Source organism: Podarcis raffonei, chromosome 3 (assembly GCF_027172205.1).
Source record: "Podarcis raffonei isolate rPodRaf1 chromosome 3, rPodRaf1.pri, whole genome shotgun sequence".
NCBI classification, from domain to species: Eukaryota; Metazoa; Chordata; class Lepidosauria; order Squamata; family Lacertidae; genus Podarcis; species Podarcis raffonei.
The window spans coordinates 84,222,398-84,334,735 of NC_070604.1; the positions used below are offsets into that span (position 1 = coordinate 84,222,398).

General features: G+C 42.8%; 4 protein-coding genes across 8 annotated transcripts; 1 reads left to right on the forward strand and 3 right to left on the reverse strand.

Moving 5' to 3' along the window:
• Nucleotides 1-3,729: 3,729 nt before the first annotated feature.
• Nucleotides 3,730-50,693, reverse strand: HEATR5B (HEAT repeat containing 5B). 2 transcript variants are annotated; one of them, XM_053382796.1, is made up of 37 exons: nucleotides 50,577-50,684; nucleotides 47,860-47,972; nucleotides 47,390-47,556; nucleotides 46,675-46,886; nucleotides 44,879-44,987; nucleotides 44,216-44,365; nucleotides 43,285-43,456; nucleotides 42,630-42,787; nucleotides 40,490-40,739; nucleotides 39,478-39,633; nucleotides 38,662-38,912; nucleotides 37,701-37,812; nucleotides 36,717-36,869; nucleotides 36,056-36,155; nucleotides 35,322-35,431; nucleotides 34,176-34,339; nucleotides 33,160-33,335; nucleotides 32,134-32,239; nucleotides 31,424-31,614; nucleotides 30,675-30,834; nucleotides 29,272-29,461; nucleotides 27,958-28,127; nucleotides 25,910-26,054; nucleotides 24,701-24,940; nucleotides 22,443-22,694; nucleotides 19,460-19,641; nucleotides 18,836-18,904; nucleotides 17,077-17,256; nucleotides 15,605-15,839; nucleotides 14,675-14,935; nucleotides 14,203-14,330; nucleotides 12,916-13,060; nucleotides 10,006-10,278; nucleotides 8,315-8,539; nucleotides 7,416-7,567; nucleotides 5,852-6,065; nucleotides 3,730-4,309 (listed from the first exon to the last, which is right to left on the reverse strand). In XM_053382796.1, the coding sequence occupies exons 3-37, from the start codon at nucleotides 47,513-47,515 to the stop codon at nucleotides 4,005-4,007; spliced, it is 6,222 nt and encodes a 2,073-aa protein (XP_053238771.1). In that variant the 5' UTR covers nucleotides 47,516-47,556; nucleotides 47,860-47,972; nucleotides 50,577-50,684; the 3' UTR covers nucleotides 3,730-4,004. The 2 variants fall into 2 exon arrangements, with proteins under 2 accessions (XP_053238771.1, XP_053238770.1); XM_053382795.1 differs by lacking the exon at nucleotides 47,860-47,972 and having other exon boundaries at nucleotides 50,577-50,693.
• Nucleotides 50,694-50,733: 40 nt separating this feature from the next.
• On the forward strand, nucleotides 50,734-60,102 carry GPATCH11 (G-patch domain containing 11). 2 transcript variants are annotated; one of them, XM_053382802.1, is made up of 9 exons: nucleotides 50,734-50,836; nucleotides 52,901-52,985; nucleotides 55,135-55,361; nucleotides 56,370-56,411; nucleotides 56,500-56,620; nucleotides 57,556-57,646; nucleotides 58,172-58,279; nucleotides 58,967-59,048; nucleotides 59,507-60,102. In XM_053382802.1, exons 2-9 carry the CDS (start codon nucleotides 52,936-52,938, stop codon nucleotides 59,560-59,562), a joined length of 777 nt encoding a protein of 258 aa, XP_053238777.1. In that variant the 5' UTR covers nucleotides 50,734-50,836; nucleotides 52,901-52,935; the 3' UTR covers nucleotides 59,563-60,102. The 2 variants fall into 2 exon arrangements, with proteins under 2 accessions (XP_053238777.1, XP_053238778.1); XM_053382803.1 differs by lacking the exon at nucleotides 50,734-50,836 and having other exon boundaries at nucleotides 55,113-55,361.
• A 1,683-nt stretch (nucleotides 60,103-61,785) lies between these two features.
• EIF2AK2 (eukaryotic translation initiation factor 2 alpha kinase 2) lies at nucleotides 61,786-90,992 on the reverse strand. Of its 2 annotated transcripts, XM_053382800.1 has the most exons (17): nucleotides 90,894-90,992; nucleotides 89,444-89,584; nucleotides 88,417-88,537; nucleotides 87,731-87,981; nucleotides 77,090-77,216; nucleotides 76,443-76,540; nucleotides 74,623-74,700; nucleotides 73,019-73,115; nucleotides 72,044-72,078; nucleotides 71,808-71,879; nucleotides 70,680-70,799; nucleotides 69,830-69,955; nucleotides 68,468-68,648; nucleotides 67,715-67,849; nucleotides 66,852-66,950; nucleotides 64,427-64,489; nucleotides 61,786-64,338 (listed from the first exon to the last, which is right to left on the reverse strand). In XM_053382800.1, the coding sequence occupies exons 2-17, from the start codon at nucleotides 89,563-89,565 to the stop codon at nucleotides 64,231-64,233; spliced, it is 1,833 nt and encodes a 610-aa protein (XP_053238775.1). In that variant the 5' UTR covers nucleotides 89,566-89,584; nucleotides 90,894-90,992; the 3' UTR covers nucleotides 61,786-64,230. The 2 variants fall into 2 exon arrangements, with proteins under 2 accessions (XP_053238775.1, XP_053238776.1); XM_053382801.1 differs by lacking the exon at nucleotides 69,830-69,955.
• A 2,042-nt stretch (nucleotides 90,993-93,034) lies between these two features.
• On the reverse strand, nucleotides 93,035-105,271 carry LOC128410930 (sulfotransferase 6B1-like). Of its 2 annotated transcripts, XM_053382805.1 has the most exons (8): nucleotides 105,133-105,271; nucleotides 101,060-101,219; nucleotides 99,320-99,438; nucleotides 98,982-99,071; nucleotides 97,277-97,403; nucleotides 96,753-96,847; nucleotides 95,661-95,817; nucleotides 93,035-93,231 (listed from the first exon to the last, which is right to left on the reverse strand). In XM_053382805.1, exons 1-8 carry the CDS (start codon nucleotides 105,154-105,156, stop codon nucleotides 93,101-93,103), a joined length of 903 nt encoding a protein of 300 aa, XP_053238780.1. In that variant the 5' UTR covers nucleotides 105,157-105,271; the 3' UTR covers nucleotides 93,035-93,100. The 2 variants fall into 2 exon arrangements, with proteins under 2 accessions (XP_053238780.1, XP_053238779.1); XM_053382804.1 differs by lacking the exon at nucleotides 105,133-105,271 and having other exon boundaries at nucleotides 101,060-101,474.
• Between the last annotated feature and the right edge of the window lie 7,067 nt (nucleotides 105,272-112,338).

Sequence of the window (112,338 nt, forward strand, 5' to 3'; positions counted from 1 at the left end):
CACTAGCATCTTACAAAAGTAATTATGCAGACGCTTGTATTTGATCCCTGTTTACACAACCTATCGATACTCTAGGAGCCTCTTTGAAGCTAAATCAGGGCTTGTCCTATTAGGCAAAAAAGAGGCGACTGCTACAAGCGATGTTTGGAGCCGGCGTGGTGTTGATGGGAGCAGAGGCAAAGGACACGAGGTCTCCCCTTTCCAGTACAGAATCTGATCAAACTGGGAATTGACTCATTCTGCACCACTGGCAATAGCGGAAACAGCGTCCTCCACTGCCGGTGAAGGACTGGCCACTTAGCTGCGCGCACACCTCTGTCCTTCATAAGCTCGCCCCTGGTCCCAGCACTTGACTCCCTGAGGCAGCTGCTTCTGCTTCTGTCCAATGAGACATTGTTTGATTATTGATTCCTCTCTTCCCCTAGATAAACAGAAGACATTTATTGCCAAGTCTATAAATGATGCCTATGCTTTGTTGTGTTTACATCCACCTTTCCTCTAAGCTCAAGGTGGCCTTCATGATTCTCCTCCCCGGCTCTTCCTCATTTTCTCCTCAGAAAACAACCCTGTGAGGTGAGTTAAGCTAAGACTGGGCCAAGGTCACCCAATGAACTTCCTGACTGAGTAGGGTTTTGCGTTTTGGTCTCCTAGTCCAACACTCTAACCACTAAACCACAGCCTGACAAGGATAACCCTTCACAATGCAGCCCAATCCAGACGCTTTACTGAAAACCTTCACTAGTTATTTGTTCATTTCTTTGACTAAGAGAAGGTCTGGAGAAGTAATCTTATGCAGAATTTCACATTCTTCTTTGATTAGATCAGCCACCCTTCAGGTTGTGGGTTAGTTCTTCATAGAACAGCTGTGAGATATTCTTATGGTATTTTTATTTCTTTTGTTCCTCTATATTGATTTCCTGTATTCGTCTCCTCCTCCACAGTACTGAGCTCCTCCTGCAGTACTGAGCTCAAAGCAGTTTCAAAGTATCTAATATTTTTTTGTGTAATTTAAACCTTGTTTTCAAGAAATACTACATTTAAAAAAAACTTGGTTGTATTCATAACAGCTATTCTGGTTTGCTTATCCTTTGTGTACTACCAGATATGAAGACATTTTAAAAGTGTGCAAACTACATTTTAACTCCTTCTGCACTCCAGTGCAACTATTCAGAGTTCAGGATTCAAATTCCTGAAACAGCCAGGCTCGCTTCTCGATGTGATAGTGGCCTTCTAGCTAAGCATTGTTAAGGTAACAAAGATGTGGCTCTGTGCCTTTCTTTTAGCAGTGCCTTTTTTTCAGCAGAGACTACTGCTCTGGAGCTCAGCTGAGGAAAAAGAAGAGACTTCCAGGGAGTAATTGGTTAGACACCCGCATTTGTTTGCCTCCATATGTTAAAATTTGATCCTTCACCATTTATATTGGGCATATTTGAGTTGAAATAGACTTCCCGCTGGATTGGACCACAGAGGTTTTGGGTCAGGAATATCTAACTCTAGAATCTAGAGACTAAGATTAAAGATGACCATGCAACACTATTCCTGAAGATCCCAACAAGTTGCATATTATGGTGCAATCATTGTTAAACTGACCTGATTTTTGTGCCAACAAAGACACAGCTTAAGTCAGCCTCTCCTAGTCATCCAGTCCCACTTTATAGGGTGGTTTTACTGAGATAAGTGGAAAACTGGTATTACTAGACTAAAAACAAACAAAAAACTACAGCCTAAAAGTTTAAAACAAAATTAACTTCAAAGAGTTGCAATTATTACGTAATGATCACTTATTAAGAAAATATATGTTTACTGTCACAGTTGGTTTGCTTAAGTACTGCAGTATGTGCTTTGCTGTCACAATTAGAGCTCTGACAAGCAGAGATTTTCAAGTAGGATGGGGTGTTCATAAGCCTCAAGCCCTGCCCCCCCCATCCTACTTGAAGGAAGCTTGGTTAGGAAGCTTGCAGAGTTGGAATAATGTCTCGTAATCAGAAGGAACAGACCAAAGCTATACACCAGAGATGGTGAAGGGCAGCGGATTACGCCTACCACTGTCATGAACCAGTCTCCTTCCAATAAACTATTTCGGTATCAGGAGTTGCTCTGACAACCATATCCAGTCTTCTGTCTCCTACATGCATTCTTTGTGTAGTTTGGATGCAATTCTATGCATATAAAAAAAAACCCTGCCAGCTGGCTTTTATACAAGCGCTGTTTGCATCCATCTCTTATCTTCATTGTGGGTCATAATAGTTCACATTTCTCATAGAACACTTTCAGTATGTTTAAAGTATGAAAATAGATTATCAGGCTAGTTGGGTAATAACAATTTCATTTTTGAAATTGTCAGGGATCCGTAAGTTTTGAGAATCATTATATATATATATATGATCTAAAACAGGCTGGACAAGATATATATATATATCTTGTCCAGCCTGTTTTAGTTATAAAGATCATTTAGTAACTCCCACACTATTACTGCAAACAGTTCAGGAATCTATGACAACAAAACAGCCCTACCCTTCAGAAAAATCCATAACTTAGAGAACTGATCTTACGTAATGTGCGAGGCCCGCAGACATTTCTCAACCAGAAGCATGAAAATGTTTCTAAGATCGAACTAGATTGTGGAAAGCTCAGACAACAGGGGCTTAGTGTTAGCAGAGAATGAACACCATCCACTGCCCATTCACTTCATGGTCCTGTACTAGCTTTACCAGAGGAAAGCAAGGCTCCTTTGTGAAGCAGAAGATTCTGTTGTTCAATGAAATTGTTTCAGTTGCTGGTCCTTTTTTTAACAGAAGACATAGAAGTATTATGAAAATCAAGTTTATCTCCTTATAGAAAATGCTTTCTGTACTAGATAACAAGCTGCTACTGTGGACTGTGTTTGTGTCATATAATTGGCAATAAACGTGCTGCCTAAGAGTACATCTCTTTTAGTAAAGAACCAAATAATATGGAAAAAAAGAAACATAGGGTCTTGGCCTCTTGTTTGTCTTTCCATGGGTCATCTTGGTCTATAGTAGTCTTGACAGGAACATTTGGCAAAAAGAAGTGCAATTCTGTCACATTTTTGTTCTATTAAGTATTTTTCACAATGGAGTTTTGATTGCAATGTTGTGTGTATTTTTTGTAAATTATATCCACACATTATGCCTGTTACAAAGAGGTATCTATCCACCATAGCATGCATCTGACAAACTGGATTTTAGGTAAATGCAATATTATGCTACAATAAATGTGTTGGTCTTAAAATATACCAAAGATGTCTTCTTGTTTTGCTGTAGCAGGACAAATATGGCTATCCCTGTCGAATCTGGCTATAGCCAGTGGTTCTTTTTTTTTTTTTTTACATGGCTTGACATATTGTGTATGTGCATGTTTAGTACAAAAATGTGTTACCGCATCTGACATTACTAGATAACTACTAATGTACACAAATTTCCTACTCTCCCCCTCAGGGAAGGCACTTCCTGTTTTGCTGCTTGACCCTGCTGATGCCCCACTGCCACCCCACAAGCCTCCCTTACCTGTGCTGCTGGAAACCAGTGCTGCTTTTCTGCTAGCAGTGGAGCATTCAAAGCGACTGCCACACCTGGCCTTATGGGCAGGCCTGCCCTTTCCCCCCCTCACATCAGTGAATTTGCCCAGGGAAAATAAATATATACCCAGCTTTTATAACCACACACTGAACCTGATATTTCTAAAAGTCTAAAAATATAGGCCACCAAGTAACACACAAAACACTTTGTTACAGGAGATAGTTTAACACAGACTCAGATGCATGATCAAACTTATTCCATTTCATAAAAATCTATGTACATATAGATAATATTACGTCCCTTAAAATGCACAGATTTCAAGTTATAACACACACCTAGGAACATAAACCCCTAGTGGATAGCCACAGACAAACAATGCAAAAATACAGAGTGCTATTCAGCAACACAAAAGGAATGATATATTGCATGGTGATCGATTTTATGATTGGTTCCAATAAGAATAAATCAGAAAAAGCTAGTTTTAAGTTTAATTGTTGGAGTGGAATGTACTGTGGGTGGTGGTTGCCTGGCAGCTGCCTTTGCTTTGCTCGCCTGGCTTGCTCGCACTGCAGTTTCCAGCCGTATTTTCAATTCAGGGGCTGCTCCCATGACTGTCTTGAATGCATGAGGATAAAGGGGTCCAATGCGTGTTAGGTCTTGGAGGGCAAACTCATGAAGTTCTTTTGAGACCGCAGATGCAGAAGAGAAAGCATTCTCATTCAGTAAATAAGAAATAAGGGTGGGAACAAGAAGCGCAAGCAGTGGGACTCCTAAGGAGAGGGGAAAAGAGAACAGATTTAAAATTATGCACTTGAACTCAGAGCATCATGTTCACTTATTTCTGTTAAAGAATAAAAACTTCAAAATCTCAATCCATTTCTGACTAATACAAATCCAAAAAGGAAAGCCGAAGAACTATTTTTAGGACCGCCTCGCAACTCCACACTGTGCTCAGTTCCAGAACAGCCAAATGTTTCCCTAAGGTACTGTGTTACCATGGGGGCAGATATAGGATACAACTACATTTAGCAATATATAACCTGCAGAAGAACAGGTGGCATTTATTATATTTTCTTTTTGATTCTGTTGAATTATCATAGCATATCACAAAGCATGTAACCCGCACTATTACAGATTTGTTTGCTGCGTGCACTCTGAAGCACAAGTGAACCATCTGCATGTGCAGACCGCCTTTGCTCCTTTTCACTGAAAGAGCCATCTTGGTTTTTAAAAATCAATAATGCAACATACGCTTCACCAATTGAAACAAATAGGTTAGCTTTTTAGAGTGTGAGAGTTCCATGCCTATTACAGAGTCAGACTAGGGTGATTGGGATATATTGAAATGTATCTCCCGGGACCAGAAAAGGGAGGAAAGTGAATTTTACACCCCTCCCCCATTTCTCCTGCAGCTGCCTGTGCTTCCTCCTACACTGTTTCTAAGAGTTAGTCAAATCTTCTGGAGCTGGTATTTCTTGGCAGAGGTTGAGACACACAGTGGGAAAGGGGAGCAGCTATTTTTTGCTGACTCACTCTTCCACTCATGGAAGCCTTTACTGGATCAAATAATCTTCTGTGATTGAAGGGACACAATTGGATACAGTCCATAATCTATAAATTCATAATTTCCAAAAACTACTTTGGGGAAATGCCACATTCTAGGGTAGGTAAAGGTAAAGGGACCCCTGACCATTAGGTCCAGTCGTGGCCGACTCTGAGGTTGCGGCACTCATCTCGCTTTATTGGCCGAGTGAGCCAGAGTACAGCTTCCGGGTCATGTGGCCAGCATGACGAAGCCGCTTCTGGCGAACCAGAACAGCACACGGAAACGCCGTTTACCATCCCGCCGGGAACTGCTAGGTTCCCACTGGGAACTGCTAGGTTGGCAGGAGCAGGGATTGAGTAACAGGAGCTCACCCCATCGTGGGGATTCGAACCGCTGACCTTCTGATTGGCAAGTCCTATGCTCTGTGGTTTAACCCACAGCGCCACCCGTGTCCCTACATTCTAGGGTAGTGTGTTCCAAACCTGGGAGCATTTATTTTTCTTCATTAAAATTGAAGGTGATGTTGCTTTTGGGAGTCCACTAGATCTGTTAGCAGTGACATTGAACTAGGAAACTACAGCCTATCTTCAAAGCATTAATGACATGATTAGCAATCATGCTGTATGGTATTTAAAATTAAATACCAGGTGTAGGTTTAATCCTTCTCTCCCCAGCCACCGTCTATGAAACCATTCCTCCCACTGTGACAATTAGCTTTAGAAAAAGAACTATTAATAATTTGAGAATTATTATTCAAGCTACTTACTATTCTGTTCTTCTCCAAGAGCTACCAGTGTTTCAAGCACTTTGATTCCTTCCTGGACTGCTAAAAGTTCCATTTTGTTGTTTGGGCGGTTGATCTCTACACTTTTCAGTTTCTCAACCATTATTGGTGCCAGCGAATGGATATAGGGGGTTGAGAGGGCTCGATTGGTGTGTTGGAATACAGAAAGCAGAAGCTGGTAGCATTTGGCTTGAACCTAATCACAATAAAAAAAGATTGCTGTGTTAGTTTAGGGTTGGTAGTGAAACCATCACAATGTTAATAACGGTTCATGAAAGAAAAGTGAAAACAAGGCAGTTCAAATGGTCAAGAAATACTGTTACTTGGTAATTATGTCCTAGGTCATTTCATCTGTTTAATAAACAGTATCTGTCATGGTACAAACTCTGGAACTACACAGAGTGCGAATAATTTGGGATAATTGATTTTGTTCCATATTTGAAAATCATAATTCAAGACATGGTAAAGCTTCATTTACTGCTGAGGAATCAGTTAGTAACATGGCAAGTTTTTTTAATTAACAGAGGTATATAGTAGACGAATAGTAGATTAGCTAAAATGTCTTTTTAAAGTTCTGAATTATTTCCTATTCCGACTAAATATTTCTCTGTGTTTATTATAAATGGTATCATCAACTGCTAATGTTCCTAGATCACTATTGGCAGGTTTATGTTCAGGAAGGCTTCCCTGGCACCTTCGTTGTATATATTTAGGCACCAGGCAAAAAACAAACATTCTTCTTTTCCCAGGTTTTTGGCTAATTAAACAATCTATGGCCTTTTAAAATGTGTGGGGAGGCGGTACTGTTTTTGTCTGTTACTATTTGTTTGTTAAGTATTTTTGTGTTTTTATACTGTAAATATGGGACGCAGGTGGCGCTGTGGGTTAAACCACAGAGCCTAGGACTTGCCGATCAGAAGGTCGGCGGTTCGAATCCCCACGACGGGGTGAGCTCCCGTTGCTCGGTCCCTGCTCCTGCCAACCTAGCAGTTCGAAAGCACGTCAAAGTGCAAGTAGATAAATAGGTACCGCTCTGGCGGGAAGGTAAACGACGCTGGCCACATGATCCGGAAGCTGTACGCCGGCTCCCTTGGCCAATAAAGCGAGATGAGCGCCGCAATCCCAGAGTCGGTCACGACTGGACCTAATGGTCAGGGGTCCCTTTACCTTTTATATTGTAAATAGCCCACGTTTATTACCTATTTGAGGTCCTGTATCACTTATTTACTATTAAAAAGCTGTAAGAAAGCACTGCTAGTATAAAGTGAATCCCTGTCTTTTTGAGTAAGATGGTAGCTTTGGTTTGTTAAAATGTTACACCACATTAACCAATCTTGAACCGGAAGTCAAAATAGAAATGTTTTTTATGTTGATATATGGCTATATGTAGGTTAAGTTGTGTAAATGAAGTCCCACTTGCGAACATCTTACATGCACGGGAGAATTAGAGTACATGTAGGGTTTTTTTAACCGCACAAATGGTAGCTTTAGGGAGAGTAAACTTTTAATAAATGCTGGGTCATTGGGGCGAAAATGGAATACTCACCCAAGGATCAGATGAGTTCAGTGCCATTTTGAATCTATTCATGCAGCCATTCTGTAATGACTGCACTCCAATTATTTCTGTGCTTGCAGACCAAAGGAAGAGTGCAATAGCTGTAAGCATGCTGACTTCATCCAGAATAGGCCTTGAGGCCTCTGAAAAAAATCCAGTGAAAACAGGATGAGAGCTTATACTAAAACGGTTTTGAAACAGGCAAAATGAAACTGCTCAGTTACAAAGTAAGAAAATGCTGGAAAATAAACATAATATTTCTGATTTAAATAATAATAATGTTTTATTGCACAACCCTTTCAGCCCAGGTTTTTTGTGGTAAAAACCACCACCACCCTATGATATAACATGGAAGAGGATTGCACTTGATATGTTTCTGGAAAGTAGGTTTAAGATTTTCTGATCCCCATGAGATTTTAAAAACTACATTCCACAGATATAGGCAACATACAGAATGACTTACAATAACGTAATTGTTAAAAATATTGATATATTTAATAATCCAGTATACCGCTGTTTGTTCTGCTTTTTTATTGTTATTAAAAATATGTAACACACTTTTATTTTGTCAAATTAGTCCCCTTTTGTTAATAAAAGAACTGAATTGCTCATGCATCCTAATACTCTTGCCATATATGAAGAGGTTCAAACTCAACAAACATGGGGTTTTTATGGCATTAAAGGAGGATGCTGGACTCTACAAAGAAGCACTAATACACCAAAGAAGATTTGGACACCCCCATACGCATCCTTAATTCCTTTCTCTTTTAATTTTATAGATCTAACAGAAATATCAATATGATTATTGAAATAAGTACACCAGTTTTGGTTCCTATGAGAACAGTCCCTTTTGCTTATTTTTTTAGTAGCTGTGTTTGTATGCAAATTACCTGGCTGAGGGTATTCCAAAATTGAGGCCAAGGTACTGCGGATAAGATTTGTCCACTGTTTGTGTATTTCTTCATTCATTGTCATTGGAAGAGTTACAATACTTTTCAATCCTTGAAGTGCTGCGGAGACTGGCGGGGGGACATGGTTTCCTGTTGTTTTCACTGCAGTATCTTTTAACACTTGAGTTATTAGAAACAGGACTGTGGGCAAAATTGTCATGCATCCTGAAAGATAAAAAACATATTTTGTTGCACATGAGTGTAAGAACAAAATGCTACACCATAGGCATGATCCATAGTTCTATATTCTATGTAGTGTTTCACATGAGCAAGTATTATCTGCTGGGCAGTACCCACTGTTACACACGAAGCATATCGGAGTCATATAACAGAAAAGCCACTGTAGGCACACAGCTATCCATGCACTCCAGAACCACTGGATTTTGTTTGTGTGTCCATCCCACACCACGTGTTAAAATACAACATTGCACATGATGCTTCAAATCTGTCCTGGCATTGTGGAATAAAAGGGAAAGAGGCTCATATCAAACTATAGAAGTAAACATGATTACTATGTTCTACCTCTATTGTTGGAGGAAACATGCTTCTGAATACCAGTTGATGGGAATCGCAAGTGGAGAGACTGCTACTGCATTCAGCACCTGCTTGCAGGCTTCCTGTGGGACTTTTCTTATGCACTCTGTTGCTCTTTCACTTTCCTAGTGAAACTAAAGTATCATATATGTGTCATTTTGGAAGTAACTACGTCCTAACAGGGGACGTGGGTGGTGCTGTGGTCTAAACCACAGAACCTAGGGCTTGCCGATCAGAAGGTTGGAGGTTCAAATCCCCGCGATGGGGTGAGTTCTGGTTGTTCGGTCCCAGCTCCTGCCCACCTAGCAGTTCGAAAGCACATCAAGTGCGAGTAGATAAATCGGTACCGCTCTGGCAGGAAGGTAAACGGTGTTTTTGTGTGCTGCTCTGCTTCGCCAGAAGCAGCTCAGTCCTGCTGGCCACATGAACCGGAAACTGTCTGCGGACAAACGCTGGCTCCCTCAGCCAGTAAAGCAAGATGAGCGCCGCAACCCCAGAGTCGTTCGCGACTGGACTTAACTGTCAGGGGTACCTTTACCTTTACGTCCTTATAGCAGCCGTTCCTGATTGTGCATGGCAATAATGTTAAAAATCTGACTCAAAGCTGCCTATCATTTTTTCATTTACCAAATAAGTTCTGGGTTCCGTTTATTGAAATGAATGCGTACAGATTTCAAGAATGCTCTACTGAAGCAAATCTCTGAGGTTTAAAGGTACTCCATAAACTGACGTGCAGTTTGGGGAAAACAAGTGCTAAAGGAATGGAAATTCTGTCCCTTCAAGGAACCACTGAGGGGCAGGGGATTATGCTGTGAATCGCCCTGAGATCTTTGGATGACGGGTGGTATACAAATTTAATAGATAATAGATGTTTTGGACTACAACTCACATCAGCCTCAGCCAACACAATGCTGGTTGGGAAAGGTTGCATTAGAGCCTGTTTTGCTTGTCTGTGCCACCATCATAAACATTTCTCCAAACACTTTCCACATTTTAAAAACAGGTTTCAACCTGTCATGCTTTCATTTCACTATCCAGGATACACTTTCTGCAAAACCTCTTAAAGAAAGATCTTTAAGAAAGATCTACTGCATTACCAGCTGGGGAACAGAGAGTGGGCAGGTCAGACAGAATTCCAATTGTGGCAGCTACAAGACGAGCACTTTCTTCTGGAAGCTGTTGGGTTCTGCTGGAGATATGACTCGGAGAATCTGACATTTTTGTGCTCAGATGTGGCATGTGTCGTACTAGGATAAACATTAGGAGCTCCATGGCAGCAAATACAAGAGATTTTCCTGGCACAAGACCCCCACTTTCTCCTCCTTCGCCCAACATGGTACTAGTGTCTTTTTCTTTTACATCTTCTTCATCTACAACATAAGAACATAAAAGGCAGTATGTATTAAAAATGTGACTATCATACGGAATACACAGATGACAATATAGAAAGGGATTCAAAATAATGCATAATAAATACTTAAAGTATAAATATAGCTACATAGTATTACAACAATAAAACTGTTTAAAATGTATACATTAATATTTAGTAACTAGACAGCCTCTGTTTACTGTTAGAAACTGTGGTACATACAGAATCAAAGGTGACACAAGTGCTTATGCTATCAGCGCCCTCTCCGATTGCATGGAGCCCGGACAGCCCCGTGGTTTTCCACGGATCTGAGGGCAATGAAACAATCGTTGAGACGGCTAGAGCGCCGGTGGCGAATGACCCATTCTGAAGCTGACTGGACACAGGCTAGAGCTCAATGTCGAGCCTACCAAGTGGCGATAGCAATGGCGAAGAAGACTTTCTTCACCGCCTCTATTGCATCTGCAGAAAACAGCAGCAGGAGACTTTTTCAGGTGGTCCGCAATTTAGCGGAACCACCTGCTACATCGGGGCCCAGTACGGGCCACATGATCTCCTGCAATGATTCTGCAAAGTTTTTTGCAGATAAAGTCGCTCAGATTCGGGAAGAGGTAGATGCCACCGTGTGAGCAGGACTGGGGCGGGAGAGTGCTAGAGTCCTGTCTAGTCAAATTGCGTGGGATCAATTCCAATCTGTTACCTCCAAGGATGTTGACAGGCTGCTTGGACGAGTAAAACCAACCACCTGTCTCCTTGATCCTTGCCCATCTTGGCTTATAAAAGCTAGCCGGGAAGGGCTGGGCGATGGGCTTTGTGGGGTGGTGAATGCTTCCCTCCGTGAGGGAGCCTTCCCAGACCCGCTGAAAGAGGCGGTTATTAAACCGCTTCTTAAAAAACCATCTTTAGATGCGGCCACGATGGCCAACTATCGCCCAGTCTCAAATCTTCCATTCTTGGGCAAGGTGATTGACTGAGTGGTTGCTGAACAACTCCAGGCACGCCTGGAAGAAGCGGACCATTTGGATCCCTTCCAGTCGGGATTCAGGCCTCATCACGGGACTGAAACTGCCTTGGTTGCACTGGTTGATGATCTTCGGTGGGCTAGGGACAAAGGTGAGAGCTGTTTCCTAGTTCTACTGGATCTCTCAGCGGCGTTTGATACCATCGACCATAACATCCTTCTGGACTGTCTTGAGGGGCTGGGAGCTGGGGGCACTGTCATACAGTGGTTCCGCTCCTTCCTCCTGGGCCGTGTTCAGAAAGTGGTGGTGGGGGATGAGTGTTCAGACCCCTGGGCTCTCACTTGTGGGGTGCCTCAGGGTTCTGTCCTCTCCCCTATGCTTTTCAACATCTACATGCAGCCGCTGGGAGAGATCATCAGGGAGTTGGGCTGGGTGTTCATCAGTATGCGGATGATACCCAGCTCTACCTCTCTTTCAAATCAGAACCAGTGAAGGTGGTGACGGTCCTGTGTGAGTGCCTGGAGGCGGTTGGAGGTTGGATGGCGGCTAACAGATTGAGGTTGAATCCTGACAAGACAGAAGTACTGTTTCTGGGGGACAGGAGGTGGGCAGGTGTGGAGGATTCCCTGGTCCTGAATGGGGTAACTGTGCCCCTGAAGGACCAGGTGCGCAGCCTGGGAGTCATTTTGGACTCACAGCTGTCCATGGATGCACAGGTTAAATCCGTGTCCAGGGCAGCTGTGTACCAGCTCCATCTGGTACGCAGGCTGAGACCCTATCTGCCTGCGGACTGCCTCGTCAGAGTGGTGCATGCTCTGGTTATCTCCCGCTTGGACTACTGCAATGCGCTCTACGTGGGGCTACCTTTGAAGGTGACCCAGAAATTACAACTAATCCAGAACACAGCAGCCAGACTGGTGACTGGGAGCAGCCGCCAAGACCATATAACACCGGTCTTGAAAGACCTACATTCGCTCCCAGTACGTTTCCGAGCACAATTCAAAGTGTTGGTACTGACCTTTAAAGCCCTAAACGGCCTCGGTCCAGTATACCTGAAGGAGCGTCTCCACCCCCATTGTTCTACTCGGACACTGAGGTCCAGCACCGAGGGCCTTCTGGCGGTTCCCTCACTGCGAGAAGCCAAGTTAAAGGGAACCAGGCAGAGGGCCTTCTCGGTAGTGGCACCCTCCCTGTGGAACGCCCTCCCACCAGATGTCAAAGAGAACAACAACTACCAGACTTTTAGAAGACATCTGAAGGCAGCCCTGTTTAGGGAAGCTTTTAATGTTTGATGTATCACAGTATTTTAATATTCTTTTGGAAGCCGCCCAGAGTGGCTGGGGAAGCCCAGCCAGATGGGCGGGGTATAAATAATAAATTATTATTATTATTATTATTATTATTATTATTATTATTATTAACAAGTGAAATAGTGTTCAAGCTGTTTCCTTTTACAAATGTAAGGAAATATAGAAATATTTTGATTCTCTTGTGTTATTGAAATGCATCAAAGTATACTAAATAATTCAACTTAGTTTAGGTTTGTTAAGTGTGCAAAATGAATATAAATAGGATGAAGAAAGATACAGTTTGAAATATCCCATCTTCACAAACAAAACTTTGTTCTAATATACTTCATTATTTCTGAAACCCAAAATTAAGGTAACATATCTCACTCATAGTGTTTCTTTTTTCTTGTAGATGATCTTGAGCAGCTCTTACAATCTGCTGCACAACACCAGTAACTAGCAGTTGGACTGAAGGAGGATTGCAGGTCAAGAGGAGTCGATGCAGCACACTCAAAAGTTCAACACCAAGGAGCTAGCAAGAAAAAAAGTTTTTTTCAAAGTTGCATATGATCATAAGCTTTAATAATAAAGCTATCCTACTTTGCTGTAATCCCTTATGTCTCATTTAATCTACATCTGAAAGACTTACAGTGGTACCTCTGGTTACCTACTTAATTTGTTCTGGAAGTCAGTTCTTAACCTGAAACTGTTCTTAACCTGAAGCACCACTTTAGCTAATGGGGCCTCCTGCTGCCGCCACGCCGCTGGAGCACAATTTCTGTTCTCATCCTGAAGCAAAGTTCTTAACCCAAGGTAATATTTTTGGGTTTGAAGAGTCTGTAACCTGAAGTGTATGTAACCTGAAGCCTATGTAACCCAAGGTACCACTATATTCTGTGCATTCACCACTTTAAATAAAGCACTTACCAAATGCATAAACCAGATGCATGCAACCATATGCATCAACCTGGCCTCAACCAGAGCCAGGGCTTTTTCAGCTGTGGCTCCGATCTGGTGGAATGCTCTGTCACAAGAGACTAGGGCCCTGCGGGAATTGACATCTTTCTGCAGGGCCTGCAAGACAGAGCTGTTCCACCAGGCCTTTGGCCAGGGCACAGCCTGACTCCCTCCTTTGGCAATCCTCACAGAACTCTAGCCTAATGGTTGCCATTAATCTGTTTTGAATTAATGAAATGATTTTAGAATGTTTTATCATTTTACTGTTGTTAGCCGCTCTGAGCCCAGCTTCAGCTGGGGAGGGCGGGATATAAATAAAATTTTATTATTTATTATTATTATCATTCAGCCAAAGTTAAGCATTTTTAATTCCGATATGCTTAACTCTCTCAGCTAACTTGATTAGTTTTTGCCCAAATGTTCATTAGGTTCACACCGCTGCACCTGTTTCAGTGTGTCCGAGCTGGCATTTATTGAATAAAAGGTTGAAAGTACAAATTTGGTTCTGTTTTTTCCTCATAATTAATATTTAAATTGAGAAAAATCAGGACAAAACATATTAGTCAATGCTAATCAGTTTGTCAATTTCACAAACTTTTCCATTCCATGACCAATACATGAAACCTTCATTTAATTTATTGTTCCAGCAATCTGCTTTACTTTCTGCATAATCAGATGGCTATCCTAGTTTGCAGTTATAGACTTCAGTGATAATACCTGATCCTCAGCAATGTGGGTTCTAGCACAAGGGGAATCCAATAAAGTGTGCAGAGCTTCTAAACAGGATGTAACATGTTCAACAGGCTCTTCTGGTCGTGGAGAGCAGAGAAACTGTATACTAACACCTGAAAAGCAAATTATTTTAGATTTTAGACGAAACAGAACAACAGTGACTAGTAAAGGGTTTACTGTATTTAAAAAACTATTATTGCATATTGCTGTGCAGACATAAAACACTAGTTTTAATTGTTTTTACATGAGATGACTGTGCACAATACTATTGCAGCCATCAGCAAGTCAAGAGTCTCAGGCTGAAACACAAACACTTAGGCATCCCGAGTTCTGAAAGCTAGAATGCTTCTGTTTCTGGTGCTGTCACAAAGCTAGAGTCCATTAAAATAGGAAATATTGCTACCTGATGATATAAAGCACGACTACAGAATTCTGAAACAACAACACAACATATTACCCAAAATCAAATGCATTCGATCTTTGTTTATCTCTTGCAAAGGTTTGGTGGATGGTGGTGTTCCTGGTGCTGGGTTTAACATAATGGATGTGGCACGTTTCTGTGGATTCAGTATTGCTGCCGACACATCTTCTGTTGATTCAGAAGCATTAAATCCTGTACTATTCAACCACAGTGCAATTGCATGTAGAATTGGGGTCCATGAATTCCGGTAATGCAGTCTAGCTGTATCAATTGTCTCTGGAGTGTAAAACGCTCCACCTGTCAGGCAAAATATTACACTAGATTTCAGCATGGCAATGGAGGCAGAAAGGAACTGAGTAAAAAGTGCATTATCATTTTAAATATTTTGCTAATATCAACTACATCTTAGAATTTCTGCTAACATGCCTCTGCAAACTAGGCCCAAACTCACATGCTTATAGAATTCTTCACATGGTGGCTCACTATCAGTGAAGTCTATCATTCTGACCGTCCCACTGCCAGAAACAGGGCATCCTGGGCTAGTTCATATATTACAAATCCATGAATTGTTCATTTATCACTCCATTTCAGAGATTATTGCAGGAACCAAATTTACTGAAGAACACTATGTTTGAGATTATGTAGGACGATATGAACAATCTGTTTGATTTCATTCAGACATTCGATGTTACTATTTGATTCTGCAAACATGAAAAAACAAACTCGAGACAGCTTCCTAACCATGGTCAGCGAAACCTTCCAACTCTGGCTCAAGTGCTCCAGAGCTAAGGAAATTAGGCTCATGCTTTGTGCATTGGGAATGTGCTGTTGTGTCTTTTCCTATAAATGATAGCAAAACAAGGGTATGGACATTGTTCAGCCTTCCTAAACTTGGTCTTTTAAAGTTTCTACCCACATGTCAAAACTATTATAATAACTGTACTCTAAACTAAATTAACAGCTTACCGTCTGGAGGAAGTTGACTTGCAAATTCTGCTGGTAAAGTCAAAAGAGCATAATCTTTAAGTGCAGCTAACCAGAGGCGGCTGAGAGTGGGCAGCTCTGGTTGCACAAGTGTTATTAAACTGTCCGGTGGCAGTTCATCTACTGTGCTATAATCGTCGTCATCGTCATCATTCTTCACTGCTTTCTTCGGTTTAGTTTCTGCTTCTTTTTTAATTTTCATAGCTACAACATACACCTTTAGATAAAGATCCATGCAAAGTATTACAAGCATATACAGACAACACAAATAAAGCTTCTCTGTGTGCCATTAAGTGTCATTAACGTAACCCATCCTTAAAATATATGGTCCCTTAAATTCTAGGCTCTTTGCACTAATAAAACCCACACCTCTTAATATGGTCACCCAAATTGTAGTTCAGAAAGATTAATTCTGCAGCACACTTTCAACCCCATTCTCAAACCCATAAGGTTTAACAAACCTTTTTTAAAAGAAGTATATATCCTCAAGGTGTTGAAAAGTCATGATCAAGAGAACTTTTGTATGTTTCAAAGTCCCTGGACTGAGTTCATCTAATGAGTCCTGACTGGAAGCCCTGTGCAAGGACTTCTGCTTGCACAATAAGGCTTTCGCCCCACTCCTCCCCACTGTATGCTTCCCATGGCTTGGGATGTTTATGTTGGAAGAACCCCTAGAACTGGCAAGCTGAAATGATTGTGCTTGTGGAACATTTGCCTTAGTGCAATATTGAATTCCTCCAACTGAATATATCCTGTTATAAACAATAAAAAGAGAACTTGGCTGATGATGTCAGCAACTCTAGGGAATACCACAAAATAACATGTTAATAAGTTGTCTTATGCAAATATAAAAACCAGTAGAAATACTTCATATAGTTAAAGTATTGTTTCAGCATTTTTTACCAGAAAAAACTGATTTCATAAACCGTTTTCCATTCATCCTGGCAAGTAGTTCACTGTTTTGTTGACACTGTTTTGCTTAGAGGTAAGGAAGGCTGAGATAAGGGATTTATCTAAGATCATACAACAAGTCTACACCTGAGCTAGAATGTTTCCAGTTCTGAATTCAACACTTCACATACTGGATCATGCTTGCTCACATATTATTTTATTTTTATATGCAATGAAATTATATGTAATAAATGGATCGCTTTATGTCTTCATATGTTAACTTTTATATATACATTTCAAATAGCAGCTAGAAACCTTTAAAAATAACCTCAATATACATTGTCTTGCATTCAAAGTCTGAAGAATATTATTGGAATGTTTACAAAGAGCAGCAACCCCACCTATAGTATATCTCCGTTAAGTTATTACATGTAGTTGTATGTCTTCCATACAATGTAATAAACAATATATCAGATCAACTGATTTTTTCATCTATTGCATTCCACTCCACAGAAAAGCAAGAATAAGCAACTGCTTTTATATTATTATTCTTAAACATTTACCTCAGCCCAAGCTTTGAGTACTGCCAGTTTTTCCATAGTAGTAGCGCTCTCCCTGTAAAGCTGGCTGGAAGACCCCTTGCCTGTTTGCACTTTGTCCAGTGAAGAGACAAGGAGGTTGTGAACACGGCGAAGATCATTAAGGTCGCTTACTACGCCACTTCCAATCCAGGTGCTACACACCTAAAAATCAATATAAACAGCCAGCTTGCCTTTTAAGAAAGCATTCCTCCACACAGAGAACCAGTTAGTCTTGGTCTAGGCTCAAAACTCCACCCAAATATGAAGACCAGAGCGTGAGTTAGAGCTAATTTCCATTTCTCAACCTAGCCCACCTCACCAAAATGTTCAAATGATAACATGGGAAATTCCAATACAATTGAGTTAGACAAATCTGCATTGATTAGAGAGGTTTTAAGAAAAAATTAAGAACTTTCAACACAGGAATATTTTCTGACAAATTGTTTTAAGCAACACTTTCATGGTTCTTTTTAATTACAAACATTAATGTGACTGCATTACATAATACCATCTGCAATTCACTACTGGCTAGGTACTATGAGGAACAAGAGACCAAGTTTACCACATGTAATGAAGGCAAAGGGGGGGGGGGGGTAAATGGCCAAAAACATAGGCACAAAGTGAACAATAAACTGGGGGGAAATGAACTTTTTTGGTAGTTTTTAAAATGCTTTTTGAAAGTGTGAAGAAACAAAATGGTGAACAGGAGAGAAACAGTGCAACCAAAAATGATGGGTGGACCAAGAAGGAACATGATACTGTAGATTAAAAAAAAACATGAAATAAGACAAACCAGAAAGATCAGACAAAATATAAAACAGAAGTGAAAAGAAGACAACCAGAAAGACAAGCCTGAAGACAAATAACAAGGGAGCATAAACACTTGTGATTGTATTCGATGAAAGCAAGACACAAACTAGTACATCATGGGAGCAGCCTACTTCCAAAGCATCTCTTCCTTCCTTGATCAGATGGTGCATCCTAAGCACAGTTTACCTGCTTGCTAAAGGGAAATCCAGTGGTGTTTAAGGATCTTCTGCCCTTTATATGACTGAACACAATAAAATAACTTTGAAGTCAGACCATGAATTTGCTATATAACTGGATTCCTCATTCTCCTAATAAATCAAGGAACTGTATGCCTCCCCCATACAATCCCGTCCCTGGTGGGCATCCCTGAGCAGATCTTACCAGAAAATGCACATAGGGCAAAGAAAGGGCAACAGTGCAGAGGGTTCATTACCCTTATCTGGCTAGAGATCAAAGGAAGATGACTTATACCACGTCAGATCACTGCACATCAAATCCCAGTATTATCTATTCTGATTGGCAGGTGGTTCTTCAGGTTCTCAGGCACAAGTCTTTCACATCACCTCCACAGACCCAGTGCAAGACATTGCACTATCTGAGACTGGCCCAGGCATCCTCTCCTCATCTCCCACTGCCCCCTTTCCTGCTTTTCTGTTCCTGCTCCACGCTCCATTCCTATCCTCCTCCACGTTTTCTGCTCTTGCACTCCTCGCCACTTCTTGTGCAATTAGCTGCAAGCTGGCTCTACTCTGAAGAACTGCAAAACCTAACTATTAACTGCAAAACCTTTAAAAAATGTCAGTCCTAAGAGTCAGCGGAGGCCTATCTTCATTCACAAGGAGATAAGATGCTTTCTTAATATGATGCGCCCTCCCAGTTTTGGCTAGTATTCATTTCTCTCTCCATCTGACAACCATGATTTTCTTTGTACCTGGCAAGCTTTTGCTGTAATATCAGAAGGGGTGTCCTGTGAAAAAGCTGGCCTTAAAGCAGCTCCAACCTGTGCGAGAAAGGAAAATTGATGAAACCATGCCCTACACCCACTCTTGTAACAGGAATTTAGACACTTTGCATTAATTAACCTTTGCAGCTAATTAACCTTCGTAACTGTCATAATTATACGACAGACACTATTAATCATTTTTTTCAGTGGAAAAAGACATCTAATTTTAGAAGCAAATGCGTCTCCAAAGAAGTCACAAGTTTCGTTTTGCAATTGCTATGGCAGATAATGCTGATTGTAGCAATATTATAAATCATGGAGAAAGGGAGTCAATTGCTCATCAACATTCAAGCTGACCTAGCCATGGCTACTGACTCAACTTTTATGACTTTCCAAATGTGAATTGGTAGGTTAAGAAGATTAAAAGGGGGAGTTGTAAATCTTCACATATAATGAGCCTAGACCTGTATGAGAGCTTCATGCATGCCTACAGAGCACCTGTGACAAACAGGATCTCTTCATGCCCATCAAAAGCAAGACGATTCTCAGCTGGGATACATCTCGTTTCACAACTGATTTTTTGCAATGGCATAAGCACATAGATAAGCTTACATTAGCCTGATACTGCTCTAGAATCACATGGCCTGGAAACTCTGGTTCAGGAACTGCTGCAAATTTCTTGATAATGTCTTCAAGTGCTTGGAGACCAGCCATTCGTAACTGGTTGCTGTGGTCAGTTGCAGCCATAAATGCCATGCGAATAAGATCAGAGAGGTGAAGAACTAGAAGGTCATCTGAAAATAGACACAAGAAAAAGCAGACTGTTTCAGAAGTCATCCGTGGTTCAAACTTACACACATCTTTCCCCCCAAAGAACTACATTCTAATATAGACATATGATATAGTCTAAGCAAAGCAAAACAGAAAAAATGAGCAAAAGTACCACCTTAAGAGCCAATATCTCTCATGAATTCTGAACTATTCTCCTTAAAATAGGATTTGAAATGATAACAATGTTGCATCTACGGAAAATCTAAACTGCAGTTAGCAAATTCACAGTGCCTATTGTTTACAACAGAGCATGTGATCACTTCTAAGGTTCACCCATTGGATATTTTAGATTAAAGGAGCAATTCATTCACACAAGAAACAAAAGCTTAATTCAGACCATAAACAAATCTATTGAAAGAATGCCAGGAGGAGAAAAGATGAAAAATATAACAATCTATAAAGTCATCACCTTTGTTGCATTTCACACACACACACAATTTACTCAATGTTAAACTTAATTCGCATAGGATTTTTGCAGATAATTCTATTACCATTTTATTTAATCTAAAAGAAATCATCAGTACAAGGAGTCAGTGGAATGACCTATTTCAATATGCAGGCTTTAAACGCAATAATCAAAATTTCCAACATTATTTTCATCTAAATTGTAAAATGTGCCTAACTTTGTAGTAAGTATCACATAATTTTTTAAGAATTCTTTTACATTCCATATTATCAATAGTAGCCTATCTGATGCTTCTGAAATGCCCACAAGCAGGATCTGAAGTTAACTGCTTTGCTTGCAACCCACTGCTATACCTCCTTGCTTTTGCCACCCAGGAAAAGGTATTCGGAGGCATACCACCTCTGAATCTGGACATATAAGTCAGCAATCATTATGAACACCTGTTGATAAGACTTCATGGTAAATACTAACATGCCAGAACAAAATATTTCAGATCCAATTCAATCATATATATCTCAGCTCACTAAACCAAAATCTGCATGAAGGTTGTGTCTGCATACTTTGTCCTTGTGTCACTCTGCCTCACTTCTTATCATGCTGTGACTGAACACTTCTAGGGTGATTTAGTTATAATTTCCCATTATTTCTGAACCAGGAACCTAAGCTTACTGGACTTAGACCAAACCACGATCTGAAACCAACTTCAAACTGTGGTTTCAGACACTAGTTTCATCCAAATCTGGTAAGTATAGTTTCCTGGTTCAGATATAACAGGGAATGGTTAATTCACCCTAGATATCTTCAATTACACATTGGAAGAAATGAAATAAGAGTCCAGAGATCAGAAGGGTATATGCACAAGACATATACATAATACACCAATATAATTATGTCCAAACATATTTAGGCCAATGGAGGGAGCCACATCATCATGATGTACCAACTGAAGCTCCCAGATATTTACAAGAGTAGCCACAGCCTATGCCCAGAACAGCAGCTTAGCTTTCAGGTTACAAACTGGTTTTCCCTTTTACTCCTTTGTTTTCCTACCACTATTTATTTAAATGATTTCCATTTATTTAAATAAGAATAATCTCAAAGTGGTTTACAACCTAGCTTAAAACATCACATAAAGCATAACAAAATGTCAAAATAAAACATTGCACATGAAGATCAAATACAAAATTCTCAAACATAAAAAATTACAGACTAAAATTGTATACAAAAATACAACCCCTACAAAACAGCAGCATTAGCAACCACACAAATGCCTGAAATAGAAGCTGCACCTACACTCCCCCACAGCAACATATCTCAAATACATTCTTAGCAACCGTCCACATACAAACATACCTTATGCATTCCCACCAACCATACAGATAATGCACAGCTAATCCCTAACTATTTATTACAAAGTGAACATCTGGTCTACAAGAATATACAACTGTGTTAAGCATAGTTTACAACCAGCTCATTCACCTACCTCCAGCTAGGGTAATGAAGTATTGTATAAGCAGCAATATAACCACTCCCAAATCACTCCATCTCTCACCCAGTTAGGACCAAACTGGTATTAAGTAACTTTGAAACACAAAAGTATTGCAACTCAGTCTCTTACTCTGGGCGGTGAATATATAATTCCTGTTGCCACCCTATGATACATTACTTACATTCTCCTACTGAGCACATTCAGCAGTACAAAATAAAACATGGTGATGCCTTCACAGCAACCTCAGAAAGGTCTGCACTTCCTTGGCCCTCCTATCTCAGTCTGTGGGCTGGAATGCAAGTCAATTAGCAGCAGCTGTTTCCACTCTCCTCCTCCTCTGGAAATATCAGCAGCATCCTGGCTGACAAGGCAACCAGGAGCAGAGTGAGCACAAAGACAGAATGGACTTTTCCTTGCCCCAGGACCCCTCAACAGCAACAACAGGCAAAAGGTAAAGCAAGTCAATGTCAAGATAAAAAGGCACAATAGTTTTTCACAGACTAATGGTCATTCCAACTGTCTCTTAATTGCCGAACTTAGAAAAGGATGACCACTGGACAAAAAAATGCCTCTGCTCATAAAAATGTCAGAATCAATGGACTGTTAACACTTAACCTCTCTGTGTGAGTGCAAACCTGTCTACATCTGCAGGAAAAAGCCACCTGAAACCTCAACATGGCCCACAAACACACACTGAATCCCTGATCAGAGATGAGGCTCCTTAAGAGACCTTGAATTTTCAACTGTCCGCCCTATAGGATTTTATTAGAGTAGAATCAGATAAGGGGCTATAGTTACCTATAATTAAGTAGTTATTCTAGAGAAGAAACACACACACACAGAGAGAGAAAGATACCAGTCTCTCTTACTTTTAGGATTTCTGAGTTTGGCAGAACGGGCAAGAGCTAGATCAAAGTGGGCTTTATTTGCATTTTCACATAGCATGATAATTCGACACAGGCAATCAGCAGCAAATACTCGAGTAGCCCAGCGAGGAGCTACAGAAGGCTTTGTTTTGTCTTCTTCACCCAGTGTAGTAAACATCATATCATCATCCATTTCATCTTTTTTCTCCGAATCTTCATCTTTTTCACCTCCCAAAGGAGCTGTAGTGGTCATATCTGCAAAATAAGAAAGGATCTATTATTCATTTAAAACATTTTTATCCCAGCTTTCAGTAGAGCAACTTGCAGGACATCTCCCAAGAAGAATAAAATGTAATTATATGTAATAATAAACACAAAGTAAAGCAGCATTAAAAGGAAACCAGCAATAAAACAACAGAATCAGTATTAAATTATCCACCTAGAAGCTTGAGATAATAAAACTGTCTTCATTTTCACTGAAAAGCTATTTAAAAAAAGCATAACAAAACCTTTCCGTATGACTTTACAGAAAAAATACCAAACCAGTTCAACAGTACTAAAACCCTATGAACAATAGTTAAATTTAGTTAGAGTAGACCCACTGAAAATCAGCTGACATATCAATTTAATTCAGTCCGATATCAGAATAGCAAACCTTTTATTCTTGCATTGGGGAAAACTGACACTAGGTAACAAATGCAAGAAATGACAGTGGCAAACTTGTTGAACTATAGTTCTTTTCGCAATCAAGCCCAGAAACATCTTGGTATTTTACAGCAAAAATGTATTTCTCTAAAGAGACATAGTAAGAAATGCATGCTTACACCTCAAAAATGATGAAGATGGCGCTTTGAAGTCAATCTAGCGAGACAATATCAGGGCCTTTTAAAACATATGTAAAGTCTCACCACAATTCTTTTGGCCTATGATACAAATATTGGCAGGGCACTATATTTACAAGAAAATATTTGGCAAGAATCTAGAATGATTCCACAGCACTGATTAATACAAGCTAACAAAATTCAGGAGATGTCAATAGCCCAATTCATACCCTGGCTCCAAACCAGGCTCCAATTTCTATTTGAAATGTTCTTGGCTCCAATTTCTATCTGAAATGTTCCTAGAAGAAACTGGGATCAACAGATCAGTGACTCAAGAGTTATTTCATTTGCATATTAGTAGCTCATAAATAATCTTCTGAAGACAGTTTTATCAACACACCAAGCACCTCCTAAGCTACCTATAAAACACTGTAGCAGTGACTTTCTAATATGCCTCAGGCTCCACTGAAATTATGAGGCCCTCGTGTATTAGTGAAAACACAAATCAGCACCTAAATAAAACTTTAAAGGCTGACCTTTACAGCCTGGGGAAAAAAGCTTCCAATAATACATAATTCCAGATGGATGAGGCCTCAGTTAGATTACTGTGCATCTAGTCCTTACAGCATGTTCCAGTAGCCTTATCGGAGGTCACTAGAGCATGAATAGAAGGGTTCAATTTTGTTAGGTGGGGGTGTAGCAGTTGGTGCACCAGTCATAGCTGGAAAAAGGCACTCCTCACTACTTACGTGACCTATGCATCTAACAAGACTGGGTACCCAAAAGCAGGGGCAAACGAAGGCGTCGTGACACCCGGGGCAGGGCGTTGCTATGTAGGGCGCATGTGCAGCGTCACAACGTACAGTGCATGTGCGGTACATAGTGAAACCGCACATGTACTGTACATAGTGGTTTGCCGGGCCCGGCGGCGACACTCCAGCGCTGTATGGATGGCGCCGGGATCCTCTGCTCGCAACTGCAGCCTCGAATGGAGGATTCTCCACATGCGGCCGCAGCGGAGCGATGGCTGCTCGCGCCGCTGAGAGCCCCTGTGGGGTGCCTTCTTGTCACCCCCCCCCCAGACAAGACACCCGGGGCGCTCCGCCCCCCGTTGTGACGCCACTGCCCAAAAGAGTACTTAACATGAGTTTGATCAAACTGCGGGAGGCAGTGGAAGACAGAAGTGCCTGGCGTGCTCTGGTCCATGGGGTCATGAAGTGTCAGACACGACTAAACGACTAAACAACAACAACAACCCAAAAGATAAATATTAGACATTGGACAATTGTTGTTCCAAGATGTTTAACAAGGTTTTCTTCAGTAGAGGCTGGACCATGACTTCCTTTAATGCCATAGGCATACTTGATGGAAAAGTCTGCTAAATAAAAAGCTTCTAAAGGAATTACAAGAGTCAAAACATGGTCATTTTCAGATACTTACCACTGGATGCTGCAAGGACATCCTTACATAACATCAGCCAGTGCGAGAGCTTTTCTACTGCCAAAGATGAAAGCATATGTCCCAAGGTATCATGAATATCAGAGCACAGCTTCCGATCAGTCTCCCGATCTAGCATTCCAAAAAGGACTCCCTCAAGTCCAGTCTCTGTGATATTGATTCCCTGATGTCGGCCATGAATATCCCTCCGGGAGCCTAGTCCTGGAGCAAAAGAATTCATATCTGCAAAACAGATGGTAAAGGCATTTTACATTAACAGGAATTCTTTTCATCAAAATAGCAACTTGAGATTTTTCTTAAAAGTCTATGGCTCCATATGATCCAAATAACTAACACAATGACATCTGCAGCATTAAAATGCAGTACTTAATATGATAAAACACCAACGATGCAGAAACTAAGGTGCTAGTCTAGGGAAGTACCAGTAAGTAACCTATGTATCATTGCGTCATGTAATTCTGTTTAAACACACCTGCCCATCCAAAGTTGTTGCATATTTCATCATTTATATAAAATAAAGTACTCCATATTTGGGCAACTTATTCAAATCCTTTTAAAAGGTTTACATAAATTAACATATGCATGAATTAGTCTAACTCAAAAAAGCATTGATGGCCGACAGTAGAAAAAAGGTCACCCAATCAAAAACTGTATCACTACATACTTAGGACATAAGACAGAGGTAGCTAACTTGTGACCCTTCAGATGAAGTTGTGCTCCAGCTCTCATCAATCCCAGCAAGCATGTCTAATGATGGGAGCTGCAGTAAATCATTATCTGGAAGGCCAAAGGTTAGCCACCAGAATGTAAGGGGGGCGGGGAAGGGAAGCTTTCTGCAAACCTAGAACAAAGGCACCTCTAGCCTTGTCCTGTCAAGTCTAATTTACAATAGGCCTTGAGCTCAGTTCTTGAAGCTTTTAGGCAGACATCTTTCCCAGCTCTGCTACACAGAATCAAGTCAATTCAAAATGCTGGCAAATCCAATCTGGCCAAGGTATGTGGAAAGTGTGCACTTTCATAGTCTACCATTGGAGAAAAACTGTCAAAAGTGAATACTTTAGAATGAAACAAATGTATATCATTTTTACGAAGTCAGACAACATGCAGGTGAAAATATAGTATGGGAAATGAACTTTAAAAGTTTACAGCATTAGCTGTTTTCATTTGGTAAACATGCAAAGCAAAACATACTCATCCCATTATTTTCTTTGTCTCCAGCATTTTTGGCTAAACTCATGGCATATTCACATACTTCTGCGGCTTCTCTCTGAGCAAGCTGCCTCAGACATGCTACCGCAGCCCGACGAAGTAGAAGGTGGGAGCTGCATAGGTGAACCTGCAACCAGAGTCATAAATCAGCAATCAAACTAGTTGGGTGACTTGAAAGAACCCATAGGTACTGTTGCTTAATTAAAATTAGCTACTCAGTAAACCAATATTTTTATTAATTGAAAAAGTACATGAATCAATTAAAATAGCAGTTTAGCATATTGTGGGTTTCCTACAGCATCTGGTTCACCATTGTGAACACCAGATGTTGGATTAGATGGGCCACTGGCTTGATCCAGCAGGCTCTTCTTACGTTCACATGAAACCAAATACACATTTCAATATGACTGCTGCGAAAAGGGGGCCTGGGGTATGTGTGTTGTTTGTGCATATTACTTGGGTCATTTGGTGGCGTGGTAGTGGCTGGGATGGGATGGCTTCTAGGTGTGTGACAAAGGTGATTGCCACAGCAAGCTATGGAGTATAATAGAAGCAACCTTTCTTCAAGAAACTCTGGCTTGCGGTTGCACAAGCCTGAAAGTCTTTATAAGGGCAGAAAATTGTCTATCTGCCTGGACACTAGAACGTGGACAACAGAGATGCTGATAAGGCCTTCAAGAAACAATGCATCTGATGGTTAAGTTCTACCTCCACTGTCAGAGGCACCACTTTACATAGCAAGCGCACTGGCTTGCCCCCGGAAATGAGGGGGCCGGAGCTGTGGGGCATGCTGACATCACTTGTGCATGCCAAGATCAATTGAGCATGCTCCGCAACGTGCTGACGTGTCATGCCTCCTTGAATTTTTGGGGGGCCCCTTGCTGCCTCCCAGATGGTGCCCCTGTTACATAGGGTCATTGAAAGCTGCCTTGTACTGAGTCAGACCAATAGACCATCTATCTCAGTGATTGGCTGTGATTCTCCAGCGTTTCAGGCAATGGTCTCTCCCAACCCCACCGAAGCCTGTACCCTGGATGTTCTGCCTGCAAAGCATGCGCTCTACCACTAAGCCACAGCCCATCCCCTAAAATGTCTCTTTATGATGCCATAGCTGTGCCCTTGCACCCAAAAAGTGATCCTTTCAGAGATGCACTCTTTATGACCAGAGATTCACCAGAGTTCAAGTGTAGGCACTTGTCTGTTTTGACTAGTGTGTGCATACCCACTCCCCCTCAATAATGCCTTCATGCATTCTTTTGAACACATGAATAGGGTTAGTATTTTACCATCATCTGATCTGAATGATGCTATCAGCTAAGAACAGTACTGCTCTATGAAGAAAACCAACAAAGAGCAGCTGAAGTTCACATGATGTGTTATCAACGGCTTCCACTATCGAGTGCAAACTGCTGTTTATAGCAAACTTAAATATGCTTTAGAGACACATTCAAACGTTTATGGTAAATATTTTCTTCCTAATGAAAGAATGTTTTAAACTGTAACCTGCCTTGGATGCCTGGCTGAAAGGCAGTATATGAATGCAATTAATAAATAAAAGAAAGAAGTACATCTATATATCTTTTCATAAGAATCATATAACTTTATTTAATTTGATTCCCTCCCTCTCTTCTACCTCCTCCACTCATCTCCCCTAATACTCATGGGAGAAATGGCAACGTGATCTGTAATTGCTAGGTTGAAAGCTTTATTGTTATTAGTTATTGCTATTTTGTGAGACTACAGCTGATTATAACTGAATGACCTGTCTGTTTCTGTATGTATGTTCTTGAAAATCTGCAATGAAACCTGTATTATTTTTTAAGAGCTTAACTATTTGGTTGGACTATGGCTATTTAAGAAGTCACGGTAGTCAGAGAAAGGGTTAAGGCGTGAAGAAGGCTGTGTGTTCTCCACTTCTGGAGAATACAATTGATCATTTTGACAAAATTTCTCACCCACCCATCCCCAAGTATCCAACTATATAAATGTTATAGTACTGAAACATAATGAGAGGCATAGCTTATACTCACACAAAGGCTGGGAACAAGACTGGAGAGGTTAACATGTCGTGGTGCAAACATGTGAAGTTGCTGGAGGCAGGAAATGGCAGCTGCCTGAACAAGAGAGTCTGAATGATCTTGTGTAATTGCACAACCCACCAGACATGAGGAACGGATGGTGGAAATGGTAGCTCCATTACCTATCAAATTTAAAGTTATCAAATCAACTTCAAAAATATCTACATAATATTCTATTTCAGTCATGGATGCATTTAATTTCCATGGATGCATTTAATTTTCTATCCTGTCACTTACCTCAAAATGTAATATACACCAAGGCTATAAGCTTTATTTATTTGATTATAGGGCATTGGTCTCACAAGGTAGATGATGATGATGATGATGATGATGATGATAATAATAATAAATAATAATAATAATATCAACAACCATATAAAAGACAAGAAAACACCAACATTCCCGAAACAGCAGCATGAAAACTGCATCCCAGCCTACATATATTTAGTCACTAATAAGAATGTTAAGAAAAGAGCAGCTGAGACTCCAATAAATAAAAATATAAGAAAAAAGAGAAAGTTGGAAAGGAACCAGAAATCGAAGCCAAGGGAGCCTTATAGCACACCTATCTGCACATTATTGTTGGTGGTCCATGTTAGACCAGAAGGTAAAAAAGGTAAAGGTAAAGGACCTCTGGATGGTTAAGTCCAGTCAAAGGTGACTATGGGGTTGTGGCACTCATCTTGTTTTTCAGGCTGAGGGAGCCAGCATTTGTCCGCAGACAGCTTTCCGGGTCATGTGGCCAACATGACTAAACCACTTCTGGACACTGCAAGGAGTGCCAGAGTGCATGATAACACCATTTACCTTCCCACTGCAGCGGTACCTATTTATCTACTTGCACTGGCATGCATTTAAACTGCTAGGTTGGCAGGAGCTGGGACAGAATAACAGGAGCTCACCCCATCATGCGGATTCAAACCACCAACCTTCTGATCAGAAAGACCAAGATGCTCAGTGGTTTAGACCACAGCGCCACCAGCTACATTAGGATTCACACCAGCAATCAGAATGTCGTCAGGCAGAAGATATAAAATGGAGAGAGACTGGAACAGGACTAAAGCCACAATCCTTGCCTGGGAGTAAGTCCCACTGAACTCAACAGGACCGACTTCTGAGTAAACATGACTAGGATTTTGCTTTAAGGCTGCAATCTTAGGTATCTTTGTTTGGAAGTTGGATTTATTTTTAAAAATGTGTAATATAACGTGCACACAACTTAACAGGAGGATTACGGCCTTCATTTTTATTGTTTTGTACACTAACCTTGCAGCTCCGGGCCAACAGTTGTTATTATGGCACCTAGACATCGACCCAAACATTGGTGTACTTCTGTATGTGATGGAGGCACTGTCAAAAGTAATGTGAGAACCAAAGACAGAGTAGGCTCTACGTATCCACGGTACATTGGTCCACTAGAGTCCACTATTAAAGCGAGCGAATGGAGAGACCATGTCTGGAACAATAATTAACAGGTTAATCATATACCTTTGGCACAGTTCACTAAGACTATGGTAGGGTATGGTTGTCACTTTAGCACAGCGGTTCCCAGTCTTCATCACATTATCTCTCTCTCTCTCTCTCTCTGGCTTGGAAAAGTAACTCTGAAGCCCCACTTTCTGACAATTATTAAGGAAACTGAAGCACAGACCCTGCTCATGTCCCACAGAACTAAAAAGGGAGGAAGCAGAGCCATCAGGGCCCACAACATGGTTTAAGTTTTCTGTGAAGTGGACCACCAGCACTAATGTTAATGAAACACTGTAGTAAAGGTAGTAAAGGTAAAGATAAAGGGGCCCCTGGCCATTAGGTCCAGTCGCGGACAACTCTGGGGTTGTGGCGCTCGTCTTGCTTTACTGGCCGAGGAAGCCGGCGTACAGCTTCCGGGTCATGTGGCCAGCATGACTAAGCCGCTTCTGGCGAACCAGAGCAGCGCACGGAAACGCTGTTTACCTTCCTGCTGGAGCAGTACCTATTTATCTACTTGCACTTTGACGTGCTTTCGAACTGCTGGTTGGCAGGAGCAGGGACCGTGCAAGCGAAGCTCACTCGTTGCGGGGATTCAAACCGGTGACCTTCTGATTGGCAAGCCCTAGGGCTCTGTGATTTAACCCACAGCACCACCTGCGTCCCTTCAACAAATAGTGGGCATACCCAAATTATGAAGGCATTTTTATTCCCTGAGACTTCAGGAGTTTGATAATGGGGCGTTTCATCCACAGCAACAGTATTTAAACTTATCTATTAACAAGCTGTTAGTATTTTTATTTTATTTTTGCAGGACTGTTTTGAACGTATGAAAGGGAGGGGCACACAATGATCATATATGTTACCTAGAGCTCATTATAGAAACAGTTGAACAGAAAGTAATAGAGAAATAAAGTATGGCTGGGTTGTGCGTAGTACCTGCTTAGAGTAGCGCTTATAGAGAAACATTTTCAGATTGTTTACCAAATAGGTAGCATGGCTATCTATAACTGAAAAGTGGTTGAAGCAACAAAACATGGGTGCTTATGCTCAGAAACCTTTGTTTAAAAAAAGTTTGCAGAATTTTCTGCCTGATTCTTTTGCCATTCATAATATTGTTAAAAACATCTGCATACAGAATGAAGCATTTAAAAGTGTATAATCCTTATTATACTGTGCTGAATATTATACATCTGCTTTACCTGGACTTCAGGGGACGTTCCATCTTGTGCCAGTGCTAACAGAATGCTGACACTGGTTTTCAAGTGCTGCCCAGAACCTATTCCTCCAACGTAGCGGTGGAGACAGCCAAGAGCCAAGGAATGGCCTGTTCTTGCCACGACGTCTCTAGCAGATTTCAGCCTATCAAGATTTTGGTAAAGTTTAATTTTTGTTAAATCTGTAGCTAATACCATTTTTGTTGATGTCAAATAAAGACAAACAATCCAATACAGTAAGTCCACAACTTACGTAAGGGTTACCTTCCAGAGATTGTGCCTAAAGCCAAAATCACATATAGTCAAAACCCACTGGGTTCAATGGTAGGTGGGATTGCCAAAGTCATTCTTCCTGGAACCCCACCCATTTTCCTCCCCCCCTTTTTTGCCACACCCATAAAGCTGAATGTGCACAAGTTAAATGTGTACTGTATTATTTTTCAAGATCATATAAAGAGAAAACATTTCAAATGACCAAGGTAGGCAAAAGCATCAGCGCCTTACACTTAAATGCTTACAGCCATGTTACTTCCTTCTTAAGGTATTAAGAACCAAAATTAGAAATTATATGCAGTTTTTAAGCTGTGCACATTTTCATATTTGCATGCATAGCAAAACAAACTATATTCTACAAAAACTATATTCGATATAAAACTATACTCCCCTGTCACACAGGGGAATGAGATGTAGCAAACAAAGTTCTCCTTTTGCTTCAAGCAAAATGTTCAACGTACTTGTCAAAGCTGTACTGAGCCATTCTGGCAATGAAAGTTGCTTCTCCCACCACCTGTGCCATTCTGCCAAGAGCTTCTCCTGCAGCACATCTCAGAATGGGGTTAGGGTTGTCAAGGGCCCCCATAACTAGTGTCAAGGCAGACTTGCGAACTTCTTCCGGCCCTAAAGTACTTTTATTCTCAGCTAAGCCCTTTAACAGAAGACAACATATAAAGTTTTACAGATACACACCATATAATACCCATATTCACAACTACTGTTTCTGCAAATGACTTTCCTACATTTCCAGTCAGGGAAAGGTTTAAGCTTTCACACGTTTTGGCAGATGTCACATAACCAGAAGCATAAAGGTGCTCTTCCACTCAAAGTGGGGCTTTTTTGACTTAGTAAAAAGGGCACAACACCTTCAAATTGTAGCATAGGTGATGCATCATATTTTGCATGCTATGACACAGCTTCTGACACATCATTGTGCAAAGTCTTCCACTATGGCTCACATAACAAGTTTATGGAACAGTGTTAATGGACTCCATTTGTAAGTTATCTCAGCACCTCTTATCCTTTGATATGAGGGCACTGATATTAGCGCAATAATAGTGATCAGAAATGAATTTGTATGCATACATTAACATTCTATGCCTCACAACTGCAGCCTTGTTATAATTACAGTAGGATAGGAACAGCATTATACCTCTTAAAGTAGGTTTACCTTTAATGCACTAAGAACAGCAGTAAAAATATTAAGCTGCACAGCTTGCTGACGAACACCTTTTGCCTGCTTGACACATTCTGCAAAATGATCCAGCATCTGTAGCCTGTAAATACATATAGTATGAGAAAGATATTCCTTGAAGTAATAGAAAAAGAGCTATAAAACCCACAGGCTTCAAAGGTGATGACTGTAAGGTGCCTCTGTGTGGCCAATGACTATGCCACAATGTGATATAATGTACTTCAAATTATGTTACTGTGCTTTCAAGCGAAATTTGCTCTTGGACTATTTGTTCATCTAACAGTGCCATCAAATGAATTCACCAGGCAAGCTGCTGGTAGTGTTGCTGCTGCTACAATACAGAAGCTCCAAAACTAGGCTTGGCAATAACTGTCCCCACTCCCATAATGTGACTTTCCTTCCTCTTTTAACATCACCTCAACCCTCTGGAGAAGATTTTGGAGGGTGTGGCATTGCAGGGGAGAGGAAAGAAGGGAGGAGGGAAAACATTACGTTGCGTGAACACAACAGTAAGTGTTGAATAAATGCTCTATAATGCAGATTATAAATAAAAAAGATAACACAAACTTTTTAAAAGGTGGGAAAATTTCTTAATAGCTAACTTTTAAATAGGATTTAAGCCTTGATGCTGTTTAATTAAATAGCACTATAATGACATATTCACAGATTTTGCTGGGGGGGCCTACACCTAGCTTCAGACGCCCTAATCTGCCCCCTTGGCCCTGGGATCTTACTAATTTTGGTAGCAGCAGCAAAAAGAACAAAAATTAAAGTAGACAGTGCTACATTGAGCAAAGTCCAGTGCCCTGATCTGAATACTGGTACACGTCAGCCTTTTTCAGTCATTTGATTGGTCATTTGATGAGCAGAGGAGGAGGCAATAATGACACTCCTCAGCTAATTTGCATGGTGTATGCATGTGTGTGTGGCTTGCAAGTTCAAGAGGGTTGTCACTGTGGCTCTAAGGCCAACAAAGGTTAGCCACCCTGGTTATAAACAGACCTGTGCTTGTAGGAAACATGGGGGAAAACCACTCCAAAGAGAGCAACTGAGGCATCTATGACTGACACTCCCAAAGGAAGAGGACCAGGAACAGCTTCACCAGCAGGGATGCGCAAATAAATGGAAGATGGATCATGTTCTAGAGCACCACTTCCAGAGGCACTGTTTGGCTGGAGCTGTAAAGCATCAGAACACTTGAAATATGATAAACATGTAACACTTATCGCTTCGTATTATACATTTTCCAAAGCTTTTTGTTTCTAAATTATTATTGTTCAAAGGAACCTATATACTTCTGCAGTGTCTCCATTATTTCAAGGACAAAAAAGGAGATTCAACTCTAAGGCATGGATCCTAGCTTTTAGCACTGTGATGTTTGTTTTCAAGGAACGGGTTCTTCCATGAATGTATTAATGGAAGGAGCTTCAGTTCATCAAACTAAATACATCCATGGAAGGTTTGAGCCAGTATGTATAATTCAAGTAAAATTGCTTTGCTTGTGCCCAGTCACGTGGTTACCAGTACTGCACAGAACACATGATAAGGGCAATTACAGATCAAGCAGTCTCACATAAGCGTTTCATTTGGAAAGTATGAGAAGGAAACACACACCATGACTATACTATTAGATGCCCTACTGTAATACTTTGAGCAGCAACAGCAGCAGGGTCCATTGCCTTTTTTCTTTTTCAAAAACATGTTTATTATGTGACTTTATTCTTTTCTAACTCTATGGCATCTTCGCCTGCTCTGCTGTAGCATGTTTAAGAGTTCAAGTTTAGGGTTGACTCTGTTCTGGCATCTCTCACAAACTCTACAAGACACAACATTTTTCATAACTCTAAGGAAAATCAAATTATAATTGAGTCTAACTTAAACCTCTATATTTAGAAATCAGTAGAAGTATTACAAATATGTGCTGGGCACTGTAAAAATAACAACAGTGGATTTGCTCAAGAGCCTTGAAAAAGACAGAAAACTAGATGTTTGGGGAATGATTTTAAAGGATTTGATACCTGATCTTCAATTGATTTATGGTCTGTTTCCTGCAGCCAGGAGCCAAGAAGAACACTGTCATCATAATGGCAAAGTGATCTAAGCAGAGATGTAGTAGTATTAGCAGAGTTGTCTGTCAAAGTAAATTCTGCCACCAGCTCCCGAAGAAGTGCATTAAATGACCCTGAAGGAGAATAATTGGAAGGGGACAACGTCAAAATATAATGCATTTTACATCCTGTGATTCAACAGGCATTATATGAAACAGAAATAGTTCCCAAAGAAGGATGGTGTAGTACAGGAAAATCAGTACTAATATTATTCTTGGGAAGCTATAACCCATGAGAAGCCCACATTCACCTGCCTGAAAAGTCAGGTAGTCTTGTACAGCTAGATGCACCGAATGTAGTGTCCACTGGCAAAGAGAACTCTACTGCTTTACTATAGTACTACCAGAGAGGCCCTCAAAGAGCACGGTGCCAAGAAACTAAAATCTATTGGGAAACCAGCCAAATACCAGAAAGAAAAGTAAAAGCTTTTCCAGGTAGTTTATTTCTCCAACTGAACCTCACTGAGACAGGGGTTGAAGAAATCAAAGGTACTATCCAGTGATTATCCTCCAAGCTGGAGTTCAGTCAACAGAAGAGTAGAGGAGTTGGATAGTTATAATGGAATGGTCTTGGGGGTGGAGTGCACATTTTTATTTCTATTTATCTATTTTTACGTTGTTGTTGTTTTGTGAGTGTGTATGGGTGGGTATAGAGTAGAGAGGCTTGGAGAACATTTGAAGTTTCAGATATTAACTAGACACCCTGCACTCCAAGGCCAGGGAGACTATTGCTGCTTGATAGCATTAACAACCCTACATTGTATTTGTGAGTTACCCAGGACCATTGCTTAGAGGCATAGCTGGTATATGTATTACTGAATATTACTGCATAGTTATTTCTAATCTTTCTACAGGTGTGCAGATGTGTATATGTGAGCACTGTGATTCTGCCAGATGTCCTCCAGAAAAATACATTATTTGTTCACAGAAATGCTACCTATCTTGCGACTATTTTCAATTTTGTGACTACTTTAAAGTTTTTTAAAAGCCTACATAAGAATATAAGGGATGCGGACCCAAGCATTAAGAGCAATAAGCAACAATTCAGTGCAATTACCTTCATATGTTTTTGGTGGTAACAAAGCCAAGATGTCATAAAGTCTTAATCGGACCATTGCTGCACTAGCCTTCAGATGAGCTCCGTGGGCTTTTATTACAGAGGGAATGCTATTGTGTTAAAAAGAAGTCCAGATTAATTGCTAGTAAAAATCATGGCATAGTAAACTGTTGATGCAATGGGTTGTATTCAACATAACACTAAGACTAAGGTTCCATCAGCAGAAGGATTTCCCCTTGCACAACAGAACTCCCCTGCGCCCCGCAAAATCTGTTCTGGAGGTTCCTCCAACCATCTAGAGCAGATCTGAGGACAGCATAGGGAGCACATGGGGGGGGAGAAGTGGAGGGAAGTCCCATTGTGCTAGTGGTAACCTTTCTGGTAGGATGCACTAGATTGAAGTCTAACTTTTAATACTGTTATAAGCAAGGTCTATCCCTGAGTTGCTATGTGATATGCACACAATTTCATTTTATGTAGAATAAATTATTTTTGAAAGTATTTTTAAAGAAGATTTGTGCCTTCCATAAAACAAGAAATAACATTTAGTTTAAAAATGGAAATGTTAAATATCAAAACAGTAAGACAGGACATAAAATTAACTTTAAGAAGTTAGTGTTGATTGTTTCTTCATTTTGAATTTAAAATAAGAACTTCTCTGACTTTTTCTGGTTATGCAGACTACAGAGGATTTTGAGGGGAAATTGCTTCACCATTGTGGAAACTATACTTACTGAGACATCATTGTCATAGCACATTCTATAGGAGTCATCAGTTTTCGAATAACATCCTCTGTTAGAAGTTCGGGACAGTGAGCAACAAAACTTCTCATAGCTAATAATGAAAAATGCATTGGTCACATTTTAAACTATGTAAGCAAACAAGGAAATGTTAACTATCAAAAAGAAACTGCAGTTCAGCTGCTGGCAAAATGCCAATGCTAATCAGCAGAGACATTCAAGAAGCCAGGTGAACCACAATGCCCCACCCATGCTATCCACTATTGCTACCTGTCTATATTGTTTCAGCCAAGCTTGCATTGCTATAGGAAGGACAGGTGGAATCAAATACTACCCCACTTGTCTCCCTCATCAGGCATCTTTTCCTTAGGAGCCACATGTACCACTACGAATGAACCTATTTTTTTTTACTCTCTCAGCCTTCTGAATAAGCCAAACTCTTACGTTACCTTTATACACTATTTACTTGCGACATTTATATCCCAGCATTCCTCCAAGGATCTCAGGGCATTTTACAAGGCCCTGTGACACTGGAAGTGGAACTTGTTCAAGGCCATTTAGTATTCAGATTTGAACATGAATCTTTTCACAATGTTACAGGTAAAACCGATTGAAATAATTCAGGAACTGTTAGCTGTATCTTTGAGATTCTTACCACAGAGAGCTCCTGCACGTCCTTCCAGTGTTACTTGCCATGTGAAGGAATCTCCACGAGCTTTCTCTGCTTCCAACTCCTTCAAAGATCGGGGAAATACATTTCGCCACAGCAGTAACATTTTGGGAAGATGGTAACGAACAGCAGACGGACCTAAGGGTAAGAAGGCAAATTACTGTAGATTTTAAACAATTCTCAACAAACAAACAAAAAATAACCAAGTGACACTAAAAATACTCCAATGCCATTATTGTGTGCTATTCTTTTCTTTTTTTTAAAGTCACATTTTGTATGCCACTTTGGCCATTTTTACTTGGAAAGGTAGCTAGTAATCAATGTAACCAATGCAAGTGATGTAAGATTATAGGAATATTTGTATTTTTACACACTACGTATTAGTCTTTAGCATTAAAAGTTTAATCAAATAAAGCTAATTTAAAGAATATTGGGCTGCCAAGTACTCTTCAAAAAGTAGTAACTGCTATCAACTGATAAAATACTGTTATTTTTCTTCATGCTGCTCTCAATTCTTTATTAAAGTCCAATTTGTATTTAAATGGGATTACCTTAAGACACATTTTTTACCACAATGCTTCTAACCCAGATCAAACAAAGAAAACAAGATGAAAGAAAAAGAAAATGTCTTTTTTCCAGACCATCTGCTACTTATAGCTATGTTTAAAAGACCGGGAAACAAAAGATAGAGAAATATAATCACTTACTGTAATTTCTATTTTCCTTGAAAGTTATATTTTAACAGACTCTTTTAGATTTGTTTTCTTGGAGCCTCTCATCACATATTAAAGCGCCAGTCAAATATGCCTCTCCCCAATTACAAATATGAAGTTATGAAGAGCTTGGTTTATTCTGCTGACTATAACAACTTTAAGGAATTTTTACTGTCAAGACTAATCCAATAAACTTATTAAGAATATCAGGACTGTCCTACACCACAGTGATAAAGCCAGCCACTGTTTTACATACCTAAAGTCATCAGAGCACCAAGCAAAAGCCATCCAGCCTGGGTTCGCTGCAAAGACAATCTGCTATTTTGTGCAGCAGATCGTAAGAGATCCTCTGCAATGCTAACAACCATCTGAAAACAAAAGGAGATTGTTACCAATTATGGGCCCATTCCTAACCACACATTACGTGCTAACACAAAAGTTTGCATGTGTCACCATGGAGGCGCAATACTTTCAGATCTTTAAACCTGAATGTCACAAGAAGTTGCACATTATTCTCAATTATTTAGTTATTTAAGGAATTAGCAATAACACTTCCAATTTGGGTTCAAAATAACACACGTTACACCAATATGGCATAAAGTGTAAAATGGCTGTGTGACTTTACTCAACAAAAATAAAATATTTACAGAAGGGTAAAGAAAACTAAAAACCAGTGTATATATAGGGTACCCAAACCAACTTTATTTTAAAGATGCAAGGAAATGAGGAACCCTAGTATTACTAAATAAGGAATGGGAAATGGTAGTAGGGATCTGGCAGCTGAAACAGTGGCCTAGATTAACCAGGGGAATGTTTGGATGCAAATGAACTCTTTGGGTCAAATGAAAGCAGAAGGACAGTGAAATTTAGGAAACAGATTTAAGAGAAAGAGTAATGTAAGGAGTGACACACTAATTATTTTCTTCTCTCATTGACACAAGAGAGGTCAGAGTTTAGGCACCTGGGCTGACATGGATATGCCATGGCCCGCAGGTGATTATACTGGTTGCTGTAGCATCTTTTCTTCTTCTGTTTAAATGCATTTTATAGTCAGGAGGTAGCCAGCCAGACCCTTTCCAACAACAAATTGGTGTTTTAACAAGTGAATGTGTTTAGCATTAGGGCAGCAGAAGCATACTCCATTTTATTTCTGTAGCCATTATGTTGTTAAGATTTGAACTTAATATGAAAAGCCACATATGTTCATAGTATCTCACCTTTCCTTTTGCATGGGGAATGCCCAAAGGACACTGATGAACTCCACCTAGCAAAGCAGCCATTGCAAAACTGTAACCACTAACAGCTTCTGGTGAGGTCTTCAAATTGTTGAGCCTTTCGGCACACCGGTCCAAGAAAGGAGTCACTTGGAAAGGCAAGGCCACAGCTACGCAACGCAGGCACCATGCAGCAGCAAGTCGGGCAGCCATGCTTGGATGCAGAAGAACTGAAGTAACAGTCTCAAGCAATCCTGAAATCAACACAGACAACAGTGAGTCTTAAAGGGAAATCAATAATGGATTCCTATACTAGGATATACTCTATACCATTCAGTCCCCTTTCACTCCATCTAATAGTAAATCAAGCTGTCTAAATATTACTCAACAGAATGAGATTTAAAATTAGTTTACTTATGCTTTTAAATTTCCATTTTATTTCTCATTTCAATAAACACACAATGAGGCATTCACCAGAACTCTCCAGACTCTAGGTTCTTATGGGGAAACTATATTGATAACTACTTGGTGAAATTTTGTAACTACTCAACAACTGTATACACAAATACATTTATATTAGGTAATTTGTTTAGCTGTTATGGGTGCAGGCTAAAGAATCTCAGAATTGCTTACATTCTGCTGAAACCAGAGGCAGTAAATGCCCTTGCATTTTTCTAGATTACATCACATGTCTTGCTGGGTTTGTTTTTCATGCCAGAATCAAGTGGTAATCAAGTAAGCTGGCAGACAGAAGTGGATATTGAACAGTACAATTCTATACAGGCAACTGTATATTAAATTACAGTCTTAACAACTTACCTATAGAAGGCTCTTGTATGAGAGGTGAAGCAGTGGCACTTAGGCTCTGAACTAGGCTCCCAAGCTCCTGAAGGGCACAAACCATCACATGCTGACTTGCAGCAACTTCAGCTGCTCCTGATTTGTTTTCAATATTAGCATCATTCACAACTGATTCTGGCAAAGCAGTGGGAGAAGAGAGCGTGTCATCCAGCATTCTTGTAAATTTGAGGTGTATTCAGAAGAGTATCAGTATAAAGAACTATAGAAATGCAAGAGTTGCTTGTACACAGTAGCTAAGAAACTGAGCTGCATGTGTTTGTTTGAGATGCCACAGAATTTAAGAGACAACTCTTACAGAACAGAGATTGGTTTAGCATACATTCAGATGACTTGCTGGCAACCTACATTAAAAGCCGCCTTTCAATCACAAGTATTTTATATTTCATCACAAGAGAGCTACTTTCGGATAATTACTGAAGGAATGAGAAAGTATTATCAAGAAATATGCCATTGTTTCTATATTTTCACCATGGAAACTTAGCTTATGAAAAATGTCTAATAGTGATGAGTCCGAAAACTGAAGGGAAAGAACCAAAGCATTAAATTCTCTTCACGATTACTGATTTTCCAAGTTCTGACTCCTACTTACTGCCAGTTTTAAAATATTTTTAAGAATTAGCTCTCTGATCTCAAGCACAAGTAGCTTGATGCCCATATGCCGCATATGCATGTTTTTTTGGGGGGGGGGAGCTGTCCTAAACATTCTTCATCTTCTGAGTAACCATACTTTTGTATTTCATTGCTGTGGTGCAGTTAGCATTTGAAATATATATTCAGTCAACACAGCTAGATATTTTAGAGTGTATTTACGGATTATTACATACTGTGCCTGCACTTCAGTGTTATGAGGGCACATAATATTGTTTGATTATCTGTCATAGACCTTTTTTTCACAGCTTTAAAAATTCCTTCATACTTATGGGACAGGAATATATTATGTTGATTTGGACCTTAACCTTAACATTCTTACCTACTGCCTTCATCTGTTTACCAATTGCCTGGCATATATCTTTGGCAGCTGCAATCTGTGCCTTCTCCCCCAATAAACTTCCTACAGTGGCTCGGAGGATGAAGGAGACACATCTTCGAGAGTACACCGCTTCTACATGAGTCTGTGTTGCCCGAGGGTGAGAAACCAGATCTAGAACATGTGACAAGAATGTAGCAAAATTGCGCTCCAGCCACTGACCTCCTAATGTTGTGACAAAGACAACATAAGCCTGCAAATTCAAAATACAAATATTACAACCACAGAAAGGAAGGATTTGTACACATTTACATAATAGAGGGGAGGGGCAAACAAAGGGAAACTCTAAAGAGAAGACTTAAATGACCCTGGTTTTATAAGATTTTGAGGCAAAACAACCATATTTTAGGGATGGATTCACATATATGATGTCTTCTATCTAATGCTACCACAAGTAGAAGGAATACTTTTGGAAGCGCAGTCCTCACTACCATTATGATTCACCGCTTACCTTGATTCATGATGAACGAAATAAAAATAAATGGATATTTTCCCCTTTTCTGACCCTGGAGAACCCCTTCTCCCACCACAATATAACAATATTTTCGGGAATTGCCAGTCAGACAAGTGCAGTAAGCATCTACTCTGTCTAACAGCAGCCCTTCAGAGTCTCAGAGGTCTTTCACATCCCCTTCTATCTTTTAGCACAGCAGACTAAGGCCTCTGTGGAGGTGTGAAGGAGGGAGGCATCCTTTGCAAGCCCAAAAGAGAACTACAAGGCCCTTTGGTCCAGGCTGACTGGAGCGCTGCACAGAGGTACTCCTTTTAGAGGCTGGGGGTACAGTGGTACCTCTGGATGCGAACGGGTTCCGTTCCGGAGCCCCGTTCACATCCTGAAGCGAACGCAACCCGCGTCTCCATGTGCCGCGATTCGCCACTTCCACGCATGCACGTGACGTCCTTTTGAGCGTCTGCACATGCGCAAGCGGCGAAACACGGAAGTAATGCGTTCTGTTACTTCCGGGTCGCCGCGGAGCGCAACCCAAAAACGCTCAACCCGAAGCTACTTCAACCCGAGGTATGACTGTACATCAATTGGTTATACAGGTCTAGGGCCATCTTAAGCATATCTGGCGCCGTGGTGCAAAGATCCTTCCGACGCCCACCCCCCCGTTTCCCAGAGTTGGGACCCCCAAGTTGTTGAGGCTGCTCCCGTCCTCATGCTGCTGCCCCGTGCTGCTTGCACACACCCGGGCATTGGCTCCCGCAGCAGGATCATGATGTGGGGCTGGGCAGCCGGGTGCAATGGGGATGGCAAGGGAGGCAGGCGGGGGTCTCGTCCAGGCAGGGACAGGCGAAGCGAGTTGGGCCATCTGCGTCGCCGCAGCAGAGAAGCGCACTCACTGAGTCTCACCATCCTTGCTTGGGGAAGGGGGGGGAGGAGAGAGCATGACTGGGAGGGGATTGGACAGGGGAAGGAAACACGGTTCATGTGAAGGAGTGCAGAGGTGGTGGGGGCAGTGGGAGGAGGCAGGCTCCGTGCAAGGTGGTGGAGAAGCAGGGGAAGGAGGGAGGGGAGATGGGGGCAGCAGTTGCAGCGTGTAGCCTCGAGCGAGGGGATTTTTCAAGGTGGAGTGGATGGGGGGAGTGGTGGTAGAGTCACTTTTATTATGCGCAGAGCTTGGGATGCAAGCACACACCACTCAGCCGAGGAGGTGGTGTGTCGCGGAGCCAGCAGAGAGAACTCTGGACTGCGGGAAAGCATCCGGAGCCTTCCTGCCTCCAACGGGCGCTGGAGGCGTGCAGGCACCAAGCCCCCGCTCCACCTCGCTTACCTCCCCGCTCTCCCCTCCCCGGACTCTCTGCCTGGTGCTCTCCACTGCTTGGTGCCCTGGCTCGCCGCGCCACTACGCCCAATGGTAAAGACGTCCCTGTACAGGTCTCACTTATTTATCGATGTGCTAAATCTATTCATCTGATTGGCTTATATGGCATGAAAAAACTGCACATTTGTGACATGCTTAGTCAACAGACATGAATATAAGAATGATCATTTTCTATGGAACAATAGCTATTTGAGCACTTGCCTAGGCAGAGATAACAACACTGTGAAAATTACTGAAGAATAAGAGAGCAAACACACCTGCGTAACTCCAACTCTCACTTCTCGATTGACAGATCCTCCTACTTTTAACATCTCACCACCACTCTTTAAGAATCCAGATCCTCCTCTTAGAAAACCAGTGGCCATGAGTTCCAAAACCTCTTCCAGTGTAGCCCGCTTCACATTTTGGCGCATCACTTCAAGAAAAAAAATAGTAATTTAATTTAATAGAATACTTTTAAATAATTGCTTGGACTCATATTACTTCTGTGATTTTGACAAGTAGCCTGCCTTGTTACAGGAACAAAGGCAACAAAAACTTAGTAGAGTTTAATGATTATTAAATATATGTAAAAGCCTTCAGACAATTACAAATGATTACATAACTCATTCACAAAGGGTTTCTATCTCAATGCTTTCCTTGTGCAGATTAATTGCTTTAACTTTGGCTAGCTGTAAAAATAGAGAAAACAACAATCTCCACAATACAATTTTATAGTAGAATAACAGAATTGTAGAGTTGGAAGGGATCCTGAGGATCATCTAGTCCAACTCCCTGCAATTCAGGAATCTCAACTTACGGTCCACCATCCAATTTGAAACCATACCAGACCCTGCCTAGATTTGCAAATAGTACACAAAATATATCCAGCTTATATAATAATATTTGCATAGACAATTCAATATTTAATACCTGCTGCTTGCTTTGGTATCAGTGCTGTAGCCATAACTGTTCCCAAAAGTTTTGATACTGCAACTCGTACACCATAATTTGAGTTTTCCAGAGCCTTAAAACAAAGTGTTGCTACATTTTCCAGTTCTGCTGTCCACATAAATACAGCCTCATTTTGTAGTTCCAGTAGGCACTGGGGGCAGGAGAAAGAACATACCAATAATTGTTTAATATTTCTAAAATGCTTACCCATCCACTCTGGGAATAGAGCCAGCACGATCATCGCTGTCATTTATCCCACTTGTGAGATATGATTGGCATAATGACTTTTTAAAAACCATTCAGAAAGGTTACGCTGAAATCTATCTTTACATTGGTGCTCATACAAAAACATTATTATGAGATACGGGATTGGAGAGTAATACTGAATCACAGGATACAAGCGTCCAATTCCTGTCTACAAACACTTCAGTAGCATTTAATTTTCAGATGTATTGCGGGGGGGGAGGGGGGCTGCCTCCTACCTCTCAGTTTAAAATCTGCCCCTGCCAAAAAATCTCTGCTCCAGAAAAAATAGAGAAACAGGCCACTTCTCTCTCTCCCTGCGTAAAATGTCGGTTTCAGTGCTTTGAAGGGAGAAGAAAGCTACATTGTCACATTCTTTCCTCAGTAAGAGGAAAAAGTCCTTCCTGCTACAATTTAGAATCCCATTACAAAGATTAATGCCAAGTATTAAAAAAATTCAGATGGGAACTGCTCTGTGGCAGCCCAAATGCTTTCAGAAGGTGATCTGGATAAGCTAGCCACCAAATCCACATCCCAATTACACTGTGCACACTGTGTGACATATTAAATAATGTCAAAATACAGCACACCAAGGAAAGACCAACAGAAAATTTAGTGAACAAACAAACCCTGCATGTTTATAAATTGTAAAATAATACAAACCTACCTTTGCTACTGCACATCGCACAGCCATAGCTCTGTCTGTCAGGAGAGATCTCGCATTCTTATAAATATCACGGTGGCAAGAAGCTGCAGCACCACCCAGCCCACTTAGGACTTTCTGCAAACTCATTAATATTTCACTCCGGCCCTGTGACTACAAATTGCATTGGGATTTGAAAGGGAGAAAGAGAGAATGAAGCGGAAATAAGAAACAACTTGTTCTGTATCTTCATAATGTAACTATGAGAATTATCTAAAAAGTGAGGGGCAAAGGGAGATGGCTCATAATTCATCTATGAAAGAGAGAGATACCACACAACTGGTGTCATGACGCATTTCTGAGGTATTTTTATGGTAATTTGGCAAAAAAATGACACTGCCGACATGGGTTGCCATACGTCCAGGTTTTCCCAGACATTTTTGCCAATTTCCGCCCGGACACTGCTTCAAACTGCAGTATTCCAGGTATGTCCTGGAAATTACAGACGTATGGCCATCCTAATTAAACAAAGAGTATATAAATAAAAGACAGCAGAATAGCCTTAAATAAAATTTCCTAAGCCTTAATTGATGGTTTTAGTCTGTTACAAAATAGACTAACAAACTAAATATGTAAAAGAGTGAAAAATATGATTTTGTGTTTTTTTACAACACCACTTTCACTCACCTCAGCACTTTTCAGAGACTTTAAGAGATTGTTAACTGTTTCTGGAAAAGAACTACCCAGCATTCTCCCCATTTTTTCATAAAATGCTCCAACACATGCCACTGCAGTGCTACAAAAAGGCAAAATCATCATTAGTATTTTTTCACTAGGTAACATGCTAGTAAATAGAAGCATCAAATCAAAACTTAAACATCTTCAGGCAAGCAGGCAGTTTTATGTAGTATGTATACTTTGTAAGGAAATCAGAGCCTACAAACTTATATTTTGGCCACAGATATAGTTTTAGAAATGAGAAGGTAAAAATTCACATGGATTAGCAATTAAGTGACAGGTAAAACGAATGCCAAGTTTCATTAAGTTTTTCTATTCTCATGCTCATTAGGATTTTTCTCACCCAAAGAATGGCTCACATTTCTCACATATTTCAAAATAAATATAGCATGTTCACCAACTGTAGTTTGGAATGTTTTAAGAGTATTTTATGAGCATAGAATGCAGTCTTCTCAGACTTTGCATGTCTGGTGCTAACAAAATAGTCTTGAAAGCATGGAATTTAATTCCAAATAGTGTGATAACCTATAGTTCCTAAAAGATGCTCCTGAGAATTCCCTAAGTGATTTTCACAATGACTGGTAAAATTATGTCAAGCAATTGGTAGGCTTAGTTTCCTTCAAACTGCTTGGCAGTAATCACTTAGAAAAACTAAGTTCTCAATCCAGTCTGGATTGCTGCATGTGAAGGAATGTAACTGTTCTCAATTAAGCTCTATTTTTGCTGTCCTCCTGCACAAAAGCCAAGTCAAGAACAACTTCTTGTGATAATCCAGCTAGAAAACATTTGCAATTCTTCTGTATGTTTAGGCATGTTTAGACTTAGAAATACAATAAGCAGGCTTCTTCACATGGAAGAAAGCCTCTCCATCAGAGGCTGCACCTAATAGATCCAGAATGCGGCAGCACTCATCTGCATTTGCCTGCCCATGCACATTTGCCTGCCTGTAAACCCCCAATAGGACTTACTTCTTAGTAAACATGCAAAACAATACACTATCGAGTCCTGCATGTTGCCAGCACAGTGATTTGACAAAACTAAACAGAGCTCTTTTAGAAGTGGGCAATATATTCAGAGATTTACAGGCCCAGTGAATTTATTTATTTACAAGTAGACATTTAAAGAATTGTTTCATCTTCCCTCCTTCTGCAATAATACAGTGGTACCTCCGGTTATGAACTGAATGCGTTCCAGAGGTCCGTTCTTAACACAAAACTGTTCTTAACATGAGGCACGACTTCCGCTCGCATCCTGGGGCAAAGGTTGCAACTAGGGGCATCTACTTCCAGGTTAGCGAACCGCGTTATTCGAAGCATTCGTAAGGGGGACAGTACGTAACCAGAGGTTCCACTGTAGTGTGGATGCTTAAAGACTAATGCTAATCCAACGAACACTTTCTTCCACTGATATCCTGCAGCATCTATATAATCCCGCTTTAAATATTACTGCCCATCATCTAGGATGCTGAACTAAAAGGTCTGATCTAGCAGGATCTTATGTTCTCAGTTACCCTCCCACCCTCAGCTGCATAATTCTTGTCACAACCAATATTGTGACAAAAAACAGTGGGAAATTGATTCCATTGTTACTTTAAGGCATCATTCATTTCTAAACAGGTATATTCCCCTGAGGGTTCTGTAAGCATGAATCACAAAAATCAGCTACTTCTTCAGTGTTCGAAGAAATTAACAAATTAACCATCACTTGTAACAACATTATTGTCCTGTATGTGATCTGTTACTTACAGTTTGGTTGGTAAGTAGGCTGATGTATCATCTTTACTTTTGATAATTTCATTACACTTATCAAGTGTCTGAAATACAGTAAAAGTATCTCCAATGCTATACAGAGCAGCAAGGTTTTTAGCAAGCAATTTCCGGGTGGGTGGCCCAGGAGAGCTGCTGATAAGACCAGTTAGCTGTTCAACAAGTTTTTTTTGTTTTTCTTTTACATCCGTCTGTTAACAAAACAAATTAAAATTTTATTTGCTCTGCTTTTCATAATTCAACATTCAAATGCTTAATTCTTTCAGATGATTGCTATTCAAGTATTTTTATTTCTGGGATATTTTTGCTAGTAGAGCTATAACCACCCGTCATGTGTCATTTTATTTTTCAATAACATATCCTGACATTCGTGATATTTGGTGGTTTATTTAATGAAGCTGGTACTGGCCTAATCCACTGGCCCATTTGCCTAATTGCTTCTGGCATTTCTCTGAAACTACTGATACAAATTCACTTAAAACAAACTTGGAAAGGGAATTACAGCTCAGGACATAACATTCATCTCAAATTATGGGCAAATCAGATCTTTTAAAAATATGAATTAGTGAACTACATAATAATGTCATGGAGTTAGACTGCAATCCTTTACACTGATCTGGGAGCAAGCCCCATGAAACTCAATGAAAAAGGACTATATAAAAACCAAAGACTGGTGGGAGGGGACATGGCATACCTTGTTAGCAGCTACTAGAACTTTGTCAAGAAACCGCAGCCATTCAAAGATAAAAACTGGTCGCTTTGCTTCTGTGATTTGAGCCAAAGCCTCTTCATTTAATAACAAACTGTGAGCAAGCTCCATGGCTGGCTAAAATCTGCTTTTGTTACAGGTGTACTTATTTCCTATTAGAAAACATAACATAGAACAATAATTATTATTATTTTCTTATTCCTAATAGCAGTTTACAAACAGCTCATTTACTTAATATTTGATTATATCCCAGATTGTCAAACACTTACATGAAGTATCTGCACTGATGTATTATTTCCTTAGTACCAGCAATGCACATTGCACTTTACAAACAACAAATTTGGCAGGTCCTTCACCAAGGGACTTACAACAGAGGAAGTTGAGGGAAATTGTGACAGGGATAAAAAGGAAGAGAATGTGCTGCTATTTAATTACACATTATTCAGCTTAGTTACCATAGGGTACTGGGACTAGATGTTGTTCCAATGGGCTGCCAGAGAATATGCATTTTGAGGAGGAAATACAGAAGGTGGTCAGATGGAGGCATTCTGGCAGGCAGTTCAAGGCACTGAGAGCAGCAAAGGAGAAAAGATGCACAGGGTCAGAGTGAATAATTTTGGCAGCAGAATGCTGCATGGATGAATGCAAGACAACAGAAGAGCCATGAAAAGAATGCAGTAGTCAACATAAGAGATGACCAAGGTATGGACCAGAATTTTTGGTCATATTTTTGTAACATTGTAAAAGAAGAAATGATTTGGCAATGAAAATGGAGGGCAAAGGATAGAGAAAACCAAGGCTTCAAGCCTGATCAGTAGAGCAAGGTGATGTTATTAATGATTAAGAATGAAGGAGGAAGGAGATGGCTTGGGAGGAACCAAGTTCGATTTTGAGTCCTACTGAGTTTGAAATAGCAATGCAATACCTAGACAGAAATATCAAAGACACACTTAGAAATGCACTAGAACAGGCATAGGCAACCTCAGCCCTCCAGATGTTTTGGGACTACAATTCCCATCATCCCTGACCACTGGGCTTGTTAGCTAGGGATCATGGGAGTTGCAGGCCAAAAACATCTTGAGGGCCGAGGTTGCCTATGCCTGCACTAGAATGAAGAAAGTTCTTCTTAGGTAGAGGTGGGTGACATCAGTGCATAGTACTGAAAGCCATGATATGTGATAATGTTACTCAGGGACACTGTATAGGGACAGAATAGCAGATGGCCAAATACAAGCACAGACATCTGAGAAACCACAATGAAGAAAGAAAACAAAGAGGGCTTTCCCCTCTAGAAACACCAAAATATCAACTAGACAGAAAGAGAGCCATCTGAAAACAAAATCAAGGAGATCTAGGACATAAAGCAAAGTGAAACAAGTAGGGGAAAGTGATCTACTGTACCTAGAAATCAAAGAGGAAGAGAACTGAGTAAAGACTTTTGGATTTGGTGATGAGGAGGCAAAAGCAGCGACATGCAACTGGCAGACTGGAAGGGGGCCAGCAACACAGTTGGGAAAAAAGACGTTTAGCTCATGAAAGTAAGCAGGAATTTGATGAAAAGGGGAGGGAACTGTACAGTAGTCAGACCTAGAAAAGGGATCAAGAGTTGGTTTGTTTTAATAAGGAAAACAGTGGTGCATTTAAATGTTGAAAAGAGGAAGAAAAAGATAGGATAACATAAAGAGTGATAATGACAGCAGAGATGGCAATTAGGAGGGCACAGGATCAAGGGTAAACATGGGTTAACTAAAGATAATAGGGTAGTCAACTCATCAAGTGCAATGGAGGAAAAAATGTCAAAGAGAGAGAAAGTGCATTGCCAGGCTAGTAATAATGATTATGGAACCTCTATTTGGCAGTCCTGTATTCATTTACATTGGAATTAAGTCCTATTGAACTTGATGGGATTTACTTCTCAGTAGACATAGAACTGTACTGTAATTTGGAATTTCTGTCATTCAGAAGGGCCAGAAGTATTATCTCAAGGCTGTGGAAAGCACATTTACAGTCTGATTCACTTGCTCTGAGGTGATATGCCAGGGAAGTCACACACAGATAGGAATATTAAGACTATGTTTTAAGAGTGCCAATTCTTGTAGGAGCTGCCACGTTATGAGATTCCTCTACAATCCTGTCCTCTGCTACTGCTATAAGTAAATTTTATTCAGACAAAAGTGAAACCAGAATTTGTGATCTCAGATTCCCCTGCTGAATTTATTTAAAATATTCTCCACAGAAACTTCCAAGTCAAATAACAACCATAATAAAATCAAATATCAATTTACATACAGTATACAAAAAGATAGGAACAAAATAAACCATGGAAGTAAAAGAGAGGGGCAGGGAGAATAACAGCAAGGCAATGAAGGTGGAATTAAACCATCAAGCATCAAAATTGTAGGGAGGAAATTGCTTGTCGCCAGGTGCCTAAAAGCTAGGAGGAGTAAGTGCCAGTTAAATGTCTCCCGGGAGAGGATTCCACGGCCAGGAGTACTGCCACTGAAAAGGCTCTATTGCTCATCGCTTCCCACCTCAATAAGGACAGGGTGAGAGATGAATGGGACATAATAATAAACTGAGAACTGCACCACTGGAATCAGCGACAGAGAGCCCAGAATATCTGCAGCTGCCATGCTTGCTGCTGCATAAATGGTGTGAAACTGCTGTAGCTCCTGGGGATGCCCCCAAGCGCTTTAAAGCCCCGCTCAGTTTCGGAGGGAGGTCCATCAGCTCGTGTGCTTTGCTTTGCATGCAGAAGGTGCGACTTCCCAACCCCCCCCCCAGTAGTAAGAGATCCCCGAGGGGCCATTGCCAGTCTGAGGAAACGGCAGTTTCGGATATCCAGCCCCAAGGCCTGCCACCCTGGTGTCAAGGGCAGCCCCAGCGATAAGGAAACCCGCCGCCACTCAAAACTCCTGCCCGCCCCTCTCGAAAGCGCCTGCCTGCCCTAAAGGCCGAAGCACCCCGCCGCGAAAGCAGCGCACCACCTTAACTTGACCCCGCTGCCCACCCGTAGGAGCCGCCGTTGCTCGTTCCCTCCTCCCTCCTCCTCACAGGGACCCAGTTAAAGTGGCCCCCCCACGCCACCCAACCGCCACCCCTTAATATTGACCCAGCGGCTCTTCTCCCCCCCTGCCTCCCCGCAAGTAAGTCCTTCGTCTCCCAGACCCACCTCTTCCGACAGTTCGCGGTACCGCAGACCACTGCGACGTTTGACAGAAAGGGGCAAACACCTGACGTCGCCATGGCGCACCGCTCAGTAACCGAATCCCTCTCTCCCCACCAGCTGAGGAAGCGCCGGCTGCCGCGCAAGCGCATCCCATACCCGGAAGCTGGTCGGTAGAAGGCACGCATGCGCACCTGCGCAGTTGCCGAGAGACTGGAACGCAAGAGGGCTAGGCTTCACTGGGTGGGAGAGGCGCGCGGAGGCTGGTAGGGAATAATGATAAAGAGCTGGAGCTGTACCGATTTGAATGTTGCTGGCGAATGTTGGGCAGCTTCTTAGATGAGGCTATGGGCAGCTGCTAGCCGTGGGGTTCCTGCATTGTGTGTGTGTGTGGGGGGGTGCGGTTTAGACTAGATGACCCTAAGGCTCCCTTGCAATTCTGTGCTGCTAGGATGGCTGTATACAACTTCCACGATCAAATGCAGCGTGTTTCTGAACACTAGTTGCTGGGGGGACGGCAAGGAGAGAGGGCTGTTCTCCACACCACTATATATATGTGTGTGTGTGTGCGTACTTGCAGCACAGAGGATACGACTTCATGTATCGGATGAAGTGGACTGTAGTTCACGAAAGCTGATGCTGTTAATAATAACACCTGTATAGGTGCAGGGGGTGTAATTGCATTTGTTTGTTATTGTAGTATGTATTCTTGTTTTTTTGTGTGTGTGTGTTTTGTACCATATTTTTCGCTCTATTAGACTCACCGGACGATTGGACGCACCTAGTTTTTAGGAGAGGCTCCCTGCTCCCCTGCGGAGCCTTCATCCCATGGCTAAGCCAGAAGCTAGAACATCCAGCGGGATCCCACTCGCTGTTCTGGCTTCTTCTTTAACCGCGCACAGCCTCTCCCAGGCAAAGGGAGCCTTCATCCCCTGTCCAGGAGAGGCTGTGCACGGCTAAGGCTCCCCCAAGAGCCGCGCTCCCTTTAAAGAGTGTGCGGAGTGTGTGTGCGGCTCTTGGGGGCTTTTCCCACACACACTCTACGCAGCTCTTTAAAGGGAGTGCTGACAGAGCCTCCCACCTGCATTCGCTGCATAAGACGCACACACATTTCCCCTTACTTTTTAGGAGGGAAAAAGTGTGTCTTATAGAGCGAAAAATACAGTATGTTGTAAGCCACCCTGAGATCTCTGGATGAAGGGCAGTATAGAAATTTAAGAATTAATAATAATGATAATAATGCATTAGTCCTTAAGCAAGCTTGTTCTGTTATTTTACTATGCACAGCAGGATGTTAGGCTAGAATATAGACCTTTCATCTGATTCGATAGGACTCTTATTACATTCAGTTAATATGGGGAGACTGGGGTAATCATGAGGGGCTGTGTATGATACCTTTTCTTTGCTAATGTGCATTCTTAACAGGGAGCGAGTCCTCTTGAATCCAGTGGGGACTTGTTCACTTGCTAGATAAACACAGAATTGTGCTGTATGTGTCAGGCTACAATCCCACTTGAGGTATAAGGCTTTTGGGGTGAGCAGCCTGACTGGCATGATGATGTTGGGCATCAGTCATAATAATTTTTCTAGTATTTATGGTGCCACAAGGCTATTTGTTGCTTTTGCTTTTCAGTTGTTTCTAGGTGGGATTTCATCTAACTGAGCCACCACATTAATCTAAAGGTTCAGTGCCCCTAAAGTTTGCTCTCTTTCTAGGAACACTAAATGAAATTATTATTATTATTATTAGTATTATTAGTATTATTAGTATTATTAGTATTATTATTATTATTTATACCATGCCCATCTGGCTGGGTTCCCCCAGCCATTCTGGGCAGCTTACAGCTTACTGTTCCTCCCACCAGAGCACTCTGAAAATTGTGGCAACTATTAGCTGTAACAAAGTCACAGTTTGTTTTTGTTAATTTGTAGTTTATAATAATGTTTTTAATTGTTGTAAGTCTTCCAAGCTGGAAGAAAGTTGGGATATAAATACCATATTTTTCGCTCTATAAGACGCACCAGACCACAAGACGCACCTAGTTTTTGGAGGAGGAAAACAAGAAAAAAAATATTCTGAATCTCAGAAGCCAGAACAGCAAGAGGAATTCCTCTCACTGTTCTGGCTTCTGGGATAGCTGTGCAGCCTGCATTCGCTCCATAAGACGCACACACGTTTCCCCATACTTTTTAGGAGGGAAAAAGTGAGTCTTATAGAGCAAAAAATACGGTACTCTACATGAAATAATAATAATTTCCCCCCAAAAAAATCAGTGAAAACTTTAGCTATTGTCAATGCATTCTAAAAGCTAGAAAAATATTGTTTATAGGCAAGAGGTCTGCAAGTGGAGTATTAATACCAATCATGGGTGATGAAGAAGATGACTACATGTCTGATTCCTTTATTAATGTTAAGTAAGTGCAATATTTTTCTAAACTTATCAAACTTGTCAGTGCCTAACACATGCACTAATAATTGAAGCTATTTGTGGTGTTTCAGATACAGAACTTTTCAATTATTTTTTGAGTAAGAGGTCTGGCTAAAATGCTTCAAGTTGATATCACCTAGAAGAGGGTTCTTCATCCTTGAGTCCCCTTTTGTTGTTGGACTAGAGCTGGCCATCTGGGGACCCAGGTCTTGCAGTCTCAAACCACATGCAAACGTTGTTCTGACTTCTGTCAGTTCCTTTAGCACACCATTGTAAGTAAGTAAGTAAGTAAGTAAATTTTTATTTATACCCATCCCTCCGCGGCCAAGACCGGGCTCAGCGTGGCTAACATCAAATACATGAAAACACAATCAAACAACTGATTAAAATACAGCTTAAAAATTAGAATCAGGATAAAATTAAATGACTGCCCATGAATTACAACCATAGGGGTCAGGAACCTCAAGTATTCATCAGGGCCAGCTATCCATGTTGGTCCCACATGACCCGATAAATGGGCCAAAGAGGTAATTTACAGAGTCCCATAGAGGGGGGTCAAATTGGGCCCGGACCGAAGGCTAGGTGGAACAGCTCTGTCTTGCATGGACTAACTGTACTGACTGCTCCACTCTTTTTCTGCACCAACAACTTTTCCACCAGTCCTTTCTTTGGGACAAGAAGAGTGTTAATCTCTTGTATAGTCCCCTTTTCTGCTCCAAGAACACCTAGCACAGAAGTAGTTTAGATTTCACTTATCCGTCTCTGAACTGGGTGTATCATTTTTTTGGGAAACCAGAGAAAAGGTCTTTCCAAGAGGTACAATGGCTGCATATGTGTGATCATCCAAAACCTTATAAAGAATAAACCAAGTGCCATCGCTTTGCACTCTCTGGCTGCTTACTGGCTGAGGTGTAAAGATCCTGGCTTGCTTTAAGCCAGAGCTTCCTAGTTCTGGTGTATCAGGAACTCTGGCTTACTGCAACCCAGGCTCTTTGTGCTCAAGCTGGGGCACAGCTAGAGGAAGGATAATCAGGTGGAGCAAGGGAATGATGCATGGCCATGATGCTTGTCTACAGCTTCATAAACCATGGTTTGTGAAGCCTTGGATGATTGATCAAACATGACCAGTGACATTTGGGACTGAAAGCTGAACTGTGCACCCTTCCTCTTGCCATTTCAGAGCTATCCAGTTCCTGGGTTACAGCTCCAGTTTGGCACCCTCATATAATGTAGGATACCTGCCTCTGTGCCACAGTGACTGAACTCAATGATTCTAGCCCAGCTACATGGCTTTAAGTGGTTGAGGAGTATGTTTAAGTGGCCCATGAAACTGGCATAGGAATTGCTTATTCCTAAATCCAGGAAAATGAACTTGAACTGGAGGGCGGAATAGATTCAGACTGCCACCTAAGCCATTTTAAGCCCATCCCTGCATAGACTAACTCTTTGACTATACTCTTTCTCAACACTGCTTTTCCCACGGCCCTTTCTTGTGGACAATGAACTGGTAAGCCTCTAATATATTCCCCTTCTATATTCTCCTTCAGTAAGATCTAGCACAGAAGTAGCAGCCTCTAGAACAGGTATGGGGAACATTTGACCCTCTAGATGTAGCTGAACTACAACTCCCATCATCTCTGACCATTGGGCATGCTTGCTGGGTCTGATGGGAGTTGTAGTTTAGCAACATCTGGAGGGCCAAAAGCTTCCCACACATATTCCAGAATATATTACTGTGGATTACAACTCCCTACTGATTCAATCTAGGTTTTCCCTTCAATTTCCTTGCCATGCCTTTCATATACCAGTGTGTTCTGTGAGCATATTACAGCAACAGAAATACCACTGTGTGGGGCTTTTATCGTACCATTTAATCTATCCTTGTTCCATTTCAGCAGAAGAAAAGAGAAACATATTCTTCTTGCAAGAATGATAATTACAATAGATTGGTGGTATTCTGTTTGGAAACTGTATTAACCTTGCAATCTATGTACACTTACCTGGAAGTGAGCCCCATAAAACATTGAGGGATGTACTGTTAAGCATTACATGTGGTTCACTGAAAATGCTCTTAAAACTTTATTTATTTATTTCTGTAATTGCTATATAATAGTTTGATATTTGGACTCGTTCAGCCAGGACATCAGACCAGGCATGCCAATGCTGAGGCGTACAAAGGAAGTGTTTAAGAAAGAAGAAAAACAAAAGGAAGCTAACGAGAGAAGTCGGCAAAAGAGTATAAAAGAGCAGGAGAAAGAACAACGTGATACTGTTTTAAACATTGCTTTGGGAAACGAGAATAAAGGTTTTGCTATGCTTCAGAAGATGGGTTATAAAAGTGGTCAACCTCTTGGCAAAAGTGGTGAGTTTCTCAGCTTCCCTTTTTCTGAATAAGACTGTATCATGGTGTCAGCGCTGCCCAAGGTCCCAGCTCACACAAGACCAACGCTGCTTCTTTCTCTAGTATAAAAGTCTTTATTGAAGTTCAGTTTCACTTCCACACGCGCAGCGCGCAACGCTACGTCTGTACCTTAGACCGCCGAAGCTCCATCTGAATCTCCTCCCCCCTGACACCAGTTTAAGATTCTAGCCTTACTCCACCTCTTCCTCTGTTCCTTCCTTCTCTGGGTCCGCCTGCTAGTCGGAGTCTCAGCCTTCCTAGACTCCTCTGACGCTGAGTCCCCTGACTCTTCCCCCTCCCTCCTTCGGGCTTTTGGACCTGGCTCCCAATCCGGGTCTTCTGCTGCCCCGCGCTCCTGCACATTTGAACTTGGCGCGCGCAGCCTCCCACTTTCCTTCTGACCGTTACACTTGTGTCACTGCTCCCTCTCTCGGGGAGGCTAGCTGGACCTGGCCTTCCCTTCGTTTCCCCACCTTCCGATGGGGGCGTGGTTATCCCTGACTCATCTTCTCTCCCCGCTGGAGGAGAGGCTGGTCCAGATCCTCCGCTGCTCCCTTGGGAGTCCCCGCTGGCCCCTTGTTTCTGGAGCGTCCCCCCTGGAACCCTCCTTGCCCTTACCATAGGCGCCCCCTTCTGGGAATCTTCTGATTCGCTGGAGAAGCTCATGGAATCTCTCGGGTCACTGTCATATTCCCCTACGCTCCCCTCGGATTCCTCTTCTCCGCTCTCTATTTGCTCTCTCCCCTGTGCTTCTGCTCCTGAGCCTCTGACACATGGTATTATTATGGTTGTTGTTTTATTATTAATTTATAAACCTTTTAATGCCAAAATAGGCTTCGAAGTGGTTTAGAAGTATAAAAACCAATCACACAAGCATTAAAATATCCTGTGATGAAAGGAATACAAATGTGTCTAATAGTGATGATCATGTGTGCTTTTATCAACCGTGACTGCTCTTGTTTTCTGCAGGAAAGGGGATTGTCGAGCCTATTCCTCTGAACATTACCACAGGTTTGTGTCCATTCTCTCCTTTTTAATGTTTTAAAGTTCAAACACGGTGCCTCTTGATGTGTTAACTAGCGCTTTGAACTTGGAACAGGCAGAAGTGGGCTTGGCCATGAAGAAGTGAAGAAACGGAAAGCTGAAGAAAACTTGGAAAACTACAGGAGAAAAATGCATATGAGGAAACAAGCGGAGGAGCAGACGGCTGACCTCTTCAAGTAATGTTCAAGGGCTTCATTCCTCGTCTTCTCTTTGCAAATAAGAATTGTGGGAAGGATTGTGGCTTCGTGGTGGAACACATGCTTGCATGCAGAAGGTCCCCTGTTGAATCCATGACCTCTGCAGATACGGCCAGACAAGACTCTTGTCTGAAACTCTGAAAATTTCTTCCAGTCAACTGAGGCCAGCAACAGCCAGCATAGTGGTTTCTAGAACCATTGGCCATGCTGACTGGGGCTGATTGGAGTTGGGAGTCCACATCATCTGGAGAGCACTAGGTTGAGGAACAGTGCTGTGTGGGGTTATCCTTCCCACAATGCATACGAAACTGCCTCATACCAAATTAGGCTGCTACTCCATCAAATATCACCATCAGGTATTGCCAGTATGAACTACACCAGGGGTAGTTAGCATAGTGTCCTCCACATGTTATTGGACTCCAACTCCCACAAGCCCCAGCCAGCATGGTCAAAGATCAGGGATGATGGGAGCTGCTCACAGTGATCTGGGTCCCAAAAGGTGTGTGTAATATAGTATTTGGGTTTGTAGCACTTCTAAACTGCCCATCGTACAACTCCCACGATGGTGAACAAAACAAATTGATAGATACATATACACCAGTGTGGTGTAGTGGTTAAGAGCGGTAGTCTCGTAATCTGGGGAACCGGGTTCGCGTTTCCGCTCCTCCACATACAGCTGCTGGGTGACCTTGGGCCAGTCACACTTCTTTGAAGTCTCTCAGCCCCACTCACCTCACAGAGTGTTTGTTGTGGGGGAGGAAGGGAAAGGAGAATGTTAGCCGCTTTGAGACTTCTTAAAGGGAGTGAAAGGCGGGATATCAAATCCAAACTCTTCTTCTTCTCTTCTGTCAGTGTAATATCTCAACCAGTCCAAGTTATGTTTATTGGTAGTCATGTTTCATTTTATTTTTAAGATTGAGATTGAAGACCAAACAGGAGCAACTTCAAGTAAAACGAGACCTTGTGAAAAGTCAGAAAGCCTGTCAACAACTAGATATGCAGAAAGTAAGTTTAAATAAAAACATTTCTTTCAAATGTTTTTGTGCATTTGTGACTCAAAGACTTTGGTTGGGTATCATTTACTGAAAGTAAGTATGCATAACCTACCAGACCAACTTTTTTACGAGCTTGTCCACCCACCCACGTCATCGTAAGTCAAGTGTGGTGCATTGACAGGCTGAAAGCAAAAAAGAACCAACTCTCTTCTGGTTTACTTCCCTCCCTGGCTTCCTGTTTGTATTGTCTAAGAACTACATACAACATAGACATGGTCCCCATCTTTTCCAGAAAATGTTTTACTGCTTCAGTGAATTGAAAATGCTAATATAATCTTTGCTATAATGCCTTGTGCTGCATTTTCATTTTTTCAGGTTTGAGTATGCAACAAGTTCTGAGACTGCTTCTATTGTTATTTTTTGAGCATTTTGCTTTTCCAGGTGTGCAAAGTTGCCCCTTTTTCTCTTTCCAAATTGCCAAGAAATTGATGGGGTGGGGTATGTTGGTTGTTACTGCCAAACTTTTGCTTTAAAGGGCCTTGAATCCCCCAAAGAGATGTGGTTCTGGTTACAGCCAGAGGAGGAAAAGGAAGATGACGTGGATGGAGAGGAGGAGGAAGAAAAAGAGGAAGATGAGTTCGACGTAAGTGTAGGGTTTAGATACCATTGGAAGCTGCATTGCACTTCAATAATCTAAATTGGGGGTCGGCAAAATTTTTTAGCCGCAGGCCGGTCCACTGTGCCTCAGACCTTGTGGTGGGCCGGAGAAGCGGCATGGGGGCGGGGGAGCTGGAAGAAGCGGCAAGGGGGGCAAGTAGTCCTCCTCCCCACCCCCCAGCCCCAGCTGCTGAACTTAACTTCCCAGGGGCTATCGCCACCGCTGCCACTGCTTCTCGTGGGTAGGCAAAGCGATTTCGTCCGCTCTGCTCTCTTGCCCACAGGCGCACCAGGGCAGTGGCGGGGGGAAGATGAGCAGTGCGAAAGGGCTGACTCCAGAGAGGGGCCAGCTCAGCCCCCCCCCGCCCCCTTCCTCCTCTAGGCAGGGAGGGGAGAAGCCACGAGGAGGGAGGGAGGAGGCACCACCACGATGTGTGTGAGGGAGAGGGGGGGAACGGAATGGCGCAGGGGGGGAAATGGCACAGCCCAAATGAGCAGAATCCCCACGCCGATTCAGACAGTCCGTAGGTCAAATCCTGAAGGCAATTGGGCCTGATCTGGCCCGCAGGCCTTTGTTTGCTGACCCCTGATCTAAATTAATAAGCTAAAATAATTTTAAAATTAATGCATAATCCATTTATGCTTAAAGGTGTATTTCATTTGTCAAACACAGGAATCAGAAAAGTTAATCATGTTGACAGCGTATCTAAGGGAAGAACACCTCTACTGCATTTGGTGTGGAACAACTTATGATGGTAAGAAAAATACCAGGTATTAATAATAGCTGAGCCCTCTTCTTTAGTTGGTCTGTTAATGTAAACTAACAGTATCTAATGCCTTGGCCAAAAGATGCATGAGTCACCTTTGCACAACGAAAGCCTCCATGTAATATAAACCTAAATTTGTTTCTTTGGGAACCTTAAAGCTTATTGTATTCCCAATTTTTTTCTTTGGAGTTGTTTGCAAGAGGAAAAGAAATGATGCTCTTAATGTACTTGTGTTTGAGGATGCTCACCATAAATGGAAACCCCCCTGCTCTTGATAACTGCAGGCCATATCTGCAATTAATTTCAACAACCTGTTTAGTATCACTGTGTATGGCTTGTTTGAGCTTTTCTAATTTACAGCTCTCTCTCCCCAAAAGGCTTAGTATCTCAGTCCAGTGTGTTTTTCTTGTGACAACTGTATAATGCTCTTTTAAAAAATCTTCCAGATAAAGAAGATTTATCCTCAAACTGTCCTGGAGACACTTTTGCAGACCATGAATAACTTTCCTAAAGCAAGAATAGTAAATGCTGCAAGATCGCTCCAGCATAAAGATATCGAACAGTTCAGAAGACTGCATATATTTTTGTAGGGAAAAGGTTTTTGAAATGTATTTATGTATATATTGTAACACTGGAACTGTGCCGAAGTCCTGTTCACTTGGAAATATGGATAGAAAGGAGCTACACACCAAGAAGATCTTATAGGAGCTGCATAATCAGTTGACTGTCAGCTGTGAACTCTAGGTACTTAAAAACAAAAAAAGCTTATTTGTTATTTTTGTGAAAAACACAGCAAACAGGATTGGGTCAATCCTCCTTTACACCCCAATCAATTATAGAAGAAGTGGAATACTGATCTAGTGCAGAAAAGAGAACAGGAGGGCTGAAAAGATCCAAAATGTGTATATAGAGGCCAGAAATAAGATCAAGACACTTAGGTTAAAATCCTTCATGTACTAACTTAGGAGTAAGTCCTGTTGACCTTGAGTGTAAATATTCTAAATATGCCTTTTACTGTTGACCAAACTGCTCAGTTTTGTAATTTTCAAAGGTCTTTCAATCCATTTTCCTAATGTCAGTGAAGGCTTAAAACAGTTAATGTTGAACTGTTCAGTAGCTATGGGTGTTTGTTATCACTATTTACAGCTGAATGCATTTGTTGTGTATGTATATGTCTAAACAGATTTACATCTGGGGTTTTTTACTAACCTGCAAATTGGCTCAAATGTATAAATACTATACTAGGCACACTGAGAACCCCATACAGTACTGAAAACAAAAATAACTAGCTGTACTGAAACAGGAGGTGGCAACTAATGATATTTTCCGGGGGCAGTTACAAGTTAGTCCATCTGATGTTGACTCTGCCATCCTCCCGTTCTCTTCTGAGTTGGTTCTTTGGTTAAAAGGTTTTTAAAAATGCCTTTCAGGCTAAATTAGTTGATGGGCTTCTATTTAAGGTTAATCCACTTTACTGCCCATGGAAAATGGCATGATCAAGCCAACATTAAGGTAAAGTGTGAACCAGACCGCTAGCTTTACATGGAAGTAACCTCTAATGGACTCAGTAGCCCTTACACCTGAGTAGAAGTGTTGTATTTTTCAGTGGGGAAGTTTCAAGTAGATGAAACGCTCAATGGCTTGCCAAAGTGTTCAGGTTTGGCTAGATTGTGCCTCAAGTTATCAGGAGAAAGAACTTGGTGACAGTAATAATGTAAGCAGAAGGGTGGCACGTAGTTCTAGTGTGCATTAAAAAGGAAATAACACGTCTCCTTGCAGTTTGATTCCTTTCTGTTATATAGTGTGATGCACTGTACCTTTCTCGATAGTCTAAAAGTAAACCACCTGCCAGACTCTATATAGAACACAATTTTTCTGCATTAAGCAGTCATAGTGTAGCACCTATTACTGGCTGCATTTGGTATCTTCATTACTAATTGCGCACAGGGGTAGATTTTTACCAAGATTTTCACTCAAGACGTGCCTCTGTTCAAGTGCATGGCCAAGAGGCGCTTGAAGGTAATTGAACTCCATGTAGGCTAGTTCTAGGGGAAGGATTGCTGGCAAGCTATTTCCTGCATACAGACATGCCTCTCCCTTTGTATGCCATGTAGCTTCTAAAAGAAATGAACAATGTGGGGACTTTTTAATGCACGCCATTTATTAGGAAAGAGAAAGCAGCTATTGAACAGTAGCATAAGCCATGCATACACAATAAAAACATTACAATTTCCCAAGATGTGAGAAATACATGCTTCGGTTGAAAAATTATATTGTAAAATGTGCTTCTTAACACTGTACCAGTGATTTAAAAACAAATTTAATATTCACTACAAAGTTCCATGAAAGAATTCAAGTTAAAGATTTACAATAGAGTCGGTTGCATCCGGAATCCAGTGTGAATATTCTCCTCTAGTGTTGGATGATGGCACTGAAAAGCTGTTCCCTGTGAACTAGGTGCAATGGAATTACGCAGGAGTAAGTTGACACAGCTGCAGCTTTATGGTATAAAAAACTCATCAAATCCTAGCTGTTAAAAACATCCCTTTGCAATGAATTATTCACAGCACAAACTCCGTAGATTTCACAAAGTTATTTTCACATGGCTTGTAAAATCCAAATCAAGAGAGGCTTTGAAAGCTTTGGACTGTTGTCTGGATGCACTGGTGGACTGGATGAGGTCAATAAAGTGTATATGAACCCTGGCAAGACAGGGGCTCTTTGTTTGGGAAGTCACTAGTTCTGGATGGGGTTGCATGTAGCTTGGGGATACTCCTGGACACATCTTTGTCACCAGAGATTCAAGCATCCTTTGTGGCTATGAGTGCCTTTTACCAGCTTCATGTGGTTCACAAACTATGGCTATTCATGTACAGGGATAGCCTGACTACTGTAGCCCATGTGTTGGTAACCTCAAGGCTGGATTACTGTAATGTTGCTCTTTGTGGGGCTGCCCTTAGGTTTGGTTGAGAAGCTCCAGCTGGGGCTCTGCTTGAGAGCACACAACACAGCATTGTTAAACAACTGTACTGGCTTCCCATTACTGCTCAGGATTCTTGCGTGTTTATAAAATCCTGAACAACTTTGGTCCAGGGTACCTCAGGGATTGCCTGGAACTCTTTTATCCCAGCTCAATCACTTGAGATCACCTGCAGGAGCATCTTTGGTTGTTCCCCAAGCTGGTGAGGCTCATTTGACAAGAAACCCCTTAAGAGCCATCAACCCAACTTTTAAACGCCTGCTGAAAATGTTTCTGTTCCTCTCAGCCTATGAAGGCATTTAACAAGACATCCATCCACAATGGTTAGTTGATGTCTGTTTAAGTTTCTATTGTATTATTATCTTTTGCTGTAAACCACTTTGCTATACAGTGGTGCCTTGGTTTAAGAACAGTCTGGTTTAAGAATGATTTGCTTTACAAACTCCACAAAACCGGAAATAGTGTCTTGGTTTGAGAACTTTACCTTGGTCTAAGAACGGAATCTGAATGGTAGAAGGGCACCGGCGGTGGGAGGCCTCATTAGGGAAAGTGCGCCTTGGTTTAAGAACGGACTTCTGGAATGGATTAAGTTCGTAAACCAAGGTACCAGTGTGTGTGTGTGTGTGTGTGTGTGTGTGTAAAAAATGATGCAGTGATATACAAATATTTTTTATGAATACAATCTATCATGAATCATTTTTTTAAAAAAACAGTTCTGATTTGGATACCTTCCATTTTTTTTCTAGGTTGTATTGCAGGAAAGGAATTAAGTCTGACAGAAAAACAGGTTTCCCTTTATCATCCTTATGCTTAAAAGCAAAGTGTCCAGACAAAAAGGGCTCAGGGGCAGAGCATATGCTCTGCATGCAAAAAATGTCCCAAGTTCAATTCCCAGCAGGGCTGGGAAAACATCATCTGAAATCCTCAAGACTTGCTGCTCATCAAAGTAGACAATATTGATGAACCAATGGGGTCAGCTGAGTATAAGGCAGCTTCCTATGTCTTACCAAACCACAGCTAGGTTTTTAACACAGGCTTCCAAGCAGAGAGAGCTCCAAAACCTCGATTACTTCAAAAGCCTCATATTATGTCACTCATACTATTTTCCTTTATTATTTATTACTAGTAATTATTAAATGCATATGATGACCCATCAATAAAATAGGTGGAATTTTGGAAACACACACTTAATCTTGCAGATAAAAAGTAAAAGAACTCTCCTGGCAGAAACCAAATAGAAAAAAACAAAAACCCCACAAAATTTATATACCACTTGATTGTAAGAAAACCTCTAAGCAGTTTACAAAAAAAATGAAATAAAACACTTTAAAAATCTCAATAAAAAGCACAGGTATTTAAAAACATTGAAAAGTTGCTTAAAAGAACCCATACCTAAAAAGAGAGAAAGCACATGTGGCTTCTACGTATCTGGACATGCTTGCGTAAACAAATGTGTTTTACGCAGATGCCAAAAAGAATGTGATGAAGGCACCTGCCTGATGTCAACAGGCTGCGAGTTTCAAAGTGAAGGTGCTGCTGCAGTAAAGATTGATGTCTTATAAGTATTATGTGGCACCTGTAACAGTGCGGGTTAATGTAGATTGAAGCTTCTTGAAAGGTGATTCTGCCCCTAATAGTAACACCTTGAACCTGGCCTGGTAGTAAATGGACAGCCAGTGCAGTTCTTTGAGCAAAGCTGTTCTATGCAGAGAATCTCTTCCTGCTAGCAATCATGCAATGGCATTGTGCACTAACAGCATATTGCAAATCAAGTTCAAGGAGTGCACTGCAGTAATCTAACCTTGCAGTAATCTAACCTTGAAGTCACCAATGCCTGAACCACTGTGGTCAAGTTCTCTCAGTCCAGGAATGACCATATCTGTCACAGCTTGTAAAATGGGCTTCCAGCCACTAAGGCTGAGCCTCCCATGAGAAAGCAGGACAGTTTTTAAAGACAGCCACACATACAAGGCACAGGTATCTAGTTCTGGCTTCAGAGAAATTTTGCCTCCACAAGAGCACCCTGCAGCTCCCCTCAAAGGCCACAGCAGAACATATAGCAAGAGGCAATCCAGAGTTAAATTTCCAGGTGCCAGTTTTGATTCAGACGAGATTTTCAATATTAGCAACAGCAAAAGGAACCACTACCTTTAGACCAAAATTCTGCAGTTGTGTTTGGACAGGTATTAGTTAACAAGTGTGTGGGCTATACTGCCTTTTCTTTAAAATATGCAAAATGGCAGGTGCCGATGGTCTGTCAGATGGCACTTTTGAAAGCAGTTTCTTAATTAGAGATACCTGCAAACAAAGGAGAGATTGTTTTTTATTTTAAATTACAACAAGCATGGAAAAGACAACCTATAAAAAATGCTTTGCCACAGTATACCTCTTCTGGAAACTCCTTTGTAAACGGTTCTGGAAATTCGCCTTTCTTTATGTTCTCGAATCTCTGAAAAATAATACACAGTGTCACTTAAGAATACCTCGTGTGATGCAATTTTCACTGGCCAAGTTCAAAAGCTGCCATTTTGACACAAACAGCTGCCCAAGTTCCCAAACATGGAAAACTGAATTCCTTCCACATTTGTACATGGGATAAAGGAACAGGAGTTGAGTGTGCATACACACTTCATTCTTCTTGCATGGAATGGAACATCCAATATTGTGTAGTAATATCACTGATACCCGTTTGGGATATGCCAAAAGGATAAAAGACTCTCTTCAAAATGAAGCCTGGGTTCTTTCAGCAACAGGGACTCACAGCACTTACTGCAAAGTACAGTGGTACCTCAGGTTACATACGCCTCAGGTTACAGACTCCACTAACCCAGAAATAGTACCTCGGGTTAAGAACTTTGCTTCAGGATGAGAACAGAAATCGTGCTCCGGCAGCGCGGCGGCAGCAGGAGGCCCCATTAGCTAAAGTGGTACTTCAGGTTAAGAACCGTTTCAGGTTAAGAACGGACCTCCAGACGAATTAAGTTCTTAACCCGAGGTACCACTGTATCTGAAGGTTCTGCATTTCATTACCCTGTTCTCCCTACAAACACACAATGCCCCAAGTTTCAAGGCAGTTTGATAAAACTTTGTAGCAGTGATACATGAAGGAAGCAACTCATGATTCAGTTGGGGTTCAAGACATCTGGAATACTGAAACAGTTAAGGAACTTCCTAATGAGTTAAGAGCCCTGGGGGGGAAACCCCTAATGTTTGGTGTCCGAAGACATAAACATTCTTGTTCCACTTGTGTTGAAAACTATTGCTGTTTCACTGTTACTTAACTTAGTGTATATATATATATATATATATATATATATATATATATATATATATGTGTGTGTGTGTGTGTGTGTGTGTATATATATATATATATATATATATATATATATATAGCAAATTACTTTGAGATGTGTGAATTTATAAATTAAAAGCAGTATATAAAGGTCTTAAATTTGGCTTCCTCAAACTCGGCCCTCCAGATGTTTTTGGCCTACAACTCGCATGATCCCTAGCTAGCAGGACCAGTGGTCTGGGATGATGGGAATCATAGTCTCAAAACATCTGGAGGGTCGAGTTTGAGGGAGCCTGTCTTCAATAAACAAACAAACATGAAGAACTCCTTCATGCCACACATTTATTGAAGGGCCCTCATGTGTGCTCATAGGGGCTTCATTCAGGCATTCAAAGGACACATGAAAAGGGAGGGGCAGAGCCTGCCATTGCCCCTTCATCACATTCATAAATCAAGTGAGAAAAATGCCTGAAGGGAGAGTTAATGATTACAACAAAGTCTGCAAATGGGATGTTTTTCATTTTCAAAAAAACATTTGGGAGCAGAATGAGAAACATTAGTAGCACTCCATAACAGCTGGAGCACTTGCAGACTCTCAATGTTCTATGTCTCAATTCCATTTTCCAATTTAGTAAAACAACATTGCTTAAGGAACTGTTTGAAGGAAGGGGTGAATGGCTGGTTTGCATTTCCCATTCCTCAACAGGAGGAAAGGCTGGTAATAAATTTGGATTGAGGTTCCTTTTGCAAAAAGGCACACGCCTCAGAAGCAGCCTCTTGAATTTATAGAAGCAAACCTTTCCTTGAGCAGGCCAGTTGGTGGCAATTCCTGAAAAGTTTTGGGTTTCTTTAGAAAGCAGTAACCTTAAACATAATACTTTTCAGATACAGGTTTTTAAAAATATAATTTGCTTGCTAAAAACCGTGATGCTTTATGGGCTGGGGTGTAGTGGAGATTCTTGGTCTCAAATTGGGAAGGGGGAGGCAATGCGTCTGTAACCCACTGCCTTTCATCCCCCCTGCACAACAAGCTCTATCTGGCCTGCTCTCTCATGGTGTGTATCTGCGAGAGGGGAGTGACAGAGCAGGAGCAAGAAAGACAAGAGCAAAGCAACTTTCTGGCGACCTAGAATGGAGATGTACCATTTATACAAGCTGCATTTGTATCACGCAAAACAACTGCCAGCATCTAAGGCAACAAACCTGCATCCTGTGTGCTCTGTGGTAAGTGGATGGAGGAGGCGGCAGCCAGTTGGTTGGTCTCCCCAGCAAAACATCCCCTGTCCCCCTAACAACTCTGCTGCTATTCCCCAGACTATGAAGGAAGGAGTGCCAAGAGGTCAGCTTTTCTAGACCACCGTCCATTAGCAAGAATGCACAGACACATGAACATGCCCCTTCATCCTTCTGTCCTGCCCCTTTCACCCACTCAACTGTTTGGAGCCCTGGTTGTGCATACATATTTTCTATACATTTCTGAGAAAAAATATGTGCTGTTAACAAAACTTTTCAGATTTACCTCATGTTTCTCATGATAAGTTTGGAATGTGTAAAGCATTTCGAATAAAATTAATCCTAACGGAAAGATATCCACTTCCTTTCCGTATTTGTTCCCCACCTGTGAACAATGCAAACATGAACACATTAGGTCATAAGAACATGCTCTAACAGGAACTTTTCATAGAGCTTAAGCATATAGGCCTTATGCACTTCAAAGCACATTTTGACATTTTTTTCCTGAAAACTAACTACAGGATCAAGGCAGTTGGTTCTTTCCCAATTCTCCACTCAGTCATTAAGCTAGCAGAATGACTTGGAGACGGCTATTCCCTCTCAGTCTAACCTAACTTAGAGGAGTTGTTGTTGTAATAATGGGGTGGTGATGGTGGTGATGAATGAATGAATCTTTATTTCTGTCAGCTATCGGCCATAGCAATAAAACAATACGATATAAATACGATATAAAAAGAATAGAAATAAAAAATCAATTATATAAAATACATTTTAGGGTTTTGAATCAGTAGTCAAATAGTGGATCTTATTCTGATTGCCCCAGCTAAAAACCTTGCAACCTTTGCTGTCACCTGCTCATCTTGATCTGCCAAGAGAAAGGACACTGTGGCAGTGGTTGGGCACCCCGGAATAGACAATAAAAGAGGGGTGATAATCTCATTCCTCATGTCTTTATAAAGAGGGTAAGCCAGAAGGGCATGCACCACCGATTCGGTACTGCCATCTCCACAGGGGCATAAGCATTTTTCGTGGGGGTGATGATGATGATGGTCACTATGAGTGTGCACTTGTGTACGCAGAACAAATTTACAACTGCCCTTGGAGAAAAGTGCCATTGCAAATGCATGGATCCAATATTAAAAGTATTACCTGTTCAGGAGCCATGTATAGTACTGTTCCCCTCTTTTCTGTTCGCTGTACTGAATGGTCATCTACACCTGTGGTTACCAGCCCAAAATCACCAATTTTTATTTTATTGTCTCTAGACATTAATATATTTATTGGCTGGGTGGGGGGGGGAGAGAGAAACAAAAAAACAAAATATTCAGATGTAAAAGTCATTAAACTCTGGGTGAGTCATCATGGTCTACTCAACAGTTATCCTGCAGTGTCTGAACCACCTCAGCTTCTTATTTGCTTTTTTAAAGAATCTGCTGTGCCTTTCAAGTTCCCCTCCAAATGAAAACGTCTACCTTGTACTCGAAGTATATTCCAGATTAAGCCCACCCCCAATACAACTGAAATAATAAAATAAAATAAATACATCAATTGAATTATTAGCAGGAGAGCAAATAAAACAAGTGGGTCAGCTTTAAAATACCTTGCCACAGAAAGAGATGAGGTAGTATTGATCTAAAAGTAATGATGTTATGAAGAAGTGTTGGTCTGAAATTACCTCCATGTGGAATTCATGCCACTTGCAATACTGAGAAGCCTACATAGACCCAACCTAACAATACTGGATGACAATTGAAAAAGAGAACCAAAAACTGATGCTATGCCAAAAATTTCTCCCGAGGTTTTTCTTACCATTTGCCATTTATGAGAAATAAAGGAATGAAATAGTTCATATTTTACTTTTTATCATTCACACCTGATATTGTAATCGTCTCATCTGCATACCTTAAGATCTCGATGAATTAAGTTTTGAGAATGAATATATGCGACCCCTTCCACTATTTGCTGGAATTTAATTTTGGCATCTTCATGATAGCTTTCCTTTGCACATTCCTTACTAATCCAATCTTTAAGTGTCCCCTTTTCACAATATTCCATCACTATGAAAAGGCAGTCAGCTTCCACCCTGCAAAAAATAAAACAGATGACTGATCCAAGCACCTTGTTCACATCCTCAAGCTTTACTAACTCATCCAACACAACAAGACTAAATAGTGCTCTGTAACCCTTTAGATTCATCTGCTTTAACAGCAGTCATGATCCTGGGGTGTGCGCGCGCGCAAGCGATTTTATCCTCAAAACACTTTGCAAAGTCAAAGACAGCTACCATCAGTTTTGCCACCTCCTTTGGGCCAGACTATAAGAGGCCCTGCACTACCTGGAAAATCTATGCTGGATGGCACAATGATGATGCAATGGAGGCAGCAAAGCAGGGAGGCTAAAAATCAATTTTTTTAAAAAAAATAAATTGGATTTTTAAAAATAAATAAATCGGATTTTTAAAATAAAATGCTTTTGGAGGAAAAATATTTCTAAAAATAGTTTTCTATTTAAGTTACATTATAGTCTCTAAAGACTATTCATCATGAAATAAGGATTTGTTTTAAGTTTTTCATGTTTGCTAAAACTCAGTCTAAGTTTTTTTTATTATTATTGTTTAGCTGGTAAAATGTACGCCTAGCCACTGAGGTCACCAGAGCCTCTAGTGAGAGAGTTGGATCCTAGCACCATCATATTTATTTATGGGAAATGATTCTGGGACCAAGAGAATTTACCTACAGCTACAACTGTTCTTAGAGTTAGGCAGTGAACTGACAAGCAAAATATAGTGATAAATAAAATAAATAAAAAGATGCCAGTTCCTAAAGTGAAGCCACTGCCAAAATGCTTAGTTTATTATTTATGTCTTTAATTTGTCTCTATTTTTTTTAAAAAAGGCCTCCAAGGGTCTTAGGGCAATAACATTAACAACGCAAAATTTAGAATAGGAACTCAATAAAAATGATCACCCACAAAAAATAATAAACGTCAGCTAGTGGGAGGGGGTGGAGGAGGAGAAAGCGAGTTGCCAGTCTTTTGCTTGGTCTTTTGAGTGCTAAGCACAGGCCTGACAGCCAGTTGACTCTCAGGCACTTCTGAGCCCTATGCAAGTGATTCTGACAGGTGGGCAAGAGAACCCAACTATCAACATGGGATGTCACAAAGCTGATCTGGCCAATAAAGCCAAAATCTTATCCACCCCTGGTTTACGCAAAAAACAAGAATACATGGAACCTTAGAGAGATTCTAATTACGCAGTGGAATTACCTCTGGTCACTATCCTCTGGCGATGGGATATTATCTTTCCCAATCCAACAATTATAATATCGAACAATATATTCATGCTCAAGCTTTGCTAAGGCTTGTACTTCCTTTTTTGATTCTTCTTCTCCTCTGGTTTGGGGTGGGGGAAGGGGGTCGGAAGGGGAAAAGAGTATTGTTAAAAATGTATGCAAAACAAACCCTAAATATGTGAACAGGTAACTCACAACTTACATGCATTTAACCTGTACCCATTCAAAGTTATGTGTGTGACAAATTAAAATAAAAAATAAAAGGGGGAGGCAAAAAAGACTTTGGCAATGGTCCACCCGCCATTGGACCCAATGTATTTTGACTATATGCGATTTTGGTTCTACATGCTGTACCCAGTACGTAACCCCAGCTTAAGTTGAGAGTGGTCTGTACTGTAAAGAGGAAAGGGGATTATTTTTAGACCACTTTTTTAAAAAGGGCTTCTGATTTGGAATGCTTAGGTCGACTCTGAATAGAATTTAGTTGGATACAGCCATATTTATTCTCATTACAACATAGAGCCCAGCAACAGAAAGGCAAATGGCATGTCCTTAACCCAGTCACTTGTTCATGCATTAGCACAGTGGTTGATGGACTTCAACTCCCATCAGCCCTGGTCATCCAAGGATGATGGCACTACATTGACTACTCCTACATTAGCAACTGAGCCACTGTTGAGCCTAACTCTTTTAAATGTTGACTAACAGTCCCCGCAATTCCTCTAAAATTAGGACTAAAATAATTTCACATGTGGAAAACAGCACAAATTGTTAAATCTTAAATTAGCTTAAATAAAATAATAAGCAAACACAAGGTAACTTACACAAGAAGCTTGACTCGTTTGACAGCTAATAATCGATCATCAAAGAAATGTTTTGCCTTGAAAACGGTTCCATATCCACCAGATTTAATTTTCTGTATATCTTCAAATTCGTCCAGAAACCTGGTTCCAAAAATGAAGGCAAGTCTTAGTGTTAAATGTCAAAATCCTTGAAAAGTGTTACAATGGCAATATAGCCGCAACAATCATTAATTTAATGATGAAATAAACGCACACAGCCAAGGTATCCAAGCAGACTAGAAGTGGGTATATTTGCTGTCATTCATGGAATGCACAAGACAGCTATCAGATGCTGCTGTGGTTGCTTGAGAGTAACCAGGCAAGACTCCGACCTGTCTTTTACAGGCTTTATTCTTGGTGCAAACTATTTACAGTGAAGAGCGTCGTAAGTTCATGGCTGGCTCAATCGCTAGCAGAATCCGGGAGTGGTCGGTCTTTGTAACTCCCCCAGCATAAAAGTCGCGTCACCCCCAGCCTTTTTTGCCCCTCCCTGGACTGAAGACTACTGTACAGAATGGGCGCTGGCAAAGGTGTGATTCCCACCTCTCCGGTTTGCTCAGGCTCGGTGTTAAGGCTCTCCCTAGCATCCTCTGGTCCTTGCCCCTCTTCTCCACTGGAGGTGGGGCTTTCCTCCTCGCCAGAAAAGGAACTCCTTTGCAAGATCTTCGGAGGCTCCCTATAACACAACTGCCCTTCCATCTCTCGCCTCTGAGCTGATGGCAGTTCCCTGACAGCAGCTATCAATAATCAATAGTAAAAAAAAAACCTAACACACAATATTAAAAACAATAACACACACCAGCATAGCTCACACACAGAAAACAGCCACTCAGTTAAACTACCAGCTTGTTAAAGGAGATCAGCTGTTGTAATTTGATCAGACCTTTTCATGACAGCAAATGGAAAGGTCTGTGTGTACTTGGACAGGGACCAATGCGTGTGTTAAAATCACCAGCTACCACAAACATGGACATGACTAGTTGCATTTTTGTCAGTACTTCACAAACCATCTTTCCACGTAGTCTCAATTAATTCAAATTTCAAAGGTATAAAAGGTGAAACTTTTTAAAAAAAAAAAAAATCAGCAGCACTTTTGAAGACTACCCTTACTTTTCATTGATGGTGTACTTGCTTTGCTTTCGATTCAGCTTTGAAAATTTCGGTGCCAATGGTGTCTCTCTTCTTAGGAAAGAAAAAAAAATGGAAATGAAACTTTGTAACACTTGAGCAGTAAACACAAGAACATCTGTAAGTACCCATTTACTTTAAAATGTTAAATCATTTCCCCCAACTAACCGATAAATCAATTGAATGAAGGGCATCCATTTCAAAAGATGAATACATACTTTTTAGGTCTCACAGCAGAACCTTTGGGACTTGCCTATGGCAAAATCAAGAAGAAACAATTAATGTTGTAGTTCTACCACAGTGCCAAATGCTTAAAACTTAAAAAGACCACTCAAAATCAGAATGCAGTTATTGTCAGGCATCAGAGTTCAAAAACAGGACCACTGCAGGTCATGAAAAATTTTCCTGTTTCCTGGGCCATACGAGGTCCTGGTTAGGAGGAAGCTGCCACTGGTTGGAGCTCCACAGTCCTCAACTCAAACTTCCCAGATTTGAGGAGTTAAACAACCCAGGAAAATCAACCCCATGTCACTAGCTGCTTTATAGCTTCTGTACTTTGCCCCTTAGCTAGGGATGTAGAAGTTGATTTGATCCATTTCTTGTAATGGACTGACTTGACCCGATGCTCCTGAATTTGACTGGAACAAAACACCCATTTGGATTACACACTTCTCCACACTTTGCGATGAAGTTTCAGTGTACAAAGATTGCACACAAAAATACCTATTTTATGCAAAAGATGTGTAGAAAATGCTATTTTAGAGGGAAATGGGTGCAATGGCATTGAAAAAACTGTGTGTTTTACCTTGAAAGTGTGCATAAAGGCAGACCATTGAAATACAGACTTTTTTGTGTTCTTCTTTTAAAAATTTCACACAAAATGGAACTGAACAGACTCCACTTGAGGGCCAGTAACCTGAAACTGGGGGAGGGCTGTAGCTGAGTGGCAGAGCATCTTGCTTGGCATGTGGAAGGTCCCAGATTCCACCTCCAGGTAGGACTGGGAACCTTGGTGTACCACCCTAGGAGCCATTTGGCAGAAAGGCAGTATACTTAAAATTACATCAGACTGACCAATGTATTTCAATTCAGTACTGACCTATAAGAAATTATAGCAGGATTAATATTTTAGCGTACACAAACAAGAACAAATAGTTAATACTGTAATGGCAATAGAAAATAAGTTTTCATACCAGACAGGATGGAGAAGCTTCATTGAGCTGTATGGCACCAAACTGATTAGCAAGTTTGTCAGCTGCATGGTTACAACTGGAATCACGATCTGTACCACTACAGAAATATTTGGAATGAATGTCAGCATTATGTGTTTAATTTATCTGCCATTTATGGAGTGCTATCTTGAAGTGAAGTTTAGGGTGGGGAGGTACAGTAGCTCAGGGGTTTTTTTTGTTTTGGTGAAGTATAAAAATGGTCCACCAAATAAAATATAGGGACATTTCTTGTATCAAAACCAGAAAGCATGCCCATTATGATCCCTATGAGAGTAGCATATTTACTTAAGCCTGTTCAACTATGCAAGCAAGACAAAGCATATGAAAGACACCGCAGTGTAACTTAGAATTAAAAAAGCAATTTCATTAAGGCCTCAGTTGTGCCCAGGCTCTCCTAGGTTATGTTTCTAGTTCACGTTTTTGGAAAACACTTGCTCTTCCACATTCGCTATCTCCTCTGCCTTAGGAGTGGGGACTGCTTTTCCGTCTGAGGGCTGCATTCCCTACTGGGCAACCTTTGGAGTCCCACATGCCCAAGGCTGGTAGCGCCAGAGGCAAGAGTTGGCAGATCAAGGAATGCAAATGTTACCTTGGTACAGGAAGCTAGTTTCTATCCACATACATGCACCTCTGTATCCTGCATCCAGACTAGCACAAGGCATCACCAGAGTTCAATGATGTATTCCAGGCAGGCAGAAACACCTGGGGGCGTGAAGCTGGGCCAATGTGGGATGTGGCCTGAGGAGATTTCCAAGAGGCCTGGAGGGGTGCATTTACTCAGGTCTTTCCTAATCTTGAACAACCAGAAATCCACTTCAGGTGCCATAAATACTCTGAAGTCAAGAGGTCTGTTTGTATACTAATGCAGATCTCGCTAGCTGGCCCTTGGGCCCCTCTCCAGATGACATCCCTCACTAGCTCTGCTCCACATCCTCCCCCAGTTCTTTCACCTAGGCTGGAATGTATCCTCGAACTACAGGAACTTGTTTGCCTGGACACAAACTTTCCTTATGCTCCTCCTAATCCAGGGGTCGGCAACCTTTTTCAGCCATGGGCCAGTCCACCGTCCCTCAGACCATGTGGTGGGCTGGACTATATATTTTGGGGGGGAATGAACAAATTCCTATGCCCCACAAATAACCCAGAGATGCATTTTAAATAAAAGCACACATTCTACTCATGTAAAAACACCAGGCAGGCCCCACAAATAACCCAGAGATGCATTTTAAATAAAAGCACACATTCTACTCATGTAAAAACACCAGGCAGGCCCCACAAATAACCCAGAGATGCATTTTAAATAAAAGCACACATTCTACTCATGTAAAAACACCAGGCAGGCCCCACAAATAACCCAGAGATGCATGCTGATTCCCAGACTGTCCGCAGGCCGGATTTAGACGGTGATTGGGCCGCATCCGAACCCCGGGCCTTAGGTTGCCTACCCTTGTCCTAATCCTTCCAAAAAGATGACAGAAATTGTAGACTAGATAAAGTCTGCAGACTCTCTCCTCGAGCACCATTTGTTTCTCCACTTTTAAATTGCCATTGAAGTTGTTCCTTACTTTGAATATATACCGGAACTCCGAAAAATTATACTATCCGATTTGTTGGAAGCAAGGTCCACAGCCTCTTCAGCAGACCTGAAATACAAGTTTCCAAACAGCAGTTTTGAATTCTTTCAGTGTTTTCCTTCCTTTTGGTTTTAATTTATAACCAAAGGAAGAAAGGAAGAAAAACGATTTAAGTAAAGAATAAATGATAACATAAAACCAATTCTCAATGGTTCTCAAATACACTTCAATACCGTTTAAGTTTCTATTTAATAGTTTGGGTTATAAAGTTAATTAATTATTTTCCTTCATTTCCGCATAGCCTGTGGGGGGAAACCATAGAGAGGATGAGGAGAGCATTCGCTTTACTGGGATGGATCTTGTTTGTTTTTAGTTCTTATCTGTTTTAATTATCAGTTTTTTATCCATCCATTATCCGTGTTTAATCTTGTATTTTACCCAGATGTTTTATCCTATACCTGTTTCCTTGACCTCATTTGCTCTAACAATTATCGGTTAAAAAAATCCTAACTGCTATTTTATCTATATGCTTTTTTAATCCTGGTCTGAGACCGTAATAAAGTTCATATCATACTGGGATGGATCAAGGCAAAAATCATTTTCAGCAGATTGGTTTTCATAATTTCCATTATTCCTAAGGCTGATGAGCAATACTGCCTGTCTTTCATATTTCCATGTGATATCGATATATGACATATTATACAAAAACAATTTGGTTTGCCTGTACATTTCAATAATTTCATTTAAGATGTTACTTTTTCAGCAATTGTTATCTTCCAGAGGTTCCTGTGCTGCAACACTGTATTTTATTCTCCAAGAGATTTCTATTTTTGCACAGAGGATGATTTTGCTCCATGGATTTAATGTCTGAATCAAAACCTTCAAGCAGGGATAACAACTTTAACCGAGGTGTATAATGAACAGGTTTTTCTAAGCTTGTTTAAATAGTTTCAGCTGCAACATACTTCCAAAAAAACGGACTACTCAAAAGATTAGGCAGGTATAAAATCCATTTGAAGAACTTTTAACTACTGTATAAAGTGAAAGAGCAGCCCAGTTCACACACTAGACCATGGTCTGGTGCTACATACACAAGCTAGAATAAGCTAGAATCATTCCAAACAAAGCCTTGGTCTCATGAGCAGCCCCAATGGCCTCTCCTATCTCAAAGCCAAACCCTTTTTCTTTCAGTCTCTCAGAAACTCTGTTCAGTTTCAGACGAAGCAGACTTCAACCCATGGGTCTTGAAGCTGGCTTGTTTTAACTAACCAGAGTTGGTTTTAAATTGTGATCTCTGATTATATGTAACATGCAGCAGGGGTTTTGTGAACCCCAAATTAAACACTAGCAAAGTCCTTCTCTTAGCTGTCGGGAGCAGAGGAAGGCACGTACAGGACTAAAGCTTTGCTAGGGATTGTTCCGGTTGTTGAATGTTGTTAACTTTCTGTTTTTATTTTGTTTTTAAAAGCCCACTTACGTACTGCTTTTAAGGCCTAGATAGGGCCACAAGGCTTGAAATAAGAGATTCACATACAGGCAAGATTAAAATACATTAGAAGTTGGCAAAATAAATAAGAGGACAATCTAACCTCCCGTGGGAAGGAGGGCCACAACTGTGATACTACCATCAATAAAGCACTGTTTCAATTGCTACCAATCACACCTTCCTCTCCATTTACAAGGCTATGTTATATGTAAGTGTCCCTTTTGCTCATTATGGAATGCTATATTGTACAGCATCGCTATTAAATCAACAACAAAAAATTAGAATAAGAGTACTTTAAAGAGACACCATTAAATGTTTAACTTACGTCCCAGATGCCTCTGGTGATGATTCTTGGGAATTACTGTGTAATGGATTTCTAGAACTATTTGTAGAACTATTTGGAAGGAAAGCACTTCTTTCTGCCTGAAAAACAGTTTGGAATTATACCTTAACCGTGGATTTAAAAAATCTACTGAGACAAAAAGTAACAATGGCAACGAAATGAAAGGGATTAAACCAGCCTTGGCCAACCCAGTGCACTCCAGATGTTTTGGACTGTAACTCTCAGTCAGTAGACCCTAATCCCAGGGTCATGGGTTCAACCCTCACATCAGACAAAAGATGCAGGGGGTTGGACTACATGACCCTCATGGTAGCTTCCAACTCTACAATTCTATGATTCTCATCAACCCCAACAAGTATCACATTGCTGGCAGGGGCTGGTGAGAGCTGGCAAAACTATTCATAGGACATGCCCACTTCCTGCAAAGAAAATGGCTACACTGACAATTAAACATAATAATAATAATAATAATAATAATAATAATAATAATAATAATTTATTTGTACCCCACCCATCTGGCTGGGTTTCCCCAACCACTCTGGGCGGCTTCCAATAAAGATTAAAAATACATTAAAGTGTCACACATGAAAAACACAGTCTGTTGTTTTCCTCTAATATGCAATACATACCCTTGAAGTTGCTTGGTCATTCAATTTTTCATATGCTTGCCTGGCTGCATTCCGTTTTGCTGTTTGTTTATTATTTCCTGTTCCCTCACCAAAATCTTTATCATCAATTTTACAGACACAGTGAAAACTAGAAGGCATAAAAGAGGGGAGGGGGGAAATAAGTTAGCATACACTGTTGTAGACGAAGGCAGCAATCCTATAGACCTTGGGCAGGAACCCAATCTCCATACAAAGTTCTAATGACCTCAAGCAAAAGTTTTTTGGTGTCCATGTTACAAAAGTGAGCATATAGTCAAAAGTCAGAAATTGGATGACCAGAGCAGAGTCCACACAGGCATAGTGGCCCTTCCATTTTCTCTTTACCCTGAAGAAGCTCAAAACATCTCTGAAGGGTCCTCCATTTTGAGGCATGTGGGAAGTGGAGGGAAATAAAAAGCCTTGCATCAAGACCTCAAGCCTTTCTTTGGCTATGGGAAACTACAAACTCACTGCCACCTGTCTCACATATCATTTTCTGTCAGGGAACTGCCATCTGAGGCGCAGGAGGTGAAAGGGCTCACGGAGGGTGAGAGAGACCATTCAGCTGAGGAGGGAACCAGCAGGGGGAGAAGTGGAGTTCCAAGGGAAAGTGAGTCGGAGGGAGGGCTCAGAGACACTTCAAGCGAGAACAGTGGGGAGGTTTCAGGACCTCCTATAGGGACACCCACTCCTCGCCGGAAACTGTCACGCCGAGAGTCCAGAAGACACGTTTCCGTTAAGGAGCTTTTATGCTGGAAGAAGTTCCGTAAATGCCCACTGTCCGATTCAACGAGCGACTGATGGAGCCATGCTTAAGGAGCTCCGTCACAGACAGAGGTTTGTGGACTTAGCCAAACTCTGAGGGACTAGGATTTTACGCACAAGCAGCTCACCATCCCATCACAGCAATCGGACAGTCCCTGAAAGCAGCTTGTGCAGAGAGGCATCATGAGCAACCCAGCCGGAGCCGGGGGAGCAGGAGGAGCTGGAGAGGGTCCAAGCCTGGAAGAAAGGTACAGGGTGTTGGAAGTCCAGCTAGCACTGCAAACGGCGAGGCTAGAGGAAAGGAGGGCGCAGGATGCAGAAAAGGCAAAAGGCGCTACACTAGCAAGAAAGATGCCAGGATTGGTGCAGAAGTTTGGGAGGGACCCCAGGAACTACCAAGCCTTTAGGACAGAGATGCAGTATGCTCTCAAGCTGCAGTTTGACGACTTTCCCGACGAGGCATCGCGAGTGGCGTTTGTGATTGGCCATCTCGAAGGGGGGGCGAGAGACTGGGTTAGACCCCTGATGGCAGGGAATAGTGAAATGCTGAAGGACACGAGGAAGTTTTTTCGCGCCATGGATTTGATGTTTTCCAGCGAGATTGAACAGGGACTGGTGCGCAGACAATTGATGGCTTGTAAACAGGGTAGCCGATCGGTTCGTGAGTACTGGACTGAGTTTACAATGTTGATACATAAATTGGGGTGGGACCTATCGGCGGAACCCATTCAAATGCTCTTTGAAGAGGGGCTTTCTTCGGCGGTGAAAGACGAACTTTCCCGGGCGCCCAGGGCAGAGTCTATGGACCAGCTGACCAAATCAGCGCTGACCATTGGAGCGCGCCAGGAGGCAAGAGCCTTGGAGAAGCGGGAGGGGAAAGGAGAGCGTTGGAGGGATTTCCGCATTCCAGAGATTCCGGAGCCAAATCTCCCGCCAGGAGAGCCGATGGAAGTTGGAACAGCGCGCGCGCGCGCAGTTTCAAATCCCAGTGAAGGGAGGAAGAAGGAGGGAAAGAGCACCAAGAAATGTTATCTCTGCCAGCAGCCAGGTCACTTTGCCAGAGTCTGCCCGCAAAGAAAGGAATGGCAAGGGATGGCGGGAGCTGTTGGGGGGAAGGAGGAGGGAGTCCAGGAGCCAGTAAAAGCCAACGCCTGGCTGCCACCGTCAGGGCACTGCAGCCAGGCCAAGGAGCAGTAAAAGTGCCCACTCCGGAACCCCCAAGGCCAGCCCTGGTAATAGAGGTGTTGCTAGAGCTGGCAAACGGATACCCACTAAAGACAAAGGCGCTGTTGGACTCAGGCAGCTCCTGTAATTTTATGAGTAAGGAGTTTGCAGCTGAACACCAGATACAGATACTCCCTTTAAGCAACCCCCTGCAGGTGACCACGATCGATGGGAGGGAGCTGTTGGGAGGAGAAGTTAGCCTACAGACCGTCCCAATGGTTATGAGGGTGGCCAGGCACACCGAAAGGATAGCGTTCAATGTGGCCACCCTGGGAGGGGCTCCCGTCATTTTGGGAATGAGCTGGCTAGCGTTGCATGATCCGCTAGTGGGCTGGCATCAGAGAGTGGTTTCCTTTGGGTCAGCGCATTGCCTGGAACACTGCAGAGAGGGAAAGGTGCCAGAAGGGGCAAAAGCCTTTCTAGCAGGGACGGAAGTGGCGGACAAAGGGAAGGTGCCCAAACAATACGCTGACCTGAGCAAGGTCTTCAGCGAAAGGGAAGCAGATAAACTACCACCGCATAGAGCCTTTGACTGCCAAATTAACCTGGTCCCTGGGGCCCAGCTCCCCGTGGGCAAGCTGTACGCCATGTCAGACAGGGAAATGCAGGAATTAAGGGAGTTTATTGATAAAAACCTGAAGAGGGGCTTCATCAGAGAGTCCAGAGCGGTGGGTGGGAGCCCAGTGTTTTTTGTGGACAAAAAAAACACGGATAAACCCAGGCTTGTAGTGGACTACCGGCGGCTAAATGCCGTGTCAGAACCAGTGACTTTCCCCATGCCCAGGATTGATGACATTTTGACCAGGGTGAGGAAGGGAAAGATATTCACGAAACTGGACCGGAGAGGGGCATACAACCTGATACGAATGAGGAAAGGGGATGAATGGAAAACCACCATGTTCACCCCTTTGGGGGCTTTTGAATATTCAGTTATGCCATTCGGATTGCAATCAGGCTCCGCATGTTTTCAATCGCTCATGAACCATGTCCTGGGACCTTTGCTCTACAAGAATTGCGTGGCCTTCCTCGATGACGTGCTGATATATTCAGAGAATGAGGAGCAGCATGTAAAGGATGTCAGGGAAGTGCTGAGCCAACTGCAAGCAAACCAGCTGTGGGTGAAATTGGAGAAGTGTCAGTTTCACACCAAGGAGGTGGAATTCCTGGGGTACCGCTTATCAGACAAGGGATTAGCCATGGATCCAGGCAAGGTCCAGGCGGTGCTGGAATGGAAGACACCGAAAACGAAAAAGGATGTGCAAAGGTTCTTAGGGTTTGGGAACTTTTACCGTAAATTCATCAAGAACTTTGCCCACTTAACGGCTCCCATCACGGACTGTCTAAGCAGCAAGAAGAAATTCGTTTGGACGGCGGAGGCGGAGCAAGCATTTGAGGAATTGAAAAGGGCATTCGCTTCGGAAGAACAGCTCCTGCATGTGGATTTACAAAAACCCATGAGAGTGGAAACTGATGCCTCAGACCGGGCGGTGGGGGCGGTGCTGCTTCAGCCAGGGAGCAATAAGTCGGAATGGAGACCGTGTGCCTTCTTTTCGCGTAAGCTGAACAAATCCGAGAGGAACTACACCGTATATGACCGAGAACTACTCGCCATTCACGAAGCGTTCCGGAGATGGAGACATTTACTAATTGGCGCACAGCATAAGGTGCAAGTGTGTACGGACCACAAGAATTTGGAGTATTGGAGAACGGCACGAGTGCTCAACCAACGACAAGTGAGGTGGGCCCAGGAGTTCTCCAAATTCCATTTTGAAATTTGCTATGTGCCAGGTCCAGAAAACATCAGAGCGGACGCTCTCTCACGCAAACCTGAATATTTGGAGGGGGAGGGAGCGCCTGAAGAGAGACATATTATCCCAGAGGACCACTGGGTGTGTGGGGCGGCCTGGGTGGGGCAAAGGGAACTGGTAGAGGGAACGGTAAATGATGAATACGCCCAGAATAAGCTCAGAGGTTTAAGGAGAGAGGGAGAAGATGTGGAGTTTGGAACTGACAGGGTCAGATCTCCGAGGTGTCCTGCGTCTGGGAAGAAAAGGAGGGGGAGAAAAAGGAGGAGTCTGCTGTCGCAGAGCAGTGACGCAGCGCGTCTCTCTGTTTCCAGACTCACTTTCTCTTCTCGCTGAGCAGCAGCTTGGAACAGAAGCTGCGAGTGTGCTCTTGGAGCACGGATGAGAATGTCGGAAGTTTCGGACGGATTTATTGCCTTGTAAATAAACGCTTTTAGAGATAAGAACTGAACTGTCTCTGGACTTGATTTATCCCTCATCTCACACGGACGGGACCGCTGCAGCTCTGCTCTCCTGCCAGGTCAACTTCCAGCAGAGCGACGCAGGGAAGTGTGACTGGACGCAGGGGTTTGATTTATGCAAAGGTTATGGACGTGTCGCGTTTCCTGACAAGTGTGAGAAGGGAAAAGGCTGCCAGCGACGTGTTGCTGTAATCTCCTGCCAGGAAAGGGCAGAAGGGAGGTGCCGGAGAGCGGAGCCAAGAGCCAGAAGGAACGGCTGCTTCGGAGGTCCGGCTTGCTGGCAAACTTGTGAGTACGCTGAAGCCCTGGGGCTGGTGGGAAAATGGGGCTGGTGGAAAATGGGGCTAGTGGAGAGTCCATTGACGATGCCCAAGGGCAGTGTGCCAATGTCCCACCACACCATGATTGCTTACACTTATGGCATCGCAGGTTTGGACACGCAGGGTGGTCATATGTGAAGAAGGCCACAGACAACACCATTGGGTGCAGGTTCAAAGCATGTGACAAATACCTAGATTGTCAAGCCTGTAAGCAATCAAAGGTCATAACATGCTCATATCCCAGGTCTGAGAGGAAAACCAGTAAACCCTTTGAACTTGTCCATTCAGATTTGTCGGGACCCATGCCGACACCTTCGTTAGCTGGATCAAAGTGGGTTCTGGTTCTGGTTGATGATTTTACAAAACATGCATGGCTATTTGCGCTGCAACAGAAGTCAGAGGCAGCTGCACTGATCAGGGATTGGATCACAGCGGTAGAGCTACGGTTCTCTACCAAAGTAGTTTCCTTTCAGTCCGATCGTGGGGGGGAGTTTACAGGTTCTGCGCTGCAATCGTTCTTCAGGCAGAAGGGTATCAGTCATCGACTGACGGCCCCCCACTCTCCGCAACAGAATGGGGTTGCAGAGAGGAAGTTTCGCACGCTACAGGAGTCAGCGAATGCTATGTTGGCAGACTCGGGGCTGCCACAGCGCTTTTGGGCCGAGAGTTATAGAACAGCTTGCTTCCTGCAGAATAGAGTGTTCAATTCCAGTGTAGGAGACACACCGTTCTTTCTGCTTCATCGGAAAAAGCCCAAAGTACATTTTCTGCGCACTTTTGGGTCTACGGCTTGGGTTCTGATTCCAAAGGCCATGCGCAGGAAAGGGGAGCCAAGATCCAGAAAGATGATCTTTGTGGGCTATGAGCCGGGTTCAAAGGCGTGGCGCTTCGCATACCCTACTGGCAACCAGTCCAGGCTGCTTATTAGCGGCAGTGCTGAGTTTTGCGAGCAGAGTGGGTGGAAGCGGCTTCACAGAAACCCGGATGTTCTGGAAGACTCAGATGAGGAAGAGGAGGGCGAGGCTGAACCTGTTGCTGATGAGCACAGTCCACAGCCACAGAGTCCAGAGCCGGGATCTCCAAGGGAGAGGCTCCGTGTCTCTCCAAAGGGGAGTCCCAGGACCCCTCCACAGGTCTCTGTCAAGTCTGAGCCAAGGAGTGAACCATCCTCGCCAGCAGGACCAGCTGTTCGCCCTAAACGGCGCAGCAGGTCAGAGGGGGATGATTCTGACATAGAGGATAGGAGGGTTGATCCAGGTGAATCAGGCGCAGTTCCAGAATTCACGCTGAGGAGGTCAGCAAGATCAACCAGAGGAAAGCCACCTGAAAGGTATGAAGCCACGAGTGTCTGGGTTGGTGTGGCTAGATGTGAACCTGAATCCTTTGAGGATGTTCAGAAGTTGCCTCGGGAAGAAGCCAGCAAATGGCATGAGGCGATGCAGAAGGAGATGAACTCAATGGAGTCTCTTGGAGTGTTCTCACTCACACAGCTGCCGGCTAACCAGCAAGCTGTAAGCTGCAGATGGGTTTACCGTCTTAAACCCACAGAAGCAGGAGAGCCACAGTACAAAGCGAGGTTAGTGGCGCGTGGATTTACGCAGAGACGCGGAGTCCACTTCACAGAGGTCTATTCGCCGACTTCAAGGGCGGAGACTTTGAGAATGCTTTTGGCAGTAGCAGCACAGAGAGGTTGGAAGGTGAACCATTTTGATGTGGATGTCGCCTACCTGAACTCAGATCTCCAGGAGGAGTTGTACATGCGTCCTCCTCCAGGGTTCGAAGTCAGTGAGCCAGGCGTTGTGTGGCGGTTGCACAAATCCATCTATGGGTTACGCCAATCTGCCAGGAATTGGAATATGTGCCTACATGAAGCCTTAGAAAAGCTAGGTTTTAAGAGATCTCTTGCAGACAGTTGTCTTTACATTAGAGATTCAGGCTTGCAACAGCAAGTGGCACAGGTGTTTGTTGATGACATCTTGTTGATGGCAAGGACAAGTGAACAGGTGGAGAAGTTTGCTAAGGAGCTTGGTAAGCGGTTCAAGCTGAAGCAACTTGGAGATGTCAAGTCCTATCTAGGCGTAGAAATCGCAAGAGCAAGTGATGGAAGCTTTTTGCTTCGCCAGAAAGGTAAGATTGAGCAGTTGCTTGAGAAGTTCAGGATGTCTGATTGTGCAGGTGCCAGATCACCCATGGAGGCTGGGTACGTGAAGGAGTGTCAGCAAGTAGAACGCGTGGTGTTCGAAAACACTGAACTCTTTCAGTCAGCTCTGGGTAGTCTGTTGTATCTGTCACAGTGGAGCAGACCAGACATAGCGTTTGCTGTCAATCTGCTCAGTAGAGAGGCTTCAAGTCCTAGTGTACAGGCCTGGAATGGTGTTAAGCGGGTGCTACGTTACCTGCAAGATACCAAAGACTTTTGCCTCAAGATGTCAGCTGAGGGTGATGTTAAGCTGACCGCCTGGGTGGATTCGGATTGGGCTAACCTTGAGGACCGCAAATCAGTGTCAGGCCTAGTGGTGAAGTTTGGGGACTCAGTGATTGGGTGGAGGTCCCGGAAGCAAAGTCTCATAGCGCTTTCATCTACTGAAGCTGAGTTCAGTGCGCTATCAGAGGTTTGCAGAGAACTGGAGTTCTATGTGTGTTTGGTCGAGGAAATCTGTGAAGAGGATTGTCTGCCCGTGGTGGTGCATGAAGACAATCAACCATGCCTTAAATTAGCTGAGACAGGGCAATTCAAGGCGAGGACCAAACATTTGGACATACGCTTCCAGAATGTATGTCAGAGCGTTCATGAGGGGCTAGTCGCTCTGAAATACTGTCCCTCAACAAAGAACCTCGCTGATGGTTTCACAAAACCATTAACCTTCCAGAAGCACGAGGAGTTCTGTGAGGGTCTGTGTATGGGGAAAGCTTTGATGGCTACTGTCTCCAGACGCAGGACAAGAGGGGGTGTGGAGTTTGGAACTGACAGGGTCAGATCTCCGAGGTGTCCTGCGTCTGGGAAGAAAAGGAGGGGGAGAAAAAGGAGGAGTCTGCTGTCGCAGAGCAGTGACGCAGCGCGTCTCTCTGTTTCCAGACTCACTTTCTCTTCTCGCTGAGCAGCAGCTTGGAACAGAAGCTGCGAGTGTGCTCTTGGAGCACGGATGAGAATGTCGGAAGTTTCGGACGGATTTATTGCCTTGTAAATAAACGCTTTTAGAGATAAGAACTGAACTGTCTCTGGACTTGATTTATCCCTCATCTCACACGGACGGGACCGCTGCAGCTCTGCTCTCCTGCCAGGTCAACTTCCAGCAGAGCGACGCAGGGAAGTGTGACTGGACGCAGGGGTTTGATTTATGCAAAGAAGACCCCGGAGGTTTTGAAGAAAGAAACGGGGCATTGTATTACAAAGGGGCACTATATATACCCGAAGGGGAATTGAGGGGGAGAGTACTCAAACAGCTGCACGACAACCCCACAGCGGGGCATTTTGGGCAACACAAGACCATGTGGTTGGTGACCAGGGAGTTTTGGTGGCCCAAGGTGAGGGAGGATGTACGGGAGTATGTGAGAGGGTGTGACCAATGCCAGAGAGCCAAAGGAGAAAGGCGGGCACCAGCGGGGTTATTAGAACCGTTACCCACACCAGAACGACCGTGGGAGGTGGTATCGATAGATTTTATGACTGATCTGCCTAAATCCCAGGGGAAAACCGCCATACTAGTCGTAGTAGACCTGTTAACTAAGATGGGTCACTTTGTAGCTTGCTCACATGCAGTCACGGCAGAAGAGACAGCGAAATTGTTTGTAGAACATATTTTTAGGCTGCATGGCGCCCCCTTGAGGGTGGTCTCCGACAGAGGGAAACAGTTCACGTCCAGATTCTGGAGGAAACTTATGAGCTTGTTGCACGTAGAGGTCAACTTTTCGACTGCCAGGCACCCTGAGACCAATGGGCAGGCGGAGAGGGCAAACGGTATCCTCCAACAATACCTGAGGTGTTATGTCAATGACAGAGAGAACGATTGGGTCGAAAAGTTGGCGCTAGCGGAATTTGCTTACAATAATGCGGAGAATGTGTCCACCGGGATGAGCCCCTTTTTGGCTAATTATGGGTGCCACCCCAGGGCGTTTCCAGGGGGAGGAGGGGAGAGATGGAGTGTCCCGGCCGCTGAACATTTTGTAGAAGAAATGGAAGCGATCCATCGTCAACTCCAACTCAACTTAGAAAGGGCCAAAGAAGAATATAAGAGGCAGGCCGACAAGAGCAGAAGGGAAGGTGAAACCATTAGGGTGGGGAGTCAGGTCTGGCTATCAACCCAAGGGTTGCCGTTCAAGGGGGGTTGCAAGAAATTGAGACCCAAAAGATTGGGACCATTTGAGGTCATCCAACAGGTCAACCCAGTGGCTTTCAGACTCCGGTTACCGAACCACATGAAACTGCACCCAGTATTCCACAGGTCATTACTGTCACCATATAGGGGGGAAGGTGAAGGGGTATCCACACGGGGGCCAGTCTTAGAAGAAAGGGAAAGCAGCAACCATGTGGCGGAAATCATCGACTCCAGGTGGAAGGGTAATCGGGTGGAGTATTTGGTCGCGTGGGAAGGGGAACCGGAGTCGGAAAACACCTGGGTGACGGCAGAGGAGGTCAGTGACGAGATCTTGATCGAAACGTTCCACCAAAGGTTCCCCAGGAAACCTCAGCCAGTAGCGAGGTTCAGGAGGGAGTACTTTGGCACCACCGACGATGAGGAGGAACTGGAAGGATTCAGGGAATCGGAGTTGGAAGAAGGAACAGACTCCGATGAGGAGGAGTACTTGGAAACCGGAAACAGCAACAGGTGGAGGGAAGTGTTCGAAACTTCGGAAGATGAGGGAGGTTCTTTCAGGGGTTTTGCTCCCTCGCCTCCCGCAGAGGAGGGGAGGGAAGGGGGTGAAGGGGGCCCTGGAGGGGAGGTGGATGTCAGGGAACTGCCATCTGAGGCGCAGGAGGTGAAAGGGCTCACGGAGGGTGAGAGAGACCATTCAGCTGAGGAGGGAACCAGCAGGGGGAGAAGTGGAGTTCCAAGGGAAAGTGAGTCGGAGGGAGGGCTCAGAGACACTTCAAGCGAGAACAGTGGGGAGGTTTCAGGACCTCCTATAGGGACACCCACTCCTCGCCGGAAACTGTCACGCCGAGAGTCCAGAAGACGCGTTTCCGTTAAGGAGCTTTTATGCTGGAAGAAGTTCCGTAAACGCCCACTGTCCGATTCAACGAGCGACTGATGGAGCCATGCTTAAGGAGCTCCGTCACAGACAGAGGTTTGTGGACTTAGCCAAACTCTGAGGGACTAGGATTTTACGCACAAGCAGCTCACCATCCCATCACATTTTCCTACATTTTATTTTATTTAGGTCAGGGTATCCCAAAGTGGTAGATAAATGACGGGCAGTATATAAATTTAATCAATAATAATAGTAGTGATAGTAGTAAGATAAAGGTAAAGAACCCCTGGGCAGTTAAATCCAGTCAAAGGTGACTATGGGGTGTGGCGCTTATCTCGCTTTTCAGGCCAAGGGAGCAGGTGTTTGTCCACAGACAGCTTTCCAGGTCATGTGGCCAGCATGACTAAACCGATTCTGGTGCAATGGGACACTGTGACGGAAGCCAGAGCGCACGAAAACACCGCTTACCTTCTCTTCGCAGCAATACCTATTTATCTACTCACACTGGTGTGCTTTCGAACTGCTAGGTTGGCAGGAGCTGGGACAGAGCAATGGGAGCTCACCCCGTCATGCGGATTCGAACTGCCAACCTTCTGATCGGCAAGCACAAGAGGCTCAGTGGATTAGACCACAGCGCCACCCACATCCCAGTAGTAGTCATAGTAGTGGTGAAATTACTAAATGTCACAGACCATTCCCAAAAGCCAGAGTTAAAAAAACCTCAGTATGAGCTGGCACCCAAATACCACAAAAAGACATCTACTATTATCTACAAATCACTAAGAGCTTTAGGTTTAAGCAAAAAAAGTTGCCAAGAGTAGTAGTCAACAAAAAAATCGATTATTAATGACAACTTACATTGGCATGTGATCCAGGCCAGATTTAGAAACCACAACATATTGAACCACCACTTTGTTTCTCGATGAATATTCATTGAGCAAGGCAAGATAGTTAAGTGAAGAAGCTGGTTGTGCCAGATTTGCAGCAGGCTCAGGTGACTGAGATAGTGGCGATGACAGAGGAGGCAGCGGCTGCTCTGGTCTTAAAACAGGATATTGTGGTGATGGCAGAGGAGGCAGCGGCTGCTCTGGTCTTAAAACAGGATCTGCCTGTAAACAATATGTATAAGTCAGTTTGCTTGAACAGTGAGAGGTTTCTCATTGAATTCCTCCTTATTACATGGTATGGGGAGGTCTGTACTTACCTTGGGTTTCATGTTCTAAGTTGGCAGCAGGCCTCACAAAATACTGTTCTTATTTAGCAATGTTACATGGCAACAACAATACGCATACAAGGCAAAGGCCAGAAGGCTAGACCTGATACAAGATAGGTGCGTGTCATTCCTAGTTCTGACCTGGTACCAGCAAAGTTCTTAACCCAAGGTAATATTTCTGGGTTAGTGGAGTCTGTAACCTGAAGCGTATGTAACCCGAGGTACCACTGTACAAGATTGGGTTTTTTTAGTATACCTCAAGATCAAAGGCTCTTTTCTGTTTTCTAGATTATTTGTATGTCTTGACATGTATCCTTTATGGTCTACTTACTGGCAGTTCTCTTTCTATGGACTCCCAAGCTAAGAATGCTGCACGATCTTTTGCCTCCTTCTTGCTTTTACCTGTTGCTTGGCTATACTGCCTTCCATCTATTTCAACTGCTACAGTGAATCTGCAATGAAAAAGAGAGAGTTAAAAGCCCCCAGTCTGCAAAATATGCTTGCAGATTGAATTTTATGCTTTAAGCCTTGTGTGCTGGATAAACAGAAATGGGATAGTTTGCTCCTGTAAATGTCTCATTCCTATTATTATTTGTTGTTGTTGTTGTTTAGTCGTGTCCAACTCTTCGTGACCCCATGGACCAGAGCACGCCAGGCACTCCTGTCTTCCACTGCCTCCCGCAGTATGGTCAGACTCATGTTTGTATTATTTGTAAAGTGTGCCTAATGCTAGTTTCCCTTTTATGTCCTATAAGGCTCCATTCACCAATCATGTGACCTCTATATGTTTTAGAGTACAATGCCCATCATCCCTGACAATCAGCCATGCTGCCTTGGGAGCCAGGGTCCAAAAACATCTGGAGAGCCACAAGTAAGCCATCCTACTAAATTAGATGCTGTTTCAAGCAGCTGTCTGGAGCGTAGGAGGGTTCAACAGTGCAGCTTCTAAGGATAGTTTGCTAACCTATCTGCAAGAGAGGGACAACGAAGCAAAACAACACAGAAAATGCACTACTTTCTCCCACCCTTATAATTGGAATGAGAAACAAAAGGCGATGTCAGGTCTTGGGGTGGGGGAAGCCTGGTCCTATGTTATGCTTTCTCTCTGGAGTTGGAAAATCTTAGTGGACCAAGAAACTGGGACGGTTAAGGAAGTGTTTCAATTGTACACAAGTAAACTGGGAAGGACTTTACATAGGTGTGGGGGGAAGGCTATCCAGAAAAAACTGATCCTTTAATTTAGTTGCCATACCGATATTCCAGCTCTGTTTACTTTTTGCATAAAACACATCTGGAAGGAAGTGTGAATTTCCTCACTCCTCCCTGTCCCCACTTCCCAACATTCCTCTTCCACTTACACAGGATTATGAGATGGGCCATCGAAACCAAGATCCTTATAGTCCAATCGTAAACGTCTTCTCTGACAATACTCATTAAGTTTCGCCATGTATATTCTTGGAACAGCTTGGTTGTCTGCCATTTTGGTACAGGCTAGGAAACTGAAATAAATTTGAAGAAGGAACACTGTATTATTAACAACACTCCCCACCCACCCTTATGTTATAAGTACAGAAACCAGGGGAAAAACCAGAGCACTTTGGAAAAGAGACTGTGGGGAACACCACACCTCCATTCACACCATGGCACTGGTGGTACACAACAGTGGTTTCCATCACCACTTCCCCAGGAGGCCCAACACAAACACAGAATCATAGAATCAAAGAACTGTAGAACTGGAAGCTGCTCAGAAGCATTCCCACTGGGAAACTGGGAGTGGAAGCAAAGGCATTTCCTCAAGAAAAGAAATGAACAGCGACTCTCTCACACTTTTGTTCCACCACCACCCAGACTAGCGCCAATCTGCTAGGCCGTGTGGTGGGGCCAAAAGGGGCAGGAGAGTGGCTCTCTCTGCTCCCTCTAAACATAACATCACAGGAGCCCCTACAACACTCTCCCTTTTCCCCCATCAGACAGCTTGTCAGCAGCTCTATGGGAAGAATGCAGAGAAGACCTTAGATGCCAAGAAGAAAAATTCTATTACAAACTTTTCAATAGGCAATTTTCAACCATCCCTTTCCTTATTACTGAGCAGCTGCAGGCATAAGCTCAGCCAGTAGAGCGTGAGACCCTTAATCTCAGGGTTGCGGGTTCAAGCCCCACGTTGGGCAAAAGGATTCTTGCATTGCATGGGGTTGGAGTAGATGACCCTCGTGGTCCCTTCCAACCCGACAATTCTATCGATCCAGCCTAAGAGTTCAGATTAACTCAAACGCTGACTGCTTTTCTGTGACCTGGGACATGGTGAACCAACTGATAAGGAGCACAGCGCCCGCTGACTGGTGACGCCGTGGCCAAAACAAACTTCCAGGGGGAAAGGCAAGCAGGGTCACCCGCGCCGTCCCCTGGACCCAGGCGGGCCAAAGCGGCCGCAATGCTCTTCACAGGAGGACCGCCTGCCCTGGGGCACAGCGGCGCGCCCTTCTCCCTTCCTGCCCAAGTCAAGGGGCGAGGCCGTGAAAAGTATTTGGCAAAGAACCTTTCAGAAGTGCCTCTCGCCCTCCCTGGCAGCAAAAAGGCAATGGACCACCAAGTAACTGATTTTCTGCCCGGGCAAGGAACCCTCCTCTCGGCGCGCCCCTGCAAGGCGGCCACCGGCCTCAGCCCAAAGCCCACGTCCTCGGAAGGAGCCTCGCTGGAACTAAGCAGGCTGGCACGAGTAGGAATCGGGTGGGATTCCTCCCGCGCCCCGGGGCGCCGACTTTTGGACGCCTCCCGTCAGCGGGGTCAGGACCACCTCGGCGTACTCACCGGCGCCACTGGGTGGTCGGTGGGCAGCTGCTTCTCCCTTGGGACAAGTCCGGGCCAAGAGCGGCGGAGCCCCCTCTGCAGACGACTGCTTCCGAGCGGGAGACTCGTCCGTCTGCGGGAAGCGCTGCTGCTCCGCTTTCGTTTCTTTGCAACAAGCGGGCTCCGCTCCTTCCCCGGGACAAGCGGCCACCGCGGAGAATCGAAACTGAAACGCGCCGCTGGCGGAACCGGGAACGTGTCGGCTTTGGAACTTCCGGCCTGGTCTCCTCGCCGCCCAGCCTGGTCGCTAGGAGAGTTCCCTCCCCCCTCGGTTGTTTTTATAACTGCGCCTCAAAAGGGGTTCTGGTTCAGAGGCATGGGGGGGGGGCATACCTGACTGAATCATTCGTCTTCCAACTTTATCTGAATCCCTTTCATAAAGTGTTATTTTGCAACGGTTATGGTGATGTCTTCGTTGCTTTGAATGCATGCTTTATAACTTGACTTTCCTCTGCATTGTTTTATTTTGCAATGCTTTCTCTGATAGTTTGATGTGGGCTGTAAACCTCTTGGAGATTTCTTCTTCTTCTTCTTAGAATTATAAAGCGGCATAGAAATGAATGGATGGATGTTTTGCCGAAACTGGCTTGAGTAATGGGGTTAGGGATCCTAGCTGTCTTCCATCTCAGCAGCTCGCCTAGGGCGTTAGGTGGCTTAATCTGGCATTGAGCAGATGCATGCCTCAATTTCAAGGCTCGACTAATGTGAATTGTTATTATTTGTTTGATTTATACCCTTCCCTTCCTCCCAAAGGAGCCCAGGACAGCAGACACTGAGCAGGGGGTTCCCAGATGATCTCCTGTTCTGACATTCACCGGTCCCACATCTCAGTTTCCATAATGTCGCTATTTCATGTGCCTTCAAATTCATACCCAAGACCATGAACAATGATTGTCATGTACCAGTAGAGGTTGAACAACTCAAGCCACAGTCCTAACCCCAAATAACCTGGGAGTAAGACCCAATGAAGTCAATGGGATGACTAAACATGGTTAGAACTGTGCTTCAGGTTGCAACGTATACGTATCTGGTACAAGCTTTGAAGGGTTGTAATATACAGTATTGTAATGGCACTGTTAGGTCTAACTGCGAAGGAAACTCGAAGAATCAGTCCCAGAATGTAATTGTGCTAGTAACTGGGTCAGTGAGAATTGGTTAAAAAACCTGTCAGTGTCAGCTAATAGCAAAGCCAGATTGATACAAGGCTTACTTTAAGATATGATTTACTAGATGCTGAAAACTAATACTGTACATGTTTATCATTTTTGAGCTGAGCTTGAAAGAGTGAAATACAGAGAAGTGCCTCTGAGCATGCACAGAATGCCTTTGTTTCCCTACTTCAGGTATGAGGAATGTTTGTCTTTTCAGATGTTGCTGCAAGCACAGCCAATGGCTAGGGATGGTGGCAGCAACATCTGGAGGGTCAACGATTCCCCACACCTGCCATACTTTGCCATGGTAGCTTTCTACATTTGTTACGCCTTTGCCAGTTGCTGTGAGAATTAAATGCACCTATGATTCTACATCCAGCCCATACATTTAAAGCACATGACTTCCCCTCAAAGAATCCTGGGAATTGCAGTTTGTTAAGGGTGCTGGGAAATGTAGTGTGGTGAGGTGTAAACCATAGTTTCCAGGATTCTATGGGGGAACCATGTGCTTTAAATGTATGGTGTGCATGTAGACAGTTGTGAGGTGTGGGACTAGGATCGCTGTCTTTGAGGACAGATGTTTTGTTGAAATAAGTAAATGTTAAGTATTATACAGTAAATGCTTATAAAGCATGTTGCAGAGAGTACCTCAGTCATCTTTGCAACATTGCTGCAAGGTGGGTCAGTATTGTTGGCATAGACTGTGTATGCCAAAATGGGACAGTGGGTTTTGGCTCCACAATATGACTGAGAAGGTAAAACAAGTACAGCATATCTTTTGAAGTAGGACATAGCCATTAAAGAAGAGATCACCACCCCAGAAATACTTCATAACACATATGTGTTGAACTTCATGCTGTCCCCATTTAGTATGTTAGGAATTTGATTACATGATTTTAAAGCAAAAAAGACTGAGAGCATTTTTAAAAATTTTCTGTGCATAGATGTATCTAGCACTTAAACATCAATTTATTCTTAACCCAAAGGCTTCAGATAATAACCTCCAAATCCAAAGGTTTAAAATTTACAATATTGGTCATATTTTAGCTTTGCACCCAGTTTAGTTCCTGCTAAGCACTCTTCAAATTTTGCATCCATTTCCCGGCTCTGAGCTTCAGTGAACAAAGTCTTCCAGTCACCCACAGCACCTATAAAGAAAAAATGAAAAATGAATCTCACTATATATGCCTCCCTATGTAGAGGTTCACAGATCAGATTTATGGTTTTGGAATGTTAAAGCAGAAGGGTGTACTGTCATGCTTCTCATCCTGTAACCCTATGCACCCTTTCTTGGGATTAAGCAAGGAAGAGCATTACTAGCATGCATCAGAATGGGCTGTTTGGGGATGTGAAGAGTGAGTGACAGAAACATTTGAGGGGTATATGTGTGCATTGTGCACGCAGTTGCAAGGTTTTCTTTTTCAAATATTTCTGTTTCTTTTAACATCATCATCATCATCATTATTGAAACACAGCTTTTCCTCCCAAGAGAAGAGAGAAGAGATTTTTGAGAATTAAAAGAAGCGCGCGCACACACACAGACACACACACCATGAAATATATTATCTTACAATGATGGCTGACATGTTTTTAAGGCAAGATTCTTACTTCCTTGTAATGCACTGGCTACTCTTCTAGTAGCTATATAAGAGAATTTAACATAATTATAATTTCAGTATATTGTAAACTTGTTGTCAGGGGCTCAGGAGCAGAAGCACAGGGGAGAGAGCAAATAGAGAGCGAAGGAGAGGAATCCGAGGGGAGCGTAGGGGAGTATGACAGTGACCCGAGAGATTCCATGAGCTTCTCCAGCGAATCAGAAGATTCCCAGAAGGGGGCGCCTATGGTAAGGGCAAGGGGGGTCCCAGAGGGGACGCACCAGAAGCAAGGGGCCAGCGGGGACTCCCAAGGGAGCAGCGGAGGATCAGGACCAGCTCCCCCACCAGAGCGCAGTGGGGGGGAAGAGTCACATGAGTCAGGACCAGCATCTCCTCCAGGGGGGAGAGAAGATGAGTCAGGGCTGACCACGCCCCCATCGGAAAGTGGGGAAACGGAGGGGAGGTCAGGTCCAGCTAGCCTCCCCGAAGGAGGGAGCAGTGACACAAGTGTAACGGTCAGAAGGAAAGTGGGAGGCTGCGCGCGCGCGCCAAGTTCAAATGTGCAGGAGCGCGGGACAGCAGAAAACCCGGATTGGGAGCCAGGTCCTAAAGCCCGAAGGAGGGAGGGGGAAGAGTCAGGGGACTCAGCGTCAGAAGAGTCTAGGAAGGGTGAGACCCCGACGAGCAAGCGGACCCAGAGGAGGAAGGAACAGAGGAAGAGGTGGAGTAAGGCTAGAGTCTTAAACTGGTGTCAGGGGGGAGGAGATTCAGACGGAGCTTCGGCGGTCTAAGAGTACAGACGTAGCGTTGCACGCTGCGCGTGTGGAAGTGAAACTGAACTTCAATAAAGACTTTTATACTAAAGAACGAAGCAGCGTTGGTCTTCTGTGAGCTGGGACCTCGGGCAGCGCTGACACTTGTAGAACTCTCAAATCATCTCGCCTGCTGCGAATGTCTCTTATCTTTGCAGCGGGTGAAAAAAACTTATTCTTTTTTTGGGGGGGGGGCGTGGAGTCTGACACCAGTCAAGAAAACTGCAAACACGAGAAAGAGTAGAGAAGCTTGCTTTGATCTGTGGAAATATTCTGTTGTCTGAAACCAGTGGAAAAACAAAAACAAAATTGGAAGCTTATCCCTGTCAAAATGGTTTTGGTTAAAGAAACGTGATGTGGTAGCATTGTAAAGAATAGTGTGGTTTAAATTACACAGTGAAGTAATTTATACTGTGGCTAATTGGTTTACAGTTAGAGCACTTAGGCATTATTTCTATCCCAACCTACTTGCAAATAAGCTCCACTGAATTCCAGCTATCCCACTGTGCACTCCTATGCTTGTCCACTTAGAACCTTTCAAGTTCAATAGGATCCCCAACTCCCAGATCACGTAGACCACTATTCACAGTTTTAACTGTCTTGTTATCGACATAATAAAACATGAGCTGCCCTGGGCTCATGGTTTTTATGCCTCTTACTCTACATCAGGCTTCCTCAACCTCAGCCCTCCGGATGTTTTTGGCCTACAACTCCCATGATCCCTAGCTAGCAGGACCAGTGGTCAGGGATGATGGGAACTGTAGTCTCAAAACATCTGGAGGGCCGAGGTTGAGGAAGCCTGCTCTACATAGTTGGATATCATTGGTAGGAAAGAATGCAGAAAACTGTGATATCACAGCACAAGTAGCTTCCACTTTTGCAGACTAATTTGCCTATTTAAAGTATGACATGTGTAAATTATTCTGGACCATAAGACGTTCTTGTTCTAATGATAGCAAGAAAATGAGAATGGTCTTACAGAGGCTTTATAAGGGTTCTTAGTGCTTTTGAACTTTGGTTCTATATGTGGGATGGGAGAGAGAAAGAAGGAAATGGGTCAAAACTATTTTGGCTTTTTCCATAAATGGCACCACTAGAGGGTGCTTGTGTTACTAGAAGAAATAGAATTCATTGTAAACCAGTGGCATAAAATCAATACTGCAGTACCTTTCCTGAAAAGGACAGGAGCAAACCGACCATGTGTTTCTTCAGATTTACTGCTCATTGCTTGGAACGTAGAGCTCTCTGCAACAGATTTAATCATTTCATCCGACAGAGGTAGTTCATAAAATTCAGCTATTCGCTTCACTCCTTCATGAAGATTCTGGAAAATAACAATAAAGTTAGTTATGACTTCATAAATATAATTGCTACTAAGGTAGATTTCTAAGTTAGAATCAGCCCTAAGATTCAAGAATGGGGCAGGCTAAACATCTGAATAAATATATTCATAAGTGAAAGTGCTTTACCTATTCTAAAAGGTGCATCTGATATTAGCAAAATAAGTGCAGCGTGAAAGGAAGCACAGAAACATTGTCACAGCAAAGGTGCATCATTTATAACTTTCTATTTGTTTCTGTAACTTATATTCCTTGAAAAGCATTACCCCCACAAATATCTGCTATCCATTTTTTTCCATTTCCAGTGTGCCATGTTCAATCATCTATATTCCTTTTAACTCAGAAATGTCTGAGATGATTAAAAGTTTGGAACACTACTTCTGATAAACTTACTTAGCCTGTGAATGAGCACACCCAGAGAGTTTACACCACAATACTTAATCAGACTGGCATATTGGTGTGCTTAGTATTTCATGAACTGCAGGATTGCCATTTATTTTTTAATTTTAAAACATTTAAAATATCCAAACATGCTAAAGGGAAAAAACAAAACACACACACAATACTCACGCACTTAACAAAAGCAGTTGTGGCAGAAGAAAAGTCAAAATATAAAACTGTCAGAAACACAGCAGAAAGTACTTGGCAGCATGATGAGAAAGAACTTCCAAACCTCAGTCAAAAATGAATGAATGCATTTTAAAGAATTATTAACTACAGGTTTATTAAGGAAAAGAAAACTAAAGGCAATGAGGAGGGAGGGAAAGGGAGCAGAAACAGAAAAGCAAAACAATGCCTCTCCCTTTACCAATTCAACAACCATCAATACACCTGTCTTAATTTCCACATACAGCTTGATTAGGCCATCTAAGAAAATAAATGCACAACAATCATTATCTCAATTTCAAAGAATGCTCACTTCTTTCAGCTCTTCAAATGTGATGATCATGACATTTTCGTCATCCATATGTTTGTCCCAAGCAAGAGCATGGTCAAAGTAGGACTTCCAACAAACTGAAAAGAAATGCAAACAGCATATTTCATAGCCGGGGGGAAATAAAAAACAAAAATGACATCAGTTGCTGGCAAAAGCTGCACATATCCTACAATGAAAATACAACACTTCATTCATTCCGTTTAACCCAACACTGATAAACACCAGCCATTTTATGACATGTAAAATCTGTACACAAATCATCAGGTGTTGAAAAGATGCCTAAATTCATATTACCCATCAGTGATGAATCTGGCTATCCACCACTATCTGGAGGACAGCTACTGATGATGCAAGTCTGAGCAAAAAAAATATCGACTGTGGGCTTTTCCCTGCAATCAAGAGTCCTGGTGATCTGAAACTTGTTTGCCTTTCATCTGAACAGAAGTTCTACACAAATACTTTGAGGGAAGTTTCAGAAATACAGAAAGTGAGAACTTTTAACCTACCTTCGCCGCTCATGAACATTTGAAAAAAATCATCCCAAGAGCTGACATTTGGAAGAACAGGGTTTTTGTTGTAAAAATGGTAATAGGATACAGCGGCATCTTTGGGGTTTCGAAATACTACCAACATCTATTTAAAAAGAAAGAAAGAGAGATTAGATTTTGTTGGAATCTGCCCTGTGCAAACAGCTTTCTGGAGCTGACACATCAAGGAGGCCATTGGCCCCTACCTAAGGCAGAGCTTTTAAGCTCTGTGCCTTGCTCTGGAAGGGACCCTCTCACACAGGCTCTACGTGGATCCGACAATTTCTCACAGGAGCCTCCAGGAGCCCATGTGCGAGACCTTCCCAGAGCCCAATAAGAAAGGCTGAGAGCTTAAAATCTCTTTGTGTGACAGGAAAAGTGCTTTAGAGCTCTCTGCCTTGTGTGCATTTAACTTGTGTCATTGCATGCTGGCCAGGCACCATACAAGTAAAGCTGTTATTCCGCAAGTTAAATGCAGACAAGTTGCAAGTCAACAGTATTTATATAGAGTAAGCCTGCAACTTGAGCTCATTTAGCTTTACGCAAGTGGCAAAATATTTTTTTAAAAAATTAAAAGACGGCAGGGCTCTGGGGGAAATGACTTCAGCAGTCCCAACTACCATTTAACCCAATGTGTTTTGACTATATCCAGTTTGGGCATTAGGTGTGATCCCCAGAACATGGGTTGCAGACATAGTGTACTGAAAGTAACATATCAGTGCAAACTGAAATTGAAATGTTGAAAAAGCTGGTGCCTAAAAATGTTGTCTGCTCTGGATTTTGCCTTGGAGGATAGCTTTTGCTCTATAGTGCCCTCATTGGAATTTCCCCCAAGTAAAACTGAGTATGGGACGCGGGTGGCGCTGTGGGTAAAAACCTCAGCGCCTAGGGCTTGCCGATCGAAAGGTCGGCGGTTCGAATCCCCGCGGCGGGGTGCGCTCCTGTTGCTCGGTCCCAGCGCCTGCCAACCTAGCAGTTTGAAAGCACCCCCGGGTGCAAGTAGATAAATAGGGACCGCTTACTGGCGGGAAGGTAAACGGCATTTCCGTGTGCTGCGCTGGCTCGCCAGATGCAGCTTGTCATGCTGGCCACGTGACCCGGAAGTGTCTCTGGACAGCGCTGGCCCCCGGCCTATAGAGTGATATGGGCGCACAACCCTAGAGTCTTTACCTTTACCTTAAAACTGAGTATCTAATTCTGAGGAAGATGATGGGGAAAAGGAGATTTTCTACATTACTCTGTGGCTTGGCTCATCAGACCCGCATGTGAAGAGAACAGTTTCAAAGGTCCCTTACCTCACACAGAGATTACAGATAAAGGAGCACCTTTGCCTCCAGCTATGCAAAGAATGCAGTGGGTCCAGATTTAGTTGTACCCAGGTCCCATTGAAATCAGTGGGTTTAGTCATGAGTAACTAAGCCAAAGCAGGAGAGAGCAATCCAAACCAGCCAGGGGAGCCGCACAGAGGAACAACTCTGCTCAGTCCTCACACAAATCTTCAGCCCAGTCCGAGGGAGGGTTGGAATGCTCTGTTAGCCTGGATTTAGGCCAACTGATGTAGAATTTGCTTTGACAATATGACAAGAGCTGTCAAATTAAGATACCTATATTAAGTACTCACTATTGTGATTAAATGCTGTTAGAGTATTAGGCAATCATAATAGTAGTGAAGCTAGTCACTTACCTTCACCTTATTCTCAAAAAAAGATTTGGGAATATTATCATAATGAAAATGTGTAGAAAAAATACGTGGAGAAGGCTGCTTGTCCATGTCCTAGAATAAGAATTAGAGGAATGTTAACTTTGTTGTTGTTTCAGGATCTAGAGGGGTTGTTTTTCCTCTTCTTTTTATTGAGCTTTATAATTTAAAAAAACAACAACAACTTTGAGTAACATATTGACAGAAGAAGAATAACAAACTAAACAAAGGGGTTTGGAGTACATGACCATTTGGATCTCTTCAAGTTGTACAATTCATTGATTCTAGGTATTCACTTCTCACCCTCCCCCCCTTTACCCTACCTGAACTTTTGTGGGCAGTCCAAATTCAAGCATTTGTAGGTTTTCTAGTGGTGGTAAGTCCTTGTAACTTGGGATTGCGGCTACCATGTCATTTACCATTTGGAGCACCCAGTTAGTACCTGCAACATAAAAGCAAGTGAGACATATATGAATCAAAAGAGCATAAGTGCACAACCAAATGCACAGTCATGTTCATATATGGCAGTCGGCTTAAATCATAGGTCTTCAACCAGTGGGTTGGGAGCTGCAGGTGGGTAACAAGGTGACACCAGGTAAGTCATGACAAAGCTGTCGCCATCATGCAAGCTGTAAACAAACTGTAAAGGGTCAAGACTTTGAAAGTGAAGGGAAACAATTCTTTTGGAACGAAAGCTTCATTGTGGGAGAATCCGAGGAGCTTCTTCATGTTTCATCCAACAAAGGGGCAAGAAAGAGCACTTGTCATTTACATTAGATTCTAAGGGTGAGGAACCTTTTCCATGAATCCTGTTTGTTTTCAGGAAGGTTGACATTAGGCGGGAACTAGAGTCACAGAGGAGTGAATTAAAATGGCAGAGAAGGTGGCACAAGGTGGAAGAAAGTGAACAAAGTACAAAAGAAAGTGAGAGGGAGACAGAAAGACAATACCAGCAGATAAAAGGAATTAAAGAAGGTGAAAAGGGGGCACAGGTATTTGAGAAAGTAAGAGCTGCTTCTCCCACAAAGGGCCAACAAATAGCAGAAAACCCTCACTAATACTCCAGTTGCCCCTTCAGAAGTGACTCCCCCTGATTAAAAAAGGAACAACACAGGTTTGTTTGCTCTAACTGCAACAGTAGGTACTTCCACACGACAGCTTATTCATTGTGGACGCAGGTGCTCATGCATGTAGGTTTTCAATGGCATCCAAAATCCCCAGTTACCATTTCTGATAAGCACAATAAAACATGGAAATGATAAATCCAGATTAAATGGCTGTTGCCACCACGCAAGCCCCTTGGCTGGCCCTGGAGACTGCAGTCTTTTATTCCCTCTTCTTATGTGAGAGACATTCCTCCCCACTTGGCCCCAGCCCAGCCCAGCCTTGCCACATCCTCCTCCCCACCTGCTGTTGGTACAGTGGCGTAACGTGGGGGGTGCAGGGGGGGCCGGCCGCACCGGGCGCAACATCTGGGGGTTAGGGTTAGGGTGCGCAAATCCATGGGTTAGGGGGCGCAAATCCACGGGTTAGGGGGCACAAATTACTTGCCTTGCCCCGGGTGCTGACAACCCACGCTATGCCACTGTGTTGGTAACATGTTGCCTGGCTTTGGAAGAGACTATCTTTTCCATTTCAGAAGCCTCACCGAGCCACATGGTGAATGGGTTGTAGCCAAGGACTTATGAGGCACACATCTCCTCTCCACATAAAAGAGGGCCTTGAGTCGCTGCTCATGGCTGTTGTGGGGTGCTCAGCCACTAAGGAAAGAGTCAATCCAGGCACCCCAAAATGTATTCACCTGGGACCCATTTTACTTCATATTGGGTATCAAATAAACACTGGTTTCCTTGTTCAAACTTTAATAGAAGGCACTTCCACACAACAGGTTATTCATTGTGGAGTCAAAATCCCCATTTACTATTTATGAAAAGCACAACGAAACATGGAAACTGTAAATCCAGATTATATGGGGGAAATAAACATATGAATCGTATGTGGTCAGATAGCAATTGGTAACCAAATCCATTCCCCTTTAATTCCATTAAAAGCTGGATACTCACCGCATTTTGGATAAGCAACAATCAGCCTATCGTCCTTTCTCGCTTCCATGGTTTCCAGTGCTTCAAAGGTCCCAGGAGTACAAAGTTTTGGATACAGCACTCCTCTGTAAGTAAACAGCAGCTCCTCATTCTCCTCCACTTGAAGCGTAGCAAAAAGATTCTCTACTATTTTCACAAGACTTGTCTTTTTCTGGGCCATCTTGTTGACTGCCTCAGTCTTGTCACAACCTCTTTTAAAAGGCAGATTTGGTTCTGCGTGACCAGAAGTTGTACAATAAAGGTATATAGCAGAAGAGGAAGCAATTCTGAATCACAAACACTCGCACGCTATGCTCTCGTTGACCTCTGAGAGTTTGCAAACTTTGTTCTCATTTGCCTCTGACTTGGAACAGCCCCATTTTCTGGATATGTAAATTACACAATATCTGAGGGGCTGGGCAGGGCATTTCTCAGAGGAAAAAACACATGACATTGCAACACCAGACGCCCTGTAGGGGAAGAAAAGCAGACTGAAACCAAAAGGGTATTCTTCTTTTAGGATTCTTTGGGAACTCTGTGACACAAACTTTATAGGTCTTAAAAGTCTGGACATTTTTCATTTCCTCAAGAATTTGAAAGTGCATTAAACATGGTGAAAAACACAAAGTAAAATGCGTTCTTTCATTGCTCAATCCTAGGCACATAAACTTGGAACTAAACTTGGAAAAGTCAGAGAACTTAAATTCTTATTTGTAAAAATGTGTTTGCCAGTTCTGCAGCCACTTAAAGGTAAAGGTACCCCTGCCCGTACAGGCCAGTCTTGACAGACTCTAGGGTTGTGCGCTCATCTCACTCTATAGGCCGGGAGCCAGCGCTGTCCGCAGACACTTCAGGGTCACATGGCCAGCGTGACACGCTGCATCTGGCGAGCCAGCGCAGCACACGGAACGCCGTTTACCTTCCCGCTGGTAAGCGGTCCCTATTTATCTACTTGCACCCAGGGGTGCTTTCGAACTGCTAGGTTGGCAGGCGCTGGGACCGAACGACGGGAGCGCACCCCGCCGTGGGGATTCGAACCACTGACCATGCGATCGGCAAGTCCTAGGCGCTGAGGTTTTACCCACAGCGTCACCTGTGTCCCTTCTGCAGCCACTTACCCACTTTCAAAGATGATGGAACTAAAAATGCCCAGATTTGAGGGGCATTCAAGGAGAAGAGGGAGAGAAGGTTGCATTTGCGCTTATGCAAGTTCTTCTGTGGCTGCAATTAATAACATTAACCGTGCTCCCTACATATACAGTGGTACCTCGGGTTACATACGCTTCAGGTTACATACGCTTACAGACTCCGCTAACCCAGAAATAGTGCTTCAGGTTAAGAACTTTGCTTCAGGATGAGAACAGAAATCATGCTCTGGCGGCGCGGCAGCAGCGGGAGGCCCCATTAGTTAAAGTGGTGCTTCAGGTTAAGAACAGTTTCAGGTTAAGAACGGACCTCCGGAACAAATTAAGTACTTAACCTGAGGTACCACTGTATGTGACTCCCAGAAGTAAGCCCTATTGTGCTCAATGTGACTTACTCCCAGGTAAAGGAGTGCCTGAGAGTAAGACATATACGCTAAGTATGACTTACCGGTACTTATGGGTTGCCATGTACATTTACAAACTTTTATTATGGTAACAAGTCTGCATACTTTGCAGTGTTAAATAGTATTTGCAAAAGGAGAAGTCTGATGGTAACTATATATCAAACTGGTGAGGCCGTAGCAGCATCCAGTCGCTTAAAATAAACATGTTTGCTTTACAGCTGACCTTCTCAGCATATCAAAAAGCTTTAATATAACAGGATTACCAAATAGCAGGTCACTAAGATTTTCTCAAGGAAACCAAACCTCCTCTGAAACTGGCCATGTTCTGCATTTTCATTCATCAGGTTAATCTTTCAAAGGTTTTGTTAAGTCCCCTTTTGGGACAAAGGAGTTGTGAAAGGGGGTGTTAGGTGGCCTATTCCAGCTAAACTTTAACCCATTCCCAACAGGGCATTTGGTGGTCAACATCCCTGTGGGAAGTGGATTGCTATATTTTAATGTTGTGATTTTATTCATGTATCTTTCTTACCTCTAAGACACCTTGTAAGGACTTGTATTCTGAAAGGTCTGAATGTTTGTCCCATATTCTTGAATTAATACATTCTGGTTTGCAAATCAAATTGGTTGTATCTCATTGGCAACATGCTGAGAACACCAAAATATGATGTTGCTGCTCCCCCTCCCATAACCAATGAAGTTATCTTTTTGTCTTCCGAGCAAAAGCTGAAAACTTACTTATCCCTAAAGGCCATGTCATAGAGAAAAATTATCCCGTAACCATTTTCTACTCACAGTTATTACATTTTTAACCTGGTAGAGGCATTTCTCAGACAACCCAGCTGATTTCCTCTTCACACATATTCTTCATAATACAGTAATTATTATTATTATTATTATTATTATTATTATTATTATTATTAATACCCTGCCCATTTGGCTGGGTTTTCCCAGACACCTGGGTGGCTCGCAATAGAATATTAAAAACACAATTAAAAACACACGTTATCTGGTGAGACATTCTGCTATGCTAGCCAATATGTCAGACTGGCCTGCATATAACTGTAACTCTTCTCATGCTTCTATATCTGAAGAGTCTACTCACAATAAATTCAATGTCGCACTCTTTAGATTGTTCCATCAGCACAAGCATTTCAGTTTGCCAGACAGAACAATCTCTCCTCTCCTTCACCTGATTCTTCCCCCCCCCAACAAATTTTGGAAAGGGCATGGGGGTGCGCGGGGGAAGGAGAGAGGGAAAGCCTTGCTTTGCAGGCAGAAGTCATTGCACACAGCTTCCACTGGTGGGATTTTTTAGGTGAATATCATCCAACAAAAGAAACTGGTTCCATCCTTGGAGCTTCTGGCCTGGTCTTGTCACCGCCCAGCTTGGTCGCTAGCAGAGCCCCCAGTGCATGTATGCGACGCTGCACATGTGCTGTACATAGCGGTTTTCCGCCGGCGCCAGGATCCTCTGCTCGCAGCTGCAGCCACGAACAGAGGATCCTCCACATGCGGCTGTGGCTGCGCGATGGCTGCTAGTGCCACTGCAAGCCCCCGCGGGGTTCCTACTTGACACCCCCCCAGACATGGCACCCGGGGCGCCCCCCCCCGTTGCGATGCCACTGAGCACACCTATGGCGTTAGGTGGCTTAATCTGCCATTACTTCAGGTGTGGGGAATGTTTGTCTTTTCAGATGTTGCTGCAAGCACAGCCAATGGCTAGGGATGGTGGGAGCAACATCTGGAGGGTCAACGATTCCCCACACCTGCCATTCTTTGCCATGGTAGCTTTCTACATTTACTGTGAAGACCATTCAAACATTCAGGACCCTCATGCACTGCCTGCTAAGCTTCTATCAGGAGTTACGCCTTTGCCAGTTGCTGTGAGAATTAAATGCACCTGCGATTCTACATCCAGCCCATACATTTAAAGCACATGGTTTCTCCAAGAATCCTGGGAATTCCAGTTTGTTAAGGGTGCTGGGAAATGTAGTGTGGTGAGGTGTAAACCATAGTTTCCAGGATTCTTTGGGGGAGCCATGTGCTTTAAATGTATGGTGTGCATGTAGACAGTTGTGAGGTGTGGGACTAGGATCGCTGTCTTGGAGGACAGATGTTTTGTTGAAATTAGTAAATGTTAAGTATTATAGGTGCTTATAAAGCATGTTGCAGAGAGTACCTCAGTCATCTTTGCAACATTGCTGCAAGGTGAGTCAGTGTTATTGGCATAGACTGCGTATACCAAAATGGGATGGGGAGGGGGGTTGGCTCCATAATATGATTGAGAAGGAAAAACAAGTACAGCATATCTTCTGAAGTAGGACATAACCATTAAAGAAGAGATCACCGCCCCAGAAATATTTCATAGCAGATCTTCATGCTCTTCCCATTTAGTATGTTAAGAATTTGATTACATGATTTTAAAGCAAAAAAGACTATAAGTAAACAGAAGCTCCTCATTCTCCTCCACTTGAATCGTAGCTAAAAGATTCTCTAATTTTTCCACAAGTCTTGACTTTTTCTTGGCCATCTTGTTGGCTGTCTCAGTCTTGTCACAACCCCTTTTAAAAGGCAGATTTGCTTCTGTGTGACCAGAAGTTGCACAAGGTATATAGCAGAAGATGAAGCAATTCTGAATCACAAACACTCGCACGCTATGCTCTCATTTACCTCTGAGAGTTTGCAAACCCTGTTCTCATTTGCCTCTGACTTGGAAAAGCCCCATTTTCTGGAAATGTAAATTACATAATATTTGCGGGGCTCAGCAGGGCGCTTTCTATGGGGGAAAATCGCCCCAAATATATTTCATAGCAGGTCTTCATACTCTTCCCATTTAGTATGTTAAGGATTTGATTGCATGATTTTAAAGCAAAAAAGACTGAGAGCATTTTTAAAAATTTTCTGTGCATAGACGTATCTAGCACTTAAACATCATTTTATTCTTAACCAAAAGGCTTCAGATAATAACCTCCAAATCCAAAGGTTTAAAATTTACAATATTGGTCATATTTTAGCTTTGCACCCAGTTTAGTTCCTGCTAAGCACTCTTCAAATTTTGCATCCATTTCCCGGCTCTGAGCTTCAGTAAACAAAGTCTTCCAGTCACCCACAGCACCTATAAAGAAACAATGAAAAATGAATCTCACTACAGTGGTACCTTGGGTTACATACGCTTCAGGTTACAGACTCCCATAACCCAGAAATAGTACCTCGGGTTAAGAACTTTGCTTCAGGATAAGAACAGAAATCTTGCTCCAGTGGCGCGGCGGCAGCGGAAGGCCCCATTAGCTAAAGTGGTGCTTCAGGTTAAGAACAGTTTTAGGTTAAGAATGGACCTCCGGAACAAATTAAGTATTTAACCCGAGGTACCACTGTATATAGGGGGACGCGGGTGGCGCTGTGGGCTAAAGCCTCAGCGCCTAGGACTTGCCGATCGAAAGGTCGGCGGTTTGAATACCCGCGGCGGGGTGCGCTCCCGCTGCTCGGTCCCAGCGCCTGCCAACCTAGCAGTTCGAAAGCACCCCCAGGTGCAAGTAGATAAATAGGGACCGCTTACTAGCGGGAAGGTAAACGGCGTTTCCGTGTGCTGCGCTGGCTTGCCAGATGCAGCTTGTCACGCTGGCCACGTGACCCGGAAGTGTCTGCGGACAGCGCTGGCTCCCGGCCTCTAGAATGAGTTGAGCGCACAACCCTAGAGTCTGTCAAGACTGGCCTGTACGGGCAGGGGTACCTTTACCTTTACCACTGTATATATTTCTTCCTATATAGATGTTCACAGATCAGATTTATGGTTTTGGAATGTTAAAGCAGAAGGGTGTACTGTTATGCTTCTCATCCTGCAACCCTGTGCACCCTTTCCTGGGAGTAAGCAAGGAAGGGAATTACTAGCATGCATCAGAATGGGCTGTTTGGGGATGTGAAGAGTGAGTGACAGAAACATTTGAGGGGTATATGTGTGCATGTGCATGCAGTTGCAAGGTTTTCTTTTTCAAATATTTCTGTTTCTTTTATCATCATCATCATCATCATCATCATCATCATCATCATTATTACAGTCGTACCTCGGTTCTCAAACACCCCAGAACTTGTATGTTTTGGCTCCTGGACGATCGAAAACCGGAAGTTAGTGCTCCAGTTTTTGAACATTCTTTTGGAAGTCAAACGTCCGACAGGGCTTCCGCGGCTTCTGATTGGCTGCACGATCTTCCTGCAGCCAAATAGAAGCTGCGCTTTAGAAGTCGGATGTCTCAGAAGTCGAACGGACTTCCAGAATGGATTCTGTTTGATTTTTGAGGTACAACTGTATTATTATTAAACAAACACAGCTTTCCTCCCAAGAGAAGCCTAAGGGATTTTTGAGAATTAAAAGAAGCACACACACACACAAACATCATAAAATATATTATCTTAGCATGATGGCTGACATGTTTTCAAGGCAAAATTTTAAAAATATCATTCTAACTTCCTTGTAATGCACTGGCTACTCTTCTAGTAGCTATATAAGAGAATTTAACATAATTATAATTTCAGTATATTGTAAACTTGTAGAACTCTCAAACCATCTCACCTACTGCGGATGTCTCTTATCTTTGCAGCAGGTAAAAAAACCTATTCTTTTTTTAGGGGGGGGGAGTTTGACACCAATCAAGAAAAATGCAAACACGAGAAAGAGTAGAGAAGCTTGCCTTGATCTGTGGAAATATTCTGTTGTCTGAAACCATTGAAAAAGATAAACAAAACTGGAAGCTTATCCCTGTCAAAATGGTTCTGGTTAAAGAAACGTGATGTGGTAGTATTGTAAATATTACTGTTATTTAAATTACACATTGAAGTAATTTATTTGTTGTTGTTGTTTAGTCGTTTAGTCGTGTCCGACTCTTCATGACCCCATGGACCAGAGCACGCCAGGCACTCCTGTCTTCCACTGCCTCCCGCAGTTTGGTCAAACTCTTGTTAGTAGTTTCGAGAACACTATCCAACCATCTCGTCCTCTGTCGTCCCCTTCTCCTTGTGCCCGTCATCTTTCCCAACATCAGGGTCTTTTCCAGGGAGTCTTCTCTTAGCATGAGGTGGCCAAAGTATTGGAGTAATTTATACTGTGGCTAATTGGTTTACAGTTAGAGCACTTAGGCATTATTTCTATCCCAACCTACTTGCAAATAAGCCCCACTGAATTCCAGCTATCCCACTGTGCACTCCTATGCTTGTCCACTTAGAACCTTTCAAGTTCAATAGGATCCCCAACTCCCAGATCACCTAGACCACTATTCACAGTTTTAAGTGTCTTGTTTGATTATTGACATAAAACATGAGCTGCCCTGGGCTCATGGTTTTTATGCCTCTTACTCTACATAGTTGGATATCATTGGTAGGAGAGAATGCAGAAAACTGTGATGTCACAGCACAAGTAACTTCTACTTTTGCAGATTAATTTGGCCTATTGAAAATATGACATGTGCAAACTCTTCTGGACCAGAAGACTTCCTTGTTCTAATTATAGGAGAATGGTCTTACAGAGGCTTTTTAGGGGTTCTTAGTGTTTTTGAACTTTGGTTCTATATGTGGGATGGGAGTGAGGAAGAGGGAAATGGATCAAAACTATTTTCAAGATATTGACAAAATGTAATGTTTAGTTGTCCCCCCCCATAAATGGCACCCCTAGAGGGCGCTGTGTTACTGGAAGAAAGAGAATTCAGTGTAAACTAGTGGCATAAAAGCAATATTACCTTTCCTGAAAATGACAGGAGCAAGTATACCGTGTGTTTCTTCAGATTTGCTCCGCATTGCTTGGCAGGCAGAGTTCTCTGCAACAGACTTAATCATTTCATCAGACAGAGGTAGTTCATAAAATTCAGCTATTCGCTTCACTCCTTCGTGAAGATTCTGGAAAATAACAATAAAGTTAGTTATGACTTCATAAATATAATTGCTACTAAGGTAGATTTCTAAGTTAGAATCAGCCCTAAGATTCAAGAATGGGGCAGGCTAAACATCTGAATAAATATATTCATAAATGTATGTGCTTCAGCTATTCTAAAAAGGTGCATTTGATATTAGCAAAATAAGTGCAGCATAAAAAGTACAGAAACATTGTCTCAGCAAAGGCACATCATTTACAACTTTCTATTTGCTTCTGTAACTTAGATTTGAAAAGCATCTTCCCCCAGATTTCTGCTACCCATTTCCCCCCCCCATTTCCAGCGTGTCATGTTTAATCATCTACAGTATATTCCTTTTAACTCAGAAATGTTTGAGATGATTAAAAGTTTGGAACACTACTTCTGATAAACTTAGTTAGCCTGTGAACAAGCACACCCAGAAAGATTACACCACAATACTTAATCAGACTGGCATATTGGTATGCTTAGTATTTAATGAACTGCAGAACTGTAATTTTTCTTTTATTTGAAATACCCAAACCTACTTAACAAAAACCAAATGTGCTTGCACATATAACCAAATTGTAACAAATATATCCAGCAGAGACAGCAGAAACAAAGTTCTCTTTTTCCTTCTTGACAGCTAATTTGACAGCTGTCAAACTCTTCTATATCTCCTCAACAGGCTCTCTCGCGGATCACTCCCGGGTCCGGGGGGGTGGCACTTCAGCTCTCAAAATTAGCTCTTATCCTCCAGTAAAATTACTTATACTGCCAAATCGTGAAATTAATGTCTTTTACCCAATAAAGAAGAAGAAGTTCTCTCGACCTTAGTTAACTAGTCCTTGCTTTAAATTATTTACAAGACGGGGAGACGGACTCCTGTTTGCGCCTTCCCCGATCGTGCCTAATTCAAAAAAGTTTTTTCTTTGCAAATCCAATTTCCATACTACTCACGGGTTGTTGCTTTTAAAGTCCAATTGTTCACAAGAAGAAGTCAGCGCTCTCCGACCATGGCATGCGGCTTCACTCCGCAGGAGAAGCAGTCGACTCTCAGCACCGCGGTTAGCCTAAGACCACCTAGCTGATCGGGTGGCGCTGTGGGTTCAGGTGGCACTGTAGGTTAAACCACAGAGCCTAGGACTTGCTGTTCAGAAGGTTGGCGGTTGAAATCCCCGCAACAGGGTGAGCTCCCGTTGCTCGGTCCCTGCTCCTGCCAACCTAGCAGTTTGAAAGCATGTCAAAGTGCAAGTAGATAAATACGTAGTATTCCCTCCGGCGGGAAGGTAAACGGCGTTTCCGTGCACTGCTCTGGTTCGCCAGAAGTGGCTTAGTCATGCTGGCAACATCACCTGGAAGCTGTACGCTGGCTCCCTTGGCCAATAAAGCGAGATGAGCGCCGCAACACCACAGTCGGCCACAACTGGACCTAATGGTCAGGGGTCCCTTTACCTTTACCTAGCTGATAGCCGATGCCAGACATGAACTGATTCACAATTCAGTCCCATAAAGACTATGCTAAACATATAGGGGGCAATGACAAACCTAGACAGCATCTTAAAAAGTAGAGACATCACCTTTCCAACAAAGGTCCGTATAGTTAAAGCTATGGTTTTCCCAGTAGTGATGTATGGAAGTGAGTGAAGTGATGGACATGAGGCAGGAGTTGATATGCAGGTGAGACAGAGGCATGGGACCTGTGGAGGATCAAACCCACAGTTCCAGGGGGAAAAGAGCCCCCTGACCTGAATGGGAATGAGATGAACCTTCCCGGTAGATGGGAAATGGTGTCTTCCTGCATAAGTAAATTCAGCCCCGCATTGCCGTTGGTGGCAGGTCTTTCAAAGATGTTACTGCTTCTGAGCAGGAAAACATCCCCCCTTTTTTGGTCCTGGGTCAGAGGGTGACCCGATTACTGGCTGTTCCCTGAGTGATGCAAAGCACCTGCAAGCATGAGCTTGAAAGGCATGTAGGGCGCATGCAGAAATCACAGGAAAATCCTGGGGCAGTTGAGTCTGCAGATTCACAGCAACTTTCATCAGGGCTTTCCAATCATAAGGAATCAAGGCAAAGTTTGACGACTCATCCTCCTCCAGTCCACGTAGATAGGTACTGGTCAAATCCATTTCATTATCAGCTTTTTTCACCTCTCTGATTACAAATAAGGCAGAGGGTCCCAACGGCTAACCTGTTGGCCCTGACCATCCGGTGCCCATGTAACCGGACTCAGCATATTTAGGTCAGCAAGCTCTTCCACAGTTAGGTGAGAAAATGCTTTTGCCTCCTTAACCATTTGTTTGCCTTCTGAGCCTTTACCGACTCAGGAGGCATTGCTATGCCTGCTACGTGAGGCAGACTTGAGGGGTGAAATGAGGTATCACAGGAAAGATTGGGCTGAGATAAGAGAGGGGATTGCTGAGAAACCTGAGAAGCTTCAGAAACTGGCTTCTCAGACGCTGGCTTCTTAAAAACCAGGTTCAGCGGCGTTGTCACCAACAATCTTGGCAGGGCAGAAAGAACAGATGGTAAGAGAAATAAGATTATCTCTTGATAAGAGAAAGTACAGGCTGAACTTCTGTGGATGGTGGCCTAACAACCGAAAGCAAAGCCTTTCTTTCTATGGGAGCAAAATGCTGAATAACAGCAGAATGCTGAAAGACAGCAGAACGCTGAATTTGAGCCAAATGCTGAATGGCATCTCGGCAGAAATGCCAAACCTGCAGGACTCACACTCGGGCTTTGGGCTCTGAGTGCAGGGTCTGTCCTATTTGTTCCCAATCCTGGAGCCTAAAGGAACCAGCCTCAGGGTACCACGGACATTGGGTATGAATTACCGTATTTTTCGCTCTATAAGACGCACTTTTTCCCTCCTAAAAAGTAAGGGGAAATGTGTGTGCGTCTTATGGAGTGAATGCAGGCTGCACAGCTATCCCAGAAGCCAGAACAGCGAGAGCGATCGGTGCGCAGTGATTCCTCTTGCTCTTCTGGCTTCGGGGATAGCCACGCAAAGCCTCTTGAGTGCAGCCGGAGTTCTCCTGCCTCTTCACTCAAGAGGCTTTGTGTTGCTTTCTTGTTTCTTGTTTTCCTCTCTAAAAACTAGGTGCATCTTTATGGTTGGGTGCGTCTTATAGAGCGAAAAATACGGTACTTGCAATAGGACATTTAAGTCCTTTTAAAAGTAGGCACTGCAACTCGTTACGATGTTTCAGCTGTTGCGCAGAAAGGGAACTCCCCATACTCACGTTCCTTCCTTCCAATACTCACCGGGATCCTGTAGAGGATGCAGGGACGCGTCTGTAGCTCTTGCCAGTGTGGTGTAGTGGTTAAGAGCGGTAGTCTCGTAATCTGGGGAGCTGGGTTCGTGTCTCCGCTCCTCCACATGCAGCTGCTGGGTGACCTTGGGCTAGTCACACTTCTCTGAAGTCTCTCAGCCCCACTCATCTCACAGAGTGTTTGTTGTGGGGGAGGAAGGGAAAGGAGAATGTTAGCCGCTTTGAGACTCCTTAAAGGGAGTGAAAGGCGGGATATCAAATCCAAACTCCTCTTCTTCTTGCCAAGCGAAGTGAGTAAAACCAGCCCCATGGACCTGGGCACCAGATGAAGTGATGGACATGAGGCAGGAGTTGATAATGCAGATGAGCTGTGCACAGGTGAGCTGAAAGCAAGCTGCCAGCCAGCCCTGTGGAGCCTCCCTTTATTGAGACAAATATGCAAACCAGGCAGATACATTTTGGGCTGTGACCTTTATACATCTTCCAGTCCCGAGATCGTGGGGTGGCACAAAGTTATTTTGGCACCTGTTTCCACTGCGTTATTTTCCCCTTGCACAGTGT

Bases quoted from the DNA above. Each gene is read 5' to 3' on its own strand.
- HEATR5B (XM_053382795.1), bottom strand. From the start codon at position 47,515: ATGGAGCTTGCTCACAGTTTGTTATTAAATGAAGAGGCTTTGGCTCAA. The intron at 31,615-32,133 runs GTAAACCTACTT...CTTCTGTTAAAG, and splicing joins CTGTTCTTAGTGCATTAAAG to GGCTTAGCTGAGAATAAAAG. The intron at 26,055-27,957 runs GTGAGTATAAGC...CTCTGGTTGCAG, and splicing joins GTCTTGTTCCCAGCCTTTGT to GTTCACCTATGCAGCTCCCA.
- GPATCH11 (XM_053382802.1), top strand. From the start codon at position 52,936: ATGGGTGATGAAGAAGATGACTACATGTCTGATTCCTTTATTAATGTT. The intron at 56,412-56,499 runs GTTTGTGTCCAT...AACTTGGAACAG, and splicing joins TCCTCTGAACATTACCACAG to GCAGAAGTGGGCTTGGCCAT. The intron at 56,621-57,555 runs GTAATGTTCAAG...TTTATTTTTAAG, and splicing joins CAGACGGCTGACCTCTTCAA to ATTGAGATTGAAGACCAAAC.
- EIF2AK2 (XM_053382800.1), bottom strand. From the start codon at position 89,565: ATGGCAGACAACCAAGCTGTTCCAAGAATATACATGGCGAAACTTAAT. The intron at 87,982-88,416 runs GTAAGTAGACCA...TATTGTTTACAG, and splicing joins CCATAGAAAGAGAACTGCCA to GCAGATCCTGTTTTAAGACC. The intron at 64,339-64,426 runs GTATACTGTGGC...CTTTGTTTGCAG, and splicing joins CAAAGGAGTTTCCAGAAGAG to GTATCTCTAATTAAGAAACT.
- LOC128410930 (XM_053382804.1), bottom strand. From the start codon at position 101,258: ATGGCCCAGAAAAAGACAAGTCTTGTGAAAATAGTAGAGAATCTTTTT. The intron at 96,848-97,276 runs GTAGGTTAAAAG...ATTTCTTTTCAG, and splicing joins AATGTTCATGAGCGGCGAAG to TTTGTTGGAAGTCCTACTTT. The intron at 93,232-95,660 runs GTACTGCAGTAT...TTTTCTTTATAG, and splicing joins TCCTGTCCTTTTCAGGAAAG to GTGCTGTGGGTGACTGGAAG.